Source organism: Pezoporus flaviventris, unplaced genomic scaffold (genome assembly GCF_033815535.1).
Source record: "Pezoporus flaviventris isolate CSIRO_AGI_PZ_B2104156 unplaced genomic scaffold, CSIRO_AGI_Pfla_v1 ptg000025l, whole genome shotgun sequence".
Classification (NCBI taxonomy): domain Eukaryota; kingdom Metazoa; phylum Chordata; class Aves; order Psittaciformes; family Psittacidae; genus Pezoporus; species Pezoporus flaviventris.
In genome coordinates, this window is record NW_026892573.1 from 2477448 (window position 1) to 2621626 (window position 144179).

Sequence of the window (144179 nt, forward strand, 5' to 3'; positions counted from 1 at the left end):
AAAATGGCGTCATGAAACAGAAAAAGGCTTTAAACATAAGTAAGTAATGGTGTTTATCAGTGAAATATAAGGAACAAGACACCAATTCCTCTCATACAGAAAAATGGACTGAAGGAATGACTAACTACTAAATCCTAGTATCTTCACAAAAGTAGGAAAATAAGGTGTTAATTAAAATACCTAAACTAGAACAGCAGTTTTCAACTGTTTAGTTTTATGAGCCATTATTATGATCATTATGATTATCACGTGTTGGTTATTAAAGCAATCTCCCTTGACGGGTGTCCACACCTAGCCTTCATAAATTCCACTTTAACACACAAACATGTATGCTGGTTTTGGCTGGGATAGAATTAATTTTCTTTATAGTAGCTGGCATGGGGTTATGACTTGGATTAGTGCTAGAAACAGTGTTGATAACACAGGGATGATTTTGTTACTGCGGACCAGTGCTTACAAAGAATCAAGGCCTTTTCTGCTCTTCACACCACCCCACCAGAAGCTAGGCTGGGGGTGCACAAGGAGTTGGGAGGGGACACAGGCAGAGCAGCTGACACCAACCAAGCAAAGGAATATTCCATACCATGGGACAGCATGTTCCACATATAAACCTGGGGAAAGAAGAATGGAGGTGAAGACATTTAGAGTGATTCAGTGTCTTTCCAAGAAATTGTTATATGTGATGGAGCCCTGCTTTCCTGGGGATGACTGAACACCTACCTACTGATGGGGGAATGGTGAATGAATTCCTTGTTTTTCTTTGCTTCAGTGTGTGGCTTGTGCTTTACCTATCAAGTTGTTTTTATCTCAAAGCATGTGTTTCTCCCTTTTATGCTTCAGGGTGGTGGGGGGGAGAGTGAGCAAGCAGCTGTGTCCGGATTAGTTGCTGACTGGGGTTAATCCACAGCACTATCTTACTGGAGCCTTTGGAATAAGTATTATGCACACATACACAGTGACTAAAAATATTAATAAATGGATTAATTAAATCTTAATGTTCACAGCAATACTATGGGAATGAACAATTCATTGAAAAGATGTGATTCTGGGGTGAATAATTAAAAGAAACAAGTTCTGGAGTTCTCAGGTAGGGTGAACTATCCTACCTCAGACATTCAGAACTATTTTTAATCCAATAGTTGACTTTTACAGACATAATGTGGAGCATAATAGGTGATGAACAGTTGACACATGGGCAAGGAATAGTTCTTAACACATAATATTATCTTTCTAGTAGAAAACGGAAAGAAGAAAAAAAAAGAAGGAAAAAAAAAGGAAAGCTCGTCTTATATAAAGTATGCTGTTTCTTTTGACATTATTTTTCACATTTTTCCTTTGGATTTTTAAAGTCAACCTCTAGTATTTAAAATTGTACGTAGTAATCCATGCCATTGTTATAAGCTAGTACCAGACATTCAGAATGGTAGAAATAGATTCCTTCTTAATTCTATAATTCTATTAAAAGTCAGGTTTCAACGTACTTTAATCTCATTAATCTTACACTCCAATGTATGTTCAACAAATACTTGACAAATAAAACAGGAAATTAATGCTCCATTATAAAGACTACTGCATAAAAAGTAACCAGTATTTTCACTCAGTGCAATTTGCATCTGTGGAAGAAATTTGGATCACGTAACATGTTTATTTGGACTTGAAACACAGCTCTAACAGTTGGAGAATTAAGAGGCATGTAATAATCAAACAAAATGAGCCCTACTTCACCCTTTTAGTTTGTCCCTTTGTTGATGGGGAGAACTTTTTTTTTTTTTTCTGGTTGTGACTGACTGTGGACTTTTTACATTTGTTCATGAAAACACAGCCACAGAATAAAAGTAACATTAAAAAAAATAATATTTTCAGTAGTCCAAACAAAAAAAAAATTCTGTTATAGAAAGTAATTTATTCACATCCATTAGACTAGTTGCTTTTCTTTTTATTTCCCTTAAATACACTTCGTGATGCTAAACTTCTATTTAAGCTTTTTAATTAAGCAGTCTGTTCTCAAGTCTTTCATAGATATTTCATTTTTCAGTCACTACTCATTTAAATGTTTCTATTCTGACTTCTCTGTAATATGTGGTACGCCTCTATACAAATGCCCGTAGCATGGAGAACAAATAAGAGGAATTAGAGATGTGTGCACGTCTACGGGGGTATGATGTAATAGGCATCACAGAAACATGGTGGGATGGCTCTTATGACTGGAGTGTTGGAATGGAAGGTTACAGGCTCTTTAGAAAAGACAGGCCTGGCAAGTGGGGAAGGGCAGTTGCCCTTTATGTACTGCCTGACACAAGCAATCCAGGAGGCTCCTTGATTGTGTGGAAGACAACTTCCTTCTGCAAGTAATAGAGGAGCTGACAAGGAGAGGTGCCATGCTTGACCTCGTGCTCACCAACAGGGAAGGGCTCGTTGGAAATGTGACGCTCCAGGGCAACCTTGGATGCAGTGATCACGAGATGGTCGAATTTGAGATCCTCAGGACAGTGAGAAGAGCGTGCAGCAAGCTCACTGCCCTGGACTTATAGAGCAGACTATGGCCTCTTCAGGAACCTGCTTCGGAAGGTTCCATGGGATGCAGCCCTAGAGAGCAGGAAGGCCCAAGACTGTTGGTTGATATTCAAGGATCACTTTCTACAAGCTCAGGAGTGTTGCATCCCAACCAGAAGGAAGTGCAGCAGGAGGGCCAGGAGACCTCCTTGGATGGATAAGGAGCTGCTGAGGAAAATTCAATTGAAAAAAGAGGCTTATAGTAAGTGGAAACAAGGTCAGGCGGCATGGGAAGAGTACAGGGATGTTGTCCGGGAAGCTAAGGACCAGGTTAGGAAAGCTAAGGCCCAGAATTAAATGTGGCTAGGGATGTTAAGGACAACAGGAAGGGATTCTACAGGTATGCAGCAAATAAAAAGACTAGGGAGAATGTAGGCCCCCTCAGGAAGCTCTCAGGAAAACTGGCTACACAGGATTTGGAGAAGGCTGAGGTTCTGAATGACTTCTTTGCCTTGGTCTTCACTGGCAAAGGCTCTAACCGCACCACCCCCAAGTCCTGGAATGTAGACGCAGGGACTGTGAGAATGAAGAACTTGGGCCCACTGTAGGAGAGGATCTGGCTAGAGACCATCTTAAAAACCTGAACATGCACAAGTTGTAGTCAATGGCTCAATGTCCAGCTGGAGACCAGTAACGAGTGGTGTCCCTCAGGGATCGGTGTTGGGACCAGTCTTGTTCAACATCTTTGTCACTGACATGGACAGTGGGATTGAGTGCGCCCTCAACAAGTTTGCCAATGACACCAAGCTGTGTGATTCAGTTGATATGCTGGAGGGAAGGAATGCCATCCAGAGGGACCTCGACACACTTGTGAGGTGGCTGATACCAGCCTCATGAAGTTTAACCATGCCAAGTGCAAGGTCCTACACCTGGGTCAGAGCAATCCCAGGCACAGCTACAGGTTGGGCAGAGAAGAGATTCAGAGCAGCCCTGCGGAGAAGGACTTGAGGGTGCTGGTTGATGAGAAAATGAACATGATCTGGCAGTGTGCGCTTGCAGCCCAGAAAGCCAACCGTATCCTGGGCTGCATCAAAAGGAACATGACCAGAAGGTCAAAGAAGGTGATCCTGCCCCTCTACTCTTCTCTTGTGAGACCTCACTTGGAGTATTGTGTGCAGTTCTGGTGTCTTCAACATAAAAAGGACATGGAACTGTTGGAACAAGTCCAGAGAAGGGCCACGAGGATGATCAGGGGACTGGAGGACCTCCTGTATGAAGACAGGCTGAGGAAGTTGTGTCTGTTCAGCCTGGAGAAGAGAAGGCTGCATGGAGACCTCATAGCAGCCTTCCAGTATCTGAAGGGGGCCTATAGGGATGTGGGGAGGGACTCTTCATTAGGGACTGTAATGAAAGGACAAGTGGTAAGGGGTTAAAACTTAAATGGGGGAAGTTTAGATTGGATATAAGGAGGAAATTCTTTCCTGTTAGGGTGATGAGGCACGGGAATGGGTTGCCCAAGGAAGTTGTGAATGCTCCATCCCTGGCAGTGTTCAAGACCAGGTTGGATGAGGCCTTGGGTGAATGAAACGACATTCTCACCAAATCAAGGAAGACATCCACATAGAATGGTAGAATCATGGAATAGTTAGGGTTGGAAAGGACCTTAAGATCATCGAGTTCCAACACCCCTGCCATGGGCAGGGGCACCTCACACTAAACGATCTCACCCAAGGCCTCATCCAACCTGGTCCACCCTTCAACCTCTCAAATATTTTAATACTCTGTATTATTATTTATATATTATTTAAAGTTGATTGACTAAATATTCTTAGTTACCTTTGTAGACCATATAAAATTATTCTTAAAATCTCCAGCAGAATTTATTGATTATAGATTGAAAACAACACAGGAAAATTTACAAAGCAATCTCCTTCACACAGTTTAGCTTCCTCATAGTCTGCTTTTTATTAGTCACACACATCACAGTCACAGTCACATCTGATTTGTATATGGCTGTAATAAAGTGCATAATTAAGTTGCATGAAAGCCACCAAATACTCAGTATTGTTCAGTACCAGTGATCATCCTCTACTGAATTTATGCTAGTCTCTGTAGCACCTTAGGAAATTGATGTATTTTTCCCATAGCTAAATATTAAAAAAGAAACAAATTGCAGGATGTATTAAGACCAATGGTCCAAGGATCTAACTGGACTCCTCTTTTATCATTCTGTGATGCAAATTAAACTCACATATGTAAGCTTGTTTAAATTAATAAGTATTCTTTAATATCTTCCACAGTTACAGTTGGATGGGAACATATTTCATCATTCTCTGATATAATTGCAGTATCAATCATATAGCCTGTATAAATTACAAGGGACTAGATAAGTTGGAGATTTCTATATGTATTCTAGGACAAGTTTTGTCTAATTTACTCCTTATTCATATGGTATTGTAGTCTTTAAGAGCTACGTAGCTACAAGATGATAAGTTTGGAAGGGGGAGAAAAGCAGGTCTCTAACAAATGTGTAATGTTGACTGAGAGAAGAAAACAGAAAAAGACCTGAAATCAACAAACAGCATTATATCACTAAATAAAGCATAACGTCAAACAGTAGCAGTGAGAAACAGCACAAGTAACATTTCCTCAGTCAATTAATGAGCATAACATCGCAGCCTTCCAATATCTGAAGGGGGACTACAAGGATGCCTGAGAGGTACTCTTCATCAGGGACTGTAGTGATAGGACAAGGGGTAGTGGGTTTAAACTTAAACAGGGGAAGTTTAGATTAGCTATAAGGAAGAAGTTCTTTGCTTTGAGGGTGGTGAGGCACTGGAACAGGTTGCCCAAAGAAGTGGTGAATGCTCCATCCCTGGCAGTGTTCAAGGCCAGGTTGGACAGAGCCTTGGGTAACATGGTCTAGTGTGGAGTCCCTGCCCATGGCAGGGTGCTTAGAGCTAGATGATCTTAAGGTCCTTACCACACCTAGGTCTTCTATAACAGTCCTTAGTTAGCATGCAAAATAACCTATATCATTTTTTTATTCAATTGCATGTAATCTAGCAACAAATCAAGATATATATGGAATGGTCAGGAGGTTTTCATATTAATACTGCCTCTCCATATGTAAATGTTGTTTCAACAAAGTGAACAGACAGTATTATGCATAAAATACAGCAAAGCATGCTTAGTTCAGATGAATAACATAGTGGTCAGACCCAAAGGAAAATATCTATTCTTTTTTTCTTGTAGAAGGACAGTTAAAATGTGTAATCTATATGTGTAATTAATAAGTATAATTAATATGTATGTATGGCTACCTCCACATCTTTTCTGGATGTAACTGTGGTGGGTTAACTTTGGATAGCTCCCTGCCTGGTGACCCAAGACACACTCTCACTTCCCTGCCTCAACCGAACAAATGTCTTAATAATTAATATCTGCCTATACCTCATGCACATCCTTCTTTCTCATAGCTTTTATTGTTGAGCATGATGTCATACAGTGTGGAATACCCCCTTGGTCAGTTTGGGTCTCTGTCCTGGCTGTGTCTCTTCCCTGGACAATCTCTTGCCCACCCCCAGAATACGAGCTCTAGGTTGGAGAGACAGCACTGATGCTGCGTGAGCGCTGCTCAGCAGCAACCAAAATACTGGTGTGTTACCAACACCATTCTAGACACAAGTGCAAACCACAGCACTATATGGGCTGCTATGGGGAAAGTTAATTCCATTACAGTCTGACCAATACAAGCTCCAACCAAATATGTTGTTTGTTTTTTTCTTTGTCACAGTAGGTAATGTTTTCATAAAAACAAAACCAAACCAAAACAACTGCCATACTTTGTTGCTTGGGTAAAGACATGTTCTTGCAGGACTGAGTAACAGGAAAGACACCTTACTAATATATATTTCAGGAATATTTGCAGAGAAAAAAAAGTATAATTTTGTTAATGAAAATATAGAGACTATAGAAAAAGTAAAATTAAGTATTTATATTTTTATAAATAAAAATTGTTAGGTAATAAGACATCATTTTGAGTTTTCTACTCCAATAGTACGTATTTGGAAAAAAGAAAAGAAGAAACTATATTTAATAATTTTTCTTGGAATAATTAAAAAATAAATAAGGCATGCTCATGAGTTTTTCTTAAAAGAACTATAATAAGACAAGGTGTACAAATGTACAAATACAGGCAGCAAGATCAAGTAGGAGTATGAGCTGATCTTCACCAGATATTACCAGAGAGTTAACACAAAACAGTGTTAGGAAAGTGCTTCAAAAAATATTTCTTTTTCTGAAAAACATAAAAATTGGATGAATGTGATTCATTACTCTTAGAATTGTCTGTGGCTTTCTTTCATATCTTCAAACTTCAAGTAAATGAAATAGGACAGTACAATCACTGTATCATAAAGAAACCTTTGCTATTCATCCTTAAAAGCAGAGCTACCATGTTTTTAATTTCTGAACATATTTGTTATACATTTTCTTTTTCAAGAAAATATTACCTGAAATGGTACCAGTTTATAAAATTAAAATTAATTCCAAACTGCATTTAAAAAAATTAAATGTAATTAATTGTCAGAACCAGATGAATTTGTTCTTAAATTATTTATATTTTATTGACTGTTTTTATTCATAATTTCTTGTCCAAAATAAAATGTTTGACCATGATGCTCTCATATTTGAATAAAATGTATTATTATATATTTCAATGGAAATAACTGATCTGAATATCCTTTACTCAAAAACTAACAGGCAGAAGACTATTTGAGACTGCATGATTAGAAAAATGCTTTTGACAACATTAGTTAGAACTACATCAAAAGGTCTTCCACAAAATACATTCAGAAAAGTCTCTCAGTTTTAGGATTACTGATAAATTTAGTTATAGTAACTTAAACATTTCCACATTACAGGCTCTGTTGGCTGCATTGTGCATAACAACACTGAAATAACAGCAAATACACAATAAGAAGACCAACACAGATGAGTAAGATGTTACAACCAAAAGTTCTTCCACTTCCATTTTCTTTCTAAATATATTCCTTTCTTTTGAAGGGAGAATGAGATAATGTGCAAAATAAATGATAAACCACTATAAAGTAATACACTTGCAATGTATTTCAGTCAGCTTACATCCTATGAAAAAACACAGTTGGAATACAAACCTTGCCTCAGTCAGCATACCATTATTTTTTGTGCAGTATTCTAAATATTCTTTTAAATCATTTACTTATTCACATACTTGCTAAAGAAAACATAGCTGTTTACTGTCATACCAATAAAAAAAAAAGTTCTAGTATTAATTTTAGATCACAATACTGATAAAAATAATTATCTCAGAACTTCAATACTATCTACCAAGTTAGCCAGTTCTACTCAGTCAAAATATTGAGATAGAATTCTCATGAGGACAGCCATCTCTCAGCAGAATTTTTATTTAGATTTCAGATGGAAATGTAGTCCCATGAGAAACACCACTGTTTCTTTGATAGTTTCAACTAAAAAAAAAAAAAAAAAAGAAAATATTTTTAATGCATATCACAGTATCACAGTATCACAGTATGTTAGAGATTGGAAGGGACCTCGAAAGATCATCTAGTCCAATCCCCCTGCCGGAGCAGGAACACCTAGATAATGTTACACAGGAATGCGTCCAGGCGGGTTTTGAATGTCTCCAGGGAAGGAGACTCCACAACCTCCCTGGGCAGCCTGTTCCAGTGTTCCGTCACCCTCACTGAGAAGAAGTTTCTTCTCAAGTTTAAGTGGAACCTCTTGTGTTCCAGTTTGTACCCATTACCCCTTGTCCTATCATTGTTTGCCACTGAGTAGAGCCTGGCTCCGTCCTCGTGACACTCCCCCTTTATATATTTATAGACACTGATAAGGTCACCCCTCAGTCTCCTCTTCTCCAAACTATAGAGACCCAGCTCCCTCAGTCTTTCCTCATAAGGGAGATGCTCCACTCCCTTAATCATCTTAGTTGCCCTGCGCTGGACTCTCTCCAGCAGCTCCCTGTCCTTCTTGAACTGAGGGGCCCAGAACTGGACACAATACTCCAGATGCGGTCTCACCAGGGCAGAGTAGAGGGGAAGGAGGACCTCTCTCGACCTACTAACCACCGCCCTTCTAATACACCCCAGGATGCCATTGGCCTTCTTAGCCACAAGGGCACAGTGTTGGCTCATGGTCATCCTGTCGTCCACTAGGACCCCCAGCTCCCTCTCCCCTACACTGCTCTCTAACAGGTCATTCCCCAACCTATACTGGAACCTGGGGTTGTTCCTGCCCAGATGCAGGACTCTACACTTTCCCTTGTTATATTTCATCAAGTTACTCCCTGCCCAACTCTCCAGCCTATCCAGGTCTCGCTGGATGGCAGCACAGCCTTCTGGCGTATCAGCCACTCCTCCCAGCTTAGTGTCATCAGCAAACTTGCTGATAGTACACTCAATTCCCTCATCTAAATCATTGATGAATATATTAAATAATACCGGTCCCAGTACTGACCCTTGAGGCACTCCACTAGTTACATATGAGCAATATATAAGAGAAAGAAGTGCTATCACTTTGTTAAAATAATTTGAATACTATTTAATTTGTAGTAGGGAAGATCCTTATAATTAAAATACATACAAATACACACAATTTAAAAAACCTGGAATATAACCTTACAAAATTAAGTTACAATAGTTGGTGTCATTCACTAATTTTTTTCACATCTTTTGGTGTGGTACAGTGATCTGCTGAAAGATTAACTCCCTTTAACCATTGAGGAATAAGATACTTTCTACCAGGCTTAAGGTGTTTTGTCTTTCTGGTTTAGATATGACAGCTCCACATCGGAAACATTTATAAGGGAAAAGAGAAAGAAGCCAATGGTTTGCTCATTTCTCACAGGTACATGGCTAACATCAAAAAACTTGTGGGAAAGTATTTGAGGTTTTATTGCTAATTGTTCAAGGTCAAAATTCAAAATGAAGGGAAAATTGGCTAGATAAACTGAAATAATATAAATTTATTAAGGCTGTTAAACACAACATTTATAAAATTTTTCAATAACTCCCTTGGAATTACATTTTAGCAGGTACTAGGAGAAGCATTATTCTGGATTATCTTCAATAAATTTTAAATTTTAACAGGGATAAAAATAATGAAATATGTAAAAATAAAAAAAATTATTGAATGTAAAATATTTATAAAGTATGCATCACGTGAAAAAGTTAAAATGGATTGTGTGCTGTGTGTTAAAGCCAGTATAAGCAAAAGCCTCTTAGCGTATGTCCCACATAGAATCATAGAGTTATAGAATAGTTAGGGTTGGAAAGGACTGCAAGATCATCTAGTTCCAAACCCCCTGCCATGGGCAGGGACACCACACACAGGCTCTGTCCAACCTGGCCTTGAACACTGCCAGGGATGGAGCATTCGCATCTTCCCTGGGCAAGCAATTCCAGTGCCTCACCACCCTCACAGTAAAGAATTTCTTCCTTATATTCAATCTAAACTTCCTCTGTTTAAGTTTGAACCCATTACCCCTTGTCCTATCACTAGATTCTCTAACGAATAGTCCATTCCCAGCATATAGTCCCCCTTCAGATACTGGAAGGCTGCTACGAGGTCTCCACATGCACTGTTCCTCTGTACCTCACTCAGGTAGCAATGGTGCGATTTTTATCAATCAGACAATTTTTGTTGTTGTTTAATTTTCAGTGTATGGTTTATGAAAATTTCTCTATTTATTAGTTGATATCACACTTGACTAGTGTTTAACCTAGCCCAGTAGGCTAATCAGTCATGATCACTTCAGACTGGACTGTGGAAATAGAAAGATTCTCAGTAAAACTTATTAGGAGATATTTAATTTTACTATTCTGCTGCCACCTGAAAAATCTTTTCACTGTCAGACTGTGTATCTACGGACAGCATACAAAAGACAATAACCAGCTTGTCAGAGTTGGGTAATAAATTACTTTAATTAGTACCATGTGGTGCCTCCAGCTCCCAGTGACATAATCAAATGGAGTAAATGCCTTCATATTTCCTCCTATGTTAGGTCATAGAATTTTCCTAGATCCAATAATTTTCACCTCCAAAGTCTGAGGGGCACGAGTAAGCTGCACTTCTTGAGAAAGTTTTTGCATTACTTATAAATATAAACAAGGCTAACATTACACATTCAGATAAGGATTATTAACATCTTATTTAACCTTTAAAAGGGCATGATATTCACACTAGGTATGTGTATTTTTTAGAGCTGACACATATCTCTACTTCATTTTGTAGATTATGTAGCGACAGGACAAGGGGTAACGGGTTAAAACTTAGGGGAAGTTTAGGTTGGATATAAGGAACAAATTCTTTCCTATTAGGGTGGTGAGGCACTGGAATAAGTTGCCAGGGGAGGTTGTGAATGCTCCATCCCTGCAGTGTTCAAGACGAGGTTGGATGAAGCCTTGGGTGAGATGGTTTAGTGTGAGGTGTCCTTGCCCATGGCAGGGGGGTTGGAACTAGATGATCTTGTGGTCCTTTCCAACCCTAACCATTCTATGATTCTATGTCCACATGTTGGACCACATACGAGGGAAAGAGTAGCAAAGTAGCTGTGAAACTGGACTTAGAATTGTTAAAAGAAAGATCAACCCATCTCATTAAGGTTTTCAGACTCCAGTGAATGAAGACTTGATCAAAATGCCTGAAAAAAAATCAAGAAATTGTATTCTAAGATTTTTTTTTAAAGCATTTTTAGAATTGTGGAAGCTAAGGGTTGTTGTTGGTTTTATTTTACTTTTTTTGTTGTTTGTTTTTTTAATGGTACCTTATATTCCTTGTGCTACTTAGGCATATTCAATTAGTATGAAAATAAAAATAAAAGGTGTTTAGGTCAGCTTCTTTCATTATTGTCACATACATTTAACTCAGAAAGTTTGATAAGTAATTTGAAGTAACAACCGCTTTCTCTGGTTTTGAAAAGTATAGTTACATCCTCAGGAGTTTTGAATCAGATCAGAATGAGAAGGGAAATTCCAACATGAATGTCAGAGGTGAAACCTCACAGATTCTGCTGAAGAATATGCACAGTCCTCTTCCCCTTTCCCCAGATTTCTCCCTGGATGCTGAGCCACAGCTCCAGTCGTAATCAGTAAGTAAAGTTGCAATCATGGACCTGAGGAACTCACAGTTCAGATTTATTTCTCATTACTGCCATTTTAAAGGAACATTTGCCATTCAAGGATTCATGTGGAAGAAATAAAGACACAAAAGAGAATAAAGTACAGGAAGGGGGAAGAGGAAATTACATATCCCTGACTCAATGGTATTTGGAGAATAATAATATTTTTCCTGTCTTCATAAATACAAATCTGTGTGCATGCACCTCAAATTTGCCCTTTCCTCTACTGAGGACACTGCTAGAATAATGGAGGTTTTAGCTTTAGTCTAAGACTAATATTGATAACACACTGATATTTTAGTTGTTGATAAATAACATTTATCCTGGTCAAGGACTTTCAATTTCTCATGCTCTGCCAGTGAGGAGGGACACAAGAAGTTGGGAAAGAGCAGACAGGACACCTGACCCAAGCTAGCTAAAGAGTTATTTACATCATGTCATTCTCAGTATATAAGTGGGGGAGTTAACCCAGAAGGGGCCTGTTGCTGCTTGTGATTGGCTAGGTATTGGTCAGTGAGTGGTGCGCAATTGCATTGTGCATCACTTGTGTTTTTCTGAACTTTCACTTATCCTTTTTTTGTGTGTGTGTGTTCCCTATTGTTATTATCATTATTTTTATTTTTAGTATTACATCTATTCTCATATTTTACTTAATATCAGTTATTTAATTGCCCTTATCTCAACCCACAGGCTTTACATTCTTTCAGCTCTCCTCCCCATCCCACCTGGGGAGAGAGAAGGGAGTAAGTGGTTGCATAGTACTTAGTTACCAGCTGGTTTTAAACCATAGCAGATATATCTACAGGGCTAGAGGGGTTTTGGTGTTTTTTTGGGCTTTTTGGTTGTTTAGTTGGTTGGTTGATTTCTGTGGTTTTTTTTGTGGGGTTTTTTTTTTTTTTTTTTTATTTTGTGGTTTTTTTTTCAAAGCATATATTTCATCAAAAAATTCCAAACCTTTGAAAAAGTTTTCAAGGGAAAATTAAGTGAGGGTTAAACTGATACTATAGTAATTAGATTTAGCATTGTTTTTCTGGGTGACAAAAAATTCCCATTGTAGCAAAGCAATAATGAGATCAACAAACAGCTAAGGCACTGAAGTCCAGCTTATGAAAATATGACTCAAGTTATTATGCTGTTTGATTGCGGTTGTCTTGCTCCTTCTCATTTGCAGTTCATGAACATATTTTAGCCAAGACCACACTGGTCATGTCAAATGTGCTGCTTGTTTTCACATTAACCAAAAAAAAAATTCCTTCCTCTGCTTAAGAAAGTCATCATATCCAGTTTCATTGCAAACAATCAGAGCTCTACCTGTTTTCAAATAAGTGTGTCACAGTTATTTTCCTTGCATGCAAGACATAATTCATGTTTTCTAACCATCACTATTGATGTAACAGACTATTATATTTTGGCAGTCTGAATTTGTGTAATCTGTGGTCCTTGCACTTGTTCTTGGTTCTTTAGGAGTTATCACTGAGAATGTCCCCTATTCTTCTGTGACATGACCGATCAGCATTTGTGGAAAATTTGGGGAAGTTACCATACAAACAAAATTAAACAAATAAAAACCTATTTAAAAGTTAAAAAAATAATAATATGCTTATGTGGAGGTATTGCGATATTAATAAGAATTAAAATTATTTCACAATTAACTGCATGGCTTTCTGGTATTCTGGTTTTCCAGCTGTTCTGTACCTGTCAACTTTATTCATCTTATCTTTGAAACTGGGAAAGGACTGTTTCTTTCCAGTGCTAGTAAATTACTGGCTGCTGCAAAAAATGCCTAAATGTGCTGATATTATTGTGCAGCTATAAAGCAGGCTTACTGTTTTCCTGGGACTAAGGAATTTAATTTTATTACATTTCAAGTAGTTCAAACCCCTGTATGGTCCTTTTCTTTCCTTTTGTACACACATTGCATATACATATGCATTCTTTCCCATTTGCCACCATCTGTCCCTCATACACTTAATTTTTAAGCAAACAAGGTGAGGAATATGAATGTTTTAGGCTGTATAGCTTGAAGACATAATTTCAACCTTTAACTAGTTTCAGAAAATCCATTAGATAGCTTCACAGAATATTGAATATTCTAGTGTACTGTCTTCCTTGCTTGCTGTAATGAAGGGCTGATTTACAATGGAAAGCTATTTGTAACAGAAGAAGAGCAACTAAGTATGAGTAGTTAGTACAAGAGAACAAATAAGGTTTTGCTATTCAGCGAAACTTCTACCTCCTACACTACTAACGTGACCAAAATGAAGCTTTGATTTAATCTTTCATAGATTGCCTGTAAAAGTGATCTGTGAATTTATACCTGACTAGCGGTGGACACACAGATATTTCTCTTACACACTGCTACTTTCTTAGTTATTTATTTCTTGTTCAACAGGCTCTTCAGATATGCTGTCAGCTTACCAGCTCACTGATCAACTCTGCAGTTTAAAGAAAATACAGAAGTGTCTGCTGTTCAGGAGAAAAAAGGTGACTTGGAACTGTTGCATTTTTCATCCTTCAGTTAAATTCTACTTGAAATTTTATTATTACCATTGAGTCATATTTCTAATTCAATGGAGTTAGAGTAGGTAAAATTTATGCACACTTCTCTGTTGAAAAAAGTCAAGAGCTTTCATAAGTCATAAATCAAAAAAAGATGCCTGGGATAAATTTATATGTGCAAAGCTAGAAATTCAAGTGTGAGTTTGGAGACTGAACTACCACTTTTTCTACTTCAGATAGGTACATTATGGTTAAAGAGTCAGTGGCATGATGAGTTACTGGGGAAAAATGTAAAGTATTTGCAAGATCATGGAAAGTAGGAACCATATGAGTAAATAGATTATGTACAAATTGTGCAGTATGGCTAAGAATAACTGGATTGTTTCTGTTACTTAATGTCTTATATGATAGTGAACTGGTGCTTACACAATAGCTAATAATTTGAAAGAAAGTAATGGAACAAGCTGACACAATGCTAACACTTCTCTCATACTGTGAATTAGCTGGAATTATTGCTTTGCCAGAAAATGTTTTAATATCTGAAATACCATTCTTACTATCCTCCTACACCTGCTTTCTGAAAGAGCACCAACTGAATTGAAAGAACTGATCTGCTTTCTGGTATTCAAAAATAAAAGCACCATTTAATCAAAGGTGGTGGTCTTTAGAATAATAGGAAATGTTAAGAAAAGGATTTTCTGCTTTTCTGAAATATTACAGAAAAACAAACCCAGTATTTTGTGCAATGATCCTGCTATAATAATATGACTTGCCTCAATGGAGATCAAGGGTGACTATGGCTATGTCAGTCTATGTTTATCACTTTCTACAAGTTCCTCCTTCAGTATTTCAGTGAGAAATTCCCTTTGTAGGCTAATATCATGTTTTGATGTTTCCTTTTTCCCTTAACTTTAAGCCACTGACACTGTAGGTGGTTGAGCCAACTGAAACAGAGCTCTGTGTGCTCTCTCATGAGCTTAAGCAGATATTTACCATAGCCCTCAGATCTCATAGCTCAACTGTGAGGAAGGAAAACCTTTTATCCATGTTAAAAAAAAAAACAAAAACCCCCACAAAAAACAAACCAACAAACCGCCCCCCCCAAAAAAAATCTAATTCTTAAAAATCTGAACGTGCACAAGTCCATGGGTGCTCATGAGATCGATCCGTGGGTCCTGAAGGAGCTGGTGAATGAAGTTGCAAAGCTGCTGGCCATCATATTTGAGAAATCGTGGCAGTCAGGGGAAGTTCCTGACGACTGGAAAAAGGGAAATATAACCCCCATTTTCAAGAAGGGGAAAATGGATGACCCGGAAAATTACAGACCAGTCAGTCTCATCTCTGTGCCTGGCAAAATCTTGGAGCAGATTCTCCTGGATGGCATGCTAAGGCACATGAAAATCAACAAGGTGCTTGGTGACAGCCAGCATGGCTTCACTAAGGGGAAATCCTGCCTGACCAATTTGGTGGCCTTCTATGATGGGGCTACAGAACTGATGGACGGGGTAGAGCAGTTGATGTCATCTACCAGGACTTGTGCAAACCGTTTGACACTGTCCCACACGACATCCTTGTCTTTAAATTGGAGAGACATCAATTTGATGGATGGACCACTCGGTGGATAAAGAACTGGATGGATGGCCGCATGCAAAGAGTTGTGGTCAATGGCTCGATGTCCGGCTGGAGACCAGTAACGAGTGGTGTCCCTCAGGGATCGGTGTTGGGACCGGTCTTGTTTAACATCTTTGTTGGTGACATGTACAGTGGGATTGAGTGTGCCCTCAGCAAGTTTGCCAATGACACCAAGTTGTGTGGTTCGGTTGATACGCTGGAGGGAAGGAATGCCATCCAGAGGGACCTCGACACGCTTGTGAGGTGGGCTGATGCCAACCTCATGAAGTTTAACCATGCCAAGTGCAAGGTCCTACACCTGGGTCAGGGCAATCCCAGGCACAGCTACAGTTTGGGCAAAGATGAGATTCAGAGCAGCCCTGCGGAGAAGGACTTGAGGGTGTTGGTTGATGAGAAAATGAACATGAGCTGGCAGTGTGCACTTGCAGCCCAGAAAGCCAACCATATCCTGGGCTGAATCAAAAGGAGCGTGACCAGCAGGTCGAAGGAGGTGATCCTGCCCCTCTGCTCTCATGAGACCTCACTTGGAATATTGTATGCAGTTGTGGTGTCCTCATCATAAAAAGGACATGGAACTGTTGGAACAAGTCCAGAGAAGGGCCACGAGGATGATCAGGGGACTGGAGCACCTCCCGTATGAAGATAGGCTGAGAAAGTTGTGGGTGTTCAGCCTGGAGAAGAGAAGGCTTCGTGGAGACCTCATAGCAGCCTTCCTGTACCTGAAGGGGGCTTATAAGGATGCTGGAGAGGGACTCTTCATTAGACACTGTAGTGACAGGGGTAACAGGTTAAAACCTAAACAGGGGAAGTTTAGGTTGGATATAAGAAGGAAATTCTTTCATCCTATTGATGTATCAAATTTACCTTTAAAAAATACCATCTTAACACAGCTAAATAAGGAAGCTAAATAATGCAGATTAGTTTCCTTTGAAATGATTTTTATTTATTTATTTATTGTTTGTTTGTTCATTTTAAAGGTTCAGTAATACATTGGTACATAAATAGTTTGTCCAAAGTGATGTCCTGAACAAGTGAAAGCCAAGAACATCACTGGTCCATACCCAAGCTTTGTCATTCACTACAGTATGGGAAGGAGACAAGGCTTAATTCCCATTTTAATTAACTATAAAAAATCTGGATAGAAACTCATTATGCAATGACAGGTGGTTAACTGTTTCTAGGGTGTATCTAATATAATTTGTTCTCCATAATACTTTGTTATATTAATAAATAATTAAAAAAAACCGTAGTGGAAGAATATATTCACCAGCTGTTCCTTTCACAACATAAATAAAAATGAAATGCAAGAACGGCAAGAAATGAAAGATGAGTTTAAATTAACCCAGTTGGAAGAAGAGAAGATGTTTCATGACAAGTGAAACTCCAACTTTATCACTTTTCTCCACTAATACTTTTATTCCACTAGGAGAAACAAGGTCCAAGTTCATTATATTACTGCTGGCAGACTGAAGTAAGTTGGTGAATGCAAAACATAGAGAAAAGTATTCATGCAAATAAGTGTATACTTTCCCATAAACTTCAGATAAGGTGTACAGTATCCCCAAAGGGGATTTTAAATGGAAGGTCACACAGACTCGCAAGAAAAGTGCTTATAAGGAAATGTATGTAATGTAAAGTCATAAAACACAGTAAAAGGTTTTTGAAAAGTCTAGTGAATTAATGGTTTAATGTGATGGCTCCTTTTAAATGCAAAGAAACCAAGGCCAAAAGGAGCTATTATATGACAGGGCCACTTGTAAATATGATTAACTAACTCACTTCATTTTTTTTCTCTTATAATTTCTGTGGTAACCTGTCTTAATTGATATTTTATGAAACTAATGGAACATTAGGTTGCACAGTCAGTTCTAGCGGACCTATCCAATATATTTGACACAACTTACCTTGTGAAAGTGAACTGAAATTGACCAGAATGAAGTATAATAGTTTATATATATTTATTTTCTGAATAGCTTGCTTATTGGTGTGGCTCATTTTTTTTCTTTTTCGTATATAAGCAAAGCAGAAGTTTAGCAAGTCAGCTCATGTAATTGAATTGATTGGTCTTTCCCATGTTTCAAAATGACTAATGACTTCATGCTTATAAGTTTCGACTAATGTGTGACATGAAAGTTTAATGTCAGAAAAGTAACAGTATAATTTGAGGAATAAAGTTCTCCCACCTCAGTTTCACACAAGTTTTTTAGCATCTTACCAGTTCAAAATACCCTTTAACATGAAAAAAAAGTTAAAAAAATAAATTCAAAGAATAAGTCAAACAGACAGACAGGATTTTCCTTATTCCAAACTACTGCAATCTGAACTTCTGTTGTAACCACTGTGAACAGTACCAGAAGGTTCTTGCAGAAATAGTCTTAATTTCAATTTGAGATATGAAAACCTTATGCTTATTACTTCCTAGGTATCTAGCAAGTAACTGCACAAAAAATTTTTTTTTAGCCAGCATGAGAGAATCTTCCTTCTGCCTAAGTTTGTAGGTGCAGTCGTGTTTTCTGCAGACAGCTAGTCAGCTAGCTTACACACAGATGTCTACACTCTAGTTATCTTAATAAGTCCTACCTAAAATGTGAAACTTGGACAAGATTTGTCTCATTTAACTCCAAACTTCTGAATTTTTGACATCTGTGAGAGAGATGATCATTCTAACTTTCTTCTCTTTAGAATTAATGGAGATGAAAAAAGAAACATCCAGAGTTAGAGTTTTCTCATCCTAAGCTAAATATTTAACATAGGCCAAACCAACCATTCTCCAGAGACATGCAGTGAAGACAGCTTTATTTCTATTTTGAACATGGTCTTCTTTCCTTTCCAATCAGAAGTGATGAAATTACACCTGTACAGTTCAGAAATACTCTTCTAAAACCCTAATGAAGCCAATTGTTTTGACTTTGTTCCAAACAAAACATGTGTTTCTATTGACACAAATTAGGAAATCAGACTTTGGTTTCAAGCCAGCTGACAACTGATTTGGAACTTGTTACTTTCAACTAAAATAATATTTAATTGTTCTTTCAAAGCATTCCTATAGTTAAGTTTATTATTTTTTCCTTATATTCACCTAGAGCTGGCAAAAACATCCCAGAACGTTGATAGAGTAACTTGTTAATATCTTGAAAAATACACTTTTCTGACTTTTAGATGATGAAATACTCCGTTTTGAGATCTGTTTGCATTCTTTGAAAATGAGCTGTTCTACCTCATGGCTTTTTTACTTCAGCATAGGAAAATGTCTGGGGAATATAGGAGTTACTGTTACTGCTTAATCTCTAAAGTTTGTATTAGTAGATTTAGGGGTTAGTTTTGAGACTACAGTGTAATTTCAGAGGGGTTATTTGTTCATTTCCATGAACAGCATAGGTAGAATTTAAGCCTTTCCAACTCTGACAGAGTTTTGTCATTTAGAACTTTTCACAAGACCCATAGTATTTCCAGATCTTATTAAGGCAGAGAAATGAAGACAAGGAAGAAGCAGTTATTGGTTCTATGTTCTTTGGGAGTCATCCTACCTTCAGGAGTCTATAAGCTGTTATATAAGGTTATATCTGAAATTAATCTGCTTCAATGTTTTATCACTTACCTGCCCTCACTGATTTAAGAAGATGCAAATTCCTCTGCTGCACAAAGTCTTTACCACTGAGATTTAAGACCTAATAATTAGAAGCTGATACACTACATCTTAACATTTTCCACACCATGCACATTATATATTCTTTAAAAATAAATTTAAAAAAAATATTAAACTTTTGACACCAGTCACTTTTGTAACAATGACTGATTGTGCAGTATGGGAAAGTTTGCCTCAGTTTTGATCAGAAACCCTTCAGGTTCTCTGCTTTCTGAGACATGAGAAAAAGACTTACCTTTTGTACAACATTATGATGATTTTTCCTATTTGGTACTAATCAATAATAAAGTTCACACAGATGTCAAGGTAGCTTTCTTGTCATGCCTTTAGCTGATTTAATTAAATTATTTAATGTGTTTTATTTACTTATTTATTTATTTTTAACCACAACAAGTTACATTTTCCTGCAGAGTTCATAATTAAGAAATCAAAACTGGAAAATTTGGTTTTGCAGGCTGTTATTAACAAAACAATATTAATTTCTAGAAGGGATGCAAAGCACACCATCCTTTCACTTACTGCAGAGGTCAACATTTCAACATTTCTAAGGATTCTGCCTCTTTTCCCAGACTCTACAGTGAAGCAGACTACAGCTTCACAAAAGCAGTTGATGGCACTGTCTATGAGGTGAAAAAGTACTGGTGGAAGTCATCTCTCTTACAAGCTAAACAACTGCTCTCCTCACACATCCTGATTAGCTAAGATTCTGTAAAATATGACAATATTGCTTTGACAATGCTATGCCACTTGGCAGCTCCATCTCAATCTCAGTCTGTGTCCTGGGTTCAGCAGTAGCAGTCATTTTTCTCCTTCTTGGTAGCTGGTGCAGTGCTGTGTTTTGACTTTCAGCTCGGGAACAGAGCTGATAACAAGGATGTTTTGGTTTGGCCAAGGACTTTGTGAGCCTCATGCTCTGCCAGGGAGGAGGGGAAGCCAGGAGGAAGCAGAGACAGGACACCTGACCCAAACTGACCAAAGAGCTATTCCATACCACAGCACGTCATGCCCAGGATGTAACGGGGAGTTAGCCGGAAGGGCTGGGAGACTGCAGGGTTGGAGGAGGTATCGGTCGGTGCTTGGTCAGGCTGAGGGGGGGCGAGTTATCGGTTGGCTGGTGCTGAGGTGTTGTATTCTCTTCCCTTGTTATTTCCTTTATCATTATTATTATTGGTGGTAGCAGTAGTGATTTGTGTTATACCTTAGTTACTAAACTGTTCTTATCTCAGCCCGTGGGAGTTGCATTCTTTTGATTCTCCTCTCCGTCCCTCCGGGAGCAGGGGGAGGGCAAGAAAGGGGGGGAAGTGAGCGAACGAATTACCTGACTGGGTTTAAACCACGACAGTCTGTAAAACATCCAGTGTAGTTTTTAAACACATTTCTGCTTTTAGAGAAATATTTCTAATTTTTTTATTTAGCTAATATGACTTTGTACTCACTAAGATAGATTGTTTAATAGCTTTAATAAGATGGCAGATTATCTGTACTGTGGTTATCAGCAGCTGAGGGTGGAAAACAAAAGACAAAATGTTTTCTCGCTTTTTATAAAATACCTAATCACTACTTTAGAAATTATATCTACATTACTCTAAATCATAGTAGCTTTATTCATTAGTAGCTATCTCAGAGGCAGCCAAATGTGGAGCTGTGGTTACTATTGCCCTTATTGAGGAACCTGACAATTATGTTCAGTGAGGCCTTCTGCCAACTTTTAGCAGTGCTATTGCAAGATCAGAAAGACCACATTAATTACACATTTATCCCCTGGCAGAAGATGGACCTGAAAGTATGAAATATGTTCTTGAAAAATAGTGTCAACATGGCTGTTGTAAGGGTAACATTCCTTTTTTTCAGATTGCTACTGTTCTATTTGCAGTGAAGTTAATTTTGCCTTTATTATGACCATGGGTGCATGACTGTTTCAAAATATTGGGAAAGGGCAATAAGCCAAAATCATTATCTTCACTTGAAGCGTTTAATACCAAATGTAAATATTGGAGGGGCTTGAGTGCCCAAGCCATCCCTCTAGGCTTTATGCATCTGATTATAAATGTCCCTGCCCCACTGTCAGCTAGTCACCATCATGACTTCAGTCCAGTGTTGTCAAGGAAATAATAACCTAGAGTCTTCCATTGCTTATCAGTATGGCGACAGTGTTTAAAGAACACGTGGGTTGATTTTCCCTTAAATACTCCTGTATAACTGCATTTTTAATAAGTAATTAGCAAAATTAGAAATAGAAATTAGGCTGCTTTAGATGAGAATTCCTCCTATATATTTTATGCAGCATTAAAACTTTTAGTGCATAGTGAGATACCGGTCATAAAAGCTGATGACTCCCTTTTACACATGCTTCCAGTGGTCAAAGCTTTTATTCTCTGGTCTAGAGAAATGTAAGAAGCTAATGTCTTTTTTCATTTCTTCATGGAACAGTAGCACCTGAGGGAGACAGAATTTATTGCAATAAGTCATTGCCAGGAATACATTACATGCATAGAGCAATAAGGGGTGTATAAGAATTCTCTGCTTTCACAGAGAAAAGTGTAATACAAAAAACACTGCATTTCCCAAATACCATCCCTTAAGATTTTTTTTTTTTCCAAATGGAAATCTCTGTGATCATTACTTATTCTTGTTATTCTAAGCAGTGAAATGTATTTCTCAAATTATTGCCAGAGTCCCATGAAGCAGATATATATTTCTTCCACAGTTTTTTTAAGTCTGATGTTTGCAACAGACTAGAACATGAAAGGCCAAAAATAGGTCCTACAGTACTATTTTCTCACAGATTTGCAGACATGCTATGTGACCTACAAAACCTTGTGGTGTTCTAGACTATGTATATTTGTGGGGGATTGAATTAGTCAAGAGAGAACTCTAGAAGACAATTCAGCTGGGATAAACAAGTCTTCTGAGGAGCAGTTGAGGGAACTGAAGTTGTTTAGACTACAGAAAAGGACACTGAGGGGAGACTTTTATCACTCTGTACAACTACTTGAAAGGAGGTTGTAGTAAGGTGGGTATTGTACTTTTCTCCCAAGTGACAAATGATATGACAAGCAGAAATGGCCTCAAGTTGTGCCAGGGGAGATTGTCCTGTTCAGCAGTAGCAGTCATTTTTCTCCTTGGTAGCTGGTGCAGTGCTGTGTTTTGACTTTTGGCCTGGGAACAGAGCTGATAACAATGATGTTTTGGTTTGGCCAAGGACTTTGTGAGTCTCATGCTCTGCCAGGGAAGAGGGTAAGCCAGGAGGAAGCAGAGACAGGACACCTGACCCAAACTGACCAAAGAGGTATTCCATACAACAGCATGTCATGCCCAGGATGTAACTGGGAGTTACCTGGAAGGGCTGGTGGACTGCAGGGTCAGGGGAGGTATTGGTCAGTGCTTGGTCAGGATGGGGGGAGGCAAGTTATCGGTTGGCTGGTGGTGAGGTGATGGATTCACTTCCCTTGTTATTTCCTTTATCATTATTATTATTGGTGTTAGCGGTAGTGATTTGTGTTATACCTTAGTTACTAAACTGTTTTTATCTCAACCCATGGGAGTTGCATTCTTTTCGATTCTCCTCTCTGTCCCTCCGGGAGTAGGGGGAGGGAAAGAAGGGGGGGAGTGAGAGAACAAGTTGCCTGACTGGGTTTAAACCACGACAGAGGTTTATTTGGAAATTAGGAAAAATATCATCTCTGAAAAAGTTGTCAAGCATTAGAACAGGCTCCTCAGGGAAACTGTTGTCACTATCCCTGAGGTATTGAAATACATGAGGGTGTGATACTTAGGGACATGGCTTAGTGATGGACTTGTTAACTTTACATTAATGGTTGGACTCAAATGATCTTAAGGGTCTTCTCCAGTGTAAAGGATCCTATGATACTGTGATCATATGATTTTATGACCTTAGGTCATGTCAGAGGACCTGCCCGTTAAGTTTGTTATTTCTCTCCACTGATTAAACAAGTTGATAAGATGTCTAGCTCAGCTTAGAACCACAAATTCCAGGTATTTAAGGTAAGCAAATGAGCTTGATGGTCAGTATTGCCCTAGTCTAGTTCATTTATAAATGCATAACATGTTTTTATGTTTATATTTTCCCAATGTTTCATTTATCCTGTCAAGGAATACAAACAATATCACAAAAAATTACTAAGACCAAGAAAAATGGCTCAGTATTGCCATCAGACTTCATGATACAGGAAATCAAGTCATCATACTAAGGTAAGAGAATAAGAATTATTTATAAAAATAATTCAAGACAATAAACACCAAGAAATCATGATTTTTTTTTTGTAAGCAATTCAGAAACAGGGAAAATTATGCCAGCAAAGTTTATTAAATAAAAATTTTCATGCCTCTGATCTGTATCGTGTATATTCTTTGTGACTAGAATCAGTGTGAAGAGCAGTGAATTATTCTTGTCTGAATGAACCACATAAGGATGAAAAAAATAAAACATGTATTTATTTATTTATTTACTTACTTACTTATCTGTGGCATTTATCCATACAATCATAGAATCATAGAATAGTTAGGGTTGGAAAGCACCTTAAGATCATCTAGTTCCAACCCCCCTGCCATGGGCAGGGATGCCTCACACTAGATTACATCACCCAAGGCTCTGTCCAACCTGGCCTTGAACACAAAACCACTACTGCTACCACCAATAATAATAATAATGATAAGGGAAATAACAAGGGAACAAGGGAACAAGGGAAGAGAATACAACTATTCACCACCCGCTGACCGATACGCAGCCCAACCCTGGCAGTGATCTGGGCTTTTCAGGTAACTGCCCCCAGTTTATATAGTGGGCATGACGTGCTGTGGTATGGAGTACCTCTTTGGCTAGCCTGGGTCAGGTGTCCTGTCTCTGCTTCCTCCCAGCTTCCTGTGTCCCTCCTTACGGCAGAGCATGAGACTCAGAAGGTCCTTGTTTGGACCAAACATCACTTAGCAACAACTAAAAACATTGGTGTTTTCAGCATTGTTCCCAGGCTGAAAGTCAAAAACACAGCACTGCACCAGCTACTAAGAAGTTGAAGAACAGCTGTTACAAATGAACTCAAGACAAGCATTTACCACTTCTTTGGGCATCATGTTCCAGTGCCTCTCCACTCTCACTGTAAAGAACTTCTTCCTCATACCTAACCTGAATTTTCCCTGTTTAAGCCCATTACCCCTTGTGCTATTGCTACAGTCTCTGGTGATCTCTAAAGTCCCTCTCCAGCTTCCAGATGTTAAATTCACTGCTGTTGTAAGCAACTGCAGTTGTGCTCATGTTAACGGAATTGATTAGCTCTACATTTTTTTTGTCCCAGTAGATCTGGGACAACACTACTTGTGTTGTGATCTGCATAACACTACTTTCATGTTGCTCTGGAGGAACTGCTACAGAGGCTTAAGAGTTCTGTCTAATACCACAAAGGGTATGTGATCTTAAAGTTTGCATTAAAACACTGTTTCTTTGCTCACAGGCCTGAACCCAACTCACACCTCTGTCTAAAAGAAAAGGCTCTGCATTGCTTTTCAAATGTCTGTTTTATGGCATTTCGGGGCACTCCTGATGCAAGGTTTTCAGATTATGCTTGATGTTTTGATAAGTAACATCACATGAATGATCTTAACTTTTCCTAACTCATCCTGTGTTTCTTTTCCTTGCTTTTGAACTGTTTGAAAAAGAGGCAATAATCATAATGTCTTTAATATTCTTTTATACTATGTGTGAAATTGTGTCAATGCAATTAATTTACATTTTATGTAATTAAAATTAATTAAGTACTATCATGATTTTTTTCTTTATCCAAATTTATTATTTCAGTTCTAGATTTTTTTTTCCAGCTTTGAAGATAAAGGAAAAAGATAGCTTAAACATAGACTGATGGTCTTCTCACTAGTTTTAAAGTCAAGATGAAATGGATTTATTTTATTGGCCTGCTTTTGTTTACTAACCTCTGAATGTGATTTGTATGTGTCAGCTGAAAGAGCTGGATGTCTATAACAGGCAAATTTATGTTTAGAAATCACTTTAAATCCCTTCTCTACAATTATTTTTAATGATCATCAGCTACCTGACGTTAGCATTTTTCTGTCTCATATTTAATCAAAATGCTCTTTAGCCCTCAAAAACCATCCAAGCCTTTTAAGCTCCCTTTTTCTAAGTAATGTAATGGAAGGCAGCTTGGTATTATAGTGATTTTCATCAGTATAGAACCTATAAAAGCATTTTAGTGGGTTGCAGGGAAGAAAGCAGCTGAATCAGTGGTTTGCTGCTGGTTTACTAGATGTTTATAGTACAGCAAAGAGCATGCTTCCGTTTGATTAACGGTCATTTACCAAGGTGAGTAGCCCCAGAGAGGAGGCCTTCAGCACCAGAACAGGGGGAAGCTAGGTGTCGAGGAGCCTTGCTCCTGAGCAGCCAGAGCCACCAAGGGAACCTCAAGCCTTACTCAGGAGCTGCAACCCTACTGACGCAGCAGCTGACTCACAGGAGGCGGTGCCAGGAACGGATAAACACTGCCTTTGTGAGCATGGTGCTGCTGTTTGCCATGTGTCAGGGTGAGCAGGCAGGGCTCAGTAGCCCAGCAGGCTGCAGAGATGCCAGCAGTCATAGAGACAGTGCTCTAGCGTGGCATCCTCTCTGCAGAAAGCAAAGATAACTGAGTCCTCTCTGCTGGCCAGGAAGGACACAGTGACCCAGACACAGGTCCTGCCTAAGCATGTAGCTGCCTAGGTATCTGGCTGTAGTGAGTGTCAGAGCCTGTCCGTGATGTTAGATGGTGGCTATATAAGATGTCAGCAGGTTGATGATTTGCTCTGCATGGTGGCAGAGCTATGGGAAGAGGTAGAACAGCTAAGGAACATGAGGAAAACTGAGGAAGAGTTTGACCAGTGAACCAGCAGTCTACCATCCCCAAGAGAAGCAAGTGAGCTACCTGAAACAAAAGAACTCAGAATCCCCTACTTTTTGCCATCAGGCAGATGGAAGGGACCTAGGAGACAAAGGAGGTTGGAAATAGTTTACTCCTTGGAGTAGGCACTGTATTACCCTTCCAGTTCATGTCACCTTCCAAGTACCCCTTTACAACAGATTTGAGGCCCTGGTACTTCAGCATCAGGAAAGTGAGGAAGATGATGATAAGGGATCTTCTAGTTCAGAAGAGCTCCCACAGAAGAGTCAAAAAACATCTCGTATTATGACCAGCTGTACTAGAAAAAACGAAAGTAATGGTGAGGGGTGATTCCACTCTCAGGGGAACAGAGGGCCCCATATGTCAACCTGATCAGACTCACAGAGAAATCTGCTGCCTTTCCAGGCTAAGGGACATCACCAGAAAACTCTCTTGTCTGGTATGGCTCTATGACTACTATCCTTTATTAGTCTTCCACACGGGCACTGAGGAAATCCCTTCAGGAAGCCTGGAAGGACTCAAGAAGGACTTCAGGGCCTTTGGGCAACCATTCAAGTGGCTCAGTATTAGTGTATAATTTATGAATGCAATTAAGCGTATGAACAGCTTGAACTTTCTATTGTTAGATCAAAGATGGGATGCTCTTGTTGGTCAATCACATTACTTCTTCATCATTTGTCTGTGATAAAAGTTTTAATAGCGTCAGGGAAAATCCTTTAAGGTATTGGTAACTGAAGAGTACACTGTCACTAGCACTGGGAGGAGAAAATGAAAAAAAAAAGCAACCAAGCCTGCTCTAAACTTGAATTACTTACCAACTGATGTGCAGTCAGAAACAGGTTCAGTGCTGCAATGTGCTATTTGAGTGGTATTTGCTCTGTACATGATGTGTATTCATTCATTTGAGGTTATGAAGTGATGTATGAAATGGAAGAATATCCCTTAACATGTATGGAAAAAGTTGTTTAGCATCTGCTTGTCATAGAACGATTCATTTTCTCATAAATGAATCTGGAATACTTCCCAGAATAGAACTGCCTCTCAAACATGTATCTTTGGCTGACAGTGCTGAACTACATGGAAAGAATGGGATACTGCCTTTCTGTGCAATGTGCATTTGGGATTCTCCATCCTCCCAAGAGTTCTATTAGATGCTTCTTGCTATTCAGTTCTGAGGAAAAAAAAAACCTCAAATTCTTAGGTTTGGAGTTTTATGACTGTGGTAGATACAGGCTAAGCTTTATGTCTACGCATGTACTTTTGCTGTTTTTCTTGTGATGAGTCTGTTTGGTCAATTGTTCCAGCAGTTCATGACTAATGTCTTTACAGAGTAGTTCCTGAGTTAATTGATGTTGGAGAAATGAGACAGATAAAGAGACAATTAATACTTTGGAGGGTTGTTTGCATCTGCCATTGGCACTCTACACTTTTATCCTTATTCTTTTAGAAAATGAATAATAGTTTTCAAAAAACTAGTGTAAATGTGTTAGATATTGGCTCTTTATCTTAATGAATGAACAGCACTCCTGTAAGCTTTGCCTGCTTCCTGAGTACACATTTCAGTTTTCTTTAAAATTTTACATTTCCATTATATTTTATAACTCAGAAAAAAATGAAAATCTGAGAAATCCTTGAAATCTCCTCTGCAGAGATTATTATTTAGTTATTTAAATACTATGGAATGATGGATTTTTTCAATTAGTAAAATGTCTGAATAATTAAATAATAAATTTTTAAATAATACTTAGTTCCTTAAATTTCACGTTACTTGAGGTACTCATCAGGCTTGTGTAAAGAGAATTTCATGAATTAAATCTCTTTATGGACAAACTCTGTCATTTTCTCCTAAGAACTTTCCTGTTGAGACAGAAAGGATGGCATTTAGGTCTGGATTGCTGATATCTAAATGAAGTTGTGTGATTGCAGATGTCTATGTTACTTATGGACTCAGGAGTCTAATTTTCTATTGCAGTCTAGTCAAAAGAGTTTATAGAGTTTGGAGTGTTATTCACCTCTTACATTCCCTGATATAAGACATCACATTAGATGAGCTAAATAGTTTTCTAGAATATCTTTATCAAGCTCAATTCAGTCACTTGCATGTACCATGTCCATCTTATATGCTTTAAGATATCCTACCTGAACTCCTGCTGGTACTCTGAATGCTTTGACTATATCGTAGGGTCACTGAAATGTTTCCAAACACATGCAGATGTCTTGGATGCCTACCCTTTGATGTCTGATACAGGTTTGGCTGCCACTGTTTAGGTAATTGACCAAGAACCCATATGACTAAATATTCAAGTATTTTTGTTAGAAATTGACACCCTCACTAATGCACAGAAATCACCATCTGGATGCTGAATTTTAAGTTTCTACAATCTGGAGATGAGTCATATAATTTTAGTAATTTTCTTGAATAAGTTTATTATTATGTAAGAGGTTTTGAGTAAAATTTTCAAAATATTTTTATGAATCCCCAAAAGCAGTAATGATCGCCACATGCTGCTCTCTGAAGGCTGTTTCATAACTCATTAATGGCATGACTTGCCCCATCCATGTAACAAACTTAGGCAGTACAAACAGCAATGTCCACCCAAAGAGTGGCCCAAACATTTTTTAAGACTTTGTCAGAAGGACTAGGCTAACTAGTCCCTACAAAGCCTTCTGACTAGTCTTATAAAACATGGTCTCCAAAGCCAGTATACTAACTATGAAGAAATATAAAGAAGATGATTTCCCTATTTTGCTCTGCACAAGTAGTCCAACCCTCATGCTTTTTCTTATACCAGTTCTGCAACTTTTCATCCCACTTTTCCCAGCTGCTCCTCTGCTCTTTAAATAACTAAAACTATTCGGCTGATAAGGGGCATAGAGCACCACCCAAACAAAGACAGGTTAAGAAAATTGGGGCTGTTCAACCTGGAGAAGAGAAGGCTGCATGGAGACCTTATAGCAATCTTCCAGTATCTAAAGAGGATACAAGGCCTACAAGGATGCCAGAAAGGGACTCCATCAGGGACTGTAGTGAGAGGACAATAGGTTCAAACTTAAACAGGGGATATTTAGGGGGCATGAGGAAGAAATTCTTTACTGTGAGGGTGGTGAGGCACTGGAACAGGCTGTCCAATAAAGTTGTGAATGCTCCATCCCTGGCTATGTTCAAGACCAGGTTGGGCAGAGCCTTGAGGAGCCTGGTCTAGTGAGAGGTGTTCCTGCCCATGGCAGAGGGGTTGGAACTAGATGGTCTTAAGGTCCTTTCCAACCCTAACCACTCTATTATTCTGTCTCCTAGCAAGTCCTTCAATAGCGACATGATTCACACACTCTGCTAAGCATTAGTTATAAGACATTGTGTCCAGTTCTGGGCCCCTCAGTTCAAGAAGGACAGGGAATTGCTTGAAAGAGTCCAGCGCAGAGCCATAAAGATGATTAAGGGAGTGGAACATCTCCCTTATGAGGAGAGGCTGAGGGAGCTGGGTCTCTTTAGCTTAGAGAAGAGGAGACTGAGGGGTGACCTCATCAATGTTTACAAATATGTAAAGGGTGAGTGTCAGGATGATGGAGCTAGGTTTTTTTCAGTGATGTCCAGTGGTAGGACAAGGGGCAATGGGTGTAAACTGGAGCATAGGAGGTTCCATGTGAACATCAGGAAAAATTTCTTTACTGTGAGTGACAGATCACTGGAACATTTTGCGCAGGGGGGTTGTGGAGTCTCCTGGGTTGGAGATATTCAAGGCCCGCCTGGACAAGTTCCTGTGTGGTGTACTCTAGGTTACCCTGCTCTTGCAGGGGGGTTGGACTAGATGATATTTTGAGGTCCCTTCCAACCCTTAGGATTCTGTGTCTGTGTGTCTATCAGGAAAGGTATTTCCAAGTGTGTGCACAAGCAGAACCTGTGTATGTAGTGAAATTCAGAGTTGCAACTGAGGTTTTTCAGGAATTTCTCAGGAACCTAAGAAGAATCTAAAAGACTACAGTTTGGGTGTCGAAATTCCTCTTAAGTCTCACTTTAGATCCATACTTACTGGTTTTGTCCATATCTGGGGGACTTGTTGCATTATCCCTGAGGAAATTTTAAGGAAAATAATAGGACAAAGCAAAAGATAACACTGATGTTGCCTCTGCCATCTTGATTCTATGAATCCAAAAGACAGTATTATCAGGACCACATTTTTGTTTCCAATTCATTAAAAGAGAAGGAAAGAAAGAAACTCAAGTTTATATAAATGATAAAAGCAGTCCACTTTTAAATAGAGAAAGAGTTTGCTATCTATAGCTATGCAGCAATTAACATACGCAATTGTCAATTATTACAAAACTATGTAATTTTTCTATTGTAGACCTTTGTTAACTGGAACTGCTATTTACTCATTCCAGTAGGGAAAAAAAAGGAAAAGAAAAAAAGAGATTACCCACATTAATCCACAAATTCATTTTGGAATCAATGAAAAGGTACCAGGTCACCTAGTAGACTTGGAAAAAAGTCCCCAGAATTTTAGGTAACAGTTTATAACTAGTACTTTTTCTGTTGTGTTTTTTGAAAATGCTTTGAGAATATCATGTGAGTGCTAAAAGCTCTTTTAGAGAAACAAATCAAAGCTAGCATTGAAACTACAATTCACAGCATTCCATGTGTATGTTTGTATATATATATAATTACTAATAGTTTGCTGTTAAAATGTAAATGTCAACAGTGTAAAACTCTGATACTAATTATATTAAGATCAATCAAAAATCGGTCTAGTGTCATGGTGTTGACAGGTGTATATGTATTAGCCAAAGATTTAAACATTAAGTTTGGGAAAGTGCTTTCACCTAAGTGTTATTGAGATACTTGGGGATGAAAATTGGGTTAGTCTGCACCACTAAGTAAACCAGGAGAACTGTGTTAGCTTCAGGCAAGTGCAGAGAACAGGAGGTTTGCCCTGAGGATATGGACTAATTTAAGCTTGCCTTCTGTGGTCAGTGGTTCACTCCCTTTCAAAAGAGTACACCCCAGAGTCTGAAAAGCTTCTCAAGAAATAAAGTTTTTCAGATTAAGGTCATCCTTCACCCCTGCAAGTTGTGAAACAGAAAATAGTATTAACACAAGGGCAAATGAATAGTTACCACATGGATATATTAAGAACCAGAGGATCTCTATGCAAAAGAATATCCAGGACAAATTATTTCTTGAAAGTCAGACTCCACAGTGATACATTTGCCTGTTATAGTACTAGATTTATATGAAAGAGGTGGCAAATGTGAGGAATACCTGAAACTGGTGTTTTAAGCATTTGTCACACTTGAAGAGTCCCTAAGGACGTTTAAGAATACAAATAGCCACTCATAGCACAGGTCATAGTCATGTATAGAAGATGTCATGCACATATATATGATGGATGTTAAGTTCAGGTCTTGAATTTCTGAAAGCTAATATAACAGAATATCAGTATGAAAACAGATGTGTTAATTGACTTTGTTAAATCCAAATTAATTTAGTTTACAGTATGTTTTCCTTAAGTATACTTAATTATTTTAATATTCCAATATTAAGAATATTCCAATTTTCTTCTTGAATGGGCTTCATTGCATGTAATTTAAACCATGAAAACATTAGACATCCCATCTGAGTTAATCTCCGAGAACACATCTGAACTGCCCTCATGTGGGTGACTAGTGCCATTTGTGATATCTTCGGAGACTTTGGTGTCTTACAAGTGGATTCTGTGCCAGTCCCTGAAGATGTCCTGAATACGTTTTAGTATCTCAGGAGCTCTTAGACACCTGTGAAAAAATAGGTGAAATTTGGTCTGAGTTTCCTATATAGTTACTGCACACAAAGTTAATAGATCAAAAGAGATAGCCACATGCAGGATCCCTGCCTCTCATCACAGTACAGGATGAATTATCTTCTGAAGTTATATTTTTCCCTCTACTGAAAACAAAAGCAGTTAGATTAACAGTATAAGCTAGATGAGCAGCTTTTACAAAGCCAAAATTAGGTGACAGGGTTACCACAACAGTTGTAAAATATTCCTGACTGTGTATACACAGGGCCCACATTTCTGAAATGAAACTCATGAAAACATGAAATCAGGCTGAGAGCTGGTCTTGTTCAGTCTGGAGAAGGCTCCAGGGAGACCTTAGAGCAGTCTTGCAATACCTAAATGAGGCTGACAAGAATGCTGGAGAGGGACGTTTTACAAGGGAATACAGGAATAGAACAAGGGGGAATGGCTTTAAATTGAAAGAGGGCAATTTAGATTACACATTAGGAAGAAATTCCTAAAAGAAAAATGGTGAGACACTGGAAGAGGTTGCCTCAAGAAGCTGTGGATGCCCCATCCCTGGCAATGTCAGATTGGATAGGTTTTTGAGCAACCTGGTCTTGTGGAAGGTGTCGAGCACCAGGGGGGTTGGAATTAGATGATCTTTAAGGTCCCTACCAACCCAAACCATTCTATGATTCTATGAAGTTCAGACTTTACGCTTGCTGGCCAACAATAACACTTCTTCACTCAAACATTATGCACTTTATTCACACTGTTATCTGTTCCCAGTGTATGTGCTCATACTGTTATTTGCCACACCTCAGGCAAGCATTACTCTGAAGTGGCTTCTGTATAAAAATATCAGAGAGTTGTTTTTATCCCTAACTGAAGTGATGAAGAAGTTGAATGAGAATCTAAAGGCTTTTTAAAACTTAACATATGCATAAATACAAAGTATATTGACCTTTTCTATGATCTTTTTTTATGATCTATGATGTTTTCTTTATGTGAAAAAATCTGTGACATGATTATTCAGTAGTTTCTAAAGATATATTTATCTACTATTAATGATATTTAAAATGTATTTCTGTAAAGTAACATTATAATTATAACACTAATACTACAAGATTAACATACTTAATTTCAGAAGCTCAAATGTATTTTTTACAATTATCTCCCACACTTCAGTGTATCTCTGTTTACCATTAATCTCAGAACACTTCCCAAATATCTTAATTAATTTGATTTATTTTTCTATTTTTTTTTTTTCTTTTTTTTTTTTGGTAACAAAAATGGTGTTTTGGTTTAGATATGTTTAATTTGCACTTTGACACTGAATTAAGATTACACAGCATGTTGCTGTTGAGAAATTATAAAATAAGCATAAAAAGCATAATGCATGGTGAAATAAATCCAACAGTACAACTGTCTGATTTTTTTTTATGACAAAGTTTTACATATGTTTGGATTGTCCTTCTTTGTCGTCTTGCTTATTTCTTTCAAATCAGTCATATTATAAAAAGTCCATTATTTTTGGTACAAATTTAATTTAAAATATAATACTGGGTGATGAATCTCTTTTTCTTTCGATCAATGAGTTTATTTAAAAAGGATAAGAATGCAAAGGATTATGACAGGTAGCCCCATTACAATTGCAAATCTGTATGTCTTCCACAGTTCAAATTCTTGGTTTATTCCTTGATCCTTTCTTACCTAATGGCAAATGTTTCCAGGAGCTGTAATAGATGAAGATTTTAGTTATTCGTTACTTTGAAACAGGGATGTGAGATTTGCCCTTTCTTAGTAAAATAACAATTTAAAATTGAAGTGAGGAAAGGGTATAGCAAAGATATAGTACTCTTGATCCACATGGACAGCAACACTGAAACAGGCAATAGGGTACCTTTTATACTTTAGTTTCACTACATTTAAACCGGGTTTCTTCTTATTTATTTATGATGATACATTGTAGCATGTAACCATCTGGTATTTGAGATCTAGCTTTGCCTGATAATTTTCTGGTGTCTATGTCTCTGGATGGTATACTGAATTATATGAGATCTGAAGTATGGAGATTTAACAACTCTCTAATTAAAGCTGAAGCATTTGTGCAACAGATGAAGACTATTTCAGAATAAATTAATATCAATAAAACCCAAGAAACTAGCCTGGGTGTTTTGTGGGAAGCTGCCAAAGCAGTCATGAGGGGTAGGATAATTTGCTAAGCTGCAGCAGCAGCACAAAAAGTATATCTTGAGTACCACTGTAAATTGGAAAAGGAAGTTAATGAGATGAAAAAAGCAACATAAAAAGCAGGTACCCTAGGACCCTCCAACTTTTGATGGGGGAAGGGAGGGAAGCTAAATGCTTTGTGGTGAATAACAAAGATAATGTGTTAAAGCTTAATGAACAAATGTACTATGAAAAGGGGAATAAAGCCAACAAATTATTTGCATATGATTGGAATGGGAAGAGGAAGGAAAACTTTTTTTCAATTTGAGAAACAAGGTATTGCAACAGATCATAATCCAAAAACTGCAATGAGATTTCTTTCATGTTCTTTATAAAACAGATTTATCCTAGCTAAATATGGGTCACAAGGAGATAGTCTCCTTCTTATCCAAAATTCAATTGCCAAGGATTAAGGCAATTAAGATGAAGTTGGTTCTTCTGGGATCAGAAGTTAACAACAAGCCATTGAAGATTCTTCCCGCACAAAAGCAACAGACCAGATGGAATCACTGTTATTAAAAAAAAAGTTGTATTTGTTTCTGTTTGCATGACTTAGAGGGCTTTTATTTATTTGACTTCATTCTCTCTTACATAAATGGAAGTAATAAAACCTGCAGTGGAAAAATATTCTGTGCGATAGATCATATATGTTTAGCATTGGCCTTGGTACAAGAAAATTATAACATACTAAAATTACAGCTTTTTTCCCTGTGATGTAGTTTATCATTCAGGGAAAGATAAGTATTTTCCTCAACAGAGATATTGGGGCTTTGAGATGTTACATTTACTGTTATAGCAGCTTAATTAAAAAAGGATGTGAACATTAGTAAACTCTAATGTGGTGTTTTGTAGCATCCTTTATTCAATACTGTAGTTGAACTATATTGTAGTTTGTGACAGAATGAGGAAACACAGAAAAAAACCTGAAGAAAGACATAGGAAAAAAGAGACAAAATGGGACATATTATGACCGGTCATTTTTAACATCTTCATCGCTGACATGGAAGCGGGATTGAGTGCACCTTCAGCAAGTTTGCTGATGACACCAAGCTGTGTTGCTCTGTTGATAGGCTGGAGGGAAGGAATGCCATCCAGAGGGACCTCGACACGCTTCTGAGGTGGGCTGATGCCAACCTCATGAAGTTTAACCATGCCAAGTGCAGGGTCCTACACCTGGGTCAGAGCAATCCCAGGCACAGCTACAGGTTGGGCAGAGAAGAGATTCAGAGCAGCCCTGCGGAGAAGGACTTGGGGGTGTTGGTTGATGAGAAAATGAACATGAGCCAGCAGTGTGCGCTTGCAGCCCAGAAAGCCAACCGTATCCTGGGCTGTATTAAAAGGAGCGTGACCAGCAGGTCGAAGGAGGTGATCCTGCCCCTCTATTCTGCTCTTGTGAGACCTCACCTGGTGTATTTTGTGCAGTTCTGGTGTCTTCAACATAAAAAGGGCATCAAAGTGTTGGAACAAGTCCAGAGAAGGGCCATGAGGATGATCAGGGGACTGGAGCACCTCCTGTATGAAGACAGGCTGAGGAAGTTGGGTCTGTTCAGCCTGGAGAAGAGAAGGCTGTGTGGAGACCTCATAGCAGCCTTCCAGTATCTGAAGGGGGCCTATAGGGATGCTGGGGAGGGACTCTTCATTAGGGACTGTAGTGACAGGACAAGGGGTAACAGGTTAAAACTTAAATGGGGGAAGTTTAGATTGGATATAAGGAGGAAATTCTTTCCTGTGAGGGTGGTGAGACACTGGAATGGGTTGCCCAGGGAGGTTGTGAATGCTCCATCCCTGGCAGTGTTCAAGGCCAGGTTGGATTAGGCCTTGGGTGATATGATTTAGCGCAAGGTGTCCCTGCTCATGGCAGGGGGGTTGAAACTAGATGATCTTAAGGTCCTTTCCAACCCTAATTATTCTATGATTCTATGAATGATGCAGTTATGAATGCAAGGCAAACCAAATTCAAAGGTTGGATCAAAGTACATGTTAAGGAAAAAAGATCTATAATGCGATTCTCACAGAGTGAATTTTTTCACAGAAGCCCTCAAATGCTTTTAGGGACTTCCAACACTTTAAGATCTGCTGTCCCTATGGGATTGGCTCTAAAGTTGAGTATAAAGTTACCCTTCTAGAACTTGTCATTATAGATTTAAATCATTTCCTTGTTAATTGTTTGAAAACCTGCACTTGGTTTATGTTCTTGTAGGATGTGTTTTGTGAGCACAGAAACACTGCTGGAACAATTTATTTGAAGATGTATTTAACTTGCATGTGTCCTTGAAAGAGTATATCTGAGAATACAAACTTAAGGCAAAGCAGATTTAAGACTGTACAAGGGTTACCTGCCTTTATAGATAAGGTGTATTATCTAGCTGACATGTAGGAGCTGTGCACGCGATGTAAGTGGTCCATAAGAGACTGCTGAATAAAACCTGGCAGTTGGATTCACTTTAGTTGTCACTGATCCAGCTCCTGCAGATTCAATTAGAGGTTTGGGTTCAATTAACCAGAACTTTCATGTGAATATCCCATGTTCTCAGAGCAGAACCTTATTGCCTTCCTAAGCAGTTCTTCACAGGCATGTAAAAGTCATGTCTGGCAGGAAAGCTAAATAATTTGTCAGACCAAACAAGACCTCAGTTATTTCAAAGGGGAAATCAGAAGTGTAGTTGAGAGAGTTCAAGGCCCACAAATGATGTGTATAAGCTTATCTGAGCTCAATGTTGGCATACAAGATATCTGGCATCTAAGGTCAGATGCAAACAGCACAGCAACATCACTTACCTAATTGCTTTTGGGTCATACTGAGCCAAGTACCCATCTGGAGAGAGGGATGCAAACAAAGGGCTTGTTTAATCATGCAGCTAAGTGTTACTAACACAGGCAAAACTAGTACTGAAATACAGATAGCAGCAACCTTATTAGTCACTGAAATTGCTTTAAACAGAGTAAACCTTATTGATTATTAACATTCACAGAAGTCAATGCCCTTTGTTCCATAGAAGAGACCTCAGGGAAAGGAATATTACATTATATTTATTGGCCTTGGCACATCCAGAAAACAGTATCTTGTCTTTCCCAACTGAAACTTCATAGCAACAGTGATGGAAACATAAATCACTAGGACCAGTTCTCACCCTCTACTTCCCTGCCAACCTATTACTCTCAGAAACTGCACCACTGAGAGACCTTAGGTGGATGAATGAGTTAGAGTTCATCATACTTGCTACAGGGGGGATACTTTTTTGGGCATCTAACCTAAAACTGCATGTAGGGGAAAACACAGTGTTCAAGCTGTTCCAGCCTTTAATTATGATCAGAATTCATGTCTCCCAAAGGATGTGAACGTAATACAAATTTATTCTCTTTTAAAAGTATAGTAAAACCCCTACATTTTAGATGTTACTACATTCCGTTGTTAAGGCTGAGCTAATTTTTATGCTTAAAGAAGTGACTTAGATATTTTGCCGTGTATGAAGATTGCACTGTGATTTTTCTTTTTAGAGCTGGATATCAAAATTTTACTTCTAACTTTCTATTTAACTGGACCACAATTTCTGAAAAGCATTAAGCATGAAAACTGAAGGTTATGGGTATTTTAAAGAACAACTCTATCCTATATGTATATATACTATAAGTATCCCTTGGATTTAGCAAAAGTGAAAAAAACAGACACTAACAGGCATAAATGCCAGTCAAAGCACGTAACCACACATTGTATTGCTAGAGATTGTCCTATACATTTTAGTGCGACTTACACTTCAGTTTCCCAGAGGCACTGCAGTAGGATGCCCAAAGAAGTGCTCCATCCCTGGCAGTATTCAAGGACAGGCTGGACAGAGCCTTGGGCAACACGATCTAGTGTGAGGCATCCCTGCCTATGGCAAGGGGTTGTAATTAGATGATCTTAAGGTCCTTTCCACCCCTAACCATTCTATGATTCTATGATTCTATGAATAACATCTATATAAAACTATCTATTAAGCGGGTGAAATAATACCCTGAAAAGCTTACTCTCCTCTTTGTAAACAGCTGAGTTACAGCAATTATTTAAAAATGGCAAATGAAGGTATAAGCAGACTTTTGCACTTCTGCATGAAGAGAAACATTCTCCTTCTACAACATCTGATAATGAGCAGTTCCATGTCATCAAAAGTAACCATCGCTGGAATAGAAATAAAAACGTGACTTTACAATTAAACCTGAAACTGTATCACCATTAGGAATCTTATTTTTCATTAATTTACTTAAATTTTAGTTGGGCCACTTAAATCACTTAAATTTTAATAACAATTATACCAACAAAATATATAACCTGTGGCCAATATATGACCAATACAGGATTGCCAATAACAACTGCAAGCCTGTAAGTAGTTGCTTCAATGTATGTCATCACAAATCTGCTGCACAGACACTAAACTGAAAATGGTTTGTGACTGTGGGATATAATGTTCCTGGACAATATGGTTCTCTATCACATGTACAGTGAATCTGTTTCTTTGAGGTTTAATAGAACTGATGGAACATGTGCTGTTTACTGAAAAATTACTCAGTATGTCATTCTGCCATTTTACAGGATTTCTGAACATCTAAGAAACAGCACAATAGACAATAGGTCAGGCAGCAGGGCAGTGGATTATTAAAAAAGCACCTTTAAAAATATGCTGTATTGGCAGGTGAGTAAGTGCATTATTTCAAAATTGTCTGCAATATATTGGTCCTGAGAAATTATGGCCTTCCAAAAACAATCCACTTTCATAGCTTTATGCATGTTTTAATTGTAGGAAACCTTGTCATTGGTCAGAGCAGGACAAAAGAAATAAACAAAAGACGCTCCTTTGATATACAAAACTCCTCAGTTCATAGCAGTACAGAAACCTCTCTCTATTCATGTTCACAGAGCACTGGATTAAAAAATGTGTTTATAATAAGGTAATCATTGACATAATGCCTACAGAATACCTGCATACATATTAACATAACCTACATAGGTATCCTTGCTTTGACGGAGAATTGACTTTTTCTTCTTCCCAGATAAGAAGTAATTCAGTTCCTGTTTATATAATCAAAGTAGTCAAACTGCAAATCAAACCAAAAATAAAACAGTGAGATTAACAGACAAAATAAACAGAAAAAAAATCACAAAGAAACCCAAATGAACAACAACAAAAAAACAACAAAAAAAACCAAAAAAAACCCAACCCAAAACCCCAAACCCAAAACAAACAGCAAGCAGAATAAAAAAAAACACAAGTCTTGGCAAGATAAAAAGACAAGCCTTGGTAAGATTAAAAGAGGAAAAGGAGAAAAAAGATGTGATAAGCAAAAGAAAAGAAAAAAGTGGTAGGATGAGTAGGTGGTAGGTGGGGTGCTAGAGTGGCTGGCACTTTGAGAGACATGGGCCCACTTATGAGTTTCTATACAACTAAATGCAGACAACAGTCAAATCTGGTTATATTTAAGGGATGTGAGATTAAGGTTTAACATGTTTAAAACTTTTCAAAGGCTCTGGTGAATTCTATGGTAAAGAAAAGATATTTAGAAAACAGGTGAAAATTTGAAAGGACTCAGATCATCAAAACTGTCTAATGTTGCTTAACAACTATAATTTTATCCTTTCAACATTACTAGTTTTGATTCTGTCTTTGGTTATGCCACTAACGGCTCCTGAAAGTCTTCATTTTAAGCAAATAAAGATTCATACGTGAGGCCTTTGCACTACAATAAGTATTACCTTGGAATGTATATACACTTTTTTTTTTTTTTGCTCGTGTGTGAGAGGCCATGTGTGGGTGAGGCTATGCATATGATGCATGTATATATTTAGCAACAGATGAAGACTGAGTGGTTATTAAGTTCTGAAAAGTCACTGCGCTGCTATTCCACACATCTTTTTCTGTGAGACCTATAAGAGCTTATGAAAGCAGAAAAATATCCTGGGTTAAACCAAAACTGTACTTTTACAACTTCACATTTAAAATTTAGAAAGTTGCTTTGCTATGGAATTGCCATATTTTTCTTATGTAAATGCTATCATTTCATGATGTGGTCTTTAATGAATCTAAACTTTATACTGGCTCCCTGCACACAGCTATTCATATAAAGGGTGATGCAGCTATTTATATTGATACTTAAAAATGAAAATCATCTCACCTGACTTTAGTTGTCTATGATGTGGAAGTCTACATCTGAGACAGTCTCTCTAAAAATCTATAGTTCCTCCAAGTGAAGCAAAGAGGCATATTTAGGAAGCAATTTGTTCCTTCTATTTTAAGCTGAGATTAATTGTTCCCTACAGTTGGTTTTCTCTCTCTCTCTCTAGGAGCATAAAGGAATATATTAAGAATGCTTAGGGAAATTAGTTTGGGAATAGATATTCAGAAGGAGACGTCGACATTTAGACAGAGCAAACCAGCCTTCTGATTCTGCATAACCAAACAAAACAGAAAAGTCTGTAATAGTTAGGAAATGTGCTTCCAATTCTGCCTTTGTTTTGTTAGTAGGAATACCATATTTGAATGAAGGTTTTAGCTCACAAAGCACTGCAAACATGTTAACGAAGAATGTTGTCTAAAGGACATGTAAATATGTTTTTAAAGGTAAGCACAGATCAATGACAGTTTCCTGAAAAATCATTAATTGCCAAAATGTTCTTTAGTAAAATTATCTTATTAAATGGTTTTGATTTTGGTTTCTCAGTTATGTTTTCTTCTTCTTGAGACTGTTTAAAGTCACAAAGTAGCTGGAGATTATATAATTTAAGTCTTCCTGGATGGGATTCAGTGCAAGACACATTCATACTTTCATGTGAGACAGGTTTCTGAAATTCCATAATAGCCAGTGGAAATGTTGGAAGTGTAAATAAAATGCCTGCATCTAAATTTAGGAATATAAAGTCTTGAGGAGCATCTCATGACTACGTTGTCACAGATCATATAAAATTGTAAATTATAACAGATGAAACTTCACTAGATTCACTATTTTCAGAAAGCTGCCAGGGCCAGAGGAGTTGTTTAGTGCACACCTCAGAGCTTTGGAACTTTTGGGCTTGTGTCAGTAAGTTAAGTTAGTATGTGGAGTTCTTTGCAACTGTCCCTGTTTCTAGAAATAAAAAATTCATAAGTACTTTTTAATCCTTAATATGATTATCCGTGTCATCAGTTTAATAAACATTCTATATAGAAATTGTTCTACTGTTTTAACAGAATTACTTCAGTTATGTGAAAACACCTTAATATTAAAAAATGTTCTTCATTTCAGCACAAATGGCATGCTATTTTTATGAGATGGTGAGGTTTCTATATGGGAGATAAGCTGATTTCCTTCAGGCTTGTCATCTGAACAAGACACATAAAAAGTATTACTCTATAATTGCCATAGGCAATCCAAGAGACTCCTGGAGTGCATGGAGGATAACTACTTAAACAAGGTATTAGACAGCACTACCAGGGTGGATGTGAACCTCGACCTGGTGGTCATCAATGCAAGAGAGCTAATCACTGACGTCAAGATTGTAAGCAAGCCTGTTCAGAGTGATCATGCACTTGAGTTCCAAGTAATGAGGGAGAAGAGACAGACAGAGACTGAAGTCAGGACACTGAATTTTAGGAAAGCTAACTTCCAGCTCTCTAAGGAGTTAGTCAATTGGCCCCACTGGGAAACTGACCTCAGTGAAAGGGAGCAGAACAGAGCTGATAGACGAGGATGTTTTCCATAGAGCACAAGATCTCACAACCCCCAGGTGTAAGAAATCGAGTAAGGAAGTCGAGACACCAGCACGGCTGAGTCGAGACCTGCTGGTCAAACTAATGGGCAAGGAGGAAATGCACAGGTAGTGGAAGCAGGTTTGGGTATCCTCGGAAGAGAATAAGGACACTGCCCAGTTGTGCAGAGATGGGATCAGGAAGGCCAAGGCACAGCTGGAGTTGAACTTGGCAAGGGATTCAGAGAGTAACAAGAAGGGCTTCTATAGGTATGTCAACCAGAAGAGGAAGGTCAAAGAAAATATGCTCCCCTGGGTACAAGACTGGTAAACCGGTAACAATGGCCAAGGTGAAGGCTGAGGTACTCAACAGCTTTTTTGCCTCAGTCTTCACCAGCAGGCTGTCTCCCAGCACCCTGAGTAGACAAACTTCATGGTGGAAACTGGGGAAGCAAAGACCCTCCCATTGTAAGTGATCAGGTTTATGACCATTTGAGGAACTGGTACATACACAAATCTATAGGACCTGATGAGGTGCATCCCAGAGTCCTGAGTGAATCAGCTGATGTAGTTACCAAGCCACTCTCAGTGATATTTGAGAAGTCATGGCGGACAGACCATGGAGGTCTCTGGTGACTGGAAAAAGGGCAATATTTGGGCGTACTGATGAATGAAAGATTGGACATGAGCTGGCAATTGTGCTTGTAGCCCAGAAGTCCAATCATGTCTTGGGCCAGGTTCAAATGGGTGTGACCAGCAGGTTAAGGGAGGTGATTCTGTTCCTCTGCTCCACCCTGGCGAGACCCCACTTGGAGTACTGTGTTCAGCTTTGGAATCTTCAGCCCAGAAAATATACGGACCTGTTAGAACAGGTCCAGAGGAGGGCCACAGAAATGATCAGAGGGATGGAGCACCTCTACTATGAGGAAACACTAAGAGAGGTGGGGTTGTTCAGCCTGGAGAAGAAAAGACTTCAGGGACACCTTAATGCAGCTTTTCAGTTCTTAAAAGGGGCCTATAAGAAAGATGGGAAGAGAATTTTCAGCAAGGGTCTGTTGTGATAGGATGAGAGGTAATGGTTTTAAATTAAAAGGCAGGAGAATAAGGCTCGATGTGAGGAAAAAATTCATCACAGTGAGGGTAGTAAAATGCTGGTACAGGTTGCCCAGAGATGTAGTGGATGTGCCATCCCTGGAGACGTTTATGGCTGAATGTGGTTCTGGGCAAACTGATCTAGTTTCAGATGTCCCTGCTCATTGCAGGGAGGTTGGACTAGATGACCTTCGAAGGCCCCTTCTAACCCGAACTATTATGTGATTCTATGATTTTTTCTATTAATGAACCTTAATCTTAAAATACCTTGGCTGAAATACCTGTAACAGTTGAATTTTTTTTTTTCTACCAAGGGATCTGACTAACATAGTTGCAGTTAACATTGTCACAGACACTTTTATGAATACCACAGAGATATTACACAAAATAATGTTTCATTCACCAGATAAATGGTTGTACAGGTGCAGATACATCTGCTATCTGAATTTAAATTGTGATATGAAGCAAGGGAAAATACCACAATGACTGTTATCATTAGGAGAGAACAGTAATCCACTTGAATCTCACTGACGTATATTTTCACTGCTCAGTCTTACTGATTAGTGTGTCAGAAGCTGGTCACCCATTTGTATTCTGCACTCATATCTATAAAATTCCTCTTCCACAGTTTAGACAGTTTATCTAAGTCCATCAGTTGTCCATTCATTTTTCAAATGCCCTGTATTTCAAATGATGTTTGAAACATTCAAATGGCTTACACAAAGTAGAGCCAAACTAATAGAAATTAGCTAAAAACTAAATTATAAGTTAAAGCATTCTAACAATTTAGCAAAGAGCATGTAACATAAAACATTGCCATGGAAGGGGGTCAAAAATCTCTTCCTCGACAGTGACATAGAAACAGACTATATTCTGAAATTGTTTCTAGTTAGTTTCTAGACAGTGCACCCCACTGGCTTCTCCAGACAGCAGATTAATGATAAAAGAGTAAGATTAGAAATAAGGCTGAGACTGTGCTTTGACACCTTTTCTTTCCTTATCACCTTCAATGCAATATGAAAGAAATAACAAATGGTCCTTTTCTCTTTAACACTGAAACCATACACTTTGCAAAGTGGAGCTGCTTAACTACTTATTACCTGGCAATATACCTTATTAAATATGTTCTAGTATAACTCTTGAAATAGAATCTCGAGCATCAGAATGGTTACAGTCTCCCCTTTCTCACAGGTTAATGGTTTTGGTCCCCTCTTTCATAGCTTACTTTGCTTCAATAAGATCCTCTTGGTATTACATTCACTACAACTTTTTTATTCAATTTTGCAGATAGCACTTGTAATTTAAGACATCCTCTACAAACATCTCACGAATGACATCAGTAAACACCTCAGAAGGAGGTTACTCGGTTCTCCTGTGGTTGGAAACATATTAAGCCTGTGTCAAATGAATTTAAGGCTCTAATAAATGAAAAATAGAATGAACCAACAACTTAGGAAACAATTCAGTGTCATTATGCTAACCCCAGAATACCAGTTTGTACTTTCTTTTGATGTGGGTTTGTTTTATTTTTTTCACCTGAAATGCTCAGTGCCCTTACACCAGTTTTATCCCTAATTATTATTGCATAAAAGCTATGTATATCTAACCAAACATAATAATGCTTCCTATACATATGAAGTGCATCTATTTTATTTCTTCCTTCAGAACAGATATCAAGAGTCATTTTATCTCCAGGAAACTAACCTGCTTATAAGATACAGTCACTTGCTAAAGATAAATGCAGGGTACAATTAGGAAAGAGAGAAATAAGAGATATCACACTTAGGATAAAGATCAATGCATTCCATTACCTAGCCTATGAGAGCAGCAGATGGGCAAATCTGGAATAAACTTTTTTTACCTATGTATAAACAGAAAGTGGTCATACAGATTCCTTCTAGAAATAAGAGACTGGTCTCACCATTGCTAATATTTTCAGGACAGATGTTGCATCTGTCCAATAATTGATGTATCTTCCTACAGCTGTGGAAGCTCACAGACTGTACTTAAGTTGGGGTTCATGTGGGATAAAACATGGGAAAAGAGCAGAATACTTAAAATTAACTCTATTGTTTTATTCACTTTTAATCCACTAATTAGAATGAAATTGTGGAATTAACCTTGAGGGGGTTCAGAAGACTCAACTCTTATGCAGGATTGAGTGCTACAGCTTTGTTTCAAGCAAGTTAAGAAGATAATTATCTAACAAACATGTACTACCTAGGACATTTAAGCAGGCATTCTTCAAAACTTTGGAGGCAGCCAGACAAGTGGTACCTTAGCAGGTGAAGGCTGACCTTCTGAAGTCCAGCTGCGTGTGTCAATACTCTATGCCCCATGCCCAAGCTGCAGCTTTAAATAGTTTATGAGTTCCATAAGGCCATTCATACGACCTAAGAAATATCAGTCAGTGATGGGCAAATGGGAAAAAATCCAGCTGCACTCTCTTGTCACACCAGACATGTGGTCTTGCACTTAATGTCCCTAATGAATTTTGCTCTTTGAAAGCTTAAGGGATCAGATGAAGGATGTACAAATCCATGGAGACCCTAATTCCTCACCCACCCCCTCATCACGCTTAATATACTGAGCCCTCAAGCTGCCATCACAATTCATCTGTCAGCATGCCACCTGGGTTTTGTAAACTGCAGTGTTTATACTGGATCCTTGCCATAATACAGCAGGACTACTCAGGCCTCCTGGTGACTATGGAGAGCAAAATGACACATACATAATTTTTTAAAAAGGAGAAATAAAAAAAAAAAAGAAGAAAGGAAAAGAGAAAACTACCCATCCGTGCACATGTACTGTAGGAATAAATTTTACATTTGTGAAGAGACCCTAAATAACGCACTTCAACCTCTTTTTTTCCTCTGAATTCCTGAATGAAAATTAATATTGCTTCCAGAAAGTGATCAGTGACAAGGAGCAGCAACTCTGGATGGCTGAAGACTGAAAAAAGCCGTCCCAAAATCTTTTTTGAGGGTGAGCTACTAAGAATTCTTCTGAGTGCAATGGTAACCTTAAAATACATATGCAGAAGCCTGAGACAGAGGAAAGAAAGGAAAAGGAGCTCCTGTGTCCAGAAGAAATTCACACATGTGAATGGGGTGAGCATTATCATTCTTGCAGCAGTGAAGGCTGCCACAGTGTGAAGAGCAGCCTGATGAATACCACAGAATACCAGCTACTGAGACAGAGTATAAAACAGATATCTGTTATTCAGTATTGTTAAAGAATTCTTCAGCCATAATGCACAAAGTATATACTTCAGAAAATCAGTGTGGCTATCATACCATGGCCCCATGCCTCAGCTTGTAGACTTTGTCACAATTCTACTTAGGATTAGTATTGGTACTATACTGAGTTGCATTGAACAACTTGTTCTCCTCGAGCTAGTACAAGAGTTAGATTGAGCAGTAATCATTTAAGTCTGTATGCGCAGTTCTCCATGCTGGGGGGGGGGGGGGGGGGGAAAGAAAAAAAAAGAAAAAGGGAACCGAACATTGAACTAAAATCTTTCTACTCAGGTTATCCAAAATGTATTAAGCAGCTGGAAGTCAGTAACATTCAAGCAAGTTTTGCACCAGTGTTGGGTTAATGAGTTGAGAGAAAGAAAGGGAAAAGTGGTAAAGGCAAAAGTGGTTAAATGAAAAGTAAAGAAGGTGAGTGAACATAGTAGATGAGTGAACATAAGTAGATAAGTGAACATAAGAAGAATGACAAAATAGAGAAGTCTTCCATGGTATACCATCTGGAACTTTATCAAATCATACATCTGGTAACCTATGGCTGGGTGAGAAGACTGCCTCAGAAAAGCTGAATGACACACTTAGCTCCTTAGCAGGGAGAATGTACTTACTGTTACACCTTTTTAAAGGGTGGATTTTTTTTTTCTAATTTATTTTTGTTTGGTTTTAACATGCCGTGTCTCACATTGTCATTTTACTTGATGGGCAAGACAGAAGGAAGCAGGGACCACAAACACAATCTTTTCCTAACACTATGGAAACACAAATGGATAGGACAAGAGCAGGGACAGTGATGAGAAAGCTACCATAACCTTGAATATTCTGAGAAATATAATAAATGTTACTTACATTCTCTGTCTTATTGGATGCTTTTTTATATCCACAAGAGTCTGGCAATAAACTGTTATGTGTTTAGCACAGCAACTTATATTCTGATACAGATGTTTTAGCTCCTGTTTTTTAGCTCGGTTGTTAACAGAGAGGTATTTTACTAAGAGAGATACTCACCTGTTTTCTCGGTTAGGAAGATTGGTGTTGCCTTTATTTTGTTAGGGATTTTTGGTAAAGAAAATGTGTCATGAACTTCTAGAGGCATGAAATTACTTAATCATACACAATATTTCTTTTCAGCCTCACCTTCTGAGGTGCAAGATAGGAGAGTTGTATTGCATAAATAGAAACGAGTCAGAGTCCTTTTTGAAATGAAGTGCTGAACATTACCTGAGATAAGAAAGGCATCTTTGTATATGCTAATAATGCCAACAGTACCCAAGATGCAAACTGAGAACATGCAGAGCAATAGAAAACTCATGTTTGTATGATGCCAAATCACTCCTTTGACACACTGAGCTTTGTGAGACATCATTTCTGCAGTTTTCTGAAATCAGATAATGAGAGTGAACTCTCAAAGCTGCTCAACTAATGCTTACACTATGGCTATACAAAAAAAGATGTAGCTGGAGAGGGTCTAAAGAAGGGCCACAAAGATGGTCAAAGGACTGGGAAGCCTACTGTATGAAGAAAGACTGAGAGAACTGGGTTTGTTCAGCCTTTAGAAAAGAAAGCTTTAGTAGAGACTTATCACCATGTACCAGTATTTAAAGGGTGGCTTCAGACAAGATGGAGACTTCATTTTTGCAGGAAGTCACATGGAAAAGACAAGGGGTAATAGATGCAAAGTATGCCCAGGGAGATCTCAAATGGACACAAGAGGAAGCTTTTTCACAATGAGAACAATCAGCCATTTGAACAGCTTCCACAGCGAAGTGGTGGATTTCCCAACACTGGGTGCTTAAGATTCAGCTGGCCAGGGTGTGGGACCATTTGTCTAGACTGTGCTTTAATGTTTTTCCCAAGAAAGGTTAGACCATGTGATCTTTGAGGTCCCTTCCAACCTTGCATTCTATGATTCTATGATATGCTGAAAATTAAGCTGTGGGGTTTTTTTGGGTATTTTGGGGTCTGTGTGTTTGTTTGGGATTTTTTGTTTGGTGTTTATTGTTTGTTTGTTTGTTGTTTTTTTTTTTTTTAATTTTCTTTCTTACTGAGCCTGAATTTCTCTAAGGTAACTTTTATGGAAAATTATTATAATTGGAATTATTTTTATATTAAAAATTATATTGCTTTAGACCTTTAAATCTAAACTTCATTATTCTACCTTTACTTTTGTTAACAAACAAAAACAAATGAGGTTTGTGTTGAAAGTAATGCATTTGGACCTCATATGTGACGTATGATCTCTGCCAGATAATTATTATCACTCAAAGAAGCATAGCAAATATGCCAGTATATTTTCCAAATATTCTAATACATTTGCAAAAAAAAAAAAGGTAAAGGGAAAAGGAAATGAAAAATTAGACATAAATTGGCCAACCGCATGTAGTCTCCCTTTTAATTAATCTGAAATACAGTATGTAGATAAATTTTGCATCTCATTTAGAAGCAACTAATAATGAACTGCAGGATTCAATACCTAAAAGTAATTGTAAGGAAATCTGACTACCACTAAAAGTGTGAATGTATGTTACTGTGCGCCTCTCTTTACCTGTGAGAGATTTATGAGGAGAGCTAAGTGTATATATTGCAAAATCCTCAAACAGCACAATAGCAATAACTGAAACCAAAATAGAGGTCTATTTGCAAACACGAAAAAAGTAAAATAGTTCTCAGTCTCTGCAATTAACTAGAATAAGTCTGTAAAACCTGAAATAATTAAATACAATATTATAGCTAATAGAATTATTATTCTCTTCTGGTCATTATTAAACAAAAATTATTGAAGATTCATGTAAGTGCAATATGAAGCTTCATTATACCTTGTGCAAATACGTAGTAAAAGAGTTATTAGCTAAATAAAAAGACATATAGTAGGCATAATGTCTATGTTTTTTTCTGAGAAGTAATTTATAAACTTGTGCTGAACAACATATTTTGAGAATACTTAGATGAATATTGTAGGAAAGCTTTTCATTTTCCCATGATTGAGTTAAAAAATCAAAATATTGAGAAACTGTATTAAAATAAATCAAAATGTACTAGTGTTAATGTAAAAGTATGAAGTAACTATAAATATTAATATTTACTAATATTAATTTGTTATATTTAGATAGGATTGGATGAAAAGCCACAGCTTCATCACTGTGTCAAATAAGTTATAGCACTAGTTTTAAACAGGTACAATAAAACAAAAACCTTTAAATAGTTTTAAATTTTACACCATAAACATTTTTTTTTTAAAAACAAAAATCACTGTATTTCTGTGAAATTTTTGATGAATTGGTTATTTTGACAGAACATTATTCCATCATGAAATGTTTTCCCTGTTCCAATAATAGTGACGATTACTGAGTCAGCATGTCATTGAGAACACTTTCCTTACATCATACCAACTCTCAGTGAAAACGCTGCAGATCACAATTGATCTTCAGTAACTTTAAAGCTTAATTAAGCATAATGAAGGAGCTAATAAAATTTCATTGCTGTTTTCACCAACTGTAACTCTGAAAGGCCATCTCAAAACAAGTGTTTCTATTAAGATTCTAACATTTAAGGTAAGGTGATATAATAATACCAAAAGACATGAGCAAAGGCAAAAATTAACTTTCCTAAGATGTCATTCTTCAAAAGGATTTTTGGTGATATCTCTGAAAAAACTTAGAATACAGACTTGTATATGTGTACAGATATACACACATATGTGTATATATACATATGTATACACACACACTTATACTATGTAGTATACTAGAGAAATGGAGACAAAGTTACATGAAAAGATATTCATTGCATAAAGGATTTCTCATGATTTGTTCTCTTTCCGTCTCGTGTCCCTGCCTTCACATGTAAATGTAATACATCTGGCTGTGTTTGAAACAATTCTTTCTCACTTCCCTAAGAGTTTCATACACTTCTTAGAGGCCTTCATCTTGGCAAACTGACAGTTTCCTAAGCATCAGTTTACGGAATATTCCAGTTTCATCTTTTTTAAAGCACTTCACATTATATCACAATGCAATTCTGGATAGTTTTGAATAAGCTGGATTTCATTTGAAAACACCTGCAGTGAAAAACAGTGACAATTCTGCTGGGTTTGACTAGTAAAAATAAATGAGAAGTAAACACCTCCCTAAACATGTCTAATTCGCTCAAGGATATTTTAGGTATCCCAGCATCAATGCTTGATGGCCTTCTTTAATATCTATATTTACCCTGGGTTTTTTTATTAATGGCATTTAAATTAATTATTGTATGTGCTTTTCTACCTCTTTAAATGAAGCATCAATGAGTCTGAACTTTGCACATAGCTAAAGCATATAAATATGAATCAGATTTTTCAGATTTTACATTATATTGCTTAAAAAAAAATTGAAATTTTACAAGTCTGCTCTGCTAAGCAATTTGAAACTGCACAGGGGTTCATTATTTTTCTTATTCACTTATTTTTTATAGCAGTATCATGATGATAAATATCATCAGTGATGACATAAATTTTACTTAAATTAGTACAAAGGATGCTTTATGAGTATGTACAATGGAGCACATCTTCAATAATCATTAAATTGAAAAGACTATATTTTCCTCACTCTTCTAATTTGCTTTATACATTTCCAGAAATTTGCCAAGCATCTTTTGTAATAAGCATCACACTGAAAGCTTTCTCTGCCCTTTGTTCTGCCTTTCTATGGTTTAGAAAGCACAAAGCAAAGTAGCACCTGGGAAAAGAGTCAGATATTTGATTCTAGAACAGTTAAACAGGGAACATGGCATCTGCAAATGAACTCAGAGGGAACAGACAGCCAGCTAAGATTGGTGAAGCTGTACTATTGCACTGTGAAGAAGTAAATAACCTTACTTTGAACCGCTTCAAACAACTGGAAAATAAAAAAAATCCTATCAAATCTGCCATGAAGGAAGCATATGTGAACTGCACATGGTCTGAGAAATGGGATAAAGCATGTAAATAGGTCTTTTACTGTCTTTATGCCCTGATTCATGGAAGCAAGAGAGTACTTAAACACATGCTTATTTGCAGGCATCTGCTTTATGTTTATTGTCTTCAAATGAGAAAGCCAATATTTAAGTTTACATGTGGTCCTGAATGGAAAGGAACGTAAAACACTCTGGCAGTGTGGTTCTGACTTGAGTACCTACCTTTGCACTATAGTCCAAGCTAGCTGCTTATTTTATTTTTCAACAAGTTACAGGTAAGTTATTTTTCAACAAGATAAAAGTAAACTGTCTAGATTAGCTTTCAAATGTGAAATACAGAAGTTCCAGGCACATATTGTGGTTTGTTAAGTCTAAAAAATTAGGTTTCACCCACCTGATAGGAGTAATATATTGTATAATTTTTAAGGTGACTGCAGAAAGAAGTTTATGGGTATGTGCAGGTGAAAAATTATCAATAGATATTCTTGAAAGTTTTGGACACTCATTTCAGCAGCTCAGTTCAAGGTAAGTATTTCATCCCTGTTTACATTTTTCTGTGACCATTCTGTGATTCACAGTAATCTTTACTTGGCTGTGTGACCCTCTGTGGACTAAATAACCCCCAGTCATGGACTGCTTCAAAAATAAATAGCTACAAACCAAAACACTCCACTGCACATTGTTCTCCCCCTGGGGAAATGATGAGAGAACAAAATATGTGGCAGATGTTAGTCACATCGCTTAATGTACTACTGGAAGGCGCTCAGATACGATGGTGATGAGTGTGGTATGTGAACCTTATATAGATTAGAACCATGTAGTAAGATGTATCCTAAACAGACTCATTATGTAGCTATTACTGAAAAAAAAAATTCTGTGAGGAGGTGATGTATGAGTTATAGAACAGCAGACTTGTAAATGTCTTTGAATATATATGTTCTCTTAAAAAAGCTTTGTGTTTATTATTAAACGATAAGTAGAACTATTGTTTTCAATTTTGGATCATTTATCTGTGTTTTAATTTGCCATTCTGCTCATGAAGCATCAAAGATGCAAAAGCAAAGCCTTTAGAAAAGCTGTTCAGTACAATAATTAGCTTCTGTATTGAACATTAAGAGCAGACATGGACTCAGAATAGAACAATAATAGATGAACCAGAAAACCAGAATAAATCTGCCATAAAATATGGGACAGTACAATTGACTAAAGTACTGTCCCTTTCCCTCTGGATGCATGCAAGTAGGCTGGCTTCAGGTCACACAAGATAAACTGCAAATTTGGTTATCTTTGAGTGGGTATGAGAAATTTGCTTAGAATAATTTATATAGTTTAATCAAGAGGGATTTTGAAGTTTTTCCTCTGTAAGGAATTTGTCTAGAGCATAAATTAAGAATATAAATGTAATGTTGTTCTAACAAAGCTACCCTAGAAGTTACAATTTCCAGGCCTATAGCCCCAATGTCTAGAAAACAGAAGGAAAAATCAGGTGGTTGAAAGCTCCTTTGCAAAATGCTGTAATAAATTCAGCATTTCAGGGGTAAGCTTCAGTTGCAACACTCTAAAATTCAGTATGCATTTGAATATTTAAACTATCGGAATTTGAAAATAAACCTTCCTTCTTTTGCTTTTATTTGTTGCTTTCTCTGTGCTTGCAACATAAAATGTATTCATCACATATCATTATACGGTGCCTTTTCTTTTTTCTTTACCAGTTACTCCAGTTATCTTAAAAAGCATACAATGACACTTTATCAAAAGACAGCTATTACATAATGGCTTGTAAATGAAGTAGAACTGCCAATGTCAATGGCAGCTATAAATGAAATTTGGCTACATCAGATACCAAAAATAAACATTTTGCACTTGAGAACCTGCAAGCTTTATAAACTATGCAATAGGATCTTAGAATGTTACTGAGATTTTGGAGAATTTTTTAAGATCTATCTGTTTAAGTTCCCACATTGCCAATAACTTTCTTCCAGAGTGTCACAACTCAACATTCATAAAGAACCTTTGTGCTACAGTTATCTTTTTCAGCTTCAAATCACTTAAAGTTACTAAAATTTTCACACAGAATAACCTGAGCTTAGTTAGGTTTGGGAATCTAGTAATGAAAATTTCTCCCAGTATCCTGGTGCTCACCTCAGAGTAGATGATTGTCTGCTAAAATGGGTGTGTGAGATCTCAGCAAAGCACACGTTTGTGTTAGCAAATTCATAATAAAGGAATGAAATGTTACTTGTTTTACCAGTCATACTACTGTATTACAAAACACAGGTTTTGAATTTCAAAATGTTTTGCAAATCAAAATTGAAATATCCTTACATGACTCTTGGGAAAACAAAAACAAAAAATGTTAGTACAATTTTTAGTTCCTATTGAGAAAGTGAGAGTGTTAAGCGTCTTGCTTAACATGGCAAATAAAGGATGCAAATCAAGCTTTTAAGAGAGCAGGAATTGAAGTGAGGAGCTGCTAATCCTATACTAATTCCAGTGGGCCACATTGTCTTGACTGAAGCAAGAGTGCTTAATTAGTATAGAGTGCTTAATTTAGAATCATAGAATCACAGAATAGTTCGGGTTGGAAAGGACCTTAAGATCATCTAGTTCCAACCCCCCTGCCATGGGCAGGGACACCTCACACTAAACCATGTCAACCGAGGCTTCATCCAACCCGGCCTCGAACACCACCAGGGATGGAGCATTCACAACTTACCTGGGCAACCCATTCCAGTGCCTCACCACCCTAACAGTAAAGAACTTCCTCCTTATATCCATTCTAAACTTCCCCTGTTTAAGTTTTAACCTGTTACACCTTGTCCTGTCACTACAGTCCCTAATGAAGAGTCCATCCCCAGCATCCCTATAGACCCCCTTCAGATACTGGAAGGCTGCTATGAGGTCTCCACGCAGCCTTCTCGTCTCCAGGCTGAACAGCCCCAACTTTCTCAGCCTATCTTCATACGGGAGTCCTTGTGGCCCTTCTCTGGACTTGTTCCAAAGTTCCATGTCCTTTTTCTGTTGAGGACACCAGAACTGCACACAATACACCAGGTGAGGTCTCACAACAGCAGAGTAGAGGGACAGGATCAGATCCTTCTGCCTGCTGGTCACGCTCTGTTGCAGAATGGCTCCAAGAGCAAGGCCATGGATCCTTAGAGGCCTTGTGCGAGCAAAGCAAAGTGTAGGCCTCACATGTAACCAGAAACCGGATGTGGGAGGAGAATGTAAATGAAACCGTTTAGAACTAACCAATGCTGTTGTGACTAGTAGGCATAATTAACACCACGAGGATATAAGCGATGAGCGACACAAATAAAGTAGAAGCTTGCTTATCAGTCATATTGGGTTGTCATGTCTTGCTCCTCCTCACCATCGGCAACGCTCCTTTTGATGCAGCCAAGGATATGGTTGGCTTTCTGGGCTGCAAGTGCACACTGAAGATGGCTTATGTTAAATTTCTCATCAACCAGCACCCCCAAGTCCTTCTCTGCAGGGCTGCTCTGAATCTCTTCTCTGCCCAACCTGTAGCTGTGCCTGGGATTGCTTCCACCCAGGTGTAGGACCTTGTACTTGGCATGGTTAAACTTCATGAGGTTGGCATCAGCCCACCTCACAAGCGTGTCGAGCTCCTTCTGGATGGCATTCCTTCCCTCCAGCTTTTCAACCGAACCACACAGCTTGGTGTCATTGGCAAGCTTGCTGAGGGCGCACTTAATCCCACTGTCCATGTCAGCGACGAAGATGTTAAACAAGACTGGTCCCAACACCAATCCCTGAGGGACACCACTGGTTACTGGTCTCCAGCCGGACACAGTGAGCCATTGACCACAGCTCTTTGTGTGCGGCCATCCAGCCAGTTCTTTATACATTGAGTGGTCCACCTGTCAAATTGATGTCTCTCCAATTTAGAGACGAGGATGTTGTGCAGGACAGTGTCAAACGCTTTGCACAGGTCTAGGTAGATGACATCAACTGCTGTACCCCTGCCCATCAGTTAAAAATTTACTGGATATGAGTAGTAAAGGTGATGCTTCCTTTCCAAGGTACATTCAGAAGTAGCCAGGATAGACTGAATAAACCTGACTTCTTCCTGCAAATCCTCATCATAGATGTTTATTGTGATGTCTCATACATAGGTATGAAATTCACTTTCCTAAACTTTGGTTTGAATTGACAGTCACTGAATTCCCACCTTAGGCTTTCTGACCATCCATGCACCTGTGGCTGTCAGGCAAAATAAGAGATCTAACAGAATAAAACACCACTGCACCCTCCAGAACACAGACTTTTAGAAAAATGTCCAATAGTCTCCTGAGAGATAGAGGTCATTTAAAACCAATTCTGTTCACTTCTGCAAAGAATATGTAAGACTCAGCAGTTTTAGTTTTGTTGTTTTGTTGATTTTTTTATTCAGTCACTTAGAAAGCTCATCACCATGGGTATCCTGTGACATCAGTAAGGAGTTCTAAGAAGCTCCAGAAATAATTCAGCCAATCCGAACATTTATAAGTGACATGAATTTACAGAGAAGTAAAACTGCAGCAAATGTACTTTTAACATCAGAGGTATTTATAACTTTCAAAAGATAATACATTACGAAGGGTTAAACTTGGCTGGCTACTATGTGTCTATGAAACTGTTCTCTACCTCCCCCTCCTTAACAGGACAGGGAGAGAAAATAAGATAGAAAATCTTGTGGGCTGAGATAAAGACAGGGTTATCTCTTACTATCTTCATGAGAAAAGCAGTCTTGATTTTGGGAAGATTAATGTAATTTATTGGTAATTAAAAATATATTAGGATGGCCAGAAAACAAACACAACACTAAAAATATCTTTTCCCCACTCCTCACCTTTTTCCGCAAGCTCATCCTCACTCTTTTGCTGTTCCTGACTCTTTTTGTCTCCTCCCCTCTAGTGGCACAATGGGGGAAGTGGAATAAGGTATGTGGTAGTTCATAACATTTCATCTCCTGCCACTTCTTTTTCACACTTTTCCACTGCTCCAGTGTGGAGTCATCCCACAGGCTGCAGATCTTCAAGGACTGCTCCATCATGGGTGCTTTCCATAGGAGGATACAGTCCTTCAGGAACAGACTGCTTGAGCATGGGGTCCCCGTGGGGACACAGTCCTGCCAGCAAACCTGTTCCAGCGTGAGCACCTTTCCATGGGTCACAGATTCTGACAGCCTGCTCTTTCGTGGGATCTCCATGGGCTTCAGCTTCCTTCAGGGCATCTCCACCTGGTTTTCCACAAGCTGAAGTGTAGATACTTTCTCCACTGGTGTCCTCCGTGGGCTGTAGGGGCACAGCCTGCCTCACCATGGTCTTCACCACAGGCTGAAGGGGAATCTCTGCTCTGGAGCACCTCCACCTTCTTTTTATTTCTTGGTGTGTGCAGGGCTGTTTCTTTCGTGTTTTTCTCAGTCAGCTTTCATAGCTGCTGTTCAATGTTTTCACCCTTATTTAAATATGTTACCACAGAAATGCCGCAAGCTCAGTTTTGGCCAGCACTGGGTCCATTTGGAGTTGGCTCTGTCCAACATGGGCCAACTCCTGCCATCTCTGAAGCTCCCCCTGCTACCAAAACCTTCATAGATAAACTCAGTACATCCATAAACATTTGAAAACTTGATTTCATCTGAATTTTAGAACAAGTCTTATGGCTTCACTTCTGACCCAGGTTAACATCAAATCATCACGTCTTTTAAATGGGGAATGTAGGGTAAAAAAGTGGATTTAAATGTTTATGTTATGGTGACTTTATTTTAAACATAATTTCATAATGGATGCTAAAAAAAATTTATTCAGTTTATTTCTTTTAAATCACAGTTGATAAAGTCATAGCATAACACAGTAGAACATATGAGATAGCTGCTTTGATCTGTTGCTATTTTGCAGCTCTAGAAAAAATCCATTTAAGCAAGGATGAATAAACTTATATTTACAGAAGTCTCAGGGATATGACTGAATGACTATAGCATCCATTGGACATGCTTTCTTCAGAGGAAATTGCACTAACTTATTGAATTTCTTCTTGTAGAGGAATGTTTTCTTCAATATTTGTCCCACAGTTTTCTTATTTTCACGTCATAAGTATTAATCTTTTTTTTTTTTCTTCAATTATTCAGGTATCAGAGTTGTAAAGTTGTTCCACTTTGTTGTTAACCTATTTCTGCCTGGATGTTACTTGTAATTGCTTCATGAAATCTAAATTTTCCTCTGGCAGGAAACAAGTATAACATAAATAAAAGCGTACCATTAATAATAAAAAAGCATAAAGTCTATTTAAATTAAAATGTTCTTTTCTTCAGCACACTTACGGATTAATGCTGCAGACCAATCCCACTGTGTCTTCTGCATTTGGAGAAGGCCATTATGGAAGCCTTACTGTATGCCGGAGAATCCACAAATTGCTTTCTCTTTCATTCTCAGGGAAGGAAAGGCCCTAACAAAGGAAATGCAAGGGTGGAGGGATGCTACTATGGTAATCAGCTGTTTGTAACATCTTGCAAGGGCAATGGTTGCTTTCAAACAACACTTCCTATCATGTTTTCCCTATCATGTACTATACTGTCCACCTGGGAACAGCAACAGCTGTTTCAGAGATACATAGCAGCAAAGCACTGACATATTAATACTAACAAACATCTTTTATAATGACAACAGGTCCAATTAGAAGGTGTCCTTGGGAGAAGTGATAGATATGGATAGGTTTTGAAGGATAGGAGGGTATTCTTGTTCGTTTCTCATACTGTGTATTTTCCGATCTATGAAACTATTGTCGACTTTTATTATGTGAGCTTCTTACAGAGCAAATCATTGCTTTGCTCAGTTACTTATGTGAGAGGATATCAAAAAGGAAGATCAGATTTTTTATGATTTATGGATGCATATTCCTTTTTCCCTCTGAATTCTTAGAATTAGAAGGGAGTTTATCAAAATCCGGTAAATTAGAATAGAATGGAATATAATAGCATAGAATAGAATCAACAAGGTTGTAAAAGACCTTTCAGATCATCAAGTCCAACCACTGCCACAGGACTGCCAAGGCCACCAGTAAACCATAGCACTGAGGGCCTCATCTACACAGCTTTTGAGCACTTCCAGGAACAGTGATTTCACCAAATTCCTGGACAGCCTCTTCCAATGCCTGATCACCCTCTCTGAAGAAATTTTCTCCAAATATCCAATCTAAATGGCTAGTTGCTTTTTGTAAGCATCCCCTGGGCAGACAAGAATAATCTGAGATTAAGATCATTTGACATCCTAATGCTCTTCCTGCATACCTAAGGTAAGGTGATTTTAAGTTTCTTCACAAGCACCCTAGACCATGTCCACACCACAATTTGTTATACAGGAGGCTACCTGAGAATCAGTGTTCTTTTATTCTACCAGTCTTCAGTCAAGCTGCAAAAGACGCATCATAAAAAGAAAAATCCATATTTAAAAGAAAGAAAACAAAACTGAATAAAAATAAAGTTTTCCAAGTTTCACAGCTTTATAATAAATGAACAACATAGGGAGAGTTTCTTTGGAAGATATTGTCCTCAGTTCAGCAGTAGCAGTCATTTTTCTCCTTTTTAGTAGCTGGCGCAGTGCTGTGTTTTTGACTTTCAGCCTGGGAACAGCACTGATAAAGTTAATGTTTTTAGTCTCTGCTTAGTAATGTTTACTCTGACCAGTCTCATGCTCTGCCAGGGAGGAGGGGAAGCCAGGAGGAAGCAGAGACAGGACACCTGTCCCAGGCTAGCCAAAGAGGTATTCCATACCACAGCACGTCATGCCCACTATATAAAATGGGGGGCAGTTACCTGGAAGGGTCAGATCACTGTTCGGGTCGAACTGGGTATCAGCTGGCTGGTGGTGAGCGATTGTATTTTCTTCCTTTGTTATTTCCCTCATCATTATTATTGGTGGTAGCAGTAGTGGTCATTTGTATTATACCTCAGTTACTGGACTATTCTTATCTCAACCCATGTGACTTCCTTTCTTTTGATTCTCCTCCCCATCCCTCTGGGAGCTGGGGTAGGAAGAGGGTGGGGGGAGTGAGCAAGCGGCTGTGTGGCTGAGTTGCCAGCTGGGCTTAAACCACAACACATATAAGGTGGGTAATCTTACTAATGTTCAGACCACTGAAATGCAGTTTCACCTGTGAGGACTGCAGTCATATAACAAATGTTCTGTCTTCCCTTTGGAGGTGCCTCTGCACTGTTATATTCACTCTGTTTTATGTATATAGGAAATGGCTGCTATCAAATCAAATAATAATAACAAAGAATTTCACTGTTGGAAATGGTAAATCATGCAGAAAGAAGGTTATTTTTCTTGCTTAATTCCTGTGAAATTCAGGTAGAATTGTCTCAATTATTGTTTTGTGAAAAGTATGATCCATATATATTTTTTTTTTGCAACCAAAATTATTCCCCTGTGGAATTTTTGCAGCAACAATAAGAGCAAAATGTGTCATACTGAATGAAATAGAAAATCACATAAACAAAAATAGCTGACATACATTAGACCAGGTATGGAGGCAACAAGAATTAGCCAGCACATCCTTTTTATAAAATAGTCATTTAAAATATTCATAATGTTGTTATGTTGTTGATAGTAATGATATGTTTTTAGACACAGCTAGTTCCAGTTTACATTGACATACTGTCATCAATTATGCTTCACCATCTGTGGACATAATTAGGTTTACCCTTAAATTTGATTTTAGAACATATCATTCACAAGTGACTCTTGTTTACTAAACACACTTGGAATAAGCAAAAAACTAAATAGCTTGCATTTTGAATAAGCTAGAAATAATTTTGCATGCATGTCTCAGAGGGCCATACATGTATCTTTTATACATTCTCAATGTATAACACAACTGAGCGCTTTCCAGAATTCAGGAACTTAAACTTTCTATGACATTATCTGAATCTCATTTGTACTGTTGTCATTTTCTTTGATTCTGAATTGCAAAGAGGCCTTAAAATAGCTCTAAGAGCAATTGACACTACCTTAAATAGTCAAGGTCTTGCAGTTAAGAAGAATCAGAAATTATATATGCTTTTATTCTAGAAGTAAAAGATATCTTACATAATATTTTTGTTGACTTTTCAAAATCCTGTAAAGTATTGAGCCCCGTGGGAGATAAACAAGAGCATCTTTTGTGAAGTGCTCTGGATCTAACAGATTACCTCAGTATTTTACATCATATGTATTCAGTTCCCTCACTGGATAAGAAAAGTATTTATAGTCAAGGTAGAATTTCTTCCTGTTTGAACATTTATGAATTTGTGATTCACTCTCTGTGTATATCCTAAAACTCTTCCTGAAAATTAACTATTTTCCTGGATGTGTATTCCTGTTAACCTATTTGCTAAAATACATATGGAAAGTACACACTCCAGGGATTTAAATTCAGTGAAAGTGAATTAATTTAAAAATTCAAATGAAGAGAGAAGCATATTTTTTTTTTTTTTTAGTATTCTCCAAACTCTGATCTTGTTAATATATTAAGAAGAAAGCTAGCAACATGAAGAAGCTGTTTAGGTCTCTAAGTGGAAGCCTTTCAGTGGGAATGAGAAAATGAGAAAAAATTCTATCATTAATACATTATTCTGTACCACCAGCCCAGTGTGGCATCCCTTCCTCTTTTAGAAGGTCAAAATAACAGAACTCATAGAAAAAAAATCAAGTTTCCCATTACCTTCACGTCTTAACTCCTCTGAATCTTCACAGTATTTATCCATGCAATTCCTCTGAGAGATAAGAACATATCCTCATCCTAGTTTGCATAGGAGGAACTAAGACATAGAAACTAAAGACCACAGTTCAAAATGTATTTAGAATTTTAAAAATACAAGAGTCAATAGGAAAGTAAAGAATACCACACTTGATAGGTGAATGTTGACATCCTCCATGACTGTGCAGAGATAAGGAAACAGCTTAAAGAGAAATCACTGACCACTGTCCAGCAACTTTCCTGTGTAGGCTCTGTTGAACACCAGCTTTTAACATGGCCTATTTGGGCTGTTGAGCTTTGCTCTGTTTTTAGGCAGGACTTGGTTTAATGCTTTCACAAATGATACACAAGATGACAGGATAAGGGATATGAAAGGTACTAGTTTGAGTGGGATTTAATCAGCTTCATGAGGAATGGGAAGAGAATGGTTGTGAACAAAGCAGTGTGCATTTTCTAATAGGTCTTGAGTTCTATGAGCCAAAGAGATATCATGTCTTAAACCTAACTTGTACTGCTTTTGGTTTGTTTTTTTTTTTTTCAGTCCTTGATGCCAGTCATATGATGAGAAGTCAGGTTGAAACCTAAAATCAGAGGTTCTAAGGATTTGTCTGAATTAGATGGTCTGCTACTTGGGCCCACTTGGTACCATCATTCAGTACCATTCTAGGATATCTTCATGGTCTGCAGCGCAACTCAGTCACATCAAGTTGTGTTGCACATGGTCACTCCTGTGTGGGATGCTGGGATTCTTCATAAACAGTTCCTTAGTTGTGACTACACTTTCCCTAATTTGCTCAGCAATGTCAGCTGAGGGGAGGAAGAAAAGTTCTGGCGTGACTGTAAGGAGAAACTTCAGACGCTATGGCCCCTATGACATGCGGGCAGTGCATTTGAAAGGCAGTGAAGCTAGTGCTGACCATAGCTAGTTCCCAGGACTGCTCAAACGGTGGCTGATAGCAAAGCCCTGTGATTTTTTTAAAACTTTCCTGGGCCAGTGAAGGGAGAACCTTGCCTTTTGGAGAAACCTTTAGAAGACCCTGATGCCCAGACATCACCCTGTCTGGAAAAGCTGCTATAGTCAGAAATCACAGTCATAAGTATCTGAATACAATTTTGGGGAAAAAAAAAAGTAGCAGAAAAGAAAGGCATTTGGAGCACATGCTTATTCTGCAGCATGAGAAGCAGATCTATCAGAGGTACTGTCAGTACTGGTTAAGGGGGACATACCAAGGATAACCTGCCAAGTCTCATAACAAACCACCTAAGGCTAGATTTCTCCTGAAGCATTCCAGACTTGAACAATTTGCACACAGCTAATGTATGGCCAGCTGAGTGTGGCACATCCTTACATGGGGGGATTTCGGTCTGCAGTTAGGCAAACTTCTTTCCAAGAGTTGGAGAGAAACAGCTAAGGAGGGAGGTTAGAAAAGGCTTTAGGAGAAGAAGATGTGATATTACAAAATGGCTTCATTCTCATCCCAGAGAGAACAAAGCAATGCTTGATTAGTACCTTACATATAGGGTTGTACTTCGTCTTTTATGCCTTTGTTATTGATGTATCAGAAACAGAATGGGAGAAGACCTGACCTAAATAGGATTTCGCATCTTTCCTTTGCTGTTAAATGGGCTTTTAAAAATATTTTAATTTTGTAAAGCTGTCAACTTCAGTATATGTGAGAGTTTTTTATTAAAAGATTTTGAATATCGTTGCATGGTGTTAGCCTTTGTGTTCTGAGATTTATGATTTTGCATTTGGTAACCTTGTATCTTTATCTAATTTTTCTGACCTCTAAAAATGGTTTATATATACTTACCTTTAAAGATGCTGACTCCCCCCATGCCAGTATATTAAGCACATAAGCATGAGTAAATAAGCGAACGTTGCTGATAGAGACCTCTGAAAAATCTAGGCATTTTTACATGAGCCTCTAAATATAGACTGAAACAACTACCTTTAAATACTAAAGCTGTAACATTTTTTTGGCTACAAACAATTTCTGAAAGGAGACTAAATTTACTCAGCTCATATATGACATGTAACTGGTAATGGAAAGATCATTCAATTGCTAAAAGGAAAGTAAGGTCAAACAATTATTACTGTGTTCTAGCTTTTAAATTCCTAAACCTCTCATACTGTGAAAAAGTAGGAAAAGGAAATTTCCTCTGTAGAGACTAGGAGATCTGTAAACACCCACTGAGATTTAACTGTTAACATGTGTTAAGAATGAATTCCAAATTCTCACAGACTTACTCCTCTTAGGTTGAAACAAGCAGAATATTTTCAACTGAGGTAGCCTTTGTCAGGGACAGTTACTTTTTGCTTTTTCTGTTAGCAGTCTCTATTTTCCAGGGTTTATCATAAAACATGTGTAAATATGAGATACAGATAGGTTTGAAAGAGAGAGACAGAGAGACAAAGAGTACAGGTCATAACAGAGAAAGATCTCTTCAGAGGTTAATATTTCAGTGTCTAGTGTTTAAAATGACAAACTAAAGAAAAGCTAAATGGAATTAATTTGCAAAAAGTACATTTTGGAAAGTGAAAGCTCCTCTTTAAAGCAGAGTGACAAGGATGAAATTTGAGACTAATGGTTTAACTTCTCAACTCGTCTTTCTGTCAAGCCTCTGTCATCACACCATCTTATAAATCAACAGAGACAAATTTCTAAAAAATCTCTAGCCTCATAGGCTTTAATGCACCAATTAAACACTGAAGAGGACTTCAATTTGAATCTTCCAATGGTGAAAATATCACATTTAAATTTAGATTTTAGTATTTGATACAGCTTCTGGTCTTAAAGACACTATTTGCTTTATTTGCAATAGAAAGGTGCTGTTTTAAAGTAAATATAATATGGGATGAAAAAATCATGCTGTTTTCCTTTTCCCTTGATTGTCCTCCAAGGAAATAAGGATTGTATGTTTGAAAAAACAATTTTGTTTTTTTCCAGTTGATGCATGTTCATCACAGAATCTACCTTGTGCTTTTTAACTTTTGAAAGAATGCATATGAAAATGAACTGTGCAGTAGTCAGTAGGGTATTCAGTATAACAGTAGGCAGCTTTGATTCAAAATACAGTAAGAAAAGGTCAGAAGTGATTTCTAATTTTATTTTTTTCACACAAGACTATAAATTTTAGCCAGTATGTGGGGTAATGAAATCTTACAAGATAGTTGCAGTTTCTACAAGGCAACTGTACTGTGTAACTATTGTACTTTATAATCTGACCTTGTTTTTTTTTTCCTGGTAATGTAAAGATTTTATTTATTGTGTTTGCTTTAGAAGTCTCTGAATTTATTAAATATCAAAGCGCTTTTATAGGAAAATCACTCATTCTATCAAATCCATCCAGAACTCAGTGAAGTCCACTTCATCTGAGTGTAGGATAGCAGTCATACTGTAATTAGAAATATTAGTTTAGTTGGCTAACACAGCTTGAAGAGGCAAGATATTTTTCCTTTTTTTTTTTTTTTGTTTGGTTTTGTGTTGTGTTTTTGGGTTTTTTTTTGGACCCAAACGCACATAGAAGTAACAAAGTAACACACTAACTCTGTTAGGCAAGGAATATAAAGAAGGGAGTTTTGATCATAACTGAAAACACCCAGTCCCAATTATGAGAAGAAAAATATTTTTCAGTTACTGATTAGTGTAGTGAATTAAACACCTGCCAGACTTCTCACTAATAAAGAAAGACTGAATTCTTTGTGATAGCTACTTGTTCAGAATCATAGCAGGTCAGATGTTGGGTACCAGATGTATTTAAAGTCTCTTGGCTATGGAATGAAAATCTTTGGATTGGATTCTGACTCCAAATGAAACACTTGTTTCATCAAGCAAGCAAGCTTACTTGCTCTCTGCTAATGTTCTAAGCTGATTCTGACCTTAGACATTTTCCAACACTATGTCAGATATTGTATTTATTGCTTCATAAACGTTTTGCTACAGTCTTTTCATAACACATTACATTTAGATAATATCCAAATAGCTGTTGGAGTTCTAAGGTTGCTAATTTAGGCATGGGTATTTTTAGATATAAAAGAAGCCATTCTGAGAAGAACCATGCAGAATACTTATCACCTTCAGATAGTTCATGCTAATGAAAAGGACTCAAACGTTTTCCTACCGCACAACCAAAAATAACAATAAGATCCATATGCATTGACTGCATATGCATTGGCCTTGTGAATTTTAACATGGGTAAATGCCAAGTCCTGAATCTGGGGAGAAATAAATTCATGCACCAGTATATGCAGGAAGGCGACTGTTGAAAGCTGCTTTGCCTAGATCTTGAATTCCTGGTGGAGAACAAGCTTACTAAGAGTCAGCAATGCACCCTCACAGCAAAGAGTGCCGCTAAACTCCTGGGCTCTGGTAGGATTGTTTCCAGCAGCTTAAGGGAGGTGATTCTTCACCTGTGTACAGTACTGGTGAGGCTGCATCTGCAGGGCGGGGTTCAGTTCTGGGCTTTCACTACAAGAAAGATATAGATTCAACAGACCAAGAAATGGTCTGATTAAGAGACTGGAACATCTATATGAGGGAAGGCAGAGGAAACTGGGATTCTTCAGCTTGGAGAATCAGAATCAACTAAGTTGGAAGTCCAACCATTACCCCAGGATGGCCAAGACCACCACTAAAGCATATCACTGAAGATAATATGGTTTTTGAACACATGTACCTGGTTTTTGAACACTTCCAGGGAGGGTGATTCCACTGCTTTACTGGGAAGCCTGTTCCAATACCTGATCACCCTCTCTGTGAAGAAGATTCAAGGGATCTTGCCAATAAATACCTGAAGGGAGGGAATGAAGAAAAGGGAGCTAGACCCTTCTCAGTAGTGCTTATTGACAGGGTACACGCAATGGACACAAGTTAAAACACACTGTGAGGGTGGTCAAACACTGTACAAGGTTGCCTGAAGAGGTTGTAGAGTCTCCATCCTTGAAGACAGGTCAAAAAACAATTGGGCATGGTCCCAGGCAACCTACTCTAGCTTACCCTACTTTGAACTGGAGGAGTTGGACTAGATGACCTTAAGAACTTCCTTCAAACCTAAATGGTATGGTGATTCTGATTTCTGTTAATTTATGTATTTGATTGATTTTTTATTTAATTCAGTGAGAAGTAAAAAAAAAAAAAAAACAGGTAGAAGAAATATATTTGAAGATGTGGAAAGGAAGACAGAAGAAATATATTAAATTTAATAGGCAATAAGTGGCAATAGGCATCAGAATAATTTTAATATAGTACTTACAAAATTGTGAGTGAAAAATTATGGTTTTAATGTTAGCTGGTTTACTGTTCTTTTCACTGAGGGAGTTAGAGAGAGCTGTATTGGTACTCAGATCTCTACTACTGTGAAGGAAGGTAGTGTACAGTGTCAGCTGAAGAGAGCAGCGAAAGTCTCCAAAGGTTCAATGCAGAGCTGTGAAACCTGTCAGTTTTGTCCTTCAGAGAAACTAGAGCTTTTAAAACCTGCCCTTCTAAAGCTGGATAATCTGGCACAATGAGACCTAACCTCTAACTGCTTACAGGTTTGAAAATAGAGCCAGGGAAAGTAAATCAGAGGAAAAAGCCACCTGTCTGTTCAGTCCCGTTAAAATTGTCTGATTTCTGCAATTGGTCCTGTAACGTGCAAACAAGGTTTGATTGGCTCAGTACATGAAGGGACAGCAGTGGATACTGCCAACTTGGACTTCATTAAGGCCTCTGCTACTGTCTCCCACATAGTCTCTCCAATAGAACCTCATAGAGAAGATGATGGTGTATGGGCTAGATGAGCAGAAAATGAGGTGGTCTGAAAACTGGCTGAATGGCTGGACCCAGAGGCTACCAGTCAGTGATGGGAAGCCTCTTTGCAGGTCAGTGACTAGTGGTGTACCCTAGGGATCACCACACTAGCTCCAGTCCTATTTTACAAATGATCTGAGTGATGGAGCAGAGTGTACCCTCATCAAGTTTGCAGATGACACCAAACTGGGGAGAGCGGTTGATACACCTGAGAGCTGTGCTGGCACCCAGAGGGACCTCAATAGGCTGGGAAAATGGGCTAAGAGGAACCTCATAAAGTTCAACAAGAAGTGCAATGTCCTGCATCTGGGGAGGAGAAATCTGTGCACCAGCTCACACTGCAGGCTGACCAGCTTGTGTGAAAGTCACTTGACAAAAATAACCTGGGTGTCTTAATATGGTCTATACTAATACTATATTAATCTAAATACAAGTCATATTCTTTATTATAAATACAGCTTTTGTTCCTAATTTCTTGTTTGGCAGCTAACCAAGCATTGATCCTAGGATCTCAGCCTTCTGCTGTATTCAATGCTTGATGAATGAAGAGAGTATAGTGGTCACATAGGAACTTTGAGTAGGAAAAGGAAAAAGAATCTGTGAGCCACAAAACTGTATATGACTAAAGTTTCAGAGTTCATTATGCATTATTTTCATCCTGCAAGCTGGAGAATAATTTGAGGCCTTTTAAGCCACGTATTAAAATAGTCTATGAAAATACCTATAAAATAAAGTCAGTAGAGTACATATTGAAAGTACTAAGGCTTGTGAAAACCTTGGTGATCTGTTGCTATGTGATTTGGTTTCTATGAAGTCTGCAGAGCTTTTTTAAATTTTATTTTATGGCTAAAGGCAGGAAAAATCTTGAATAAGCTCACAATTGGGAGACAGCATTAAAATAATTTTAAAGGGTAGGACAAAAAAAAAGAAAAAAAAACAGAAAAGGAAAAACAAACATATAATTCCCTGGATACTTTGGAATATTCTCTCTCTCAGGTTTCTAGAAGAATATTTATTCAGTAGTCCAAATTTCATTACATTAAAAATCTACAGATGACAGCTCCAATTACATGTCTACATGCAAATACACCATGACTATTTCTAAGTCTCCAGCTTAAAGGGATATTTCCAGAAACCAATGTGGGAGAAGCTTTTGATTCACTGTTCTGCAACTTTATAAATGTGTTATTTAGTATTTGGAGCTTTCCCTAACCATATTATTAATAAGGTTACTAATGCAAAGCAATGAGTGAGCCAGTCTTGCATTTGCTCTGTAAGGCAGTGGAGGTACTTCATCAGGGTATCTACACACATACATGACACTATTTACCCTGGCAGTGAGTTGAATTCCTGCATCAGGACCATTGATTATTTACTAACATGGATACCACAGAATCCTAGATAGGAACTCCATAATCTCTCCTCAGGTAATGATTAAGTAGCAAATGACACCCACCAGCATCTGGTGAGCTGTCAGGTGCCAGAAGGTGTTTGTAGTGGTAATTTGGCCATCTGCAATCTGTGTTGTCTGTGCATTGTAAGTTATCACTGTCTTAGGCAATATTAACTTGCAATGTTCTTCTGACATTTCTTCAGTGGGTTGTGAAGCAGACATATGGTACAAAATACTTCCTAGCTGGCTCCTCCCACCTTCCCAATAGCAATGACTTCTGTTGCTTGCCAGTAAAAGTGCTGTAGACTGTGCTCAGATTCCTCTTCAAGGTACTTGAACAGTAATATTGTTCAGGAACTTATACGTTGTTTTAAGTATTCTGAGTCACTTTTGTGACACACTTCCACACAAGACATAGAGACATATGGCCCTCTGTAATTATGTGTTTTGCAAATTACTTAGCAATTATATCCTAAGTTACCAAGTAGTTCAAAAGCAATTACCTTATAACTTATATTCAGGTTCTGTAATAAGGTTTCCAGTTTATATAAAAAACAATAACTAAGTAATTATTTTGTGGTTATATGGGCAATAAATGTTGGCTTAAATATTAAAGTTTTTTTTTAAATTTATTTCTTTTTTTGTTTTTTTACAGAACAAAGCATCTGGCTAGCAACTTCTGTGCCCATGTCAATTAAAACATCTAAGGTATATTTTTGAATTACAGAACTCACAAAAGAAATGTCTGATGGTTCTTAACTGTAATTAGTCTGTACAATTACTACTATCTATTCTTATTAGATCATGTAAAAAATATTTTTTTGTTAGTTTTTCTTTAAGTTTTCCTATATGTTTTCTAATAAAATGAATATCACACCTAGAAACTGCTCAGAATTTAGAGCAAAATAATGAAGATAACAATCCTCCAACCACTCATTTGCATGGAAAACTTAACTGACCATAACAGTGGATATATTAATGCAACATTGCAACTAGAGGAAAAATTACCTGATGGATGCAAAAATACATTTTTATTTTTAGACCAATAGTTTCTAATACAGAGAATTAGAATAAGAAGATAAAAATCCTAATGACAAATATATTGTGCATTTATTTAATGGGAACTGAACAGTTCAGGGGATTGCTAATGATATTCAGCGGCTTTCATCACTGAGTCACTAGGCTTGAATCTGGCCCAGGTCTACCATGACTGGAAATCATTGCAATTTGATAGTTCTTCAGTGCCCTATGCAAAATGAATTATATTCTTACTCGGAAACTGATGATCATTAGAAAAAATTACTACCTACTGAAGAAGAACAAGATAGATAAGTAAATTACTAATGTATATGGGGATATATAAGATTTGGTGTCATAGAGAAGGGGTTACATGGGGTACATGAATTAAATAATTAACAGCATTCTACACCAGAATTCTCACAAACAAATTGTTTTAGACTTTTTTTTTTGAGCTTAGGAACCTAGGGGACATTTCATATTAAAATACAGATAAAAAAACTAAATAATAGTAATTTAAAACAAATATTCAAGATGAAACATAAAATTCAGATAATTAATCTCAAGAAAATTTGTTTAAAATAATTTCTGAAAAATCCATTCTCTTAATATTGCTTTACGGTTTCTTTTTTTGGTTCAGGTTTTCTTGGGTTGCTGATGATTTTCTGGAAAAAAATACATTAGATAAAGCACTCAAAGTTTTGTTCAATAACATGTTTAAAATTTCTGAATGATAACCCATGCTAAATCATCACCATTACTAGAAGTATTATTAGGTACTAAAAACTACATAGCTATAGAGCAGAGATTCTGTACAGAAAACAAAGCAAGTACCTGAAGGTAATAAGAGACAGTGAATGTTATAGTTCTGTCTGAGTTTTCTGTAGCTGATTGTTACTAAGCATGAGCTAATGTACGTCATGAATTTTTTGGATGTGAAAAATAAATGTGTACAAAGTAAAATGTACAGTTGTATTCTGACAGTGTGTCATGCTTATAGGTTTCTGATTAAATATAGCAATAGGTGGAAAGCTTATTTTATGAAAAAAAATGTAACTTGGAACTGGAGACTTGATCTTGCAATTGTTATTTAAATCAAAGTCCAATTAATTTCAGCAACCAAACCTCAGAAAAATATGAGCAATGTTGTGGAATCAGTCACACTATGTAGTAATTTCCTTACAGCTAACCTTTATTGAAAGAGATTTCATGTCTTAAAATTTCCATGTAATGCAATATCTAAACCAATCTACATCTAGAGCATAGGGACAGAGACTTAGAATCACAGAATCATAGAATCATAGAACAGTTAAGGTTGGAAAGGACCCCAAGATCATCTAGTTCCAACCTCCCTGCCATAGGCAGGGACACCTCACACTAAACCATGTCAACCAAGGCTCTGTCCAACCTGGCCTCAAACCCCATGGTTTTACCTGCTGGATCACGGAGAAGACATGACAAAGTGGGATGGAATACCTACTTCAGCTTTGGAGGAACGGGTGAGTGAACTGAAGAGGGGAGCAAGGGCCAAGATTGATCATCCCATGAGAGGTACGGCTTCAGTCTCTGGTGAGCAGGCTCCCAGATGGAGGGGAAGAGCTGATTTTACTCCAGCTCCTGTGATAATGAAGAATAATCCCTTTCACCACAACTTAAGTGTCCAATGCTGTGATGACCATTAGAGGGGCCCTGCCTCCAGCCAGGTGGAGGTAGAGGACAATCGGATTTACTGGACTGTGTGGATCAGATGGCCTGGCACATCAGTCCCACAGAGGTATAAGGCTCTAGTAGATACCGGTGCACAGTGTACCCTGATGCCATCAAGCTGTCAAGGGGTGGAATCTATCTGTATTTCTGGAGTAACAGGAGGATCCCAAGAGTTGACTGTGCTGGAGGCTGAAATCAGCCTGACTGGGAGGGAATGGCAAAAGCTCCCTATTGTGACTGGTCCAGAGGCTCCATGCATCCTCGGCATAGACTACCTCAAGAGAGTGTACTTCAAAGACCCAAAAGGGTACCGATGGGCTTTTGATATTGCTGCTTTGGAGACTGAGGAAATTGATCAGCTGTCCACCTTGCCTGGTCTCTCAGAGGATTCCTCTGTACTGGACATGCTAGATCTTCAATATGAATTAGAGTCTAAGGCAGCCAAGTGGTATGCCATGATTGATATTGCGAATGCATTTTTCTCAAATCCTGTCGTGCAGAGTGCAGGCCAGAGTTTTCTTTTACTTGGAGGGGTGTGCAGTTCACTTGGAACCGACTGCCCCAGGGGTGCAAACACAGCCCTACAATTTGTCATGGACTGATCCAGACTACACTGGAGCAGGGGCAAGCTCCGGAACACCTGCAATACATTGATGACATTATTGTGTGGGGCGATACAGCGGAAAAAGTCTTTGAGAAAGGGAGGAAAATAATCCAAATCCTGCTGAAAGCCGGTTTTGCCATAAAACGGAGTAAGGTCAAGGGACCTTCACAGGAGATTCAATTTTTGGGAATAAAATGGCAAGATGGACGTAGACAGATCCCCACAGATGTGATCAACAAGATAACAGCAATGTCTCCACCAACTAATAAGAAAGAAACGCAAGCTTTCTTGGGTGCAGTGGGGTTCTGGAGAATGCACATCCCAAATTACAGTTCGAATGTAAGCCCTCTCTATCATGTGACCCAGAAGAAGAATGATTTTAAATGGGGGCCTGAGCAGCAACAAGCCTTTGAGCAAATTAAACGTGAGATAGTTCATGCAGTAGCCCTTGGACCAGTCCAGACCGGGCCAGATTTAAAAAATGTGTACACTGCAGCTGGGGAGATCGGTCCTACCTGGAGCCTCTGGCAGAAAGCTCCAGGGGAGATTCGAGGTCAACCCCTCGGCTTTTGGAGTCGGGGATATAAAGGATCTGAGGCCAGCTATACCCCAACTGAGAAAGAGATACTGGCAGCCTATGAAGGGGTTCGAGCTGCTTCGGAAGTGATTGGCACTGAAGCACAGCTCCTGCTGGCACCCCGGCTGCCCGTGCTGGGCTGGATGTTCAAAGGCAGGGTCTCCTCTACACATCATGCAACTGACGCTACATGGAGTAAATGGGCTGCACTAATTACACAACGAACTCAAATAGGAAATCTCAGTCGTCCAGGCATTCTAGAAGCCATCATGGACTGGCCAGAGGGCAAAGATTTTGGAATGTCACCAAAGGAGGAGGTGGTGCGTGCTGAAGAGGCCCCACCATATAATAAACTGTCAGAAAGTGAAAAGCAGTATGCCTTGTTTACTGATGGCTCTTGCCGTATTGTGGGAAAGCATCGGAGATGGAAGGCAGCTGTATGGAGTCCTGGACGACAAGTTGCAGAAACTGCTGAAGGAGAGGGTGAATCGAGTCAGTTTGCTGAGGTGAAAGCCATCCATCTGGCCCTGGACATTGCTGAACGAGAAAAGTGGCCAGTACTTTATCTGTATACTGACTCATGGATGGTGGAAATTCCCTGTGGGGGTGGTTGAAGCAATGGAAGCAGAGCAACTGGCAACGCAGAGGTAAACCCATCTGGGCACTGTGGAAAGATATTGCTGCCAGGGTGCAGAACCTGGTGGTGAAGGTACGTCATGTAGATGCCCATGTACCCAAGAGTCGGGCCACTGAGGAACACCAGAGCAACCAACAAGTGGATAAAGCGGCTAAGATTGAAGTGGCTCAGATGGACTTAGATTGGCAACATAAGGGTGAATTATTTTTGGCCCGGTGGGCTTATGACACTTCAGGCCATCAGGGCAGAGATGCAACATATAGATGGGCTCGTGATCAAGGGGTGGACTTAACAATGGACACTATTGCCCAGGTTATTCATGAGTGTGAAACATGTGCTGCAATTAAACAAGCCAAGCGGTTAAAGCCTCTTTGGTATGGAGGACGATGGTTGAAGTATAAATATGGGGAAGCCTGGGAGATTGACTATATCACACTGCCGACAACCCGCCAAGGCAAGCGCCATGTGCTTACCATGGTGGAAGCAACCACCAGGTGGCTGGAAACACACTGTGCCCCATGCCACTGCCCGGAACACTATCCTGGGCCTTGAGAAACAGATTTTGTGGCGACACGGCACCCCAGAGAGAATTGAGTCAGACAATGGGACTCATTTCCGAAATAACCTTATAGATATTTGGGCCAAAGAGCATGGCATTGAGTGGGTATATCACATCCCCTACCATGCACCAGCCTCTGGGAAAATCGAACGGTACAATGGGCTGTTAAAAACTACACTGAGAGCAATGGGTGGGGGAACTTTCAAGCATTGGGATACACACTTACCAAAGGCCACCTGGTTGGTCAACACCAGAGGATCTGCCAACAGGGCTGGCCCAGCCCAGTCAGAACTTTTACATATTGTAGAGGGGGACAAAGTTCCCGTGGTGCATATGAAGAATTTGCTGGGGAAGACGGTCTGGGTAATTCCTGCTTCAGGTAAAGGCAAACCCCTTTTGCTCAGGGACCTGGATATACTTGGTGGGTAATGCGGGAAGATGGGGAAGTCCGATGTATACCTCAAGGGGATTTGATTTTAGGGGAAAACAGCCAATGAACTTAATTGTATGCTGTTGCCTGCTGTGCAATACTTTTACAGCCCATCAACTAGATGTCTCCAGGTCCCCAGCGACTAGCCTTGACTTCCCTCCAACCATCATCCCAACAGAGAATGAACTTTGACAGAACCGGATGAGTTCCACAGTAAAGGAATGACCAGCATCAGCAGGAAACGATCCAATACTGCACACAGCCTTTCCTGCCCTGAAAGATTATTACAAGAGATGGAACCTGACATCATGGACCGAATGGACTCAGCAGCATTATAGCGATTGGTCCATGCACTAAGAAAATGATCTGTTTCTCTTGGTCTGTGTATATATGTGGGATAGAGATGGTGCATTGAAAATGTGGGATCTGAGCATGACGTGAATGGCATGGAATAAGGGGTGGATAATGTCCTGGGTTGAGCAGTAGCAGTCACTTTTCTCCTTCGTGGTAGCTGGTGCAGTGCTGTGTTTTGACTTCCAACCTGGGAACAATGTTGGTGATACCGATGTTTTCGGTTGTTGCTAAGTGATGTTTACCCTGACCAAGGACTTTGTGAGGCTCATGCTCTGCCAGGGAGGAGGGGAAGCCGTAAGGAAGCAGAGGCTGGGTGCCTGACCCAGGCTAGCCAAAGAGGTATTCCATACCACAGCACGTCATGTCCGGGGTGGGGGGTAACTGGGAGTTACCTGGAAGGACACGGGCTTCCGGGTGGGACTCATTTCTTGGCCGGTGGTATCGTATTCTCTTCTCTTGTTATTTTCTCTTATCATTGTTGTCGTTGGTGGTAGCGGTGGTGATTTGTGTTGTACATTGGTTGCTGGACTGTTCTTGTCTCAACCCGTGGGAGTTGTACTCTTTCGATCCTCCTCCCTGTTCCTCCAGGAGCAGGGAAGGGGAGAGCCCCGGGGGGTGGGGCCCTCGATTGCTCTCAGCCCAGCACCACTCACTGGGAGTGAGTGAACAAGCTGTCTGGCTAGGGCTTAAACCACGTCAATTGTGAACAATGAGCTAATTTACAAAAATCACAATCTGTTCATGAACAATTCTTGAACAGAAGAGAGTTAAAATTCATCAACTAAGTTATTTGTTATAAATTATTCACTAAGGTCTAATGAACATCCAAAAATATGTCTGCTTATCTGAAACTTATTCAAATTATCCAAAGTGTTTCTCTCTGTATGAGAAGGCCAGAGATATTTTTCTGTAGTTTTCAATATCCCTTGACAGTGTTTTCATTTTACTTATGTACCAAGATAAAATATGAAGTACAAAACAATGCAAAACTAAAAGATAATAAAAAGGAGTTAAAAACTGTTATTATTTTCATATTTAAAAGTATTTTAAATGATTTTAATTTAAGCTTGTGGTGAAAACATACTATGATTTAGTTCATTCTTTTAATGCAGTAGCCTACATTTCTGTAGTTCATCTTTCTGATTCTGAGATATATTATTATAAGACTGACTGAAAATATTATTGGAAAATGGATTTCCATATTAACCAGTGTTAATTCAACTTTCTAAGAAAAGGATGCTTCACCTTTTGCTATCTTTGTCCTTACTAATACTGCTTTTACTATATCTTTTCAGTCATTCACCATATAAACAGTGAACACATCACTTTTCCCCTTTCTCAAGCAATGCTGACAATAAATGTTTCAGTAATCTGTGACTTTAATTTATGTCAGGTTTACAATGGCTATCAAGAATAATGACAAGTACCACATCAAAAAGAATAACATTCCTCATTTTTAATTATATGGATCAGCCTAACTGCTTAAAGTGTGGTAACTGTTAGATAAAACACAAGCACTTCATGCACATTACATGCAGGTGCAACCATATCTGTATCTGCAGTCAGCAGAGAACAAGCACTGCAATAAATAACTTTCTAAATACTTTGAGACCAAACTTGAAAATTACTGAGGACAATGAAGAAATTTTAATTGTTTTCAAAGGGAAATATTTAAACATGGATAAAGATTTTGGATGGCAATTGCAGTGGGCTGACCTTGGATGGCCGCCAGGCACCCACCAAGTAGCTCCTCTTCCTCAATGGGCCAAGGGGGGAAAATAAGAAGGAAAGTTCATGGGTTGAGGTAAGGATAGTTTAATAAAGAAAAGTAAAGGCTGTGTATAGAAGTAAAGATAAAAGGGGGGGGGGGGGAACCCAAAACGAAAGATTTATTTTCTGCTTGCCAGCAGCAGGTGATGTCCAGCCACTGCCTGGAAAGTAGGGCCTCAGAAAGATGAATACCTTAGTAACAAATGCCTCCCCTTCTCCCCTTCCCTTCTTCACCCCCCCCTTTTCTTCTTGCTTTTATTGTTGAATATGCTATGTCATATCCTATGGAATCCCTCTTCGGTCAATTTGCATCAGCTGTCCTGGCTTTGGCCCCACCAACCTCTTTTCCATTCTGTCTACTGGTCCTAGGTTCGAGAGACAGCTTTGATACTGTACGAGCGCTGCTCAGCAGCCAACACCATTCTAGTTACCAATATAAAGCACAGCATTACATGGGCTGCTACGGGAACAGTTACCTCTGTTTCCGTTAGGTGCAATACAGTAAATGGGCTTACATATTTTTAGCCACCTAATGGAAAGGCAATTCATTTAATACAATCTTCTATATCTGAAATTTTAACTTTGGGCTAGTCACCAAAGGCTCCATTCATATTCAGTGACAAGACAAAGGCACATTAAGAGGCTGATTTGTCACACCTATTTTATATGTCCTTTTTTAGTATAAGATTAATTGCCTTAAAGAAGCACACACTGCTGTACACTGGCTAGAGAAGGATTCTGGATTGATTATCTTAGACATAAACATCTAACTTCTAGACACCTATGATAAAGGACATGTGTCTCACTATAAGCAGAGACTGTAGTTTCCTTAAGTCTTTTTCTGTAGGCAGTGGAAAGAGAAAGAGGCTTACCTAGAAAGTTACTTAAGAGTTCATTTCGTCTGACTAATATCTGAAGATGTTTTTTCTCTCTATTGATCTTATAGCAACATGACTGCTAAATAAGGACCTTCAATGACATATAGAAAGTTATAAGAGAAAAATGGGGTAGAAACATTAAGCTTCAAGAAGTCTCAGATAAGTTTCAAGTTTGTTAAGTGAGTGTGGGCCTTAGTAACTGAACTTCAACAGTATTGATGAATGTTTCTTTCTGCGAGATTGCAGACACAATATTTTTTACTTCTTCCTCAGTAATAACCACCTATTAGACCACTGGGATTTTGGTATCATGGTATTTTTTTCCCTCCAAGATAGATTTAGAAGAGCAATTAATGTAGAAATTACTAATATACACAAAATCACTCATCCTAAGACACTGGCCTAGTTCTCAGAGACAGCTTCAGAACTAGGCTGGCATTCATCTTTCTGTGTTAGTCACCTACATGTACGATTCTAAGTAAGTTTAGTTTCCAAAAATCATCTATTTTCACTAAAGGGAAGCAGTTATTCCCAAAGTACAGCTCTTGCTATTGTGAAATCAGAAGCAGGCAGATAAAACCCCTGCTGATTTGTTTAATGCTAACTCAGTATCTATACTGCTATAGGAAGTCTAGGGTAATAGTTTGGATTTAGAGACATAAATTTTAGATGTCTGAAATAAGAATACTCCTCCTTCTAGTGCTTTGGTTTGTAATTGTATAATGGTGAGTGCTTATTGCCTCACCAGACTGCTGTGAGAAGGGAAAGAAACTTAGAAACACCTAAGTAGTACAGGCTTTCCCACTGTCATAATCCTTCCTCTCTATTTTAATAAACTTCCAGTAAAATAAGCCATGTATTCGGAAGCATGTATATTTCTGATTTCTCCTATAAAGTCCCAATGCAGTTGTGAGAAAAGACAATTCTATGCATCTATTCTTTACTGTGATAGAGTCAAACAATCATCCAAGAGGAATAAGGTTTTGTTCTGGTTTCAGCTGGGACAGCATTAATTCTTTTCCTAGTAGCTGGTATAGTGCTATGTTTTGGATGTAGGAGAATATTGTTAATAACACACTGATGTTTTAGTTGTTACTGAGCAGTGCTTAACACTGTCAAGGTAATTTCTGCTCCTCACTCCATCCCACCAGTGAGTAGGCTGGGAGTGCACAAGAAGCAGCTGTGAGGGAACACAGCTGGGACAGCTGACCCTAACTGACCAAGGGGATATTCCATACCATATGGTGTCATGCTCAGCATATAAAGCTGGAAGAAGAAAGGAAGGGAGGGAGGGAGGAAGGAAGGAAGCAAGCAAGGAAAGACAAAAAGCAAGAAGGAAGGAAGAAAAAAAGAAGAAGGAAGGAAGAAGAAGGAAGGAAGGAAGAAAGAAGAAGGAAGGAAGGAAGAAAGAAGAAGGAAGGAAGAAAGAAGAAGGAAGGAAGAAAGAAGAAGGAAGGAAGAAAGAAGGAGGAAGGAAGAAGAAGGAGGAAGGAAGAAGGAGGAAGGAAGAAGAAGGAGGAGAAAGGAAGAAGGAGGAGGAAGGAAGAGAGAAGGAAGTAGAAGAAGAAAGAAGAAGAAAAGAAGAAGAAAAAAGAAGGAGAAGAAAAATAGAAGAAGAAGAAGAAAAAAGAAGAAGGAGAAGAAAAATAAAAGAAGAAGAAGAAGAAGAAGAAGAAGAAGAAGGAAGTTGGGGATATTTGGAGTGATGGTGTTTGTCTTTCCAAGTAATGGCTGCCTGTGATGGAGCCTGGCTTTCCTGGAGATGGCTGAACATATGCCTGCTGATGGGAAGTGGTGAATTCCTTGTTTTGCTTTGCTTGCTTGCACAGCTTTTCCTTTACCTATTAAACTGTCTTTATCTCAAACCATGAGTTTTCTCACTTACATTCTTCCAGTTCTCTTCCCCATCCAAATAGGGGTGAGTGACCGGCTGTGTGTATTTAGTTGCTAACTGGGCTTAAACCATGACAGGTTTCCAAAACAAAGGTGAATTTAAGTGTCATGATCTGGAACTGGAAGAATTGCCACCCTGGGAAATTGATAGACCTTTCTGAAAACACAGATTCTATTGAAGCTCAGAAATGGTGACAGAAAAGCTGAAAGCGGGGGTGGGGTGGTGGAGAAGCAATAAAAAGATTTCTTTGTAATGAAATGCAGAGCACCTGTATGAAAAATGGTAACATAGTGGGAAGCTGAAGAAATTATGACAGCATTACCAAAAATAAGATGTTTTTTAGAACAAGAAAGTTTTCTTAAATATTTCCAGAAGAAAAAAAAAAAAAACAACCAACCAACCAAAAACCAAACCATGAGAGCTTTTTCCAGGTTCCAGATTTTCTAATTCAGTTGACGTTTCTAAGTTAGACATTGAGGAACAAAAGAAAGAAGCTGACTGGAACCCATATTAAGCAAATTACGAACTACTTTTCCCACAGATCCACGGTTCTAGCTGTTGAACCTGGTGTAAGAATACTTTATTCAACCTTTCTACAAACTGAAAATAACAGCCTCACTTTCAATTATCCCATTTGATCTATATTTAATTATAATGAACTAAGGAACTAATGGTTAAATAACAAACTGTAGTCTTAGGAGATAAAAATTCAGTCTAATTGCTATATTTTACCTAAATAATCTGTTATAAAATGTTTTTTTTCTATCTCTTATTTTCCACCTTTAAAAATGAGACCATTGACACTTCACAAGGACATTATACAGGTGAGTATTCTGTGGCATTCAGATATTATTGTGGTAGAGCAAAAAGATAGGTAGGTAGATAGATAGATAGATAGATAGATAGATAAGGATTGCATAATAGAACATTCCTACAGTAGCTGCTCAATATCACTGTTCCCACCTGGATTCTCCAAAATATATCACTGTCTACTAAATCTCATACTGTCAGATGTGCCAAATATGAATAAATAAGATAAAGTACCTTTCACTGAGTAAACATTTATTTAGTGTTGCTTAAAGCCTTGAAAGCTTTTACTAAACTCTTTTCCACTGAAGTAATAATTGTATCCTACAGTTTGCATTTTGTGGCTTATTATTCAGACTTCTATGGTTAGCATCACTGTCATTTCTTCTTTAATTGGGAAAGGGGAAAAAAATATGGAAATTGTAGGTCAAAAATATTTTATCCATGTTTACTTTTTAATTATGAGCAGCATAAATGCATAAGACCTCAGGGCAGTGCATCTTTGCAAAGGCACACAGAGGTATGTGCTTTATAATAGAATTGATTTTATATATACATATGCTTGACTTGCTTAGCCAATGACTATTGAAACAATTTAGCGTCAACAGTTTGGTTTGTAAGTTCACTACTGAGTATCTCATTGTACAAATAATACTGAAATTCTTTTTTCCTTTAATCTGTCTAATCAATTTTGTTATAACAGTTTTATTTCAGTAACTCTGACACTGGATAAGCTCATCATGAATATGTTTCAGAAAGCTGTAATGGTGATAAATTGTTCCTCTATTTGCTTTAGGATGATGTCTACATAAATGGACTAAAGAAAGCTAGACTTTAATTGGAAAAGTTAATTCTTTAATGAAACAGTAGATGAGTTTGTTCACTCTGAGCTCAATTAACACTGTAATTGTTAAATATAGCTGAGCTGATAATACAGCCTTAAAAGAATGTGAGAAGGGCATATGCACCTTCCAGGTGCTGTGCTGTTAATTATGCATATCACAAAAGGTATGTAAATAATGGATACGTTACCAGCTCTCTAGCTTCACAATCTAACTCCAAATCTCAGTTATGTAATATTTATCTATCTGTCTGTCTGTCTGTCTGTCTTAGGTTCAGCAGTTCTTAGCAGCTGGTGCAGTGCTATGTTTTGGCTTTTGTCTGTGAGAACAAAGCTGGTAACATTGATGTTTTTAGTAGTTCAGTAATGCTTAGTCCAGTCAAGGACTTTAGCCTCATGCTCTGCAGTGAGGAGGGGCACGGGAAGCCAGGAGGAAGCAGACAGGAAAGCTGAGCCAAACTAGCCAAAGGGGTATTCCATAAGACAGCACGTCATGCCCAGTACATAAACTGGGTGGAGCTACCCAGAAAGCCCAGATTGTTGCTCTGGTCAGGCTGGGTATTGGTTGGCAGGTGGTGAGCAGTTGTATTCTCCCCCCTTGTTATTTCCCTTATCATTATTATTATTGGTGGCAACAGTAGTGGTTTGTGTTATGCCTTAGTTACCAAACTGTTCTTATCTCAACCTGTGGGAGTTACATTCTTTTGATTCTCCCCATCCCTCTGGGAGCAGAGGTAGAAGAAGGGGGGAGTGAGAGAGCTGCTCTGTGGTTCTGAGTTACTGGCTGGGCGTAAACCACAACACCTACCTATCTATCTATCTATCTATCTATCTATCTATCTATCTATCTATCTATCTATCATCTATCTATCATCTATCTATCATCTATCTATCTGTCAAAGTGATATTTTATTTTTATTTAAACCTTGGAAGTACTGCCATAGATGCAAGAAAACCCAGGTTCTCAACAGTTTGAGGTCCAGCACATACAGAAGTTGTGCAGCTGTGTTAGCACGTGTGAGAACTTGGACAAAATCCATAGGCAACATGAAAATATGGACTTATTGAAAACATATTCAGGTCAATTATTACAAGCTATTAAATTATATAACTCTATTAAGTCTCAGTTCCCTAGCACATTACACAGTTAATCTCACCATCTCTGCTAAATTCAAAGGAAAGGCATTAATGTATCATGTGTCTATCTTAACCTTGAATTATGACTTCCTACAAAGTTTTATATCAGTTATACTTACATGAATATATATGCTTCGTTTTATCCTGCCTATAGTAAAAAGCATTTCTCCCTTTAATCCTGAAAAACATACAATTGACACATTTTGCCAGCTCTTCAACACATTTCTGGCAATTAGGCTATTGATTCTTTACATGGATTCTCACCTAGGTTTTCAGCTGGACATGAGGTATTTGCAGTGCCTCATCAGTCAATTCACTGACAAGTTAATGTGTGTGTTTTCATCTGACAGCATTTTCCTTTCATTACTGTGACTTGGCAAAAAGCTGCTTTGATTCTGTTCTGTCCTAGTAGAATGCCTTACTTGCACAGAGCTTGTGTACTAGTTTTTACTTGCACAGAGCTTGTGTGCTAGTTTTAGCTATGTCATCTATACAAACTTCAGAAAACATAACCTAAATAGCTGTGTCCTCAAAAATGCCAGACTATAGAAGGACAGGAGCCTGGATAAGACTTGAATGATTTACTACCTCTTTCAATAGGCCTGTGCAAGTTAGAAAGGAAGTATTCAAAACAGAATTTATGCAGTTGATATGAATCTCTTCTCCACCCTGCACTTTGCTTTATTATGATGTTGAGCTTGTTTGGTAAGTGCAATTAAAGTAGCCTATTAAGCAGTAACAAGTCTCCATACCTCCACTACATACAGATAAGCACAGGAAAAGTCTGCTCCTTAGATCACCTGGCTGAATATTTCCAAATGACATAAGAGAACAGTGTTGAGAAGGGAGAGTGAAGAGAAGTAGCCACCCACCAGGATAAGTGAATTCCCTTACTCTAGCAGTTGTCAATGGGTCGGGCTTTTTGACCTTCTGCTCAGCATGATCTTTACAAGCCTCCTCAGCAGTAATTTTTAGAAGATCTTTTTTTCACTAAGCTCTCTTAATAATGGTTTTCTTACCGAGCTTTAAATTTAGGCGTGACTTTAGGTGGAGAGTTTTTGAAACAGTCACTGCTAGCCTACTTCTCATGCTGATAGTAGTAGAAATATAATCAAAACAGTGAAGGTACAGCTAAGAAATCTCAAAATCATAGCTTAAATACTCTAAGGAGACAAGAAGAAAGCAGGGCTATCATTACCAACTTTTAATAGGAAGATTACATATTTTTACTTTAAAGAATATATAAACATAAACATATGCAAAAAGTCTTTCCCGCTCTAAACTTTCCTTTAAATTCTAAATTGAGTTTAAAAGTAAATAAAAAAAAAAACCAAACCTATCACATCCAAAACCCAATTCCACCCCATTTAATAGAAACATCTATGTGAGGAAAGTAGATTCCCAAGCTTCTTTGCAGTTAGTATGAAAGAGGAACCACAAAGGTGTAAATTATAAAAGGAACTGGATCATCAAATATAAAAGTATCTCTACATATTTTAATTATACCAGAAGCCTGGGCTTCTGCACATCTGACTTGAATATTTAAAGTTGGCATCCCCCTAATCTTTTATGGGACTCTGTTTTTCACTTTATTCAGAAATATTCCTAAGTGAATTGGAGGACAAACAATAGACAATGACAACTCAGTTTTTAGTATCTTCTCAGTGGCAGGATGTAAATCTAAACCCTTCAAGGTTATTCCAGGAACTGAAGAGACATTTTGGCCTTTACGAGAATTGATCCTAGTCATATCAAGAGCTCAAGCAATCTTTGTGAACTACTGTACCTTTCCTTACATATTCTTGTAGGGTTTTCCATTATGTGTCCTACCTGTCCCATTTTCTTTACTTCCTTTTATTGAATGTCAAAGTTTTGTTTGCAGATAAATGGCTACAGAACCAGAAAACAGATGACTGTGGTGAACTACTGCTATTTGCAGTATAAATGTTCCTTTTGTGTGGCAGAGTCCTCGACTGAGATTGACTATTTGCTTCGTTGCTTGCTGCAGCTCTGTCAGCACTTGAAAGTGCCCACTCCTCTACTACCTGTCAGATTAGAAAGTATCCAAAGCACAAGAAATAATATTTCTTTGATGCAGTTTAAACTAAGATTAGTGATTAGTGATAAACCAGCATCCTTGGTATAACTCTAGAATAAATTTTAACAGGAGGAATCTAATATTCTAGTATTAAAAGGGGAAGAAAACAACCCTCCAGGTATCATTTTTCTAAGATGTTTGACCTTATGTTTTGCTCAATCTAGCAAAGGCATAAGGTTAAAGACAATTCTCAGTGACAAAACTGAATACACTGCATTACACTGTAGAAGAGGAGGTAACTCTGTGAAGCCCAGCACATAAAAGAACTCTCTTAGTAGATGGTTAACATGGGAATGTCTGCAGGATAGGACCTAGGAGTGGTCAGGCTGGTCTGCATTTTTTATAAGCAGCCCACAATCACTACACTATTACTGAAGTTTTCATGTTGTACATTAATACCTCAGATCTCAGGGCAGCCTGGAAGTCTCTATTTTGCTGTTCAGGGATACAATGTCTGTCGTTGACAATGTATATTTTAATTGGGTCAGCTATAAAAAAAAGCTAGAAGGAAAATAGGTATTAAGCCAAATTGTCAAACCCACACCAGGACAGAGCCCTGATCTTAGCAGAAATGCAATGCAAGACAAGCCATGGTGGTAGTCTGGAAGAGTATTGGGTCTGGTTAAACTCCATTTATGCTTAACTGGCTCCCCTGTAACTAACCTGTTAATGATGAAGTGGTATCCATGAAGACAGGAACATCTGACCAAGCACCATGAGAATTTGAGCCAACCAGAAAAAAAGTATTCTGTAACCTTTCCATGACTGCTCTGAGGCAACGAGGTCATACACATCTCAAATACATGTATTACTAAATGGGCTTTGGTACCAAGCATAGTTGGTCTTCCTGCTCTCAGTTCATCTTCAAACCATGAAAGGTAGAGAAAGTAATAACTACCACTTAATTTCTGGCAGAGCACATGCCAAAAATACATCCATATAGCAGCAGGCAGCACATGGCAGAAGAAAGGGGAGATACCAATAAGCATACAGATACGTTTGCTTTGTCAAAACAGAAATAAATCTCAAGAAAAACAAGACATAGAAAATTTGTTATCACTAAGCAGAAATACTAGTCATTCCCTGCTTGCCAGTTCAATTTTCCCTGACAATAGATATTCATTTCCAGACTTATGTCAAAATTAATTTGATGAACCTGTGATTTCTAGGCTGTTAAAACCAGATTTCAGTGAAATAGTACTACGTAGCTAACCAGAGTGTCAGCAAAGCCCTAAAAATATAAACTGGCTTCCGTTACCTCATACTCCTGCAGACTTACCCCCTTCCTTTCCACCTTTACTTCAAAATATCTTTTGGCTTTTTGTTTCTCCTTGTTTGTCTTTTACTGAGATTTTGTCCCTCAGAGCTTTGTTTTTTCTTGTCTCTGCCTTATCACCATCTCAAGCTATATGGCATCTAACATGGTGCTGACTCATAAATCTTTTCAGTTTCCTCAAACTTGATTTCATTTTAATCCACTGTTTCCTGACAAATTATCTGGGTTGCCCTTTTAATTGTCAAGACAGTATTCAAACCCCTGAGCTTTTCTCTTTTCCCCATCCCTACTCTATTTCCTTCTTCCTTCATCTAATCATACTAACAGACAGCCATTTGGTCTCTAACTCAAACTCACTGCACTAGAGTGATCTTAACCATTCCCTCCTCTGCAGCCTCCTTAAGGCTCAGTTGGCTCTTTTTTGCAACACTCACTAGCAAAATCCTTCCTTTAAATACCCACAGGTAAAAATGGAAATGTCACATATTTCAGTGCCTTCTGAGTCATAATGACAATATGTTGAGACATATTACCTGAAAAAATGCCCTTTAAAGTGCTGGGATTTTGGTGTTTGTGTTGTTGTTTGTTTTGGGTTTTTTTGTTTTTTTTTACCTTTTGTATGATATTCTGTACACGCTTAAAATCTCTCATTTTATTTTAGAAAAGAAATAATGGGTAGCATATATGTTTATTGATTCAGTGTCATTTTTAGAGTAGTTCCTGTTGAATCTTGATGGTTCATTCTGACTCAGAGGTATTTTTTCATCAAATGTCCCTTTTTATTTAACCTCCCTCCCTGCTTGTCTATTCACAACTGTGACAAAATCTTTTTTCTTAGAAGCAACAGAAACTTTTTTTTTTTCCTTTTACTTTTAAATATCTGATTCCTTTAGCAGTTGCGTATCACCTCCTGTAATGCAATCAAGTTTCATACACTGGTATTAAAAAAAATTATTTAGCTTAATGGATTCAGGAAAGGTAAAGTGGACGGTAGAAAAATAAAATTGCAGAGTTTCAATTGGATTACAAGACTGATAAACCGTACTTTGTCTTCGTGATCTTTAGCAAGTAGATTTTTAGGTTTTTCAAAAGATGTATTTCTAATCCAGGAACATCCTGCCACAGAAGTCTGAATACTGTGCAAAATATACGATTTGGCCCTTATTCTGGATTTAAACATGAATCTGAGTCTACACATTCTACATTCATAACATATTCAACATTCATAACAACTGTAACATAGAGTTCTGGTTTCATACAACTAAAATCATCAAGTACTTCACGTCTCTGTGACAGCTGTCCTTCTTTGACCCTGACATTCCTGCAGTTTCTACATGCTTTAAAGTTTTTTAATAGTTCTTCACAATACTACTTAGATAATATAATTCTTCCTTTAGCCTTCTTTTGGCTTCTTGTTCACCAGCACATTGGAATCAAACCAGCTATTACCCATTAAGGGAACCTACTGTTTAATGTATAGGATCAAGACGTTAGCGCTTAATTTTGCTGTTTCAATGAAGCAGGCCTTTCTTGCTCTCTCATTAGATTTTCAAAGATCTTCTTTTATTTTCATCAGAAATGCCTGTACATGTCCACTGAGACTGTTCATTATAATGTATAAAAAAAAGTTTGTTAACAGACCCATGAAAGCCTTGGCAACGGATAGGAAATGAACTTAGTAAGATTATTATTAACCCAGGCTATTACATGCTAAACAGTGCTATCAAATTGTTTACTTGTGTAAAAATTGCAGATCTGCTGCACCTATTTCTCTCCTACTCTGTTCTTGCAAAGGCCATCCTTCTGCCACATATGGTTAGAACAGCACAAAAATGTACACTTACTCTATCCTTACTCCCTGTTCTTGTTATTAACAACAATTTAGTGGCAATAGTAAAAACATTCAGTGACATTATGAGCCTCATTCTTTAGATGATTCAAAGCCTGAAATAAGATATGATTCACCTTGATTCCTTTTGAGTCTCGGTACCACTGTAGTTTAGACAGAAATGATGCAATTTAGTTGATAGGAAAATAAAATTACCATTCTTTAGAAAAATGATTACTTCAACGTTTGTCTCAGCTTGAAATGTGAATGATTCCCACTCTATGTTAAATAATATAATTCAGTAAAAAACATGATGCATAGAATACAAGATGTTTCCTACTGTACAAAATCATATGGAACAATACCATTAAGTGATGCATTTTTATGTCCTTGAAATATTTGCCATTTCAAATCCGGATGATAAAAGAATTACTTTGATAATTTTGTTTCCTGAATGTATTAAAAATGAATATGTTCCCATAAAATATGTTTTCTGATAAAATATTTCATTAGAAATATGGACTATTGTGTACTTATTAAGTAAGTAAAGAAGGAGTTCTTTATTGTAAGGGTGGTGAGGCACTGGAATGGGTTGCTCAAAGAAGCTGTAAATGCTCCATCCATGCCGGTGTTCAAGGCCAGGTTGGACAGAACTTTAGGTGACATGGTTTAGTGTGAGGTGTCCCTGCTCATGGCAGGGGAGTTGGAAATTGATGATCTTAAGATCCTTTCCAGCCCTAACTATTCTATGATTCTAAATAATAATAATTTAAAACCCCAAATTATCATTTAAGAAATTTTAGTATTGACTTCAATCAATAAGGGGAAATGTTCATTTTCTTCAGTTGAACTTTTCTATACATATCTGTTTCAGGAATGATGTCTTTTAGGGAAAGTTTTGTAGAACAATTGGAGCATGTTTAGTACTTCAATAGAATACTCCATCAATTTTGTACAGTGTTCATAGGGTCACAATCTGAAGTAGCTTGTCAGTTGCAAAATTAGTTTTTAGGTTACAGTGTTTAATAATGTTGAGATCACCATCCTGAAACAGTAATAGTTAATACTATTAGAAGTATGTGCTGAAACAAACACATGGTCATTTCTTTCTTAAAAATCATTACATGTTAAGTATTTTAGCATGAACATAAAGAGGAAGAAGACTACATTTGCATGAACTCAAATATACATGTATGAAACATATGCACACACAGAGGTACAGATATACATATTCATTCAAGCCTATCAGGCTTGGCTGTTGAAAAAGAGGGGGAGAAAAGAGGTTACATTAGTGAGAGCTAGCAGTTTACATTCAAGGTAAATAATGTGTTCAGAGCTGAAAATATTCCCCTGGGATTGTCACCTCTGCAAGCAGTACAGTTCAGGCTGGTAGATTTCATGACATTATGATACAGTGTATGCAGTTGCATGACAAAAATGTATCATGCCTAATTAATTCAGTGCTTTGTAGATACAGAAATTTGGAAATGCTTATGACAACAGCCCCTGGCCAGGAAATTCAGAAACACATTTTTCTCAATATAGTTTGCAGAACTTGTCCCAAAACCTAGGCTGCAAGATGACACATGAGGAAATAAAATACCTACAGGTGACCTTGAGCCTTTGTATTTTGCTTTTGAACACTTCTTTTCCTCTATGAAAAGAATACTAGAAGTATTATTCCTATTATTTCTATTATTCCTATACCTCTCAGGAAGCTATCAGGAGAACTAGCTACACAGGATTTGGAGAAGGCTGAGGTTCTGAATGACTTCTTTGCCTCAGTCGTCACTGGCAAAAGCTCTGACCACATCATCCAAGTCTTGGAAGGCAGACGCAGGGACTGTGAGAATGAAGACCTTGGACCAATTGTAGGAGAGGATCTGGTTCAAGACCATCTTAAGAACCTGAACATACACAAGCTCATGGGACCTGATGAAATCCACCCATGAGTCCTGAAGGAGCAGGCAAATGAAGCTGCTAAGCTGCTGTCCATCATATCTGAAAAATCATGGCAGTTGGGTGAAGTTCCTGATGACAGGAAAAAGGGATAACACCCATTTTCAAAAAGGAGAAAATGGATGATCCAGGAAATTACAGACCAGTCAGTCTCACCTCTGTGCCTGGCAAAATCTTGGAGCAGATTCTCCTGGAAGGCATGCTAAGGCACATGAAAAACAACAAGGTGCTTGGTGACAGTCAGCATGGCTTCACTAAGGGGAAATCCTGCCTGACCAATTTGGTGGCCTTCTATGATGGGGCTATGGAACTGATGGACAGGGTAGAACAGTTGACATCATCTACCTGGACTTGTGCAAAGCATTTGAAACTGTCCCTCATGACATCCTTATCTCTAAATTGGAGAGACATCAATTTGATGGGTGGACACTCGGTGGATAAAGAACTGGCTGGATGGCCGCACACAAAGAGTTGTGGTCAACGGCTCAATGTCTGGCTGGAGGCCGGTAACGAGTGGTGTCCCTCAGGGATCAGTGTAAAAAGGACATGGAACTGTTGGGACAAGTCCAGAGGAGGGACTGGAGCACCTCCCGTGTGAAGACAGGCTGAGAAAGTTGGTGCTGGAGAAGAGAAGCCTGCGTGGAGACTGGAAGGCTGCTGGTGGTGGAGAGGGACTCTTCATTAGGGACTGTAGTGACAAGACAAGGGGTAATGGGTTCAAAATTAAACAGGGGAAGTTTAGATTGGATTTAAGGAGGAAATCCTTTACTGTGAGGGTGGTGAGGCACTGGAATTGGTTGCCCAGGGAAGTTGTGAATGCTTCATCCCTGGCGACGATCAAGGCCAGGCTGGTCAGAGCCTTGGGTGACATGGTTTAGTGTGAGGTGTCCCTGCCCATGGCAGGGGGACTGGAACTCGATGATCTAAAGGTTCTTTCCAAACCTAACTATTTTATGATTTTATTTTGTGTAACATTTTACAGCTATATTCTTCTGCTATAAGTGACTAAAGAGAAAAAGAATGTGATGAAAGTAAAAATTGCATCAGAACTTTGTGCTTCTCAAGGTACGTTTCCATACATGCTTCTTATATACTTTTTCATGCTCCCCTGAATTGTATCACCCTTTCCTTTCATACACTTTTTTTTCACTTTGACCTTGTTTGCTATGCAGCACCAATGATAGCTTTTATTTTTTATATTATTATTATTATTATTATTATTAATGGACAAAAAAAGGGGGCCTTTTAGACTGGCAATGAACAGAAGAAGTGTGTGACAAACTGATAGAAAGGGATGAAGAATTGTGTCAGGAGAAAATGTTAGTCTTGACTTTGTGTAGTTCAATAAACATAAAGGGACAGTATTCCAATTTTCAATCCCAAATCTCCATTAAAATAGACATGAAAAAATGCAGACTGTGAGACAAGGATTTAGTACTATGTGTGATGCCTAGTTCCAGAAAGCACACATCAGCAGAATTTTGACAAACATTAGACAATCACTTGTAAAGCAGAACCTTGAATCTTTTGTACAGCCTGAACTGCTACATGAAAGGAGATCTTTGTAGTTTACTGAATACACTACAAGCACAAGAAAGAAGATGTGAAATAAAGAGGATTTCCATAGTACCTACTTTAATTTCTTGTTAATAAATATCAATTAACACAATTGTTTGCTGAGAGTACGAATAACCATATGTCCTGGGTTCAGCAGTAGCAGTCATTTTCCTCCTTCTTAGTAGCTGGTGCAGTGCTGTAGTTTTGACTTTCAGCCTGGAAACAGCGCTGATAACACCAATGTTTCTAGTTGCTGCTAAGTCATGTTTACCCTGACCAAGGACTTTCTGAGTCTCATGCTCTGCCAGGGAGGAGGGGAGGCCGGGATGAAGCAGAGACAAGTCACCTGACCCCAACTGACCAAAGAGGTATTCCATACCACAGCACGTCACTGCCCACTATATAAACTGGGGGCAGTTACCTGGAAGGGTTAGATCACTGCTCGGGTCGGGCTGGGTATCAGTCGGTGGTTGGTGAGCAGTTGTGTTCTCTTCCCTTGTTATTTCCCTTATCATTATTTTTATTGGTGCCAGCAGTAGTGATTCGTGTTATACCTTACTTACTGGACTGTTCTTATCTCAACCCGCGGGAGTTACATTATTTTGATTTTCCTCCCCATCCCTCCAGGAGCTGGGGCTGGAGGAAGGCGGGGAGTGAGAGAGAGACTGCATGGCTGAGTTTAAACCACGACACCATAATTTGCTGATAAAGTAACACATTCCTTTGTGCATGGAGTTTGTGCCTCTGACAGCTCTGCATTTTATTTTATTTCCACTCTAACTTGCAAACAAAACTTCATTTTGTCACCATTTCATTTGATGAAATGCCTCCTTTGCCTTTTGCTCTTGGAATTAGTCACTTAAAATCCTCCTTGGAGTTACATCTCTTGCTCTGCTGCACATTGTGCAAGGACACCTGTCTTGCCAAGAAATTAATAGTAGTCAAGGGCAATTTTCAGGATGATGGGGGTCTGGCCTATTAGAATAAATTGCAAAAATGTCTCCTAAAACCTTAAAAAAAAAAATTTTAGCCAGTTCTAAGAGATGTTTATACAAATGTCGTGGTTTAAACCCAGTCAGGTAACTCGTTCACTCACTTCTCCCCCTTTCTTGCCCTCCCCCTGCTCTCGGAGGGACGGAGAGGAGAATCAAAAGAATGCAACTCCCACGGGTTGAGATAAGAACAGTTTAGTAACTAAGGTATAACACAAATCACTACTGCTACCACCAATGATAATAATGATAAAGGGAAGAGAATACAACACCTCACCACCCGCTGACCGATAACTCGCCCCCCAAGCCCAACCAAGCTCCGACCGATACCTCCTCCAACCCTGCAGTCTCCCAGCCCTTCCGGCTAACTCCCAGTTACATCCTGGGCATGACGTGCTGTGGTATGGAATACCTCTTTGGTCAGTTTGGGTCAGGTGTCCTGTCTCTGCTTCCTCCTGGCTTCCCCTCCTCCCTGGCAGAGCATGAGGCTCACAAAGTCCTTGGCCAAACCAAAACATCTCTATCAGCTCTGTTCCCGAGCCGAAAGTCAAAACACTGCACTGCACCAGCTACCAAGAAGGAGGAGAAACATGACTGCTACTGCTGAACCCAGGACAACAAATAATACAGTTTGTAATGTTGATGGAGAATATCACATCTGAATATTTTCTTTTTTATTCAGAAGATGTTCAGATTTAACTATATCTGAACTTCTTTATTCATCTTTCTCATCCTTTCTGAGAGAACAGAAAGAATGGAAAAGAGCTTATGTGAACAAAGAGCTGATAGTGTTGGAATATAATTTTTTAGCTTTATGGTTTAGCAAGCATCCTCCAGTTTACAGAGGCATGGGTAGAGATAAAAATGTCTTTTAATAAACATTGAGTGTTTTAGAGGTATGCTAAATTAGCAGTAACCGCATGATAAATACAAATTGTCTTTTTCTCTTTAAAGGAAAAATGATTAAAAGAAAATGTTTGATTTAAAAAAAATCACAATACGTATGATTTTCAGTGAGAAAAATACAGAAATTGTGCTGAGGTGAAAGAATGAACAAATACAATTCGAACGAAAAACAAAAAAACTTTAGTAAAAGGTGTATTTGACATTCAGATTACTGCCATAATATGTGTTTGACCTTTAAATTACTGAATTTATGTTTTCATTAACAATGCTTTGTATTTAGCTCTAAGGGAAATTTTACATTTTTAAAACACTTTGATCAATTCATGAAGTTGAGCTATTTATGAATCTAAAGAAAAGCAACTACCCATGTTAAAAATGTATTTTTCTGAATTTGTACACTGTAACCATCAGCAAGGAGCTAACCTGATGATGGATTTAGTCATGGATGTTTTTGAGGAAGTTTTTTTTGATATTTTTTAGAACAGCAGTTTATATTTCAGTCAATATGGTCCTTATTAAATCATATTGCACATATGCTGAATCTTTTGTATGACTTTTAGTCCTAATGATATGAACAATTCCAAGCCAGATGATAGGTAGATTTGATATTCACTGATGATATATATGATTTTTTTATTTGCTTGTTTTTGCAAATGCAAGATTAGGAATGCAACCAGCTAAATTTCTTCTCTATGTTTTTTCTTGTAAGGCTAATAGAAAAAAAAACCCTAGAAAATCCTTGGACATTTGGAGGAAAATAGTAATGTTAAGAGTATATTACGGTTAAACATGGATAAATACGGTTGCAACAACCAAGCTTATGAACCTGCCAGCTTTGAAGTTACAACCCAGCTTGAATTCACATTTCCTTGAAACATTTGTCAGACAATACAGTACTAGTTCTGTACTTTGGAGGTGGATGATGATAAAGAATATACCCATGTAGCATTATGCAATATTGTGATTCCTTCTGTCTAGTAAGATCTATAAAAGTTACTTATTTGAAAGAACATTACACCCATATTTAAATAACACTTGATTCGGAGAAAACTCCAGGGACAAACTTGCCAACAAAGTTTTCAAGCTGACAAGCAGGTATTCTTTATTGCTGTGCCGGAAGACACAGGGGATAGCTCCTCCTAACGTGTGTCTCCCCATTGCCACACAAGCTATCCTTTTATAGCCACTGGGCATACATACATATTCATGAGGCTACGTATGGATTATATAATTTTCCAGAAAGTTCCCCGCATGCGTACAGAATTGTGGTGGTGGTCTCTGAGGGTCGTTTACTTCTTCCAACAATCTTCATCACTTCTGGCAGCCTTTGAAGCATGCGCAGTAGATGCTCATACCAGTTTAATTGGTTCATTAGCACCAGAGACATAATAATCCTCCTATCCTCCTACTTATCAGTTAGTTTAACTGTAGCCCATCCTGGACACCTGCGGTTCCCAGATACTCCTTATCCCTGTGTCCTGTTCTTCTAGACTGTTTTTCTTAAACTATGTCACAACTATAAAAATTTATCTTGTGAGAATTCTCAGTATCTCTAGCTGTACTCTATTTTTTTTCTCTATGTATCATGCACCTCAGTAATTTTCCATTGCTACTGTTACAAAGCCATCAAACTTAACATTACTTAAATCTAATTCTAAAGGTTTCTATATTGCATTTTGTGATTTTGTGCCCCCTTGTTTCACACTGGTTTCAACAATTGAACAGCTCTGAAAACTGGCTGGAAAAACCAAAGGCTGCCCAAGGTTGCAACTAAATTAGTTTAGACTCAGTTCCTGAACTGAAGCTTTACAAGTTCACACTGCATATACCTCACTAGGCAATTTCCTCAGACTAGTATAAGAATTACTTAGTTTAATTTGTCTATCTTGGTTTCTTTAATTTAGATCCCAAGTCTTTCATTTGGCATTTTGGAAAAAAAAATTGGGGAGAGGGGAGGAATAAGCTGAGCAAATAATCAACCATGTTCTTGGTAGTCATAGAATCGTAGAATAGTTGGGGTTTCAAAGGACCTTGAGATCATCTAGTTCCAACCCCCTGCCATGGGCAGGGACACCTCACAGTATGTGCCAACCCCTACAGACAAACAAACAAACAGATGTTGGATGACCATGAGCCAACACTGTGCCCTTGTGGCTAAGAAGGCCAATGGCTTCCTGGGGTGTATTAGAAGGGGGGGGGTTAGTAGGTCGAGAGAGGTCCTCCTTCCCCTCTACTCTGCCCTGGTGAGACCGCATCTGGAATATTCTGTCCAGTTCTGGGCCCCTCAGTTCAAGGACAGGGAGAGAGTCCAGCGCAGGGCAACAAAGATGATTAAGGGAGTGGAGCATCTCCCTTATGAGGAAAGACTGAGGGAGCTGGGTCTCTATAGTTTGGAGAAGAGGAGGCTGAGGGGTGACCTTATAAGTGTCTACAAATATATAAAGGGGGAGTGTCACGAGGATGGAGCCAGGCTCTACTCAGTGGCAAACAATGATAGGACAAGGGGTAATGGGTACAAACTGGAACACAAGAGGTTCCACTTAAACTTGAGAAGAAACTTCTTCTCAGTGAGGGTGACAGAACACTGGAACAGGCTGCCCAGGGAGGTTGTGGAGTCTCCTTCCCTGGAGACATTCAAAACCCGCCTGGACACATTCCTGTGTAACATTACCTAGGTGTTCCTACTCCGGCAGGGGGATTGGACTAGATGATCTTTCGAGGTCCCTTCCAATCTCTAGCATACTGTGATACTGCGATACCTTCCTCCCCCCCCCCCCCCCCCCGGCTCCTTACAGGCTCAACCTCGCTCCTGCATTCCTAACTCCTCTACCTCCTCCTCCATGGGAAGTGCAGGCAGAAAGGGGAGTGGAGAATTAGGGTCAGTCTATAACGGTCCCTCGGTCCCTTTTTGCGCTTCTCCTTCTCATGTTTCCCTTGCTTTAGCATGAGTCCTTCCCACAGGATGCAGTCCTTCAGGAAATATCTATCTTCTCCAGCATACTGCCCTGTGGTGTGGATATGCACTCCAGAGTGATCTTTCATGGTATGCAGGGAAATAACTGCTCAAGTTTAGTCTTAAACAACTGCAGAGCAATCTCTGCTCTGGCACCTGAAGCACCTCCTCTCACCTTCTTCTTTAACCTTGGTGTCCCCAGGGCCCTTTTTATGACGGCAAACAGGACACAATTCAGATCACAATCAAACTGGATTGACCTGCAAAAATTAATTCCTTCTATAGATTTGAAAATCTGTTAAAATAGATTGTCCCAATAAAGTACCCAGTTAGAGGCTAATTAATCAACAAGGGGAAAGGACAATATTAATTGCTTTTATCAGTAGCTATTTAAAAGTTAAAACCTTAAAAAGAAAATTAATCATACAGATACATTATGTAATTCATGAAAACAAAACAACAGTAACAAAAAAGCAATTCAGAGATTGGACTACTCAAAGATGACCCTTCTTGTTCTGTTGATTACAAGTAAAACCTTGATTAGCAAAGACTCTTGGTAGTTGCTAGATGCTTAGCTACCCTAAATATCTATTATGGTGGCACTATTAATTGGGATTAATCCCAATTCAAAGTTCCAACTTCAGCATCAGTGAATCTGATCATCAGAGTATTCATGTTCTAATATACTTTATGACTATTACCATGCCAAGATATGCTGCTCATCTTGTTCTTTCTTCTTTTTTTTTTCTTTTTCATTTTTTTTCTTTGTCTCTTTTTAGTTGTTTCATTTATTACTGTTCATCTGTAAAATGCTCAGTAAGGACCATGTTTTCCGTAACTTGTGCCGTTCTTAGAACAAGGACATTAGATCCCAATCAAGCTTGTTGACTGTCCCTAAGATACAAATAATAAATTTTATTACATCTCCATACATATAGTCTGACAAACATAAGTGGCAGGTAGTGCTTTCAAGTTTTTCATCTGCAAGCAAACATTTTTTTCAGGTACCACCTTGTACTACTGTTGAGACTGAAAGATAATATTGTATTTAAAAAAAAAAGATATTTCTCACTATCATGACAAAACCATTACATTGTGGGTACAATACAACAAAACTAATAAAAAAATTCATCTTGTGTCCAGCACCAAAGTATCATTTTATGAAGTCAAATTTAAGTCTTTCAAGAGCATTAAAAGTTTATTTAGAGAATAACTCAACATTAGTGTACCTGACTTGCTTGTGATATTAAATCTTGTGACTTCAGGTCTTGCGAATTTAGATCACTTCTCATAGTAATATAATGCTTACTAGAATTGTTCTGAAGAACTCACTTGTAACTGAGAGTGACTCATATGTTATTTTTTTTCATAACTTATCTTTTCATCAATATGTTTGCTGGTTGATCTATTTTAGGTTTTATTTTTATTTTATGTTTGATTGCAAGATACTCTTTTGCACAATCTAAGTTTGAGATCATGTAGAACAGTATGCACATGTTTCTGATAAGAAGTCAATCTACAGATTTGATTGATAGAATTTTTTCCTCAGTGCTGAATACTTCTTATTCTTTTCTATTACTTTGTGTACTGCAAGCTGAATTTAATATCTGATGCACTGAACAGAATACAGATTCAGCACAGTTCCTTCAGTTGAAAGTTTTGTCAGAGCCTGCTTTATATTGCAAGCAATAGCAATCTTGTATTATCTAACTTTATGCAATGTAGGCTAAGTGTGTATACATTTCTAACATAAATTAGTCTACTGCTGTTTTTCCCTCTATTCTGTGTTGAAGGCGTTGAATGTTTTCAATAGAAGTAACATAAATAAATACTGTTCCATTTTAGTTATACTTTGCCTGTACTAGTGAGAAAAGTAATGTAGTTTGATATAATTAGCCTGGAGATCTTTCAGTGATTAAGGCAAAAAGCACTATAAAGAAACTAAATGAGATTTAATTGAAAAAAAACTAGTTTTTCATAATAGAATAAGAGTTAAGATTTCTCGGCATGATCCTGCTACACAGATGCCAAGAACTTGCATGGTTTATTGAAAGACAAATGAACTTCTTAAGAAGCCATAATGATCTATATGCTACAAAAATGTTTAAACGAAGACAGAAAATTAAAGTATTACTTCATGAACATCAAGGCTGAGAAGGCAGCCAAGTTAAAAGACTTTGAGAGTTTATTATATCTGAAATCAGCTACCAAGTAATTTCATTCTCAAAATCTGTAAGGCGGGGAACTGCTTTTTGCAGATCCCAAGCATGATTAAGTGGGTGAATAAGGGCTCTCTATATTTTCTTTTCTGCCTGTCCTGTGCTCAGCAGTAGCAGTCATTTTTCTCCTTCTTAGTAGCTGGTGCAGTGCTGTGGTTGTGACTTCAGCCTGGGAACAGTGCTGATAACACCAATATCTTTAGTTGCTGCTCAGTAGTGTTTACTCTGATTAAGGACTTTCTGAGTCTCATGCTCTGCCAGGGAGGAGGAGAAGATGGGAAGAAGCAGAGACAGGACATCTGACCCACGCTAGTCAAAGAGGTATTCCATACCACAGCACATAATGACCACTATATAAATTGGGGGGAGTTGCCCGGAAGGCCCAGATCACTGCTCGGGTCAGACTGGGTATCGGTCGGCAGGTGGTGAGTGGTTGCATTCTCTTCCCTTGTTATTTCCTTTATCTCTGGTAGCAGTATCCTTTATTGGTGGTAGCAGCAGTGGTTTGTGTTATACCTTAGTTACTGGACTGTTCTTATTCCAACCCGTGGGAGTTACATTCTTTCAATTCTCGTCCCCATCCCTCCAGAAGCAGGGGGAGGAAGAAGGCAGGGAGTGAGCAAGCAGATACATGTTTCTGAGTTACCGGCTGGGCTTAAACCACAAGACCACCCCACTTGGATATGTATTGTAAGCCCAAGTTGTTAACAAGGATAGAATTTGTCCCTTGTAATTTCCGCTTTCATATAAACAGTTAGGAAACAGATGAGGTAAGGACTGAGTCATCCCCTCTAAAAAAGGGATAGTAACTTGTTATTGCCAAAAGTCAGCAGGAATCCCAGGGCTGTTCTCTTCCTTAGTGTATAGATGCTTAAATGACCTCATCACCCAGAATCTAAAGGTCGGACTAGGTACCTAAAAGCTTTTGAATGAGGATTTTGACTTGCAAGGTATGTCTATAATGCATTAAGAAGTAATGATGATCTTGAGTGAGACCAGTTGCCTGCACATTAGGTATCTAATGCCATTCAAGCTGTCATATGCATAGCGACCTGGCCATGGGAGTAAACGATATGACAGAGGATATACAGGAGGCCCATCTGGTATAACAGACAGAAGCCTAGAGCATCTGAAATAGAACTAGATTCCAATTTCAGGAACTAAATACTAACTATAGTCAATACAGCCAGTGATGTCTGTCAGTTCCTCCTAATATTGACTTTTAGCTCTTTGCATGTCAGTCTGTGGGTCATTGTCTGTAAGGTCCTGCAGGACCTGTCAGTCTCACCTCAGTGTCAGGGAAGGTTATTGAGCACCACCACATGACATGTATAGGACAACCAGGTGATCAGACTAGTCAGCATGGGTTTATGAAAGGCAGATCCTGCTTGACTAATCTGATTTCCTCCTGTGACAAGGTGGCCCATTCAGTGGGTAAAGGGAAAGCTGTGGATGTTGCCTACATCGACTTTACTAAAGGCTTTGACACCATTTCCCACAGCATTCTCCTGGAGAAACCGGCTGCTCATCACTTGGACAGGGGTACTCTTCACTAGGTAAAAAACTGGCTGGATGTCTAGCCCCAAAGAGTTGTGGTGAATGAAGTTAAATCCCGCTGGCAGCTATTCACAAGTGGTGTTCCCCAGGACTAACTATAGGGTCCAGTTCTGTTCAATAACTTTATTGACGATCTGGAGGATGGGATCAAGTGCACCCTCAATAAGTTTGCAGACAACATGAAGTTGGGCAGGACTGTTGATCTGCTAGAGGGTAGGAAGGGAGGGATCTGGACAGTCTGGATGAATGGGCTGCGGCCAGTTGAGGTTCAACAAGTCTCAGTGCTGGGTCCTGCGCTTGGATCACAACAATGCCATGGAATGGTATTGGGGAAGAGTGGCTGGAAAGCTGCCTTGCAGGAAAAGACCTATGGGTATTGGTTGATAACCAGATGAAAATGACCCAGCAGTGTGCCCAGGTGTCCAAGAAGGCCAACAGCATTCTGAGTTGTATCAGAAACAGTGTCACCAGCAGGACTACGAAAGTGATTGTCTGCCTGTACTTGGTACTGGTGCTGCTGCATCTTGAATACTGTGCTCAGTTTTGGGCTCCTCATTACAAGAAAAGCATTTAGAAGCTAAAGCATGTCCAAAGAAGGGCAGAGAAGCTGATGAAGCGTGTAGAGAAAAAGTCCTATCATAGAATCATGGAATCATAGAATAGTTAGGGTTGGAAAGGACCTTAAGATCACCTAGTTCCAACCCCCCTGCCATGGGCAGGGACACCTCACAGTATGCGCCAATCCCTACAGACAAACAAACAAACAAGCAAAAGTAAAAGGAATGATGAAAAGGTGTATTTATTTTCTAATAGCACCAATTTCATCAAAGCCATATCCGAATTGCTGAAAAATGTTAGAAGGTTGGTGTTATGTTTCTCTAATAAAACCTCCAGATTTTGGTTTTTGTGTTGTTTTTTGTCATTTTGGGTTGGGTTTTTTTTTGTTTGTTTTTTTTTTTTTGGTGTTTGTTTTTATTTCCTTGAATGAGAATTTGGAAATTTCCTTTTTTCTTTTTTTTTCACAGTATGAGGTAAATGAAAATAGTATAAGCACTAAGCAATGCAATACTGGTCTGGAAGTTATTTTAACTTAGTAGGAGCTACGCGGAGTGCAGTGATCCCTCAGACTGACAGAGGTCTTGATAACCATAAAGAAATGTTAATGCTCTGCATGCCAAATATGCACACGCGTGCATGCACCACAGTTACAAAATGTGCCAATATGACATTTGCTTTTTGGGAGAGAGGGATGGGCTAATACTCAGAAATGTATTAGGTAGGATGCCAAACCACAAATAAGATTTTTGCTTTATTGAGTGGATTCATGTCTATACTACTTTTCATTATATTTTCTCATTCCATATTTATAATTTGCTTTAATTGTATATATAAATTTATTTTTAATTTTTTCTAATAAACCCCTCTATAAACTGTATATAATTGATACTGTTGTTGGTATTTGAAACAAAAAGATGATATTTTGTTGTTGTTTTGCAAGTAATTCTTACTTTCTCTGTGTGTGACTTTTTCTTGTTTATACCTTTAAAGTGATTATTACGTAAAGTGTAACATAGTGCATGTAACTAGCAAGAAAAAAAATAAGTTGTTGCTGACTGCACTGTTTTTATGTAATGTTTAGATGTATATCAATCTGTTTCTCAAATTAAATTCCAGATGCTTTTAGACACTGTTTCAACTAAAATATATATGAGGTCTGATACACATTGTTTGATATTTAATGCTTTGTATTCTACTATTTTGGAATATTTTTGAGGTTTTCTTTGTAAAATATTAAAATACTCTTACTGCATTTAAAAAATTAACTTACATGCTTTTGTCACATGTAACAAATTCAAAATATTTATTTACATGAAAATTATTATATTTTCTTTTGAGAAAAAGGTTTTCTTATTTCTCTATTTAGAACCACAGAATCACTAGAATCACAGAATTATAGAATAGTTTGGGTTGAAGGGACCTTCAAAGGTCACCTAGCTCAACCCCAATATCTACTACTAGGTCAGGTTGCTCAGAACCCCATCCAACCTGGCCTTGAATGCTTCCAAGGATGGGGTAGCTACAACCTCTCTGAGCAACCTGTTCCAGTGTTTCACCAAGCTTTTCATAAAAAAAAAAATCTTCCTAATGTCTAGTCTCAATCTTCCCTCTTTTAGTTTTAAACCATTACCCCTTGTTCTATTACTACAGGACTAAAAAGTGCTCCCCCATATTTTTTATAAGGTCTCTTTAAGTATTGCAAGGGCACAATAAGGTCTCCTTGGAGCATTCTCTTCTCCAGGATGAGTAACCCTTAATCTCTCAGCCTTTCTTCATAGGAGAGGTGTTCCATCCCTTTGATAATTTTTGTGGCCTTTCTCTGGACCTGCTCCAATAGGCCCATGTCTTTCCTGGGCTGAGGACTCCAGAACTGGATGCAGTACTCCAGGTGGGGTTTCAGCAGAGTAGAGGGCAGAATCATTTCCCTTTGACCTGCTGTTCATGCTTCTTTTTATACAGCCCAGCACATGGTTGGCTTTCCTGGCTGAGGGCACATCAACAGCTTATGTTGAGTTTCTCATGAGTTAACGCCCAAAGTCTTTCTCCACAGGGCTGCTTTCAGTCTCTTCATGCCCCAACCTGTATTGATACCAGGTGCTGCCTTGAGGCAGGTATGGGACCCTGCACATGGTCTTGTTGAACCTCATAATATTTGCATGGTCCCATTTTTCAGGTGTGTCAAGGTCTCTCTGAATGGCATCCCTTCCTTCAGGCTTTTCAACTGCATCACCCAGCTTTGTGTCATCTGCAAATTTGTTGAAGGTGCACACTCAGCTTCACTGTCTGTGTCCTTGATGAAATACAAGGACACTATTAATCAGTACTGGTCCTAATACAAACCTCTGAGGGACATCAGTCACCACTGATCACCATTCCAGACAGTGAGAACTCTGACCTTCCTTTTCTGGCTGATATACCTACAGAAGCCTTTCTTATTATACTTTGTGTCCTCTGCCAAATTCAGCTCCAGCTGTTCCTTGGCCTTCCTGACACACCATCCCTACAAAAGTGGTCATTATCCCTATATTCTTCCCAGGATACCTGATTTGAAGTAGATAGGCTACCTATTTAATATAGATTTCCTGTAATAATATTTGTGATATATTAAGTAAAGAAACAAAGATTTATAAAAGTGAATATAAGACTACATGAAGGGTAACTAAAATAGAAGAACAATACAGGTTTTTTCAAGTCATTATTCCTCTATTTGGAGCTATCCTTTAAATAACTGTTGCCCATGTATTGGGTGTCGATGACAACGCATTGGCAGCAGAGAAGAAATAGGGGTAATCTTTGTAAGGACAGGCCAGATACTGCTGGCTGGAACCAGATACAGCTGGTTCTGTTCAGTTCCAGCCAGTTTCAAAGGAAACACTGCAAGTTATTAGTGACATCAACAACCAAGCACCTTAGAGAAAACATACTTAAGAAAGGGCAAAACAATGCATAGCAATGAGGAGTGAGGAGAAAAAGTGAAAGAGACATCCTCATGGACACCAAGGCTGGAGAGGGAAAGAGCAGGTGCTCCAAGTGCCAGAGCACAGATTCCTCTGCAGCTCATGGAGGAAACCACGGTAGAGCAGGTATCCACACTGCAGCCTATGGAGGACACCACACTGGAGAAATGTAAAAGTTTGAGGAGGAAGGAGCAACAGAGAGGAACTATTATGTGTTGACAACAGCCTCCGTTCTTCATCCCCTTGTGTTGCTCATGGAGGACTAGGTAGAGACATAAATAAATAAATAAGGCTTGAAACTGAGCATAGAAAAGGAGTGATTTTTTTCAATATTTTTTCTTACTTTCCAAGTGTACTTTGGTTGATGATACATTAAATATTATTTCCCTAAGCGGGGTGACTTTTTCCCATAACAGCAAGTGGTAGGCAATCTCCCTGTCCTTATCTCAACCCACAAGCCTCTTCATTTTAGTTTCTTCCCCATCCTGTTCAGGAGGGGGAATGATAGAGCAGGTTGGTGGGCATCTGGCAACTAGCCAAGGTCAACCCACTATAACTGGTTTCAGTATTCAAGTCATATATTTGTAATAGACCATACATATATATTTCACAAGCTTAAAATATTTTGGTTTTCTTACTTTTAGTTACTTGAAACATTGTGTGTTATTTATTATTCTTCTACAATAATAACAAATTTATTTGGTATGTACTGATGGATTTTGTCATATGGTCTTTGTTTTGGTTAGTTTTGTTGTTTGTTTCCTTTTAAATTTTAACATGTTCTTCTAAAAACAATGCTAAAAAATATGCTTTAAAGAAAAATATTATCTAATTGGGTTATTTGAGACTAAAACCAAGGGAAAATTGTGAGGAGAGACAGTGTACAGAGGGAGAGTTTGTATTTCACAGAAAAACAATCTACAAAATCATGTCTTTCAGGTTTACACGACATATATAGGAATTTAAGAATAAAGATCAGTGCCACTGATCAGTGCACTGGTGCATATCCTGTAACACCTTGTCACTGATAATGGCCAATACATTTCAGAAAAAAAAAAAATACGTGGAACACTTAGAACAAACGTGATAAATTTCCCTTTACAAAATCTTTATTTAGCATATCTATCCTATTTCACATGGTTATTCGAAAATTGTGCAAACACATTAGGGCAGCTGCATCAGAAAGACAGAGGTGTGAATGGATATTAATGGACTATCATACTTTTTATGACGATATAGGAAATTATTCTTTATAAGAGACTACATTCATGGCACAATCATATGCTTAGCTTTATAATACAGATGCCAAAGCAATTTATTTCTCCATTTTTCCAGGCTCCTTTATGATCTAGTGTATGAGTGTGTGAAGACATTTCATTCACTCCTCCTTCTTCCACGCATAAAACATATTTAAAAAAAAATCTATTGGATATGGAAGCTGTTTTCACTTTCTGTACTTTTTTTTTGTCCATTAACAATTTGTTCTTATTTTTAAGATTATGTACTGTTTACCTTTTGCTTGAAAAGACTAAGAGTATAACAACATATATGGAGAAACTTGGTATAGGCAAAGTATTTCACCAGCCATTGAAGTTTTAGGCATTGAATACACTAAAAGTATCAAATATGCACTAGAACTAGAAAATTGTGCCTTAAAAATAACTCTGCTCAGCTTTTAAATTTAGTATGGAAACAGCTTTACTTAGCATTCCTGCTTTCAGATGATTCATTTGAAAGCCTCTAAGGTTAGGGATTATGGGCAAGATAAACAGTTCCATTTTGAATTTTTAGATTTCACTATTTAAAAACATTGTATGCAAAATATTTTAATATTATTTTTATAAGTTTCCAATTACTTAAAATTTATTATTTAATTTAACTGAAGACCTTTTCATATTTTGAGCCAGAAGGAGTATACGACACAGTTATCAAGGTAAAAAAAAACAAGTGCTGGAATCAAAACCTGATTAATTCTAAGTGATTTGGTGTCAATAGAACGGCTTTGAAATGCTTATGTTACATGTAGATTTTTTTTGTTTTTTCAGTTTTATTGTAAATTGAGCCATCAGTGAAGCCCTGTGTATTTGCCAGTATTGCTCTGCAGCCACATGCCATAGACATAAAAACTAATATATAGAGGGTTTAGCTGTCTCATCTTCCTCCTAACAAGAAATACATTACTGCTGGACTACAGAATCACAGAATGGTTGGGGTTTGGAAAAGACCTGGCCTTGAACACTTTGAATCATATTCAAAATTCTGAGGCTTCTACTGGTAGTCATTCAATATGTCAACATTGTCTTTTTCTTCAAAATAGTCTTGTTATAAATCTGTGACGGTGATACAGCAGGTAATCCTGGAAACCACCTCCAGGTACATGAAGGATAGGAAAATCACCAGGAGTAGTCAGCAAGGCTTCACCAATGGGGAAGTCACGCTTGACCAACTTGATAAACTTCTGTGATGACGAGGCTGGCTTGATAGATGAGGGCAGAGCAGTGTACATTGTCTACCTGGTCCCCATCAAATTCTGAGAATGTCTCCTATAAAATCTTCAGACAAACTCTTGAAGTCTGGGTTAGATGAGCAGATAGTGAGATGGATTAAAAACAGACTGAATGGCAGGGCAACGTGACAAAGAGGAAGTCAGGCAAAAACACCAGGTGGCCTGCATGGATGAACAAGATGCTCCTGAAAAAGCTCAGACACAAAAAAGAAGTCTAAAGAGGGCTGAAGCAAGGAGAGGTACAGAAAAATTATTCAAGCAGCAAGGGATCAAGTTAGGAAAGATAAAGCCCTGACAGAATTAAATCTGGCAAGGAATGTAAACGGCAATAAAAAAAGCTTCCACAGGTATGTTGGTAATAAAAGGAAGAAAAGGATAAAATGTGGTCTCTCTCCAGAAGGAAATGGGAGACCTGGTTACCCAGGACGTGGAGAAGGCTGAAATACTCCATGACTTTTTTGTGTCAGTCTTCACTGGCAAGTGTTTCAGCCACACTAACCAAGTCACAGAAGGAAAAGGCTTTCAGCAGATCAGGTTCAAGATTATCTTGGGGGTGGTTGAAACTAGATGATCTTTAAAGTCCTCTCAAACCCAAAACTTTCTATGATTTTTATGATTCTATGATTCTATGAAGATTGTGTTACATGTTTTTTACCAGTTGCTGTCATTGGCAGCATCCTCATAGTTTTTCAAGGCTGGAGAATTTGGCATAGAAATAATCCTGACTGGATGTCCTTGATCCTTCACCATACAAAAAAATGTGGCCTACAAGAAGTGTTTATTTTATCTACACTTATAAACAAATCTTATTGTATTTTTATATAAGACTTCTTTTTTAAACACTGAGTGTGTCACTTCTTTTATAGTCCTTATATCTTCAAAGGGGAAAACAAAGAAAAAGAAAAGACCACTTGGAGTTTAGTCCTGGAATATAGCCTTAGCTAGACAACAGTGTGATGAATAGACTATTCTATATTCCATTTTCTTTGAATTAGTACCTTAAACCTTATTTTTAAAGCATTTTTAGCAAAACCATATATTTCTATATGACATGATTATTTATCAGGTAAGTTGGTTTGTTTTAACAAAAGCTTCACATTTTCTACAAAAAACACTGCTGAGGTACTAAGCTACCTGAATCTCTCAGGCACCGAAAGCTGTTCCCTTGAGGTTGATTGTTTGGCTCTCTAAATACGTCATTCTAAAAAACTGCAGATACATCTTCCAGATTCAATTATGGAGAGGCAACACCATCATTTCCTCTTAATACAACAGTTTATCTTGTATTGTGACGATCAGGAAAGCCAGTCCTAATGAATAAAATGTCAAGCATACGGGGCTAGAGAAGAGAGATGAAATGGCTCATCAGGTCAAGATATGAAGCAACCCAACCCAGGAAAATGAAAGTGATTATTGTTTGCAAAGACTGGGCTCATCTGTGCACACATTAAATTTGTTGGTTTAATTTACTTTTGACTAAAAATGTAAATTCTTGGATTTTAATACACCACTTGTATTTAATAAATCTCTTCTGATTGTGTATTCATCATGCATGGATTTTAGAAGTAATTCACCACCTAGGGAAAGCCCAGCTACACTGTTTAATGTTTGCAATGCACATAAACCATATATTCAATAATATTTTAGCATCTGGTTATAGCATTTGCCTTGAATGAAGATATGTAAAAATACCATATCTTTCCCACACATATTATAATAACCTGTGACTTATATGTATATGTACATATGACATGTGTAAGGCCATATGATGTGTGAAGTGGCTGATATTCAATAAATTCATGATTGCTCTTTACGGAACAGGACTCAAGTGGCTGGAATCTAGGTATTTGAAAAGAAATTAGCCATCATAATCTGAAATTAGGGTAACGGTTATAAATGTTATTGTTATCTCATCTGCTGTGAGACCCATCCAGAATAAGCAGTACTCAGAGGCAGTAGGAACCAGTACTGTGTTGCACTGTCTATACAGCTTTTAGGGACAATTAATAATGAGGCAAGAAATTTTTTTTTTTTTTTTTTACAGAACAACATCTGAAACATTTTATATATGTTCTTGCTCTGCAGTCAGGTAAAACAAACATCTTTTGAAGTGTCTGATGACAAACAAGACATATTGAAGTGTCTGATGACAAACAAGACATAGTCAACTGACTAAAGCTTTTCCTGAGCCTCTTGTCCTAAATTTTAGCACTGACTTTCCCATTTTTGATAAAGGAGAAAGATAAAATAATCAGTCTACTGATAATACTTCTGTTCTGAAGAGTAGGATGAGAAGGAGAAAGAAGATATTAAACTGGCTTTCTCTAGAAAAGTATTTCACCTTTTATTAATGTTTTGAAGAAATATAAATATCCAGATTTAATTTTGATTTCTGTGAAGAACCTTGAAACTTGGACTTTGCTTATGCATTTAGTAAAGTGATTCTGGGTCTCCTCAGCTAGGGGATTTTGAGACAAAATGGCCTGAGGTTTTCTGAGGAGTTTTTATTGTTTTAAGTAGCAGTTCTAGCCTGAAGCTAAAATGACAAAAGCTACTGAAACTTCACTGAGATACCAGTGTTCCTGTCAGCAAATCTTCCTCTCACCATTTCTTGCATAAAGCTTTAAATTTAAACACAAACATCAAAATGAAGCACAGAAAATTGATCTAGATGGAAGTGGTAGGGGACAATTTTATCTCACAGAACTAACTCAGGTGGACATCAAGACAATTCAGGGATTATCCCAACCTCAAGAATCTTTATTTTCTATCTATGTCTTCATCTGGAAGTTTGAGGAATTTATAGCTGCAATGAGGGTTTCTAACATCTATTGAATTTGTTGAAATTACTTCCCACTAAAGGGGACATAAATGAAAAATTCTAGTCAATGTTGCTATAGTTACTATCTAGTCAATGTTCGGCTTTAAATAAATTCATGTAAGAGACTAGGTGTAAGAATTAGTTATTTAGTTTACATGGTTTTTTTGGTGTTCATTTTAAAAGTTCATGGATACTAAACAAGCAGCATCCTCTAAAACTTGTAAATTTTCTTTCTTATGACTTGCTCCAGAACTATATGGATTATGAGTTTTAAAAATACTTCATTACAATAGAAAATACGATGAAGTTAAAAAATGATAAAAACAATCAAGAAGCTTGTGGAAAGACTAGCATGCTACTACTACTTCATCAGTTTATTTTGTACCTTGAATGAGACTTAAATGATATTATAAATGCAACAAAAGAATTTTCTGAAGCTTGTATGCTATTTATTCAGTTGCCATGCCTGAAATGCACAATACTTTATTCTTCTATCGTATTTTAGTCCTTCCATTGTTCAGTTCTAGAGAATAAATACATCATTACCATTACAATCTGAGTTGGGAAATGGGTATGTCAGAAATTGAAAAATCTTTGCTGTCCACTATTCCGTACAGTATGTAAAGCTGGTAAGGAAGACATGTCTAAAGTACCTTGATTCAATTCAAGCATAGGAAGTCAAAGACAGAGATATCATTGTGGTGCCTAGGGGAAGGTCATGTTAGAAGTGTATGGCCTGATTTAGATCTGAAGGCTGTCACACATCTGGACTTATCGGAGTTTCAGAGTGGAATGATGGAGTGCATTTCAGGCTGCAAGCACTGCAGTAAGGACAGTTCTTTTTCCTATAAAAAATGAATAAAAGGTTATAAATTTATAGTGTCACTTTCTCTCTCATTCTAAGTTTCCCCACCTCTATTTTTCCCTCCTTCCTCCTAGGAAAAATAGATGCTGGGGCACTTTTTATCAGAAAACAAAAGAAAATAAGAAAATGAAAAAAGCCATAAATTTAAATTCAGGTGGAATCCTCAGTATTACAGAACTGACTGCAGATATTGGATAAGTAAAAGCCCTCATTGGTAAAATAATTGCAAAGCATTAGAGACAGTGTGAAAGAAAGCAAAAGAGCTACAGTCAGTTTTGCTGTCCTTTATAAAATCATCTTTCATGGTCTTTCTTATAAATACTAAATAGAATTTACTATGAAGTAAAAAGAGGGCAATTGTTACACAGTGCAATACATACAAATTCCCATTCACCACATGCCTTATAAACCTAATGTTATAAGGTATGTGTTTTTTTTTTTTTTCTTTTGAGGTAACCTACATTTTTAAATGTTCTTGCAACTTGAAATAATTATTCTGATAAACATAAAAATAGATGAAGAGCTTTCTATAAGTATACATGAAACAATATTTTCTTTGCTTTGGGCTTTTATTTTGGTTTGGTATAGTTTCTTTCTTGGCTTCTTTTTCTTTCAAGACAGTTGCCTTGGAACTGTCTCTTTTCACTTACTTGTGAGAATTTTAAAAGATTATAATCTTCCTTAGGCTTCATGTTTTTATAACTACAGTATAGAGAATGCCAATAGTCATTATCTACTGAGTAGGTTAGTTCCATAGAGGGAGGTATAAGCAATATTTTTATAAGAAAAATGACTGATTATGCAGCTTCTTACATCAGCATGGTCATTGGGTATACCTTCTTTTTTCCTGTATGCATTTTTAAATATGTATGAAAATATTAATAATGATGGATTTTTTTTTCCTTTTTCCTCTTTGAATAAAATTGGATTAAAAAAAAAATATAAAATTTGGATACCATAAAGCTGGGAATATACGTAATTTTTATTTTGCCAATGGATATCTCTTTTCCATGGCAAGCTTACTCCCTGTAACAGATTTCTAATAGAAAAGTGCACCCTATACACCTGAAAGCTTTGTAAAAAGAAGTCAAAATTATTTTACAAAAACCAAATATGTTAAATAGTCAAGGCTTATGCATTACAAATACAATACAATAGTTCTCATTTATTTTTGCATATTTATTCAATATTCTTTAATTGCATTTGGCCTTATCAAAAATGGTAAGTTTCCTTTATTTCCTTAGTTTGGTAGAGGCATATCATTATACAAAATCATAGCTGTGTCTGCTTGTATCAAGTAAATAATGAATTTTGGCTGAGCTGAAATACTTGGAATTATGACGTTTACATCTTCAGAAGTATTTCAGACAATGTTTTTCTATTAATGTTTCTTTGGAAATCATGCTTATTTCATAAAAATGACACATCCCTTCTGTTTATAACACTAAACAAATTACTTTCTCTTTTCGTGAAATTCTTGAGTCATGTAAGCAACATCAGAAATAAAAAAATATACCTTAATGTTTTAATTCTCTAATTTAGTTCTTTAAATTCTTCAAGGCAAAACTCAACTTTCTTATTTATGGCAATAAAATGGTCAGCACCATGGAGAGTTTCATACTATTTATGACAGAAGACGTTTCATATTGCAACATCTTCTTTTAGACCAGTCAGCTACCCAATTAAAGAACGTGTGAACATGTTTTTCCTCCAATCTAATGGCAGACAGATAAAGCAGAAATGTGCTAATACACTCAGAGTTATCTTCCACATATCAGTGCAGGAAATTAAAGATAAAACACTTGATTACACAGACATGCACTTGGGTAAGATATTGAATATGGCACAGTCATCAAAAGAAATGCCATATGGAGACCCATATGGCTCCATAGACAGTACTAACAGATTTAAAATTTGCTCTGCTTAAAAAATGAAAAGAAGAAGCATTTCCACTAGTAAAGAATCACCTCACAGAAAAATGAAAGGGAATGGAAGATAGGGGAAAGCAAGGCATGGCAAGTCAAGGCAAAGAAAGAAGAAAGAAAAAGGAAAGAAAAAAAAAAAAAAGAAAAGAAACACTGTATTGGTAAACAATCACTTTTGTCAAAACTTCCCACATATTCCTCAATTAATTTATTGCAATTAATGTTTGCTTAGTCACTTAGACTTCTTCAAATATTCTGACTATAAAGTAACTGAGAAACCAAAGCCAGACCTTCTCCAGAACATGAACAAGTAACTAGATCATTGATAAATCTTTTCTTGTATCACAGTCGCACATGAATTTTTCTACTGCTGGAGAAATCTTACTGCTTATAATGGTCATGTCCCTCACACAGAAAGAGGATGTTTGAAGCAGTCATTTTGTGTGGTATTGTATATATATATTTATATATGTATGGAGAAACTGAACATGAACCAGCAGTGTGAGCTCACAGCCCAGAAAGCCAACTGCATCCTGGGATGCATCAAAAGGAGTGTGACCAGCAGGTCGAAGGAGGGTGATCCTGCCCCTCTACTTTGCTCTTGTGAGACCTCACCTGGAGTATTGTGTGCAGTTCTGGTGTCCTCAACATAAGAAGGGCATGGAACTGTTGGAACAAGTCCAGAGAAGGGCCATGAGGAGGATTATCAGGGGACTGGAGCACCTCCTGTATGAAGACAGGCTGAGAAAGTTGGGGCTGTTCAGTCTGAAGAGAAGGCTGCATGGAGACCTCATAGCAGCCTTCCAGTATCTGAAGGGGGCCTATAGGGATGCTGGGGATGGACTATTCATTAGGGTCTGTAGTGACAGGACAAGGAGTAATGGGTTAAAACTTAAACAGGGGAAATTTAGATTGGATATAAGGAAGAAATTCTTTACTGTCAGGGTGGTGTGACACTGGAGTGGGCTGCCCAGGGAAGCTGCGAATACTCCATCCCTGGCGGCGTTCAAGGCCAGGTTGGACGCAGTCTGGGTGACATGGTTTAGTGTGTGGTGTTATCTTAAAGTCCTTTCCAACCCAAACCATTTTATGATTCTGTGATTCTAATCTCTTCTAACACTAGTATCAACTTCTGAACTAAAACCCCAGGATCTTTTCTATAGTTAGTAGCAGATAACAAACATTTTCAGAAACTTACACTAGAACTATCCTTAGAGTTACATCTGTTTTGTTTTGAAGGAAACTAGCAACTTTATTCTAGAACTGTATATAAAGACAAGATAACATTTCATATGTTTAATCACAGGAACAGGATATGGGATTAAAATGATACATTATTTGACATATCAACTGAAGTTATTATTATTTTTTTTCAATAATAATACAATATGGAAAAAGTTGAATTCCATTGAATGGCACCCCTTAGTTACATTTCCTTCTGTTCCAACAACCTTTATCTGCTATTTCATGTAAGAGTAGATACCTACGGAAGTCATCTGGCTAATTTTGTTTAGGGCAGGCTATCAGTGATTGCCATAAAACTGACCAAAGTCACAGGCAATTGCTACAGAGAAGCACTGAGACAGCTAGTGAGTGATTGCTACCTGCTATCTGTAAGTTGTTCCTGAACTTCGCTACTGTCATCATCCCAGTGGGATGTACAGTTTGTGCTTTTTATCTCTAGAGTCCGCGAAGATTTGGCTAAGGCTAGGGTTCCTCCTTCATCATTCATCACACAGATTAAATTGTGAAAACAGAACAATTTAGGTTCAAAGGGACCATAAGACACCTGAGCGAAGCCACCTGGGAAAACTTCTACTTTAAATTAATATTCTCTAGGCATTGTCCAGAAAAATTCTGAAAATCTCCAAGGAAGGATATTTCAGAATCTCTGGAGGAAAGTTGTTACAGTGTCTGACCACTCTGGTTTTGTTGCTGTTTTGTTAATAGCAAGAGGAAATTCTTCTTGATGTAACTTGCCTTCATTCTTCTCAACTTTTGCTGTGCATCATTGGGAAAAAAAAAAACAACTCATTAGATCTTCTTTCTAAACAAATATTCAATAGTGGAAGACAATGTTAAGTTCACTCCTTTGCTTCTGTTCTCTGAACTGATCAAATCCTGCTCACTCAACCTGTCAGTGTAATACTGTGTGCTCTAGCCACTTTGCAATCTGCTGTCTCTCCAATGGCTTGCTCCAGTTTGTCAATGTCTTTTTTGTGCTAGGGAGCCCCAAGCTGGAAGAAATACTCCATTTCACAACAGTTATATAGGATAATAATAACTGATTTTAAGTTGCTGGCTATACTTTAACAGTGAAACTGAGGAGGAAGTTGGCCATATGTGCTGTGTTTTGAGGGAATAATTGGATCAGGTGACTTCATGAGGTCCCTTCTAACCTCAAGTATTCTATGATCCTGCAATTTAAAATGTATGCCTAATGATGTGAGGAGGCACAAACCCCATATCTGTTTGGGCTAAGGACAGTAGCTGCATTCAAGACCAAGTCTCAAGTTTGAGATGACTGACACTTTCCATTTCTCAGGACTGGCCTGGGCAGAGAACACATTTCTGACGTCTAAATTCTTCAGACTGTTGTCATTGTTTAGTTTTCCAAATGGTAACAGTATAAGCAAAGCAAGATAATTCTTGTAATACACTTTCTCAACATTTCTCTATGAGTAACTTAGAAAAAAAATGCAAAATTGAATAGAGATACAGAACTGATCATTTCTGAAGTTTATGATAGTTAACATCTTTTAGCAGTGATTATTGATAATACTTTAATATTGATATTTTACATCAAAAAAGTGATAACATTTATGTAAAGTGTACTACATGTAAGACAGATATGATAGCTCTGTAATATTTGTGCTCTGACCAACCATTATCTCTTTAGTTTTGAATGATAATTGCTTTTTAACTATTGCTCATAGTTTTTGTGCTCTCATTTGCTAAACTATTTTTAGATTATCATATATATTATTTTCAGAAACTGCTAAGTGCCCTCAAAAATATGTTGTTAGCTCATAAATTTAGAGCTAGCAGCAAGAAACCAAATGCTGCTACTCTTACCCCTTACCAAGGAAGCAACACATATTTATAAAAAGTACTTTTAAACAAAAATTCTGAACTATATTTTTGGTATAATTTTCATTCAGCTTCTTGCTCAATCCAAGTATTATGAATATTAAAGTCTTGCCATTGACTGAAAATTAAAAATAATATTTTTTCATCTAGAGCTGCATATTTTTTTCCCTGAACAAGATAATCAAACAATCTGATATAGAACACTAAGTCAAGGAGAGGAAAGCATCAAACATAGAAGTAATTTCAATCATAGTCCTTGTTTTTGCTATTTCGAGACCATATAGTCAATACTGAAGAGTGAAAGAGGCATTTTTGGTGGGAAAGGAGTCGGATACTTCATAGTGTTAAACATGAATTTTTGTTGTATGTTTTTTTCATTTTATGTTTTACTTTTTCCTTCTTCCTTTACCTGCAGGGTGTAATACAAGACATTTAGGAGAAAGAAAAGAAATATTCTGTAAGTGTATGGCAAGCATGGTAGAGGGAGGAGTGGCAGGTGGGGAAGGGTATTTTTGTGCACTATTATAATCTACCTCACAAATTGGAGGAAAAACTACCAGAATGCTAAACTAAACATTAGAGATACAGTAAGATAATCTAGAATTCTGTGGTAATAGTGATTATGAATTCATAGGAAATACATAGTTTATTTACAGGTAAACTATACATATAAGAACTGTGACCATTTTGTGGAAAATGAATGCATTAAAGGAAATGGTGCATATTATGAGAAGGAAGGCGCTTTAGGGACTTGCCCTGAAGTCAGAAGATAACAGATTTTGATGTTGTCAGTAGTGGGAACAAATTCAAGCCTTTATGTCCTGATCTAAATACTGCTGAATCAAATGAGAAACTTTCCATTGACTTTGATTTATATAGAACATCCAGGAGAAAAAAGAGAGTCTTTCAAAAGCATGAAAGGCATCTGTCATGGTTTAAACCCAGTCAGGCAGCTTGTTCACTGACTACCCCCCCTTCTTTCCCTCCCCCTGCTCCCGGGGGGACGGAGAGGAGAATCAAAAAGAATGCAACTCCCACGGGTTCAGATAAGAACAGTCCAGTAACTAAGGTATAACACAGATCACTACTGCTACCACCAATAATAACAATGATAGAGGAAATAACAAGGGAAGAGAATATGACATCTCACCACCAGCTGACCAATAACTCACCCCCCCAGCCCGACCAAGCTCTGACCCATACCTCCTCCAACCCCGCAGTCCCAGCCCTTCTGGGTAACTCCCAGTTACCTCCTGGGCATGACTTGCTGTGGTATGGAATACCTCTTTGGTCAGTTTGGGTCAGGTGTCCTGTCTCTGCTTCCTCCTGGCTTCCCCTCCTCCCTAGCAGAGCATGAGGCTCACAAAGTCCTTGGCCAGACCAAAACATCAGGCCAAAAGTCAAAACACTGCACTTCACCACTACCAAGAAGGAGAAAAATGACTGCTACTGCTGAACCCAGGACAGCATCAGAAAGCCACAGAATGCCAAAAATATTTATGCTGCCTCTAGTGCTGGAAATGTTTCTTTAAAACAGAATTTTTAATATCCATTGCTTAGCAGAAACATTAATTATAGGAATGGCTACATACTTTCCAAACACTATGTAACAAAATTATGTGTGAGTGCTAAGTGGAAAACATATTTTTTATGACAGCACAATTACTCTGAATTCTTGAAAGCATATAGGAAGCAAGATTAGCTTTCTCTGTAGGGGAGGGATAGAGGATTTTGATTTAATATAAAGGTACACATGTAAATATATATTGGCGCTGTATGGGGAGACTATCTCATTTTGTAAGTTATTTCTCCAGGATCAGGTCTAATGCATTTGTTTGTAGGATTTTACATTCAGTAAAAGTCATAGAAGGCCCTGAAACCATAACAACCTCTGCATCCACACTCATTACATATTACCTGCAAGTCACAGACTGTTATGTTGAAGATACTTGCAGACATGACTATGTCTGTATTTTAGTCCTTAAAAGCAAAATGTTTTTTTCTTGGCACTCTCAATTTTTTGGTAGTATTTTCTATACAAAAACTGTTTGTTTGTTTTTTTTTCCTATTTTGAGGTCTTAAAAAAGATAATATGTTACATCAAAGAAAGATCAGTCATCAGATTAAGTGAAATAGAACGGTTGAAAGAGGATGGAATAGATTTGCAACAACAAGAAAAAAAAGGTAATGAAAATTGGGTGCTGAGTATAACTCAGTAGTTTTTGTCATACTCCTACACTCCTTAGAAGAATTATGAAGTAATTTTTAGATTTAACTCCCCTAGATGCATGCCTGTATATTTTGGTGTAAATAGAGCTGTGTGTTTCCCATGAATCTGAAATGCAACACTCCCTAAAAATTTGGTTTCCATGATCCAAAATACCCTCTATGGTTTCAAAAGGTATAACCTCAAACATATGAAAACACTGTAAACAGATGAACTGTCTGTTTCTTGAGGCAAGCAGAAAAAGAGAATAAAGCCTCTGAGATATATGAACTGCCCCATTCATTTCACTCTTAACTTCCAAGACTTCTTATTTCCGAGGAAGCAGAATTTGCCACTTTTTTTCCAAGTATACTACTGTGAAATCAGCCATATAAACATACATATGTATAGATAAAATAAAAATCTATTTATGTAGATTTTATTGTTCCCTATATTTCTGGCACCAGGTCACGGATTCTTCAGCTTTCTTAGTTTTTGTGTGTAGGAGAAGGACTTTACTTTTAATTGGGGCTTGACCTTTAAGGAGAACTAAGGATAAATAGTAAAAAACATCTAAACTATTAAAAAAAAAAAAAACAAACCAAAAACCTGAAGCTTTTTTTTTCCATGAAGGTGGGAAAACGGGGAAAATAAGCGTGGCCTCACATAATTTTATCTTAATTTCCATAAAATAGTAATATTGAATATAAAAGATATTTTTAAAATAAGTTTGCAGAATCTTGGAGCCTAAATTAAGTGAGATGAGTGTAACATTACCAGTTCTGTATGCTATACATGCTTATGTTTAATTCCTATGCGTCTTTAAAATTCCTGCTGTCGAAAATAACTATGCACTAATTTCATGCTAATTAGCATTATAACATAAGATTTATAGCTGTGTGCTCTTTGTGTTATGGGTTAGGAATTTGGACTAAATTCAATATACTAATTTGAATTACAAAGAAAACTTTGAGTACTTTTTATACAGATTGTATATGTTCTTGTTGAAAAATCTGTACCTCTTTGTTAATACAGAGCCCAGTGTTGAATTTGGCCTTACACTGGCTGCAGAGGTGGGCTAGGTGGCCTTGAAATGTCCCTCCCAGCCTCTACGATTCTATGTCTTCTTGATTCTAAGCATAAGTAATGTGTATATGTATACTGCAGAAAAAGTATTATACTTGGTGTAACATTTTTTTCCACATTGACCAAAATGTCAAAGGTGTTCCATATGTCTTCTTTTATGTGAATCTTTTAATGGCAGATGTTAATGCTACTATGCTTTTTCCAAGTATTTTCCAAATTGTTGAGATAAATGACAGTCATATACTGTATGTTGGTCTATTTTCTTACTTCTAGATGATTACTTGAAGAAAAACCCACTAAAAATAACAAATAAATGCTTGAGTGAATTGTGAAGACTCTTCAAATACTGTTAGCTTTTTCTTCTTAAAAGAAAATAAAAGCATTTTCTAATGAGGGGCAACAATTATTTCACAGTTTTTCTGATAAAATGTTCTTTGTGCTGGTATTCATCGAATCATACAATCACAGAATCAATGAGGTTGGAAAAGACCTTTCAGATCATCAAGTCCAACCGTTACTCCAGGACTGCCAAGTCCACCACTACAGCAAATCACTGAGGGCCTCATCCACATGGTTTTGAACACTTCCATTCCACCATTTCCCTGAGCAGCTTTTTGCAATGCCTGATCACCGTCTCCATGAAGAATTTTTCCTAATATCCAATCTAAACCTCTCCTGGCATAGCTTGAGACCATTTTCTCTTGCCCTATCACTTGTTACTTGGGAGAAGAGACCGACCACTACCTCACTACAACCTCCTTTCAGGTAATTGAGGAGAGCGATAAGGTCCCCCTGAGCCTCCTTTTCTCCAGACTAAACCCCCCCAGGACCTTCAGCCATTCCTCATCACACTTGTGCTCCAGACCCTTCATCAGATTTGTTGCCTTTTCTCTGGACACACTCCAGCACCTCAATGTCTCTCCTGTAGTGAGGGGCCCAGAACTGAACACTGTATTTGAGGTGTGGTCTCACCAGTGTTGAGTACAGCCTAGCATGTCATTGGCCTTCTTGGCTGCCTGGGCACAAGCTGGCTCATGTTCAGCTCAGTCAACCAACAGCCTCAGGTCCTTTTCCACGGGGCAGCTTTCGGGCCAGTCTTCTGGACATTACATGAGCTGGTTGTGGCCCAAATGCAGGACCCAGCACTTTGGCTTGTTGAACCTCATACCATTGGCCACAGCCCATCAATCCAGCCTGTCCAGATCCCTCTGCAGAGGCTTCCTATCCTTCAGCAGATCAACACTCACACCCACCTTGGCATTGTCCACAAATTTACTGAGGGTACACCCAATGAAGATGATCAATGAAAATATAAAATGACATTGGTCCTAACACAGAGCACTGAGGGACACCACTAGTGACTGGTAGACAACCAGATGTGATGTCATTTACCACCACTCTTTGGCCTTGGCCATTCAACCAGCTTCCAATCCAGAAAAGAATCCTCCTATCCAGGCCATGAGAAGCCAATTGTCCAGGAGAATGCTGCAGGGGACAGTGTCAAATGCTTTACTTAAATCCAAATACACAAGATCCATAGCCTTTTCCTCATCAACCAGCAGGTCACCTTATTAAAGGAGATGAAGTTGGTCAAGCAGAACCCTTCATAAACCCATGATGACTGGGCCTGACCCCCTGTTTTACCATACATGCTTTATGATGTCACTTAGGATCATCTGCTCCATGAACTTCCCCAGCACTGAGGTCAGGCTGACAGAACTGTAGTTTCCAGAGCCTTCCTTCTTACCCTTTCTGTAGAGAGGCATCATATTGGCCAAACTTCAATCCCCAGGGACCTGCCCACTAGACCAGGACTGTTGATAGATGGAGAATGGCTTAGCAAGCTCCTCTGCCAGCTCCTTCAGCACTCTTTCATGTAACCCATTCCGCCCCACAGACTTGTATATACCTAAGTGGAGCAAGAGGTCTCTAACCACTTATTCCTGAATTATGGGGACTTCAATCAGCTCCCCATCTCTGCCATCCAACGCAGGGAACTAAGTAGCCTGAGGATGGCTGGTATGACTATTAAAGGATGAGGCAAAGGCAGCATTAAGTACCTCAGCCTTTTCCTTCCTGAACCAGTCGCCCCAAGGCTCTGAAGTCCTTCTTGAGTCCCCTCAGGCTTCTTGAAGAGATTTCTTCATTGCCCACCTGGGACACTAACAAAGGAGGGTAGTCACAAGCCTGTACCAGACAACTGACTTTTCTCGTGATGTCTCTTACCCTGGCCCCAGAAGGGCAGCAGACTTCCCTTTGAGTCTGGTCAAGCCAGCATATGGCACCCTCTGCTCTCCTGAGAGTGGAGACACCCATCACCACCATTGTTCTTTTTTTCTTTTTTTTTTTGTACAGCTGGTCAGAATACAAGATGTTCTCTGACTCTTCTGCAGGAACTCTTCTAACTTGGGTGATCCCTTATCACCATCTTCCTCACTTTCCTGATCTTGAAGTACCAGGCCTCGTATCTATGCTTCTCTCAGCATTGTCCACATCTGTTCTATTCTTGAGGCCAAAAGTGGCTACACATGTTCAAAGCTTATTCATAAGTTACTTGAAAATGTAAATCAATATATTATTATCCACCCCCTAAGTTTTTCCATATAATTTAATATTCCTTACCCTATGGAGTAAAAGAAAAAAAGAAAACAGTTTCTTTAATTGCAAAACCACACTGAATGGTTATGAAATAGAGGATGACTGGAGCCCCTAAGCAATTATCCTAAGAATGATATTTATTCTTTTGCTTATCATATTAAACTAATTCATATTTATCTGTACAGGTGGAGTAACAATGTATATAGTTCCTAGAGTATCCTGGGATTTTTAGGTACAAATAAAAGAAGACATTTAAAAAATAACTAAAGAGGAAATAATGGATGACCCAGGGAATTACAGACCAGTCAGTCTCACCTCTGTGCCTGGCAAAATCTTGGAGCAGATTCTTCTGGAAGGCATGCCAAGGCACATGAAAAACAACAAGGTGGCTGGTGACAGCCAGCATGGTTTCACTAAGGGCAAATCCTGCCTGACCAATATAGTGGCCTTCTATGATGGGGCTGCAGAACTGATGGACAGGGGTAGAGCAGTTGATGTCATCTACCTGGACTTGTGTAAAGCGTTCAACACTGTCCCACACGACATCCTTCTCTCTAAATTGGAGAGACATCAATTTGATAGGTGGACCACTCAGTGCATAAAGAACTGGCTGGATGGCCGCAACAAAGAGTTATGGTCAATGGCTCAATGTCTGGCTGGAGACCAGTAATGAGTGGTGCCCCTCAGGGATCAGTGTTGGGACCGGTCTTGTTTAACATCTTTGTCAGTGACATGGACAGTGGGATTGAGCGCGGCTTCAACAAGTTTGCTGATGACACCAAGCTGTGTGGTTCGGTTGATATGCTGGAGGGAAGGAATGCCATGCAGAGGGACCTTGACATGCTTGTAAGGTGAGCTGATTTCTATTGTTATTATAGTCAATGGAGACTCAATTCAGGTGAAATAAATGTGTCATGTATGACACTCTACTTGTGCACACTGGACATGCTTGCTGTTGTACGTGATGTAGAGATTCCTATCTCGTCTCCATCTGCTACACAAATGTAGGTCTCCTGTGGTCCTCTGGAATATCTACAAGCTTCTAAAGATGACCCAGATATCATAAGTTACCTGAAATGGCACTTCTTGCCTATGTAAATGCTATTGAATTGAAGGGTAGCTAGCTGACTGTACATATCTACAGTGGGCTGTGCAGATGCACAGATTTCCTTTACTGCCTCAACTATATAATTAGCTGTTCTAGGAGTTTCGATACCTAGTCCACATGTAGGAAGAAAAACTTAGGTCTCTTAATCTGAAGTTAAATCCAAACAGATTGTTTGAGGTGTAGTTCACACACAAGGCAGAAGACAGAAACTGAAGGCATGTGATCTGCAGCCTGGGGAAAACAAACCCCAAAACAATAAAGAACAAATAAAAACAAAGAAAAAAACAAAAGCATGCAACTAAGTGACAAACTCACTACAATTAGCTCTTAATTACATTAATTTTTAAACACAAGAAAATGTGAAGCAAAGGTTTTGCACAAATCTTCTTGATTTCACATAATGGGAACATAGTGAAAAGAAATAAGTAATGAAGCAGATTCTTTATAAACAGGTTTTTCATCATACAAAGGTGATAGTTTAATCAGACTCTTAAAGTGAAAAAGTGTAACTGCTTTTCATGTTGGTCACTGGTGGAGAACATTGACAGGAAGAATAGTAATTCTAGTGCAGTGGGTGTTCCTAGTGTAGGACTCCAGATGTAAAACCTTAAGCCAGAAAAGCTATCCTGAAACTGTATTGCTTGATGACAGACTGTCAGAATGTATTAAGGTTCTTAAGATAACAAGAAATGCTATGTGATAGGTAAAAATGTCTTGTGTTTCTAACTTAACTGTGTCATTTTTAATGTTGTGATAGAAGATGCCTAATATCACTGTGATGTGCTTGATTCTGCAAATGGGCTTATTAACTGCACTACTGACATTCTGTGTCATGAGCAAGATAGTTTACCTTTCTTAGTTTTCCAGTTCTGCCTTAGCAGATCTCATTCTTCTTGTATTATCCCAACAGTAGTCAAAAGTAATATAAGCTCTCAGTTATTTTCAACGTAGATCTTGTGTTTAAATTTCATCTTAACTATTTTTATCCCACACCTTCTGTTTTCCTGAATTTAGATGTATGCAAAGCATATTGCTAAGAAATATGTATTGTTCTTCTTGCCCATGGTAAGAAATATATACTATCAGGAAAATCTCTCTTATGAGAAAAGTTCTCTTGTTTAGAAAGTGTGCTTTGAAATTTGTCGGGTTGAAGAGGTTGCCTTAGGGGCAACCTTAAAGCCAACAGAAACGAAAAATTAAGCAGTGAAATTGTTCAGCTGATACTCATAGAACTTCAAATTAAAAGCAGATATAGAACCATAGAATCATAGAATGGTTAGGGTTGGAAAGGACCTTAAGATCAGTTCTAATAAGGGTAGGTGACTTTAGGGATCATTTCATGAGCATTTTATTACTCTGTCCACCATATCTTTGCCTTTCTGTACACTTCTTTCAGAATTATGGTTTAGACAAGTAATTTCCTTGCTGCCTTTCAGGTGTATGCTCTTCCTTTATTTGTTGTTTAGATCCACGAGTACTGCCAACCTTTCTTCTACAATAGTTAGGTATCTCAGTCACAGGGGTTGTCTCTCAGAGTATGAATTGAATCCAGAGTACTGTTATTTGACTATTTTAGTAGATGACACAGAGTCAAGGAGAAAATTGTTTAGTTAAAAATTATTAATGTTAGCTGACTTCTTGGCTCTATATTGTATGGCTTTATTTTCTTCAAAGTAAGAATGCTGCTGCTTCTTAGCTGCATGATGCAAGACATCCTGAACCCCTTGATCACCAGGCAAAGTTTGCTTCACAGCCTGTTTTCACTTTGCAATCTAGACAGTTAAGCTTGTTTTACAGTCAGGGAATAGAGACAAGAGTATATAGGAGTGGGTGTGCTCCTGGCGAGTTAAACAATTTCTGGGTGTGGAGAATTTTTTTTCTGTCTTGAGGAAACCTGAAGGATGAAGCCTAAATACTTAAACAACTCATTAAAAAGCTTAAATTAAGGTAGATGACTTTGGACTATCTTGACACCATCTGATTACTAATCAGCTCCTTGTCTTGAGTTTAATCAAGCTCTTGTTAGAAACATTAAGTCTCCATATTGACACTGTCAACCATTTTCTGGTCTCAAACTGTGGGGATTTTTGGTTTTGTTATTTTTGGGGGGACTTTTTTGTTGTTTTTTTGTTTGTTTGTTTGTTTGTTTTTAAAGTTTTTTGTTTGGTTGGTTTGGTTTTTTGTTTGTTTTTTTGTGAGTTTTGTTGTTTTTTTTTTTCCTCTGATTTGTTTTTTTTTTTTGGAGGGGTTGTCTTTGCTTTGCTTTAGGGGTTATTTTTGTTCTTGGTTTGTTTTTTAATATTCCCGGAATATTATGGTGTCTAGGAACTTGGGCTATTAGGATACTTACAGCTGAATCTCACATAGTACCTTTATATCCCTCTATAAAATACTTACTAGAACTGGCATCATCATAATAATGATTTCCTTTTACTAAGAGAAAATGACAGTGTGGTCACTGTAGATAAATATGCAACTTTATTAAACTTTAGTTACTCATATTAATTTACCTGAAGGATTGTTTTTCCATTATGTTCTCCCTTGCTTGATTCTTTCTTTCCTGCTTTCTTACTCTCCTGCCCTCATTTCTATTATAACAATCTGTTATGCAGGTTTTAAAATATTTAACAGTGATTATGATGGCATGTAGTTCATCAGCAAAAAGAGATTAGCATGCATTTTTGGTATGGGGTTAAAGCAAGTTAGGCAGGTAACTGTATTGCTCTCAGTAGATATCCCCTTTCAGAGAAAAACAAAAAAATAGAAGCTCAGTGCACTCTGAAAAATATGTATTTGCCTACTACTTATAAGACTACACTGCAATTTGTCTATTTTTTTTCTTCTTGTAGTGTCCCTTCATTTCCAGTAGTAATAAATAGGAAAGCAGTCTGAACTTCTAGAGGGGAAAGAAAATAATAAATTAAAAGGCTACTTGCTTAGGTTAGTAAAAAAAAGGAAAATCTCAAGTTAACATTTATTACACTTCCCTTTTTATTAATGTTCTTTATTTTTTTTCCACCTTTTTTTCTTTTTAATTTTTGAAGCTCTTTGTATGTGATGAGCTCTGGTAGGGTGATATTATTATCTTAATCAAGCAGCAAGTATCAGTCATAAAAAGACCTATGCTGGTTTCCTTTAGCCTCAACTGATGAAAGAAATGTAAACTTTCAAGAAAACCAACACTACAGTACCAGTGTTTATATAAGATTTGCACTTTTATATGTTAATATATCCATCTAACGCAAGGATCCCTACGCACCTTTGTCTTTATGACATGAAAATACTTTAAACAAATAGAGGAAATCTTAATTAATAAAAATATCAGAACCAATTTACCACTGTCTTGGAATTTGGCTTTTAGTACATAAAAATTGTCCATATAATTTGAATTTTTGTTCAAAGGAAAAAATCTGTGATTCTGGTTCAAATTGGTTTTCTGAACTGAAGCTGTTCTCATTGTTCACAGTTTGGATGAAAGGCTTGCTCCAATAGGTTTTCAGGGTGGAGGGGTAAAAAAGGAGGGCCTGATTGCCAACCAGTGATCAGTAATCAGGCATTAAGAATTGATGGTGCAGAAAAGGTTGTATCCAGCAGCAGTAGAAACAGCTGCTGCCTGCTCAGGTTCTGCAAACATGACAGGGACAGCCCCCATTTACTATAATTAAATGCTTCAGTCTCACCCTAGTAAAACTCATGATTCAGACCAATAAGCATATTTAAAATTCAAAAACATACAATTACAATTAGCGTGTTAATAATTTTGGAACCTCTTTCACAATTCCATGCTGCAGCTTAAATGGTAACAGCCCATAAGAGGAATTATAAAGGCTTCTCTCTCAGAGATTTGAGTAAGACTACTGCAGGGAAATCCAACTGGCTTTTGAATTTTCAGTATATGTCTGTGGAGATTTTGCAATGCATACCTAAGACTTCCACACATAGGCACACAAGCAAAGTGTATGTTTGCTTGATTTTTGTTAAACTTTCTTTTGTTAAATATTATACATGCACGACATGCAGGTATATTATTGAATGGTATAGGTTATATACAACTCAGACACATTTGAGGCCTTATGGATTAAGACACATATGTTATAATTTCTTAGACAAAGCAGAAAAGAAAGCAACTGTCTGGTTTACCTCAGAAAACCAGAAAAACTTAGTCTGATCTGTCCTCAATTAGTTCTATTCAGTCTCTGAGTCAGAAAAAAAAGTATTTAAAAGTGCAGACTTTAAGAAAGCAGCTGATCTCTTCCACAGGAGTCACTGCAGGAAAAACAGAGGCAACCATATGGGATACAAAATTATCCAGGGTATTTGAAAGGTAAATCAGAGGTATTTTAGTTCCTCTAAATTAGCTGAAATACAAATATTTTTTGTATTTATGTATGCTGAAGTACAATGGAACTGAAAAGAGCAAGTATGGGTGAGGAGGCGTAACTGAGGAACTTGGCACTAATTTCCTGAGGAATCTTAGAAAATCATATTGAAAAAGGAAAGTATCTATTAGATCTTCCTTTTTTTTTTGTTGTTGTGGTTTTGTTATTGTAAACCAAAAATCATATAGCTTGGCTGTTTGCCTAAACTGTATCAAGAAACCATGATGTGCATACAGCAGCATTAATTATTCTTTTATTGTTGTTGTTTTTTGTTTTGTGAGAAAAATGGGAACTATATCCCTGAGTTTTTCTGTGTCTGCTGCATATTCTTCTCATGCTTAAAAAAGGAAAGGACAGACATAAACAGCATTCAGTAATACAGAGAAACTAAACTTTTCTCTATAATGGTAAACCCTCTCACCACATTCTCATGTTGTCTTACACCATGAAATTTCACAAATGTATGCATTGCATAGGCTTTAATAATACAGTGAATGATGATTTGCGAAATAATAAACTTTTTGGTCTAAGAAACATGCTAAATGGGCCCACAACTAATTAACTACCACAGCTTTTGATCCCATAGTTTAGTAATTTTCTGTGGACATTGAACATGAGTAACTAAAGTGGCATGCCCAAACTCATATTTCTTTGAATTCCATAGTCTTTTTAGTATGGTAATTTTTAGCTGTTTCTTTTTATGACAGTTGTTTTTACTGTTATAATGATATTTAATACATGGATCATACTTCTGTCTTCAAGATAGTAGAAAATTAACTCCACTGTCAGATAGTGGGTCTTTCTAAAAAGTGTTTTGGACACACACCTTTAAAACATAAGGAAATAACAAAATCATGTCTAAATTAGTAAGCATGCAAATTCTGTAGCCACTCTCTCAAAATTCTGAATGGGAAAAGAAAACTCTACTATAACGTCCTCGGTTCAGCAGTAGCAGTCATGGAATGGATAGACTCAGCAGCTTTATAGGGATTGCTCCATGCACTAAGGAACGATCTCTCTCTCTCTGTGTGTGTGTGTGCGGATGTATATATATGTACATATATATATATATATATAAAAGGGATGGTATATTGAAAATGTGGGATCTGAGCATGACGTGAATGGTATGAAATAAGGGGTGGATACTATCCTGTGTTCAGCAGTAGCAGTCATTTTTCTCCTTCTCAGTAGCTGGTGCAGTGCTGTGGTTTTGACTTTCAGCCTGGGAACAGCACTGATAACACCAATGTTTTTAGTTGCTGCTCAGTAATGTTTACTCTGACCAAGGACTTTCTGAGCCTCATGCTCTGCCAGGGAGGAGGGGAAACCAGTAGGAAGCAGAGACAGGACACCTGACCCAAACTAGCCAAAGAGGTATTCCATACCACAGCACGTCATGACCACTATATAAACTGGGGGGCAGTTACGGAGAAGGGCTAGATCATTGCTTGGGTCGGACTGGGTATTGGTCGGCAGGTGGTGAGCGGTTGTATTTTCTTCCCTTGTTATTTCCCTTATCATTATTATTATCGGTGGTAGCAGCAGTGGTTTGTGTTATACCTTAGTTACTGGACTGTTCTTATCTCAAACTGTGGGAGTTACATTCTTTCGACTCTCCTCCCCATCCCTCCAGGAGGGGGGGGGGAGGAAGGGCGGGGAGTGAGCGAGTGGCTGCATGGCTGATTTGCTAAATGGGCTTAAACCACGACATATAATAATTACAGTTATTCCAAATTTATATCAATAAAAGTGTGTCCTACCTCAAGAATACATATGTTTAAAGTATTTAATCCAGCAAACGTATGTGATGATGTTCATAAAACTCAAAAGGGTAGAGCTCCTGAATAAGGACTTACTATCATCTGTAAATCATGAGCAATGGGCAACTTCAAATGGGCAACAAGTTGAGGGATTTTTAGAAGGTTTTACCTATGAAAAGTCCATTTTAAAATCCACTTTATATAACTGGAATTAGGAGCTATCATTATAATGTAATGTCATATGACTCATTATTTTGAAACATTGTTATTGGTTTGTTTTCTTTTTGTTCATAGCACTGGTCTTTCTTCAATAACTTAAAGCAAATTGCTTAGTGGTGTTATGACTGAACGAGTGCAGCACAGTATTATAGGACATGTCATTGAAAATAACCTCACAGAACAGAGTTCTCACTGACTGCAGTTGGCTAATTAATGGATATGCTAGAAAGGGGTATTGAAGATACAGCAGATTGCCTCTCTGCTTTCTTTCCCTTCTTTTCTATCAGTGCAGGACAAGATATCAGTATGTTCATTTCCCTGGTCCCCATTCTGAAATAGAGAATCAATGGAACTAGTTGTTTTGGTTGTGGATTTACATGTGCAGTCTAATGAAAACTACATGAGTATTTATGGACAGTCTTCATAGTCTGATATACAATTGTGTGCATGACAGAACTATGTGACCACTATGCAAAATATGATGTTTTCTCGTATGTGAGTTCCTGGTAATCCCAACAACTTTTTATCACATATGGAATACATATACAAATGGTTTATAAAAAGACTATGTGTGTCTATATCTCAAATATATGTGTTTATTATTATTCATTTTTTCTGTAATAATTTGTTATTAAAAGCTATATAATTGTGGCAATATTATTACTATGGGCTTTTCTTGGTTCTTTGAAAGTTATACAAATCTGTGGGGAAATAAAAGTAGCACCTGCTCAAAAATTCTCTATATTTAGGACTAACAGTTAAGTGTTGAATAACAAAATTGAAAAACATGGACCAGTGAATATCAGATATCAAATTTTACAAACAAAAGACTTAAAATGTCAAAAAGAATGTTTCAACTTCAGTTATTATCTTTAGGCATGTGGAGGATTCAATGTGAATCTGTTACTGAATGACAAACAGAAGATGAATCCATCCAATCCCCAAGCCACTGTAGTCATATGCCAAGTGTCATTTTTCTGAGGACGACAGAAGTCTCAAAGCAAGGTGCTGACAGAGAGAAATGTTGTACAAAGGATCTAACATGTTAATATTCCCCTAAGTGGGAATATTATACAGGCCAAAAGAAGAAACATGACATAACCTACTCCTCAGGCAGCCCTCTCAACCTTTGCTGACTCAGAAATCCTGATCAAAATAAAATAGAAGCAAGCTTTGTTACCTCATCAAAACAAAATAGAAGCAAGCTTTGTTACCTCATCAAAACTAAATCTGCCATATGAGTTAATCGTCTTTTTATTTTCTCATCTCTGATGGTAAATAGAAATTTAGAGATTGGTAGTCAGTATATGCGATACATGAGAAAATTCAAGTGGAATTTGAATAACAATATAACATGCATGACAATGCCTAAAAGGACCTTAATAACTGAATTAAATAAGTAAAGGTATTAATATAAGTATCACACTGCATATTTAAGTCACTAAAGTAAAAATGTGCAAATGAAGCTTCCTGTTGCACATTATAAATAAGATCTACAGGTTATTATGTGATCAGTTTTATGTACATGCATAACAGAAGAGGATGCCTACCAGGTAATGATGAAAAGAGGGCTCAGAAGTGGTTGCCCAGATCACATCTACAGGAATCAGCAAATATTAGTAATTTCCTAATAGCCCTTCAGGTTTGGAAAGGCACACAAGTTGACCACAATAAGGAAGTCTCCACAAACCTCAGATATACAGGAAATATTTTTTTCTCCCACTACTTTTGACCCAAATGATGATTAGAAACTGACAGAGGGAACAACAGCTCTGAAATTCTCAGTCTTTGCTAAATGCTTTGTTAATTGTTTATGCACCTGTATTGGCAGGCAGTCTCAGTTACACTCAACTTTCAGGCAGCCCACACATCATTCAGATTTCAAGTGTAGATGCTGTAGTCCCTAGATGGCACTCTGCATGGAAACTTTCTTTGGTGTCATAGACCACCAATGTCTTATGCATCAGGTCTTCTGCCTCTCTTTGGGATGAACTGTTAAGGGGAGAACCAAAATATTCTCTTAGTAAGAGTTATAGGAATAACAGCAAGCAGTGAATCATAACAGGAGCAGATGTCTTCAGCAAAACAAAGGATGCAGATCCAGTATCTACATTATATACGGTTTGGATGCTTTACTTCAAATTAGCTCATCTGGTCCCCTGGACTGAATACTATCCTGGAGTGGGAGCACATTAAGTTCCTGGATCATGGTTTTTAGTTTATTTTTATCTGAATGGATTAAATGCGTATTCTTCAGAATCAGAACCTAAGTACAGGAAGCAGATATGATCTGGAGATTTATTGCAGAAGTATTCCCCTGATCCAAAGTAAAATACTGATGTAGACCTATGAACAGGCAATTTCTTTTTTGTTATAGTGGCAGATTCAAGTAGCTGTCAAAATATGAGCTATATTCACAACATGTGGGTTTTTTTCTCACTCTATAAAGTGATGGAGTTTATTCAATGATTTTCATTTTTTTATTTTAGTTTTATTTTTTAATACTTTTACAAGCTGTCACTCAAGACACCTTTTTGTGTGTGTGCGTGTGCTATTAACATTTTGTTGAGTTTAGATGCAATTATTTCTCATTTCAAAAAATCCAGACATAAGAAACACAGAAAAATATGCATAATTTAACCTAAAAAAAATTCTACCATAATGTGCTGAGTTAATCTTGGCAAACAGCTAAATGTCCACCCAGCTGCTCATTTGCTCCCCTACTTCCTCATGGGAATGGAGAAGAAAAGTAGGAAGAACAGGAGTAAAGAAGGTCACGAGTCAAGATCAAGACAAGCAGATAGTTTTACCTTTGTGGGCAGAAGAAGCTTGATTTGAGGAAAATTAATTTATTGTTAAATAAAATATTTAATTACTGATAATAATTCTGGTAGTGGTAAAGAAAAAGGCTCAACTCCAGCCCTTCAATTCAGCCTCCACTCCCTACCCCAGGTGGTGCAGGGGGATGAGGTGGTGGTGGGTTGTAGGCAGTACACAGAGGTTTCTTTTTGATGTTCCTCCTTCCTCATATTCTTTTCCATTCCTCCGCTGTGGTCTCCTCACCTGGCTGTAGGGAGTACCTGCTGAGGCACCTGGAGCACCTCCTCCACTGGGCACAGGGTGGCTCTGACCTCTTCTCACAGAGGCCACCCCTGACCTCCCAACTACCAACAACTGGGCATGTCAACCCAATACACATGAATATTCTCTTTCCTTACATCTCCAAAAGGAGCCAGTTAGAGAACTAGCATAATTTTTCTCCCACTCTTTTCAAGTCCTTTTAAAAGAAGTATCATATAAAAATAAAGAAGAAGAAATGGTTATGTTGCACTCCATGCTAGTCTGGACTAAGCTGCAGTTTGGGGCAGCAGATTAAAAAAAAAAAAACAAACAGAAAACAAAACCAAAAAAAACACAAACAAAAAAATAATTGGAGAGAGTTCAGAGGAGAGACAAATAATAAAAGATTTGAGAAACAAGACAGCTGAGAAAAGGCTAAGAGAACTGTGCATGTACATTCTACAGCCAAAGAAGACTGAAAAGGCGTATTACAGCCCTTGAATCTAAAAAGCTGCATTTTAAGGAAGACTGGGACCAGTTATTCTCCTTAGCCAGTAAGAAAAGGAAGATAAGTGATAGCCTCCAGTTGCACAAGAGAATTTTGGTTAAAAATCGATAAAACTTAAAAGCTATTCTAATTGTCAGGGAACAGACTGAGTTGCAGAGCGTGAAGTGGAGTTAGCTTTGGTAAAGATACTTGAGGTTAGGGTTTCGCACCCATCATAAACAATATTTCAGGAGTCCTGAAATCAAACTTGCTGGACTGTGGTAGTCGACCAAATGAACCTCCCAGCCCAAATCATTGCTGTATGTGACTCTATGCTTTGTGAAAAGTGAGCTTTCTTCCTGTTCCAAAAATAAGCTTTTTGATTTTTACAAAACAGAGTGTACTGTATCTGTACACTGGGGGAGGGAGCTGGAAACAAGAGGTGGTGCAATTCTGATATGTCTGTTTACTTTCATGAAGTGGTTGCCTTGATGCACATTCTAAGCCAGTATGTTGCTTAAAATCTTATTTTTATTAATTCATGATGTAGGTAGGGTTCTAGACACAAAATGGTGAATAAAGCTTTCTTTTAAGCTACAGGATTGAAAGAGCAGGAACTGAGAACCCTTTTATATTGTCTCATCAATGTATTACATTACCAAATGAGAAGATAAGAGAAAAGTTAAGCCTTCATACTTGGCCAGCTTCCTGCTGGGGACACACTTGGATAACCTGTCATAACACGCAGTCTGCCACATTTTCTAAATAAATGTTATCAACCATTTTTTTAATAATTATTGTCTTTTTCTTCCTAAGCATAGAAAGAAGAAATGATTTTAGAATACTGTATGATTTTGCATACAGACACCTCTGTTCTGAAATGAGATTTGCATATACCAAAGCTTCTATAGGAATCATCTAGTAGTCATTACAGATACATGCGCACACAGAAATATATCGTCAAACTTATTGTTAAAAGATCATGTTTTTAAATAAAGTTTCTGGCTTTGAAATTGCTTTTTTTTTCTATGCACAACTCAGTAAAACCATATTAAATAGTACATATAAACCTCAACCAAAGACTGGCATTAAGCCCTTGCATGCTGTTGGTCTGTGTGACTTGGAATCCAAACCCCAATGCAGATGTAGAACTCTGGTTTTATTCTCATGAGTAGTTTTACTATACTGATGCAAATTGATTGTTTTCAGTGCAGTTACATTTTAATTATATTTATTATTTATATTAATATCACAATAAAGCCATTCTCTCTGAAGGTGATACTTGTATCTGATGAGGTAAATCAAAATCTCATACCTGCACATCCTTGAACTGATTCTGGCAGCATGAAGTCATCTCAGTTAAAATATATTTCAGGTATTGAGTTATATTTTATTTCTGAGATCTGGTCCACACAGTCTGACATTTATTGGGTTATTTTATTTTATTTTATTTCATATATGTTAACTTTTTCAATTGTTACCTTTAGGTTCTCTTACCTTTTCTTTCCTTATCTCCCTCAGCTTTTTCCTTTTACATTCAGGTACTGGCTTGTCACTCCAGGCATTGTGCATATTGCAAGAATTCTGTCAGTATTCCCTGAGGCCCACTATTTTCTCTGTCAACTTGCCTCACAGACCCAGCAGAACAGAACATTTCAGAATCTGATCTCAAGCAACACTTAGCTCCCAACTGTTCATTTTCATGATAGAGCTGGACTATACTGAGTTACATTCTGTTATTTTTTTCTTATCCATCATTCTGCTGCACGGTCAGAGAGTAAACTGTGGCTTCTTAGATTATGCTTTGCATCATCAAAAGTTATAGAAAAATATAAATCTATCTCTTTGTATGGACATCTTTGGCAAGATGCAGTCATATAAACCAGGCCCAAATGAAGAGTTTGGATTTCTTCTACTACATTTTCCCCAGGCATGAAAAATATCTTCAATTTCATAAAAAGACACATTTTATCTTCACATATAACACATTTCCAACACTACTATCTCTCTTCCATTAGTTTCTATGCCCACCTTGTGGCTTGTAAGGCCATGTGATATTGAAATTGACAGAAATGTTATCTTTCATTCTATGTAGTCAATGCTGGTATTTCCTGCCAATGATATAAAGATAGTTATTTGGTTCCATCTCAAAAGATACTCTACTGTTACTACTTAAAATAAAAGATTGCATGGCATAGGTATTACCTCCTATTCTGAATGTTTTCCTTGCTTCACCAGTTTCCATAATAACAAGTTTAATAACAAAAAAAAAAAAAAAATTACATTATTTTATCATGTACTTGGCATAGTAACTGCCTGTTAAACAGTATGAGTTACAAAAATTATAAAGGAAACTGTCATATTTTGCTCATCTCTGAAGTCACAGTAAAAACAGTAGCCAAAGGGCTAAGTTGAAATCAACTGTAAGATGAAAGGAGGGAAAAAGAAATTTGGAAAGATTCTCAGATTAATCTGTTCTTTGGAGTTCTTTATAGACTTGCTGAGATTTTTTTTTGCTGTTTTGTTTTGCCCCCTGTCAATGCAGCCTAATTTTTGCTTTTCTTGCATTGTTTTTCTTTTCTTATTGTTTCAAAGGCCTGTTAATAATTTTTACCCAAAGATTCGTAACACCTGCATTCATATACCTACTTTTCCCTTTGATATTTTTCATGCAAAGGAATTCTACTCAACAGTAGTCTAACAGTGGAAACACAATTTTCTTTTTAAATTACTATTGCATATGAAGACTAGTGAAAGAGGATTCAGCTATTCAGCAAGAGAGGGTTGCTATCAATCATTTACACTAAAAGGACAGATTTATTTTATGTCTTTTTTTTCTAATCTGAGATGAATGGGTTGGTTGTGATAAAGCAATTAACACCAGTAGGGTCACCAAAAAAATGGAAGAGTTTAGATTTCTATATAAGACAAGAAGACTAGAGATAATAAATAAGTGAAATTAGTTTACCTAAGACAAAGTTTTGAGTTTTGATATTGAAGGAAGCTCTCTGTCTCTATTAAAGGAGCTGTATAGGGACACACCTATAGCATTAGAAGAAAAAAATGCTCGTAAACGTTTCTGACACCAGTGTCAAACAGCACAGGATAACCTTGTTTCTTTGATATTGCCTTCCTTTGTCCTCCAAAAATAGTGGTCACACCTAATATACATGCTAGAAATGATCTAAAGTGCTAACACATGAAGTATGCGCAGAAATTGATTAGGAGAGTAAACATTTACTTGGGCCAAAGGCTTATCAGAGATACTTCAAGCAATTAACAGTACAGGCAGCCAAGCTCAGTAAGAAAGAATGCTCACTATCAACACATGGCTTACTAGATTTAGGTTTCCTTAAGGAATGCATGTGCTACCTGCACACACAATTTCATGCATTTTACATGTAGAACCCTGCATCCATGGCACTTTTTAAGTTATTTCAAAATTAAGAGATTATGAACTATAATTTTTTCCACCAAAACAGAAAAGCTTCCATTGCTGCTTCATATATTTACAGTCATTTGCTATATCTATAATACCTACCTAGTATAAAGTCATTGTTTCTCTTTGCAAAGCAGATCCAAAGGCCTGTCAGCCATCAGAAGGCCACAGTAATCACATATGGATCAGTCTGGGCTAACCTGGTCTGGGTGTGTTGCTTGCCCTCAGGATAATTCTGTCTAGTATAAATAGTATCTTCGAAAAGATGAGAACAGCAGTCTGATTAATATTCTTTATCCAAACATACCTACTTATCCAGCCTTCCACAACCCAACACAATCATGCTGTTGCTGCCTCTTTGAAAGCACTGATGATGGCATTAGGATGCAACATTTCTCAGAAATTGCATTACCCCTAGTTCTAATTTCTGTGAACTGACTGTGACTTCCATCATGTTGCTATCACACAGCAACTGTCTTCCTTGTTTGGCTTTCATTTACCCTGGCACAGGCCTTTATGTGCAACAGGTGTAGCAAGTTTGGTTGCTATACCTGTTGCTGCTATTTCCTTTAGCTCCTTGTCAACGCTGGGAGATGTGTGTATAAAACAGAGCAGGTGGTAGAGAAAGGTTGAGTGGGAGATTCAGTGAACTTGACCATGGAAAACTTAGAAATTAACAACTGACGTTTACAAATTTGGATTTTTGATATACATTTTTTACTTAAAGACTGTTCCAGTACCTTGTCCTAAATACTTGATGCAAATTCTGCTGAAGTCACTGTAAAGATTCCTATTGAACTCAAGCAAATTTTACTTCCAACTTTAAAAGCAGTATAGCTATTTCCCTGATTGGTCTATATTGAGCTAGTGCCTCACAGGGTGCTATGAGGCATAGTGCATCTTTCTGAGGCATCCTAAACCTAGTGCTGATTTAGTTACAGCTGATATAACAGATAATACATAAGAGACTGACATGCTTCCTCTCCCTCCTTTTTTTTTACCCTGAGACTTAATGAAAAAAGTTGACTGTGGCCAGAGGCTAAAATTAACATGTATGTACACATATAAGCAAGAATGGAGAGAGAGAGAGAACAGTTTAAGGAGCACTCAGTTAAAGCTAGAAATATTTAAGACTGCAGGCCTTGAAGAAATGTATAATAGAGAGCAATTGCAGGACTTCTCATTGTTATCTCTCAAATGCTACTTAAAATTTTTGAGAGCTGAGGAGAAATCAGAATCAGAAATTACAGATTTTTTAAACAGCAAACTATGTAGAAGTATCTAGGTTACATTTTTTAAGAGGTGAGAAGGATGGAATAGAGTTGATAGAAAAACCACAGGAATCTTTATTTAGTAAAAGCTGTTGACATAAACTTATAGAGAAACAGAAAAATGTGTTCTAGATGTAATGATTGTGAAGTGGCTGCACAGCCAGCTGAAAATAAATAAACACAAAAATAACAGCTACCTTTTCAAACTGGAAAAAAATTTCAAGTGAGGTCTCCCAGGACATACCTCCACTCCACAATGCAGTGCTTTGTTACAGATACCTAAGCTAATGCAATGCTATTCAAAGGTATTATCACTAATGTAGCCTTTCCAGTGTTGATTACTTGTTTTACAGAGACACCTGTTTTGATTTTGAACATAATTATTCAAAGCTAATAGAAGTATGTTTGTCTAGCACAGCAACACATCACATGAATAGAATAGAAATGAATAGAATAGAAATGAATAGAATAGAATAGAGTAGAATAGAGTAGAATAGAGTAGAATGGAATAGCCCCCTTCGTGAAACCATGCTGGCTGTCACCAGCCACCTTGTTGGTTTTCATGTGCCTTAGCATGCCATCCAGGAGACTCTGTTCCAAGATTTTGCCAGGCACAGAGGTGAGACTGACTGGTCTGTAGTGCCCTGGGTCATCCATTTTCCCCTTCTTGAAAATGGGGGTTATATTTCCCTTTTTCCAGTCCCTGTGAACTTCGCCTGACTGCCATGATTTCTCAAATATAATGGACAGTGGCTTAGCAACTTCATTTGCCAGCTCCTTCAGGACCCACGGATGGATTTCACCATGTCTGACGGACTTGTATACATTCAGTTTCTTCAGACGGCCTCGAACCAGATTATTTCCTACAGTTGGCCTAAGGTCCTCCTTCTCACAGTCCCTGCCTCTGCCTCCCAAGACTTGGGTGGTGTGGTCAGAGCATTTGCCAGTGAAGACCGAGGCAAAGAAGTCATTAAGAACCTCAGCCTTCTCCAAATCCTGTGTAGCCAGTTCTCCTCATAGCTTCAAGAGAGGTCCCATGTTGTCCCTAGTCCATCTTTGATTTGCAAAGTACCTGTAGAATCCTTTCCTGTTGTCTTTCACATCGCTAGCCACATTTAATTCAAACTGGGTCTTAGCTTTCCTAACCTGGTCCCTAGATTCACAGACAACATCCCTGTATTCTTCCCAGGCTGCCTGTCCTTACTTCCACCTTTTATGAGCCACGTTTTTCCCTCAAAGGTTCCTCAGCAGCTCCTTATACATTGGGCCCCCCGCCCTCTAGGGCTCTATCCCATGGAACCTTACTAAGCAGGTTCCTGAAGACACCAAAGTCTGCTCTCTTGATGTTCAGAGCAGTGAGCTTGCTGCACACTGTTCTCACTGTCCTGAGGAATTTCTGATTCTGATGAATTATGTATTTCCTGTGCTTCCACGGATGTCCGGTATCATGCTCTATTCTCTTGTTCATCTAACTCAAACAAACAATAATTTGCAGTATTGATAGAAAAAGACCTTAAAAATACTGAGTGTGAATATTCAATGGAAAAAAAAAATAAAACCCCAGATTTTTATACTCTTGATTAAGATTCAAAATATTAATTTTTCTGACTCTTGTTCTAATTAATAGGTTTATCAGTGGGGGCCTTCCTAGAAACATTCATTTTTAATTGAGTATTACAGGCCACCTGTCCTTGCTTCCACCTTTTACAAGCTTCTTTTTTCCCTCGAAGTTTCCTCAGGAGCTCCTTATCCATCCCAAGGAGGTCTCCTGGCCCTCCTGCTGCACTTCCTTCTGGTTGGGATGCAGCACTCCTGAGCTTGTAGTAGGTGATCCTTGAATACCAAGCAACAATCTTGGGCCCACCTGCCCTCTAGGGCTATATCCCATGGAACTAAGCAGGTTCCTGAAGAGCCCAAAGTCTGCTCTCCTGAAGTCCGGGGCAGTGAGCTTGCTGCATGCTCTTCTCACTGTCCTGAGGATCTCAAATTCGACCATCTCATGATCTCTGCAACCAAGGCTGACCTGAAGTGTCACATTTCCAAACAGCCCTTCCCTGTTGGTGAGCACAAGGTCAAGCATGGCACCTCTCCTTGTCGGGTCCTCTATTACTTGCAGAAGGAAGTTGTCTTCCACACAATCAAGGAACCTCCTGGACTGCTTGTGCCAAGCCGTACTGTCGTTCCAACAGATGTCACGGTGGTTGAAGTCACCCATGAGAACAAGGGCCTGGAAGCATGTGGCTTTTCTATCTGTCTATAGAGTGCTTCATCCACAGATTCCTGTTGATCAGGCGGTCTGTAACAGATCCTCACAGTAATGTCTCCCATAGCTGTTTTCCCTTTAACCCTGACCCACAAGCTCTCTGTTAACTGCTCACCTGTCCCCAGACAGAGTTCTATACTCTCCAGCCTACCCCTAACATAAAGGGCAACTGCCCCTCCCCTCCTGCCAGGCCTGCCTTTTCTAAAGAGCCTGTAACCTTCCGTTCCAGCACTCCAGTCATAGGAGCCATCCCACCATGTTTCTCTGATGCCTATTATATCATACCCCCATAGACATGCACACATCTCTAATTCCTCTTGTTTGTTCCCTATGCTACAGGCGTTTGTACAGAGGCATCTGAGCCGAGCTCAAAATAAATCCAGCTCATTGGCTGCAGCGGCTGGAATATCTCTGTATTGCTCCAAGAATTTATTATAGGTGCTGGCAACTGACTGTGTGTGTTGGGATGGAATGATGCCCCGCTCCCCCAACACATCTAGTTTAAAGCATCCTTGTCCAGTCTGGCAAGCCTCCTAGCAAAACCACTGTTCCCCTTCTTTATCAGACCAGCTCCACCAGCCCCCAGTCAACCTGACCTACTAACTTGGGTCCCATGTTCAAGACACCCAAACTCCTGACTATGGCACCACCCTTCTAACCATTTATTAACCTGGCCAATCCTCATAGCCTTTCTGGGGTCCTCCCCCAGTATCCTGGAGAATTGATGAAAGACAATCTGAGCTTCAGAACCCCTAACCACCTCTCCCAGGGTGCTGTAGTCCTTCTTTATGCTTTCTTGGCTACTGGTATCTATATCACTAGCACCCACTTGGATCACTAAAAGTGAGTGTCCTGGGTTCAGCAGTAGCAGTCATGTTTCTCCTTTGTGGTAGCTGGTGCAGTGCTGTGTTTTGACTTCCAGCCTGGGAACAGCGCTGGTGATACCGATGTTTTCGGTTGTTGCTAAGTGATGTTTACCCTGACCAAGGACTTTGTGAGGCTCATGCTCTGCCAGGGAGGAGGGGAAGCTGTGAGGAAGCAGAGACAGGGCACCGGACCCAGGCTAGCCAAAGAGGTATTCCATACCACAGCACATCATGCCCGGGGTGGGGGGTAACTGGCAGTTATCCGGAAGGACACGGGCTTCCGGGTTGGACTCGTTTCTTGGTGAGTGGTATTGTATTCTCTTCCCTTGTTATTTTCTCTTATCATTGTTGTTGTTGGTAGTAGCGGTGGTGATTTGTGTTGTAAATTGGTTGTTGGACTGTTCTTGTCTCAACCCATAGGAGTTGAACCCTTTCAATCCTCCTCCCCGTTCCTCCGGGAAGGGGGAAGGGGAGAGCCCTGGTGGGGAAGGGGGGGGGGGGGGGTCGTCGATTGTTGTCAGCCTGGCACCACTCACTGGGAGTGAGTGAACAAGTTGCCTGACTGGGTTTAAACCACGACAGTGGGTAATAAGTCAGTGGGGCTTACTAGACCAGTCAGCCTCTCCGCAACATCCCTGACCTGAGCCCCTGGTAGGCAGCACACCTCCCTTGAGACTGGGTCAGGCTGACAGATGAGTGCCCCTGTGCCTTTCAAAGTAGTGTCCTACTACTACGACCCACTGCTTTTTCCTGGCAGCACCAGTAGGGATCTTCTTTACCAGCGCACCAGCCACCTGTTTCTGGTGCAAGTGTTTTTCCTCATCAGCCCCCTGTAGAACTGCAAAGCGGTTCTGGGTGGGGACAACAGATTTAGGAGGAAGCCCCTTTTAACTGCTCTCTTTCTCCGTTTTTGGGTTTGTTTTTTTTTTTTTGTTGTTGTTGCTGTTTCCCAGCTTCCTGGGTTAGTGGCCTCCTTCTTTCCTGCATGAACTACAGTGGACGCTTGAGGCCCCTGCAGAGTTTGGGCAGGGAGCAAGCATTCCTGCTTCCTCTCAGCTTCCCTGACATCTTTCAGCCTATTAACAGCATCCCGCAGCTCAGCCCCTGCCGCAGGAGGACCTCCACCAGGGAGCACTGAGCGCAGCCCTGCCCATTGTGCACCCTACCCTCACCAGACCAGGGCAGGCACTCTCTACACTCCGAGCTCTACACTGCAGCCTCCCCTCTCATCGGCTCTGCCTAGGTACCCAAGCTGCCACCGCCGGGACAGCCAGAGCAGAGCTCCCAGACCGGCCTCTGTTCATAAGGTGAGCGCCCACTGTCCCGCCCACTGTCCTGCCCAACCTCCCTCACCACCCTCCTGGCCACTCGCGCTCCCTGGGGCAGGTTTTTACCCAGTCAGGGCTGGTGCCACTCCTCCTGGCTCCGCCCCCTGTGAGTCAGCTGCTCGCTCACGTCAGCTGAGCTGCCGGCTCCTGGGCAGGTCCTGTCGAGGACTTGAGGCTCCCTCGGTGGCACTTGCCGCTTTGAGTTGAGGCTCCTGGACACTGAGCTTCCCCCCGCTCTGGTGTTGAAGGCGTCCTCTCTCGAGTTACTCGCTTCAGCAACTGACCCAGTGAACCTGTCTTGGAAAAATACTATTTAGTGTTTATTTTAGTATCTTGTATGGTGAAATAGACAAACCCACTTAAATACATGGGCTGTCACCAACCTTGGCGGAATTACAAAATATATGAGGAATAGGATTAGAATTTAGAATTATCATGATTAATTGTAGAAATAAGATGAAATCAGTAAGAGTAAATTCGATATAAAAGTAGGAGAAATATTGCATTGAAAAGAAATCAAATGTGGAAGTCTAAATTGGACATGTAGATGAAGAAACAGCCTGAATCGCTGAATAAAACCAGAAAGTTAATCAAAATAGCAAATCTTATTTTGCAGTATATTAAGAAAATGGCTGTCAACAAGGAAGCCAAGTATTTCCTCCCGTCTTAAAAAAAAAAATCCTTAAAACCTGAGAATTATTTGTAATCTCCACAAAGTCTCTTTCTTAAAGACTATCCATTGCCCTCAGAAACTATTTTCTTAAACTATAAAGAACATAAAAGAAACCATAGGCATTTCTGGATTGCATGTCTAGAATATGTGGAAGATAAATCTTTTAATATTCTATTTTTTCTTGTTCTTCAGACCTTTAAAAAATAACGAATTGAAACAATTAAGGAAACTACACAAACTGATAGGATACTTTGGTGCTGTGCTTTTTTCAAAAAAAGACAAATCAACTTATGAGATTTATAAAAAAGAGATTAAAGAAACTGGAATTGTTTGAGCTAGAAAAACTGAAACCTGTTTTAGACCATGATACCAGTTTTCAAATGCATAAAGAAAAGCTACTGAGAGGAGAGCAACTAGCTGTTTTTCAGATCAACGAAGGGCAGGACAAAAAATGATGCATTTAATTTTCATTCAAGCAGGTTTCCATGAAACACTGAATTATCTTATTCTGAGAGCCAGACATATACAACTGAAAGGGTAATTTATTTTTCAGCACACAAAGAAAAATGTATCAAAATCATGTCCATTCACTTCTACTGGACACCTTATAAAATAAAGTGGAACTGTAAAATGAGTGTGTGTATCAAAGTCTGGTCCCACTTGAGCTATTGACTTTGCTGAGATATGTCTCTGAAATAATCCAAATTACATGTGGAAGTGCTCATTTTTCCTGGGTCAAATCCTCAGTAATCTTGCTAATTTAGTGTAAATGCTGAAGAAAGTAAATTCAAGTTAAAGTAAATCATTTTGTGAAATTAGAATGCAATTTGAAGCAGAAGGTCAAAATGCACTTCAGAAAAAAATACAGTCTCATTCTGAGATAAAAATAAAAGGAAAATGCAAAGGGAATATTGTCACTTTGATGTGTGAGAAGTATAAAGTACTACAAAAAAAATACTGTACACATTTTCATGTGACCAAGGTAACAGTAAATGACCAAGGTAACAGTGGTATCATCACTGTGATACCACACACAAGTAAAATCACCTGTGCTGCTACACACACACAAAAAATACTTTAAAATGGCTTTCCAATGAATATAATATTCAGAACTGAATGTTGTCAGTATATTCACATTATATATTTTAAATATATTGCTTATAACATTGAAATGTGGCTGTCATTATATTTAGATATGATTTCAGTTTTCCTTAGATTTACTAAACACATGATTGATACTGATGTTGTTTACACTTTGAATTATTGTCAAACTTTGCAGTTTGAATTGTCTCATGTGTAACTGGTTAGATAAATCAGATGTTTTTATCTCCAGACCTTGATTATCAAATACATTTGAAACAGGTCCTTTCACAAGTACAAACAAGAAGTTTCTTCAGAAATATGTATTAGTAAAATATAATCCACATTATCCACAGAATATAATATTGTTTCATTTTTATCTATCTGTACATTGGTGTGACAGGGAAATAAGAGCACAGCTAACATATCCATTATATCAAATCATAGCTATCATCAGCTCTCAAGCAGTTATAGTGATTTACACTGAAGTGGGGAAAATGTAGATGTTGGCCTAGCTCTTGAACTAGGGATGGTCTCTGTAATATTATACGCCTTGTTCTTTGTGTCCTAAACTTAGGAAAATGGTAATGATATAACCTGCTTCTAGCATGCACATCAACTTGTATTTGCTCTTGTGAATTACTTCTGAGGATTGTATTGCAAATTGTTTAGAGTCCTGTTGACTGGAACAAATTCCATGTAATCAAAGATAACATTTACAATAGCAAATGAACCTTTATTGCAAACTTGTGTACCCATGATTCAAAAAAATAGGAGTTGTTAAGATCTCAGTGCAAATAAAGACAATATTCAACTTTATCAGCATCAAGCTTGTTCTTTTTACTGGGCAGTAATGTGCAAGCATTGGTTGAAGAAAGTTGAATAAGAAGTCAGGTTGTTTAAACTAAAAGTTATAAGCTCTGTTAGAATTATTAATTTATTATTTAAACAGTATGAATAGAAATAAGTTATTTCCAACTCAAGTCTTCCAGGTGACCTAAAAAGACAAAAAATTGTAGGTCATGTACTTGCATAATGACAAGGGCTTCTTGCTTCCTGCTTTTCTGGGCTTGCATGTAATTGGATCTGCCTCAATTATTACCAAGACTTGGGTCTGTAATCTGGTTATCTTAAATTCCTATTTTCTTTTCAGGTTATACCTACTAGTTAAGTAATATCTATTGTATCTATATTATATTGAGTTAAATAAAGATTTTGATATTTTTACATTTAAAACCTGAAATGTTTGGCTTTCAGCTGAAAACCAAAGCCAAACAAAAATATTCTGAGGAAAATAAACATTTTCTATTCAGGGTTTTCTGTAAAAAAAGCAGGTGACCTATAAAACTGAATTCTGCTTTTAATGTGTTACTACATAACATGATACTATAGTTCTTCCTGTTTTCCTTTATGCCATTTATTTTTGTGTAAGATTTTATGGGCTTTTTTAACTTCTAGAGCAAAAATAACTAAACACAGCACTTTATGCCCTCATTGTTTCTGAAGAGATATAGGCTCCTCGTCCAGATGAACGAAGTGCAGCAGGAGGGCCAGGAGACCTCCTTGGATGGATAAGGAGCTGCTGAGGAAAATTCAATGAAAAAAGAGGCTTATAATAAGTGGAAGCAAGGACAGGCAGCCTGGGAAGAGAACAGGGATGTTGTCCGGCAAGCTAGGGACAAGGTTAGGAAAGCTAAGGCCCAGTTAGAATTAAACTTGTCTAGGGATGTTAAGGATAACAGGAAGGGATTCTAAAGGTATGTAGCAAATAAAAAACAGACTAGGGACAACATGGGCCACCTCAGGAAGCTCTTGGGAGAAGTGGCTACATAGAATTTGGAGAAGGCTGAGGTTCTGAATGACTTCTTTGCCTCGGTCTTCACTGGCAAAGGCTCTGACCAAACCACCCAAGTCTTGGAAGGCAGATGCAGGGACTGTGAGAATGAAGACCTTAGGCCCACTGTAGGAGAGGATCTGGTTCCAGACCATCTTAAAAATCTGAACGTGCACAAGTCCATGGGTCCTGATGAGATCCATCCGCTGGTCCTGAAGGAGCTGGCAAATGAAGTTGCGAAGCCGCTGGCCATCATATTTGAGAAATTATGGCAGTCAGGTGAAGTTCCCAACAACTGGAAAAAGGGAAATATAACCCCCATTTTCAAGAAGGGGAAAATGGATGACCCAGGGCACTACAGACCAGTCAGTCTCACCTCTGTGCCTGGCAAAATCTTGGAACAGAGTCTCCTGGATGGCATGCTAAGGCACATGAAAAACAACAAGGTGGCTGGTGACAGCCAGCATGGTTTCACTAAGGGGAAATCCTGCCTGACCAATTGGGTGGCCTTCTATGATGGGGATGCGGAACTGATGGACAGGGGTAGAGTAGTTGATGTCATCTATCTGGACCTGTGCAAAGCATTCGACACTGTCCCACATGACATCCTTGTCTCTAAATTGGAGAGACATCAATTTGATGGATGGACCACTCAGTGCATAAAGATCGGGCTGGATAGCCGCATGCAAAGAGTTGTGGTCACTGGCTCAGTGTCCAGCTGGAGACCAGTAACGACTGGTGTCCCTCAGGAATTGGTGTTGGGACCGGTCTTGTTCAACATCTGAAATGTACAGTGGGATTGAGTGCGCCCTCAGAAAGTTTGCCTATGACACCAAGCTGTGTGGTTCGGTTGATACACTAGAGGGAAGGAATGCCATGCAGAGGGACCTTGACACGCTTGTGAGGTGGGCTGATGCAAACCTCATGAAGTTTAACCATGACAAGTGCAAGGTCCTACACCTGGGTCAGAGCAATCCCAGGCACTGCTGCAGGTTGGGCAAAGAAGAG